At 37.3% G+C, this 144,179-nt stretch overlaps 1 pseudogene; it reads right to left on the reverse strand.

The window, feature by feature from the left end:
* Positions 1-47,901: 47,901 nt before the first annotated feature.
* Positions 47,902-87,005, reverse strand: LOC138078576 (small ribosomal subunit protein eS6 pseudogene; annotated as a pseudogene).
* Between the last annotated feature and the right edge of the window lie 57,174 nt (positions 87,006-144,179).

Raw genomic sequence — 144,179 nt, forward strand, 5'->3', positions numbered from 1 at the left:
TGTCTTCTAATTCCATATTTTGAATATGTCATTATTATGACATGTTTCTTGAAGGAATGGATCCCAGAGGTATATTGAATCACAGATTCAAGTTTACTTAAGTATTGCAGTAAGTAGCATTTCAAGGTTTCTCTAACACCTATTAAAATGTTTCATGAAAGAAATAAAAAATAGGTGACTATAACTAACACTGCTGTATGGTAAATAGGAAAGTTGTTAGAATAAATCCTAAGAGTTCCCAACACAAGGAAAAACATTTCCTCCACCCTCCCCCCTTTTTTTTTTCTTTTGTCTTTGTTTTATGAGAAGATGGATTAGCATCTTAAAACCCTCTTATGGTAATCAATTCACAACCAGGTAAATCAAATCATCATGGTATACACCTTAGTCTTATACAATGATGCATATCAATTATTTCTCAATAAAACTAGGAGAAAAAATGAAAAATAATACAGATTGTTTATCCTTTGTTAGAGGAAGTCATACTAGGTAAAAATAAATGTCACATAAACATGTACAAAAAAAACCAAAAGTCACATTAAATCATTTTTAAAACATCTATGCCTAAACTATGTTAACTGACGTGAAATATCTAGTATATACATTGCAAGAGGTAATAGTAATAGAAAATGTTACAAAATATAACCTTCCAACTTAATTTTGCATTAATTTTTCCTTCCAGTTTTAATGAGATATAGTTGACATATAACACTGTATAAGTTTAAGGTATACCATGATGCTTTGACTTACATACATCAAGAACTGATTACTGCAACACTTTCAGTAAATACATATCATTTCATGTAGATACAAAATAAAAGGAAAACACTTTACTTGTGATGGAACTCTTAGGATTTACTCTGTTTACAATTTTCAAATATAACATAAGTGTAAGTAAGTAAGTGAAAGTCACTTAGTCGTGTCCGACTCTTTGTGACCTCATGGACTATACAGTCCATGGAATTTTTCAGGCCCAAATACTGCAGTGGGTAGCCTTTCCCTTCTCCAGGGGATCTTCCCAACCCAGGGATTGAACCCAGGTCTCCACATTGCGGGCAGATTCTTTACTAGCTAAGTCACAAGGGAAGCCCATAACATAAAGGAGTGTTAATTATATTGATCATGTTGTAACTTGCATCCCTAGGACGTTTTTAATCTAACAACAATTCTCTTTCCTTCCCAACCTCACACCTCTGAAAACGACAAGGCAGATCTCTTTTTCTACAAGATTGTTTTTTGAAGTATAGTTGAACTACAGCATTGTGTTAGTTTCTGGTACACAAACAAAGTGATTCAATATTTCTCTCTATTACAAAATGATCACCACTGTAAGTCTAGTTACCATCTATAACCATATAACTGTATTACTTTATTATTGATAATATTCTCATGCTGCACATTTCATCCTTGTGACTCATTTATTTTTTACCTGAAATCTTTATAGAGGTATAATTTCCCTCACCTATTTCACTCATCCTTCCCTCCCCATCTCCTCTGACAACCACCTGTTTGTTCTCTGTATATGTGACTCTGTTTCTGTTTTGTTATATTTGCTCATTTGTTTTGTTTTTTAGATTCTTATATCAGTCAGTTCAGTCGTTCAGTCATGTCCGACTCTTTGCGACCCCATGAATTGCAGCATGCCAGGCCTCGCTGTCCATCACCAACTCCCAGAGTTCACTCAAACTCATGTCCATCGAGTCGGTGATGCCATCCAGCCATCTCATCCTCTGTCATCCCCTTCTCCTCCCCCTGCCCCCAATCCCTCCCAGCATCAGAGTCTTTTCCAATGAGTCAACTCTTCGCATGAGGTGGCCAAAGTACTGGAGTTTCAGCTTTAGCATCATTCTTTCCAAAGAAATCCCAGGGTTGATCTCCTTCAGAATGGACTGGTTGGATCTCCTTGCAAGGGACTCTCAAGAGTCTTCTCCAACACCACAATTCAAAAGCATCAATTCTTCGGCACTCAGCTTTCTTCACAGTACAACTCTCACATCCATACATGACCACTGGAGAAACCATAGGCTTGACTAGATGGACCTTTGTTGGCAAAGTAATGTCTCTGTTTTTAATATGCTATCTAGGTTGGTCATTACTTTCCTTCCAAGGAGTAAGCGTCTTTTAATTTCATGGTTGCAGTCACCATCTGCAGTGATTTTGGAGCCCCCAAAAATAAAGTCTGACACTGTTTCCACTGTTTCCCCATATATTTGCCATGAAGTGATGGGACCAGATGTCATGATCTTCGTTTTTTGAATGCTGAGCTCTAAGCCAACTTTTTCACTCTCCTCTTTCACTTTCATCAAGAGGCTTTTTAGTTCCTCTTCACTTTCCGCCATAAGGGTGGTGTCATCTGCATATCTGAGGCTATTGATATTTCTCCCGGCAATCTTGATTCCAGCTTGTGCTTCTTCCAGCCCAGCATTTCTCATGATGTACTCTGCATATATGTTAAATAAGCAGGATGACAATATATAGCCTTGACGTACTCCTTTTCCTATTTGGAACCAGTATGTTGTTCCATGTCCAGTTCTAACTGCTGCTTCCTGACCTGCATATAGGTTTCTCAAGAGGCAGGTCACGTGGTCTGGTATTTCCATCTCTTTCAGAATTTTCCACAGTTTATTGTGATCCATGCAGTCAAAGGCTTTGGCATAGTCAATAAAGCAGAAATAAATGTTTTTCTGGAACTCTCTTGCTTTTTTGATGATCCAGTGGATGTTGGCAATTTGATCTTTGATTCCTCTGCCTTTTCTAAAACCAGCTTGAACATCTGGAAGTTCACGGTTCACGATTCTTATATAATTGGAATCATATAGTATTTAGTTTTGTCTCTCAAGGAGTTGGAACTGTAGAGTGTGACTGCTTAGATATTGATGTGCAGATTCTAGTCTTTGTTAACTTTATCTACCTCTCTATGCCTCCTTTTCTTCATCTGTAAAGCAGATATAAAAAATTATATATATGATTATTATGCTAATTATAGTATATAATCTATGCAAAAGAACCAGAACCATAACAATTGTATAATAAATGTTAGCTATTATTTTTATTATTACCCAAAATAGTAGCCATTGTTATTTATGTTTAGTATTTGGTTTCCAAACTTTGAAAAAGTAAAAGAAGTTAGTTTTTAAACACAACTAATAATTAGTTTTTGCAGTGAGCAGATTCTATAGAAGAGATGAATGTTAATTATTTGGTAAACATAATATCAACAGCATTTCTGTGTAATTTTTATTTGTAAAGAAAGATTATATACTTTTATATCCAATTAATTTTAATGCTATATTAATTGCAATGTGGAAACATAATTTTTAATAGCTAATTCCTATTTTAAGTGGAGAAAGAGCTAGAGACTTATAATAAAACAGTGACTTAGACTTCCAGAAAAATTGTTTAAAATGCTATATATATAACATGAAGAAAAACTGAAAATGCAAATTTCCAAGGAAACAATGTGTTTAATGCTAATTCTATGTATATAGAAAAACCTTATAGAGCTTTTGCTGATAGGTCAAATTCATTACAAGTAACAAAAGTATGCCAAGGCTTTAGCATAAATGCATGTGATTATGATTAAAACATCCAAAGATGTTGAATAGATTAAATATATTAACATGTAATACTGTAGAAAGGCACAGAGGAGCATGCCAAAACACAAGCTATTCCATTTCCTTGGATAAATAGAATTCTTAATGCAGTAGAACCACAAATGATTGCAAGAGTAAATTTTACATTTCTGCCTAGATATTAAAAAGTTTGCATGAAATGAAGTTTCTTCCATGATTAGTATCAATTTGTAAAGTAGGCAACTCAGTTTGCTACAGGAAATATGTCTTTATGAAGCATAACAAAATCTAATTTACCAGTAAAATCTATTTACATTAAAACCAAAGACTAATCTTCATGTAATCCTTTAATTGTATCATAATAATGAATGATGAAGAGATACATATAGTGAGCACTTACTTATTCTGATTATTTTCATTTTTACTTGATAGAAATTATCTTCTGCAAGAATGAAAAGGTATATAGAAACGTCACATTACCTCTTGCAACCAGTAAACTTATTTAAGCTATACTAGTCCTGGATGTTCATTGGAAAGACTGATGCTAAAGCTGAAACTCCAGTACTTTGGTCACCTCATGCGAAGAGTTGACTCATTGGAAAAGACTCTGATGCTGGGAGGGACTGGGGGCAGGAAGAGAAGGGGACGACAGAGGATGAGATGTCTGGATGACATCATCAACTTGATGGACATGAGTTAGAGTAAACTCTGGGGGTTGGTGATGGACAGGGAGGCCTGGCGTGCTGCAATCATGGGGTTGCATAGAGTCAGACACGACTGAGCGACTGAACTGAACTGAACTGATTAATGGAATAATAAAAGAGTATTCACATTTTTGTAGGGTCATAGAGAATGTAACTGCATAATGATGTTTTTTAAACCCTAGTCTGAATATATAAAACCTTTCAAATTCCAACAAAATTCTCCTATACAATGACTGAATGTTGCTAAAAGTGTCACACTCCTGATGACTGTATAAAATTTTGTATACAGTGAAAATTTACAAAATCTTCCTAAAATTTATATTGCAATGCCAATTGACAAAAATAGTTAAGAAAATACTGAAGAACAAAGATGAGATTACATAATTAGATATTATATTTTATTATAAAGTTAATCCAGGTTCCTCTGTCCATGGGATTTTCCAGGCAATAGTATTGGAGTGGATTGCAATTTCCTTCTCCAGGGGATCTTCCCGACCCAGTGATCGAACCCAGGTCTCCGGCATTGTAGACAGACACTTTACTGTCAGCCACCAGGGAAGTCCATTGTAAAGTTATATCAGTTGATGGTTTTGAATGGGGAAATAATCTGAACTCACATTTGACTATAAAAATATCACACTGACTCCTCGTTAAAAATAAACTGAATAAGGACTGGGACATATTATAGGAGAGTAATTGGGAAGTTTTAGGATAACCAAAAATGTAGATGATGGTGATTTCTAGCATGGTAACATTAATACAGTTGATTAACTACATGATTATATTCTGAAGGTACAAACAATAAAATTTGCAGATATAGTGAATATGCAATATAATAAAAGTGAAAAATAAGAGATATCTCCAAGTATTTTAACCTGAGCAACAGGAAGCATAGGAGAAAGAAAATGTGGTATTGGTGAAGTGGATCAGAGTTGCTTAGTTGTGAAGATAGTAGGTTCCAAGGAGAGGTTTAGTTAGGATATACAAATTGTGGTCTCAAAACTATGTAATAACTTATCAGAATTAGTTTTCTGCAATATATGATTAATTTGGATTTTTTATTCATTGCAGAGTTAGACAAGGCCGTGGTCCTAGTGTGATTAGATTGACTAGTTTTCTGTGAGTTAGGTTTCAGTGAGTCTGCCCTCTGATGCCCTCTTGCAACACCTACCATCTTACTTGGGTTTCTCTTACCTTGGGCGTGTGGTATCTCTTCACGGCTGCTCCAGCAAAGCACAGACAGTGCTCCTTACCTTGGAGGAAGGGTATCTCCTTACCGCCCCGGTTCCTGACCTTCAACGTGGGATAACTCCTCTAGGCCCTCCTGCGCCTGCACAGCCACCACTCCTCCGGATGCTCCTCCCGGCAGCCACTGACCTCAGACGCAGGGTAGCTCTTCTCGGCTGCCGCCCCTGACCTCGGACACAGGGTAGCTCCTCTCTGCCTTTCCTGCGCTGTCGCAGCCTGGCACGCTAGGCCACTGCCCCTGACCTCGGACGTGTTGTAGCTCTTCTCACAGCTGCCTGCGCTTAGTGCGCTGGCTCTCGCATCCGCCTGCGCTTAGTGCGTGAAAACGTTGGCTTAAAGCTCAACATTCAGAAAACGAAGATGATGGCATCCGATTCCATCACTTTATGGGAAATAGATGGGGAAACAGTGGAAACACTGTCAGACTTTATTTTGGGGGGCTCCAAAATCACTGCAGATGGTGACTGCAGCCATGAAATTAAAAGACGCTTACTCCTTGGAAGAAAAGTTATGAGCAACCTAGATAGTATATTCAAAAGCAGAGACATTACTTTGCCAACTAAGGTCTGTCTAGTCAAGGCTATGGTTTTTCCTGTGGTCATGTATGGATGTGAGAGTTGGACTGTGAAGAAAGCTGAGTGCCAAAGAATTGATGCTTTTGAACTGTGGTGTTGGAGAAGACTCTTGAGAGTCCCTTGGACTGCAAGGAGATCCAACCAGTCCATTCTGAAGGAGATCAGCCCTGGGATTTCTTTGGAAGGAATGATGCTAAAGCTGAAACTCCAGTACTTTGGCCACCTCATGCGAAGAGTTGACTCATTGGAAAAGACTTTGATGCTGGGAGGGATTGGGGGCAGGAGGAGAAGGGGACGACAGAGGATGAGATGGCTGGATGGCATCACCGACTCGATGGACGTGAGTCTGAGTGAACTCCGGCAGATGGTGATGGACAGGGAGGCCTGGCGTGCTGCAATTCATGGGGTCGTAAAGAGTTGGACACGACTGAGCGACTGAACTGAACTGAACTGAACTGATTCATTGCAGATACCTGAGATCAGTTTGGATTAATAGATTTTCATTTTTTATTTTAGATTATAATCCAAAGCTACTTAATTTTATTATTTAAATGCTTCTAGTTTTTCCCATTGGTAGTTCTCTCAAGTGCCCCTTTGATAGAGACTCACATTGGTGTTTATTCTTTTACTTTCCTTTCTGTCTTTTTAGGTTTTTCTTTGCATGCGCTTCTGGCACTACAATATACTTCACACTCATCTGGTGAATTTTTTTTACTACCAGAATCAGCCACTTCCCCAAAGATTCCTTGTTTCTTTTGTTGGAAAATTCTATTAGGAATCAAGATATGAGTTTAGATGTGCTCATGGGTACTGGGGTTTCATTACTGCTAAATCAACTCAGCTGAAAGAGGAAGGAAACCTATAAAGGACAGTAACTTGTTTAAGCACACAGGGATAAACACATACACATTATCATTTGTATCTACCTTATGCTACTCATGAGTTTATACTAATGTTGCCAGTTCTAATCTGTTACCACATGAATAAATCTAATGTTTCAGTTTTGCTTGCCAATTCTAATCTAGCCTTCCACTCTTATTGCTAATTCTAATCTGTTACCAAATGAATAAATCTTACCTTCTACTCTTGTTAATCTCCCTCCACCAAATGTGAGAAGCCTGGCTCCCACAATCACCATTTTGTACATAATTGTTTAACTCTAATATATATATTCAGAGAAGGCAATGGCACCCCACTCCAGTACTCTTGCCTGGAAAATCCCATGGATGGAGGAGCCTGGTGGGCTGCAATCCATGGGATTGCTGAGAGTTGGACATGGCTCAGTGACTTCACTTTCCCTTTTCACTTTCATGCTTTGGAGAGGGAAATGGCAACCCACTCAGTGTTCTTGACTGGAGAATCCCAGGGATGGCAGAGCCTGGTGCGCTGCCATCTATGGGGTCGAACACGACTGAAGCGACTTAGCAGCAGCAGCAGCAGCAGCAATATATGTATATGTATGTATATGTATATGTGTATATATATATATATATATATCAGTTCAGAATTTTATTGCTATATGAAACAAGCTTGTTAACCACAGTATAGTGGTTGTGTAAAGTTTTTGGTATTGGTTTAAAAAAAATCTAGATTTTTCAAAGTTACTTAGGTCAGTAAGGTATATTTGCAGTATAGTTATACCACTTTTTTCACATTCTTCATTCCATTCTTTTATGTCTTGCTGGCATACCTCAAGTCATTGAATACACAGAGAGTTGCTATGTGTACTATAACATTATATATGTCTTTAAAAATAAATTACAATACTTTCAGTTGTGTCCGACTCTGCAGTTCCATGAACTGTAGCACACCAGGGCTCCCTGTCCATCACCAACTCCCAGAGTTTACTTAAACTCATGTCCATAGAGTCAGTGATACCATCCAACTATCTCATCTCTGTCATCCCCTTCTCCTCCTTCCCTCAATCTTTCCAAGCATCAGGGTCTTTTCAAATGAGTTCAGTTCTTTGCATCAGGTGGCCAAAGTGTTGGAGTTTCAGCTTCAACATCAGTCCTTCCAATGAACACTCAGGACTGATTTCCTTTAGGATAGACTGGTTGGATGTTCAAAAGCATCAATTCTTTGGTGCTCAGCTTTCTTTATAGTCCAACTCTCACATCAATACATGACCACTGGAAAATCTATAGCTTTGTCTAAATGGACCTTTGTTGGCAAAGTAGTGTCTCTGCTTTTTAATATGTTATCGAGGTTGGTCATAATTTTTCTTGTAAGGAACAAGTGTCTTTTAATTTCATGGCTGCAGTCACCATCTGCAGTGATTTTGGAGCCCCGAAAAATTAAGTCTGTCACTGTTTCCATTGCTTCCCCATCTATTTGCCATGAAAAAATGAGATCAGATGCCATGATCTTAGTTTTCTGAATGTTGAGTATTAAGCCAAAATTTTCACTCTCCTCTTTCACTTTCATCAAGAGGCTCTTTAGTTCTTCTTCACTGTCTGCCATAAGGGTGGTATCATCTGCATACCTGAGGTTATTGATATTTCTCCCGGCAATCTTGATCCAGCTTGAGCTTCATCCAGCCCAGCGTTTCTCATGAGTTTAAAGCCCTAAAAATCCCTTTACATCACCTACTATCCTCTCCTTCCATACCCACAAACCTGGTTACCAGTGATCTTTTTACCATGTCTATAGTTTTGTCTTTTTCAGGATGTCATATAATTGAAATCATACAGTACGGTAGTCTTTTCACATTTGCTTTCTTCACTTTGCAATATGCATTTAATATTCATGCATGTCATTTTGTGATTTGATAGCTCATTTCCTTTTATTACTGAATAACACCCTATTGTATCAGTTCAGTTCAGTCGCTCAGTCATGTCCTACTCTTTGCGACCCCGTGGACTACAGCATGCCAGGCCTCCCTATCCATCACCAGCTCCCATAGTTTACCCAAACTCATATCCATTGGATCAATGATGCCATCCAACCATCTCATCCTCTGTTATCCCCTTCTCCTCTTGCCCTCAATCTTTTCCAGCATCAGAGTCTTTTCAAATGAGTCAGTTCTTCACATTAGGCAGCCAAAGTATTGGAGTTTCAGCTTCAACATCAGTCCTTCCAATGAACATTCAGGACTGATTTCCTGATTCTATTGTATAGATGTATCAATTTATCCATTCACCTATTGAAAGATATGTTGGTTGCTCCCAGTTTTTGGCAATTACCATTGAAGTTGCTACAAACATTCATGTCCTGGTCTTTGTGTGAATATTAAGCTTTCAAAAATAACTGGGTAAATACCTAGGCATGCAGTCACTAGATCCTGTGGCAAAACTAAGTTTGAAAGTGAATGTGAAAGTCACTCAGTTGTGTCTGATATTTTGCAACCCCATGGACTGTAGTCCATGGAATTCTCCAGGCCAGAATACTGGAGGGGGTAGCCTTTCCCTTCTCCAGGGCATCTTCCCAACCCAGGGAATAAACCCAGGTCTCCTGCATTGCAAGTGGATTCTTTGCCTGCTGAGCCACAAGGGAAGCCCTATGTTTACTATGTTTACCTCTAAACTAAACTATGAGGTAAACTATGTTTACCTGTATAAGAAATTACCAAGCTGTCTTCCAAAGTGTCTGTCTTTTATCATTCTCACCAACAATGAGTTCCTGGTGTTCTGCATTCTTGCTAGTGAGTGGTACTATCAGGTTTTTTTTTTTTTTTGTCTTATTACTAGATATGTAGTAGTATTTCATTGTTATTTTGATTTAAAAATCCCTAATGAAAAATGATGTTGATTAGTATTTCATAGGTTTATTTGACCTTTTAATTTTTTTGGGTGAGGTGTCTGTACTAATATTCCCTATTATTAGAATTTTTATTGTTAATTTTTAAGAGTATTTTTGTATATCTTAGACACAAGTCCTTTATCAAATATATATTTTGAAAGTTTTTTCTCTCAGTCAGTGGATTGTAATTTTTATTCTCTTAACTGTGTCTTTCACAAAGATGAAGTAGAATTTCAGAAGTCTAAAAATCTTTTATTTTGTCCCATCTCTGTCTCTTTCTAGCAGTGTTTCTGCTGGTATAGTATTCCCAGGAAACTTATTGGTCACCCACGTAATACATGAAAGGTCACACCATTGGGCAAGAGTTCTCTACAGATCCTTCCTGGATAAATCAATCTGTAATCCTGGCTTCTGCTGAACTTGTTTATTAGAGCCAAATATGACATACTTAATCTTTCAGTAAAAATCTTTCCAGCTGTACCCTGGCCTTCCCTCTGGAGCATGCTTTTCCAAGGGTAAATTTCATAGTTTTAGCTAGGAAATTTAGATTTCCTCATTTCCTTTGCAATCTGGGTAGATTGAGAATTTCCCAAGTCACCAAATGTTTATTTTTGTTGGGAAATTCCTTCCTCAATTTATCTTGCTCTCACATTTTACTATAAGCACAGGGAGAAACCAGGCTGATAATTTCAACATTTTTCTTGGAAATCTCCTGAGCTAATTTTATCTATCACAGATTCTGTTTACCACTTAAAAGTAAAATAAATTCAACCAAGTTTAATGCTGCTTTGTAACAGGAATTGCCATCCCTCCTGTCTCTAATAACACATTCCTCATTTCTTTTCAAACGCTCACCAGTCATTTTCAGTGCTCATGTTTTTAACCAGTCATCTCTTTAGGACAACGTAGACATTTTCCATCATGTGCATCTGAATTCTCTCAGCCTCTTCTCATTGTCCATTTCCAAAGTCATTTACAGATTGATAAAAATTTGATCTGGTATCACTTCACTTACTTGTGACAGAATGTGCATTAATTTCCTAGGGCAATCATAGTAAATTACTATAAACTTGGTGACTTGAACCAACACAAATTTATCTTCTCGTAATTTTGGAGGCCATAAGTCCAAAATCAATGTGTTAATAGGTATGGTTCCTTTTGGGGACTCTTAGGGACAGTCTATTCTGTACCTCTCTCCTAGATTCTGGTGACATGTCTTGATTTTCCTGTTTTCAGATGTGTCACTTTAGCTTCTGTCTCCTTTAACTTATGAAACAAGCCATTGGTTTTAGGCCCCGTACATAATCCAGAATGATCTCATCTCAACATCCTTAACTTAATGACATGGTCAAGATCTTATTTTCAGATAAGACCACAGTCGCATGTACCAGGGTTTAGCATTTGGATATACCCCTTTGAGGAAACTATTAAAGCACTAAAATAACCAGTATAATTTCCCTTCTTAACTGAAGAACTTTCTTATATATGTTTTGCAGGGTATGTCTGATGACAATGACCTCCCTCACTTTTCGTTTGTCAAAAATGGTCTTCAATTACATAATTTTCAATTCTAAACTTACATTATGTTTAGATAATACCCAAACCATAAAAAATAAATGCAATTAAATCTTTGATACACACGTGGTATTAATATAGAAAGTATTTAATATAGCTATGGTGGTGGTGGTGGTTGAGTCACTAAGTCGTTTCTGATTCTTGCAAGCCCATGGACTATAGCCCACCAGGCTCCTCCGTCCATGGGATCCTCCCGGCAAGAATACTGAAGTGGGTTGCCATTCCCTTCTCCAGGGGATCTTCCCAACCCAGGAATTGAACCCAGGTCTCCTGCATTACAGGCAGTTTCTTAACCGACTGAGCTATGAGGGAAGCTCCTAATAGAAAAATTTAAAAGAAATATATGATGAGGAGGAAGATGATCATTATTATTATTTGCTTTCTGAGGTAATTTCAAGGACATGAATTTAGAATACAGAGCCAACTTGACAAACTTAAACTTCTTACAATAACTTACTATACCAAAAAACATTTCTCTTCAAGCTGTGGCATCAGGTAGGGAAATTAAAACTAAGATATATTGATTTCTTCAGTTTTATTCTATAAGCTTTATATACTTCTATCATTACATGTTTTATTTAAGAAGTTTTAACAGTGGGAATGCTAAGAGGAGACAAATTATTTTCATGTAAAAATAGATTCTTTGAGTTTTTTTTCTCCCATCCATGGCCTAAAGCTAATTTTCTGAAATAAGCCAAGAGAAAAAAAACACTTTTTTCAAACTGTTACTCTCTGGGGAAAAACATTTTGATTATCATATTTGATTATATTAACATAAAAAGTATCTTCTTTATCTATTTTAAAGTCAGAAAGCTTTATCTTTCTCTAAAGTTAGTTATGCCTTCAATATAAAATTTTATTTATGATTTTAACTGTGTCAGTCAGCTATTGCATAGAATCTACTCCAAATCAAAGATTCATGCATCAATAAGCCTCTATACCAATATTCATGAATCTGAATGCAGCTATAGGATAGCACATTTAAGCTGAGCTCAGTTGTAAAGTTCTTCATACCACAGGTTGATAGGGCTTGGCTTTTTCCTTACAAGTTCAGCTAAGTTAGACTTTGCATGTGTTATATTAACTGAAGGAAAGCCAGTGGAGCAAGAAAGAAATTCATGTAAGCATGTGTTTAACCCCTTACTGGCAGGCATATTATTATTAATACTCAGTTGGCCAAAGCAAGTTACATGGCATGGAACACAGATTCAGAGACAGGCTTTAAGAATTGCCAAAATTAATTAAATCTACTATTGCCTACTCTCTTCATCATAATTTTTATGATTCTTCCACACACAAAGTTCACTCATCTGCTCTTTTCAAGATTTACTTATTGTTGCTTAGGATCTACCAGTCTATATCATGTCTGGAGTCAGTTATTATTATTTACCTATTAACTAAAAAGACACATTACTCTCCACCCACATATCCAACCTATGATTGTGGACTAGGGACAGAAAAGCTGCAATTAACACTTTACTTTGAAAAGAGAAATGGGAGATATGCTGGAGCCTCTGATCTAGGAATTCTGAAATCCTGCTGGGCAAGCATTATCATGTATTCCCAGTCTTGTGGTAGAAAATTTTCTTGACCAGAACCTGGATCTACTTACTCAAAGAGGCTCTTCTCTATGAATTTTTTTATTTTGCCTCCTGGGTGTTTTCTATTTATTCTCTGCCTATAGTTAAGTGCAGGACCAGAGCTCTTTGTTTGTCTTGTTTGTTTTTAATATGGTGAACAAACAGGTGATATTCTCACAAATATAGATCTCTCAAAATTTGTTGGTTTTTTTTTTTAATAGAGTCAAAACCATTAAGCAATACATGCCAAAGCCTCACCCACAAATCCTTTAGAGGTGTTTTTCTTATCATGTTTTGTGAGACCATATACTTCACCTTATCAGAAGTCTGTTTACCTAGTTATAAGCATTTAATAGGCTCCACCCTATGTATATCAGAAGTCTTAACAAATGGTGGAGCAGCCAACCCCTAGGTTTTATTTGCTTTTACCCACAGGAAGTATTTTAAGGGTATATAGTTTTTGAGCTTTGCCCCAAGTCTGGATGTATCTTAAGTTTTGAATTATTATTGGCTGGAGAGAACAAAAATTAAAAAAATAAGTTTTATTATTTATTTTCAAATCTATCATATGTCAGCCTTTCTAAGTTCTTAGTAATACTTCTTAATTCTATTTGCAAACTAGTCTGTTCCTTGTTAAATCTCTAAGAACAGTTTTCATAACTCCTGCTCTCCAGTCCCAAAGCCTATGCAGATATCTTAAATTTTTGTTATGGCTACTTCTTCTAGGTGCCAATGTCTTGATCTGTCAGCTACTGACTCAAAAATGTTTAGTAACAATCCTTCCCAAACCTCCGTTACATAAAACAATGATAAGAATTTATTCCCACATCATGGGTTGTACTGTTGTGAAGCAGCTAACCAAGTTAGCCTTCACAGAGTGGCTCTGCTTCAAACTGTAGCTCTAGAAAGGCTGAGATTTTGACTATGTTGGGCTCAGATAGGCCCCACAAGTATTCATTCTGAGGATGAGGGTAAAATGGTTCTTGCTCTTTGAGAGATGCTCTTCTCATGCAGAATCAGAAATGATAGGGCCCAAGCTCATCTACTCAGACACGCTTAAAGTTCCTCTGCCATTGCACCTGCTACCATCCCTTTGGTTAAAACAACCCCTATGTAAAGAGCGTGGCTACAGGGAGGCATGCATAATTGGGAACCATCATGTTATCTGCCACAATAACATAATTAAATTTATGGTTATTGTTTAATTGCTATGCCTATTTTAATTTAATCACTAAGATATTATGAACTACCTTGGAAATAATAAAACTTATTTAAGTGAACTCTGGGAGTTGGTGATGGACAGGGAGGCCTGGTGTGCTGCGATTCAAGGGGTCGCAAAGAGTCAGACACGACTGAGCGACTGAACTGAACTGAACGGAACTGAACTGAAGATTATGTTTGTAAACACACAAACTTGTTATCATTTAAGCATCATCAATAATTTGCCTACCAATTTGCCTTTGGAAATATGTTCTCACTTATGTAAACTCTTTAACCTTTGAATACTAATTCAATTCATTCCTAATAAATGTGCACAAATAGAGTCTCAAGGTCAACGCTACCTAAGGAAATAAACATAGCATAGATTTTAAAATAGGTTTACTCACGATTATAAACCTTAGCTTGGAACTAGTTTTCCGTTTGGGCACTCTTTTGAGGAAGGCCAGTGAAGAAATACATTGTCTTATTTTTGCTAACTGTCCTTTTCCCATTCATATATTTGATAATTATTCTCTTACCTTGTTTTGTCATTTTGTCTTCTGCCACTTATCTACAAAGTATTCTCCCACTTTCTTTTGAAGGTGGAGTCATGGCCAATTTTGTCATCTTTACCCCGACTCTGTAACTTTTCAATGCAGATCTGGTTTCTCTGCAACTGGAAAACAGAGTATAGATTATCTGAAAAAGATGTGACTTCAGGCTTCTACACTGTTGCTTGGTTATACCCTCTTGCTTTTCCAGGGACAGATGACAGAGCTATAATTCAAACAGTCATGGAAATTGGACTGCATCTTCTAATTTATATAAAAATATAATCTTTGGTCATTTTCCCACTCACAAACTAGAAATAAATAAAGATTCTTCTCTCTCCATATATTTATGTACCCCCTCCACTGCAAAGTCAACAGGTTGGCAAAGCACTCACTGTGTTTAATGACCACTGCTCTTGTTTTTTTCTTTTCTACTGCCATAACAATCTGAAAGTGCTTGCAGTAACATTTTATTAAGTCTGGTGACCTGATTGGTTTTACCCACACAGATCTTCAATAGTTAGCTGCTTATGAGGTCTCCAGGAATAAAATGGATGCGCTATAAACTAAGGCCTTGTTTGGACTATAAAATGAAAACAATATCATCAACAACAATAACAATATATTAATAATAACAACATTGTATCTAATGTGACCAGTATGAACTGAACCACCTGTAGTTATGGTCCCTGAGTAATTCCCAGACTTGGGTCAGTTCAAAGACCTAAAGTCTCTTCATTGAGTGTAAGACTGATACATTGAAGGAGACATATATGTGAAGTACATAATTTGTATTTCCCTCTTTATCTCCCCTAAAAAGACTTACAGGCATTAAACAGTAGTGGTACATTAGGGGAAATGAAATATGTGATCATTTTTCAGACTTTGGAACACTGATACCTAGCAATCACAAACCCCTGTTGAGTACAAATGCCAAAAGCAGGGAAAAGCTTTATGGGGATCAGGTGATAAGTAAAAATTTTTCTTGAATCCATTTCATTGTTACAATGTATGTCAATATATATGCCTTTTGGTTCTTTCCTCAGTTCTTAAGAGATTAATTAGAATAGAAATATGCAACCTTAGCCGAAAACCAACCTTTACTCTCAGACTATATTTTGAGAGCTATTACAAAAAAATAATCAAGTGCAAGACTATAGAACCTCACCCTCTCACATCAAAATATTAAATTAAAACAGCACTGAATACTTCTGTTTCTAGGTAGGTTCTAATAAGTAGCGGCAAGCCATGGTTCTGTTTCAAAAACTAGCAAAAATTGTATATGTCACAAAAAGAATATTTTCAAGGTAATGAGACAGCTATGAAAGAAAGAAAATCTAGACTTAAAAAATTCCTAGGAGGAGCTAACTTTTCTTGGATGAGCTGATAAACTGCAGTCTTTTTTAGTCCCCTGTAGATAATTCACTGACTCTGGGCACGGGCTTATCTGAGACTTAGCTCAAGCAGAGGGACTCTGCTGGAGGAAGAAGAAACCAGAAAATTTTCAGTTGACATGCAGTATTAAAATAACAAAGCAGAAAATTGAGGAGGCTCAAATGCTTGACAAGTTCTCTCCACAGGATGCCTTCTGAGTTCTGGGACCATGTGGGAGTCTGGGGAGCTAAGAGAAAGTTTCTGAAAGATAGACTGAAACGTCCTGCCACCCAGGGTGTTAACAAACAAAATCCTGCTGGGGGGAAGCAGCTAGACCCTAGCACATGACCGGAATCCCTTCAATATATTTTTCAGGTTTTGAACCTCTGTGAGAAGGAGAATAATATGAAGCTTGGCTGGGAAATTCTGAAGACAACGCTTAAAGTTTTATTTTTAAAAACCTCAGAATTATCCTTTTCTTTTTTTTTATTTTTAAAACTTTATTTATTTAATTTACTTATTTTGGGCTTCACCTTCATTTCGGCACATGGGCTTTCTCTTGTTTTGTCACATGGAAAAGATGGCGGAGGAATAGGACAGGAAGACCACTTTCTCCCTCACAAATTCCTCAAAAGAACATTTCAACGCTGAGCAAACTCCACAAAACAACTTCTGTAGGCTGGCAGAGGACATCAGGCAACCAGAAAAGCAGACCATTGTCTTCAAAAACAGGTAGGAAAAAATATCCTTTTCTTTTATTGGCAACTATATCATTCTAAAATTTCTAATAGTAATGTAAACAGTCTTTGAACATTTTTCAAATATTCCCAAATAATTCCAAAGCTCCGATTTGTGAAGAGTACCTGCATTGCTAAAGGCATCACCTTACACCTAGCTTGGAGGCCACTAGAAAGTCACATGAACCACAAACAGGTGCAGATCTCTGCTTTCTGTGGACATAGAGCTATTTCCTCTATCTTCTCAACACCTGCTGTTCATTTTGTCTGAATGCTTTTCCCTCTTCATGTGCCTCAGCCCTTCTTAGTCTTATGATTTTAGCTTGCTTATCATATCCTCCAAGAAACTGTGACTGACCAGATTATTTGAGGTATTTTGATCTCTCATTTTTTGCTTATACATTCTGTTTATTTCCTTCTAATCACCTTTAACAATTTACAGGTGATAGATATTTACTGAATCCTAATACATTTTTTCTTACAATTTTCCTCTCTTGAAAATTAGCTTCATGAAGTTAGGGATACTTTTTGTGTCTTTTTCTTTTGCATATGCCCACAACTCTTAGAAGGTACCACATAAACCATAGTCACTAAATAAATATTGGTTGAATTAACAAAATGAATCAAGTATTACTGTACCATATATTGGGTTGGCCAAAGAGTTCATCTGAGTTTTTCTGTAACTTCGTATGGAAAAACTCAAACAAACTTTTTGGCCAACCCAATATGTTGTGACAGTCATTATGCTAATTTCCATTTTGTTTTTCCCATGTGCATTTTAGATGACTCTTGAACTCATCTGAGTTACAAGTTGTGTTACTCTATCCATGAAAGAAAACACATATTTATAAGTACAATATTATACTTATTACAATTCTAATCATACAATTAATTACAAAACTTTTAACATGTATTGGATTAAATAATGATTCTAGAAATAAATAGAACTTTCTCTGAACATCAGTGGTTATTTAAAATAATACTATTTTTTACAATCTTATTAAATAAGCAAACACATAATTATATATCATTTTCAATGATTTTCATTAAGATTAAAAAGCTATGTATTTTCTTTTCAATTTCATATTATAAATAAGAGATAATAGTGTGTGGAATTTCAGTAGTGTTATTCATGCCTGGGTGTCTGTTTACAGCTATCCCTTTGATAAGACAAGTCAGTGTTAGGATTCTGTAGGCTGAGAAATTTAACATGATTAGTTCTCACTAATGTCAGAGTTAAGCTTTTTCCTTATAATAAGGACAGATCCATTCAAGTAAGATTCTTGCAGAACCCAAATATCTGTCACACAGTGATTGTTGTTTCCTGCACCATTAATTTTAGGGCAACTAACAGAATATTAAAGAAAAGTAGAACAATAATCTAAAGTTTGGAGGCTTAAAACCAAGTGCATAAATTGAACAACTTTTGTGAAATAGGTACATGTTAAAAATGATTTGTCTACTATATGTATTTGATTATAATTTTTAAATAGCATCATTTTATTTTCATTGATATTAGAAATATTTACTCAATTTGAAAAGATTAGGAAATACACACAAAAAAAATGCCAAAAAATAACCACCAACAAAACTAAAGCCCAGTGAAAATAACCATGCTCATGTTGGAATATTTCTTTTTTTCCCTCTCTATTGATGTGCCTGAGGATGACAAAGACTAAATCATACCCTTGGGATTCTCATAAGCATTGTGGAAGGAAAACATCCAGGAATATAGACACTATGTTAAAAAAAAAATCAGATTTTAGGCCTGGCATTGTGATTTTGACATAAAAATATTGTGACTCATAGGTTGGTTAAGGTTTAATAGGCCAGAAATAAACATCTTCATATCTTGCATTTTTCATGTTCACCATTATAAATTAAGTTAATAAAAGAAGATTTGAATTCAAGTCATTCTGAGAATTTCTGATTGTTTACAAAGAGAAGAATGTTTATAAAATATATCTATGCATATGAAAATTAAAATTTGACATATATTGAAAAATTAGCACTATGAAAGGTTGTAATTTCACACTTCTCTTAGTAATTATGATGGGGAATTTTTAAACGAATCCTTATCAATCACAAATGCCATTCTTTCTTTTTACTACTATAAGTTAGTTAATATGTGAAGACTTGAATTCTATTAAATTTTGTAACATTTAATCATGAATCATCATTGGCTCATTTATGTTAAATATTTCTCAAATATGCATCAGTTATTTGATCATCTTTGGTCACTTTGTTACTTATGTTGTGACTTTCTATTAGGATACAAAGACTAGGTCCTGAGGCTGACCCTTTTGTCATTAAATTGGACTGTATGCCTCTTTGTTTAAATAGATCATAAAATAACTTGCAAAATATATTCTATAAGCAAACTAATGAACTTTGCTCTATCAGCATAGACAAAATGAAGTGTAGGAATGCTGAATTACTTAATGTCTATTAAAGACCTAATTTGCTATAAATATCTCACACCTATATGCAACAAAAAATTTATAACTATATATATTTTAGGCAGAGGTTAGTAATATTGTACAGGAGGTGGTGAACAAAGCCATCGCAAAGAAAAAGAAAAGCAAGAAGGCAAAGTGGTTACTTGAGAAGGCTTTATGAATAGCGAAAGAATGAAGGGATACAAAAATCTAGGGAGAGAGGGAAAGGTACATCCAATTAAAGGCAGAGTTTCAAAGAATAGCTACAAGATATAGGAAGGCCTTCTTCAATAAACAGTGCTTAATAATAGAAGAAAAGAAAAAAGGGTAAAGACTAGAGATTTCTTCAGGAAAATTGGAAACATCAAGGGAGATTTCCACCCAAAGATGGGGACAATAAAGGGCAAAAACAGAAGAGACCTAGTAGATGCTGAAAAGATCAAGAAGAGATGGAAAGAATACATGGAAGAACTGCATAAAATATATCTTAATGCACTGGATTGGTGTGTGACTAACTACAGTGGTGTGGTTAATCACCCAGAGCCAGATATTCTTGAGAATGAAGTCAAGTGGGCCTTAAGAAGTACTGCTGTTAATAGAGCTAGTGGATGCGATGAAATTCTAGCAGAACTATTCAAATCCCTAAAGGATGATGCCATCAAGGTTTTGCATTTATTATGTCAGCAAATCTGGAAGACTCAGCAGTGGCCGCAGGACTGGAAAGTCAATCCTCATCCTAATTTCCAAGAAGGGTGGTACCAAAGAATGTGCTAACCACTGGACAGTTCTCCCATCTACTAGCACTTATCTCCCATGCTAGTAAGGTCATGAATAAAATTTTGCATGCTAGGCTTCAGCATTATGTGAACCAAGAACTTCCAGATGTCCAAGCTGGGTTTAGAAAAAGAAGAAAAACTAGAGATCAAATTGCCAACACTCGCTGGATTATAGAAAAAGCAAGGGAATTTCAGAAAAGCATCTATCTCTGTTTCATCGACTATGCTAAAGCCTTTGTGTAGATCATGACAAACTGTGGAAAGCACTAAGAGAGATGGGAATAACAGACCATCTGTACCTGTCTCCTGAGAAACCTGTATGCAGGTCAAGAAGCAACAGTTGCAACCCTATGTAGAGCAACTGATTGTTTCAAAATCAAGAAAGGAGTATGACAGGGCTGTCTGCTGTCACCCTGTTTATTTAACTTATAAGCTGAGCACATCATGAGAAATCCTGGGCTGGTTGGCTTGCAAGCTGGAATCAAGATAGGTGGGAGAAGTATTAACAACCTCAGATATGCAGATGTTACCACTCTAATAGCAGAAAGCAAAGAGGAACTAAACAGCCTTTTGATGAGGGTGAAGGAAAGGAGTAAAAGAGCCAACTTAGAACTAAATATTAAAAAAAAAAAAAAACACTAAGATAATGGCATCTGGACCCATTATTGCATGGCAAATACAAGGGGAAAGGGTGGAAGTTGTGACAAATTTCTTCTACTTGGGCTCCAAAATAACTGCAAATGGTGAGTGAAGCCATGAAATCAAAAGAAAATTGCTTCTTGGCAGGAAAGTGATGACAAACCTAGACAGTGTGTTTAAAAGCTGAGGCATGACTCTGCCGACAAAGGTCTGTATAGACAAGGCTATGGTCTTCCCAGTGGTCATATACTCTTGTGAGAGCTGGACCATAAACAAAGTGGAATGCCAAAGAGTTGATGCCTTTGAACTGTGGTGCTGGAGAAGACTCTTGAGAGTCCCTTAGACAGCAAGATGATCAAACAGATCAATCTTAAGGGAGACCAACCCAGAATATTCACTGGAAGGACTGAAGCTAAAGCTGAAGCTCCAGTATTTTGGTCATCTGATGCAAACATATGACTCATCAGAATAGTCCCTTATGCTGGGAAAGATCAAAGGCAGAAGGAGAACATGGTGTCATAGGATGAGATGGCTAGATGGCATCACTGATGCAATGAATATGAACTTGAGCAAACTCTGGGAGACAGTGTGGGACAGGGAGGCCTGGCAAACTGCAGTCCATGGGGTGGCAAAGAGTAGAACATGACTGGGTGACTGATCAACAACAGCTATATTAGTTGGATTAAACATTTACTGAGCGTGGCTCTGCCCATCAGGACAAGACCCAGTTTTCCCCTCAATCAGTCTCTCCCATCAGGAAGCTTCCAGCAGCCTCTTATTCTTCAGCATCCGAGGGCAGACAGACTGAAAGCCACAATCACAGCCTTATCTATCTCAATGAAACTATGAGCCATGCTGTGTAGGGCCACCCAAGACTGGCGGGGCATGGTGGAGAGTTCTAACCAAACCTGGCCCACTAGAGAAAGGAATGGCAAAAAACCTCAGTATTCTTGCCTTGAGAACCCCATGAAGGCTATGAAAAGGCAAAAAGATAGGATACTGAAAGATGGACTCCCCAGGTTGGTTGGTACCCAATATGCTGCTGAGGATCACTGGAGAAATAACTCCAGAATGAATGAAGAGATGGAACCAAAGCAAACAATACCCAGCTGTAGATGTGACTGGTGATGGAAGTAAAGTCCGATGCTATAAAGAGCAATATTGCATAGGAACCTGGAATGTTAGGTCCATGAAACAAGGCAAATTGGTACAGGTCAAAAAGGAGATGGCAGGAGTGAATGTCGACATTCCAGGAATCAGCGAACTAAAATGAACTGGAATGGGTGACTTTAACTCAGATGACCATTATATCAACTACTGTGGGCAAGAATCCCTTAGAAGAAATGTAATAGCCCTCACAGTCCCCAAAAGAGTTCTAAATTCAGTACTTGGATGCAATCTCAAATATGACAGAATGATCTCTGTCGTTTCCAAGGCAAACCATTCAATATTACAGTAATCAAAGTCTATGCCCCAACCAGTAATGCTGAAGAAGCTGAAGTTGAATGATTCTATGAAGACCTACAAGGCCTTCTAGAACTAACACCCAAAAAAGATGTCCTTTTCATCATAGAGGTCTGGAACACAAAAGTAGGAAGTCAAGAAACACCTGGAGTAACAGGCAAATTTGGCCATGGAGTACAGAATGAAGCAGGGCAAAGACTAATAAAGTTTTGTCAAGAAAATGCACTGGCCATAGCAAACATCCTCTTCCAACAACACAAGAGAAAACTCTACACATAGACATTACCAGATGGTCAATTCTGAAATCAAATTGATTATATTCTTTGAAACCAAAGATGGAGAAGCTCTATACAGTCAGCAGAAACAAAACCAGGAGCTGACTGTGGCTCAGATCATGAACTCCTTATTGCCAAATTCAGACTTAAAGTGAAGAAAGTGGGGGGAAATCCAGTAGGCCATTTAGGTATGACCAAAATCAAATCCCTTATGACTATACAGTGGAAGTGACAAATAGATTCAACGGATTATTTGATAAGTGCCAGAAGAACTATGGATGGAGGTTTGTGAAATTTTTCAGAAGACAGGGATCAAGACCATCCCCAAGAAAAAGAAATATAAAAGAGCAAAATAGCTATCTGGGGAGGCCTTGCAAATAGCTGTGAAAAGAAGAGAAGTGAAAAGCAAAGGAGAAAAGGAAAGATATACCCATATGAATCCAGAGTTCCAAAGAATACCAAGGAGAGATAAGAAAGCCTTCCTCAGTGATCAATGCAAAGAAATAGAGGAAAACAATAGAATGGGAAAGACTAGAGATCTCTACAGGAAAACGAGAGATACCAAGGGAACATTTCATGCAAAGAAGGGCACAATAGAGGACAGAAATGGTATGGACCTGACAGAAGCAGAAGATATTAAGAAGAGGTGGCAAGAATACACAGAATTATTACAAAAAAAAAAAAAAAAAAGATTTTCACAACCCAGAAATCACAATAGTGTGATCACTCACCTAGAGCCAGACATCTGGAATGCAAAGTCAAGTGGGCCTTAGGAAGCATCCATACAAACAAAGTTAGTGGAGGTGATGGAATATCAGTTGAGCTATTTCATATCCTAAAAGATGATACTGTGAAAATGCTGCACTCAATATGCCAGCAAACTTGGAAAACTCAGCAGCGGCCATAGGACTGGAAAAGGTCAGTTTTCATTACAATCCCAAAGAAAGGAAATGCCAAAGAATGTTCAAGCTACCACACAATTGCACTCATCTCACATGCTAGCAAAGTAATGCTCAAAATTCTCCAAGCCAGGCTTTAACATTACATGAACTGTGAATATCCAGATGTTCAAGCTGGATTTAGAAAATGCACAGGAACCAGAGATCAAATCGCCAACATCCATTGAATCATGGAAAAACAAGAGAGTTGCAGAAAAACATCTACCTCTACTTTACTGACTATGCCAAAGCCTTTGAATGTGTGGATCATAAGAAACTGTTAAAAATTCATAAAAAGATGGGAATACCAGACCATGTGACCTGCTTCCTGAGAAATCTGTATGCAGATCAAGAAACAACAATTAGAACTGGACATGGAACAACAGACTGTTTCCAAATCAAGAAAGGAGTATGTCAAGGTTATATATTGTACCCTGCTTATTTAACTTATATGCAGAGTACATCATGAGAAACACTGGGCTGGATGAAGCACAAGTTGGAGTCAAGATTGCTGGGAGAAATATCAATAACCTTAGATATGCAGATGATAGCACACTGATGGCAGAAAGTGAAGAACTAAATGGGGCTTTTGATGAAAGTGAAAGAGGAGAGTAAAAATTTTGGCTTAAAACTCAACATTCAGAAAACTAAGACCATGGCATCTGGTCCCATCACTCAATCGCAAATAGATGGGGAAACAGTGGAAACAGTAATAGACTTTATTTTGGGGAGCTACAAAATCACTGCAGATGGTGACTGCAGCCATGAAATTAAAAGACGTTTGCTCCTTGGAAGAAAAGCTATGACCAACCTAGACAGCCTATTTAAAAGCAGAGACATTACTTTGCAAACAAAGTCTATCTAGTCAAAGCTATGGTTTCTCCAGTAGTCATGTATGGAGGTGAGAGTTGGATTATAAAGAAATCTGAATGCCAAAGAATTGATGCTTTTGAACTGTGGTGTTGGAGAAGACTCTTGCAAGTCTCTTGGACTGCAAGGAGATCCAACCAGTCCATCCTAAAGGAAATCAGTCCTGAATATTTACCGGAAGGACTGATGCTGAAGCTGAAACTCCAATACTTTGGCCACCTGATGCAAAGAACTGACTCATTGGAAAAGATCCTGATACTGGGAAAGATTAAATGTGGGAGGAGAAGGGGACAACAGAGGATGGGATGGTTGGATGGCATCACCCACTCAATGGGCATGAGCTTGAGTAAACTCTGGGAGTTGGTGATAGATTGGGAGGCCTGGTGAGCTGCAGTTCATGAGGTCACAAAGAGAGTCGACTGAGCAACTGAACTGAACTGAATTGATTTTTGATGCTTTTAAATCAGGAAGAGATAGAACATAATTATGAATATTTCACAAGAAAATAAACTCATCATTATTCACCATAGATTTTCCCGCCAAAATATCAATCACATAACAGTTAATTCAGTATTGCGTGAGAGGAAAAGAGACATTACTTTGCCAACAAAGTCTGTCTAGTCAAAGCTATGGTTTTTCCAGTAGTCATGTATGGTAGATTGCTTCACAACTTCTCCACTGTTAGTCACTGGTACAAGGTAGAACCCAGTTGATTTTATGGAGTTGAACATTGTTTTCTTTTTGGACATGAACCTCTGTACCTCTGTAGAATTCTATATCTCTACCTCTAAGACAATCAAATGAAGAATATGACTGCATAGTTTAGAAATCAGGACTTAGGTAAATACTTGAGGTACAAAATAAGTGAAATAAAAGCTATATTTGAGATAATCAGAAAAAAATGTAACAGTGATCTCAAACTGGTGGTTCTGCAGATGTGTTTTACTTGGTTAATGTAATGTTTAAAAAATTAACATGTTTAAGTTTAGGTATGGCTTATATTCCCCAGTTAGGTAGGTTTTCCCACTAATTTGTTGTATCTTACCATGATTGCCTTCACTAAATTATGTTATCTGCATGTCTACTGAAGTTACTTCAGTTCTTAAGCCTTGCTTAAGATGAAACAACAGATAGTCTTAGGACTTGTTCTTGTTCAGTCGCTAAGTTGTGGCTGAATCTTTGCAACCCCATGGAAAGCAGCATGCCAGACTTCCCTGTCCTTCACTATCTCCTGGAGTTCGCTCAAGTTCATGTCCATTGAATCAGTAATGCTATCTAAATGTTTCATCCTCTGCCACCTTTCTTTTGTCTTCAGTCTTTCCTAGCATCAGGGTCTTTTCCAATAAGTTGACTCTTCCATCACATGGCCACAGTGTTGGAGTTTCAGCTTCAGCATCAATCCTTCCAATGAATGTTCCAGGTTGTTTTCATTTTGGATTGACTGGTTTGATCTCCTTGCAGTCCAAGGAACTCTCAAGTCTTCTCCAGCACCACAGTTCAAAAGCATAAGTTCTTCAGTGCTCAGCCTTCTCTCTGGTCTGACTCTCACATCCATGCATGACTACTGGAAAAACCATAGTTTTGACTATATGGACCTTTGTCAGAAAAGTGATATCTTTTCTTTTTAACATGCTGTCTAGGTTTGTCTTGACTTTCCTTCCAAAGAGCAAGGATCTTTCAATTTCATAGCTGCAGTCACAGTCTGCAGTGATTTTGGAGCCCAAGAAAATAAAATCTGTTACTGATTCCTCTTTCTCCCTTTCTGTTTGCCATGAAGCATTGGGAAATCCAAATTATGTACCTTTGATTTGTGAATGTAACATACTTGAGAACAAATCCTATCAAAATATCTAGATGAAGGAACAAGCCCCATTTTGTATTATATATATATATATATATGTTGTTTAATTTCATATTAAAATTGACACTTTAATAAATATATTAGATTTCTAAGGCTGCTGTAACAAAGTACCACAAACTAAGTGGCTTAAACAACAGAAAATTTTTGTCTCACAATTCTGGAAGCTGGAAATCTGAGACCAGTGTATTTATTGGCAGGTTTGGTTTCTTCTGAGGGGTGTAAAGGGGAATCTGTTCCATCCTAGCTTCAGGTGGTTTGCTGGCAATCTTTGATGTTCTTTGGTGTACAAAAGTACAGCTTGATCTCTTCCTTCATCCTCACATGGCTTTTTCCCTATGTGTGTGCTTCTGGGTCCAAATTTCCCCTCCTATAAGATTACCAGTATTATTGCTTTAGGGCTCACTGACATCATCCTAAGAAATTACATTTTCAAAGGTCTTATTTCCAAAAGAGATCACATTATGAGTTACTGATGGTTAGGCCATCAACTTACAAATGTGAGGGTCACACAATTCTAAACTATTGAATTCTAACCATAAGAATGAATTACAATAATAATGTCATAGGGATGTCAATTTGCTTTAAATATTTCTAAGTGCTTCCTCTATTTTCTATACTTATTTCATGCCTGATCTGTGGTTAAGAATATGTAGATTGGTTCCAGGGCACAAAACACATTGAGTATAGCACTGATTACAAAAATAGGAAAAGTATTTAAAATTCCAGAAGGATAGAAAGAGTAAGTTACAATAAATATATCAGAAAGATATTTGCTTTGATATATTCAGAATACTTCTTCTTTTATGAGTATCTTTTCTAGGAAAGCTGTTGTCTCTAATTTCTGTTAGAGGCAATCATTGTAGCTTGGTGTTCTGCGATTCTTCCCTGTTTTTGAAATCCTGCCTACAGATTTTTACTTTCCCTGCTCAACTACCCTTAGAGAAATCTTTGCTACATTAGCTTCTGACAAATCACTATTCACTGGAGATGGAAGTCACATTTCTGTTTCTTTGCTTAGCTTCTTCTAATGTAGCTTCATGCCTCTGAATGAGGAGCTGTTAATGGAGATTATTCTGAATTTGCGTCATTTTTCAGAGGTACTTTTTCAAAACTGGTAATATGAGTCACCCTGAAATGCCTTTCAGTCTGGTATAATCTCACTCTAGCAAAAATGTGTTTAAGTTTATGATGTATGCATAGTACTCTATTTTCCTATTTACCTGTTTTCCTATTAATTACCCCTCTCAATCCAGAATTTTTTCTCCTATGAGGATAACAGGAAAAAAAAAAGAGATTATAAAAGCAGGTAATTTTTCCTTTAACTCAATCTGTCTTGACTCAATTAATTCTTCTTTAAAAGCATATTTATACATAAAGTAATTGATTTTGTGTTTCAGATAAACATATATCTTTCATATAGTTATGGTGATTCAAAATTATTACTTTAAACCTTAAAAGGGCTATTGCAGAAATTATAAAAAAATATTTTAGTGCTAAGGAGTAAAGTGTCATACATAACATTGTAATATTCCAGTATCAAAAATGTAAAGTGACCTATCAGATCCATAGTGAAATTTTAAAAAGTTAACTAAAAAATAATTACTTGAATTACATCATAAAGTTGTATGAATAGTTGTAATGAGTATTTTCATTATATAAATGGTACAAATACTGTTTTACAGGGAAGTCTCATGAATATTTTAAAATAGTTGCTATATCATCCATTACTATAGCCTGCCAATAGTTACTATATCAACCAACGGGACCATAAAAGAATAAACTACTATTTTTTGTTAAAAAAATAAACAGTAGTGGTAGATAAATTGTAAAAGAATAGAAGTGAATGTATTTTTCATAGTATGTCCAACAGTGCTGTCCCTTTGGCATTTTTAAAATATAAATGTATTTATTTAATTGGAGGTTAATGACTTTACAATATTGTATTGGCTTTGCCATACATCAAAATGAATCCACCACAGGTATACTAGTGTTCCCCATCCTGAACACCCTCCATCCTCCCTCCCCATACCATCCCTCTGGGTCGTCCCAGTGCACCAGCCCCAAGAATCCAGTCTTATGCATCAAACCTGGACTGGCGATTTGTTTCATATATGATATTATACATGTTTCAAGGCCATTCTCCCAAATAATCCCACCATCTCCCTCTCCCACAGAGTTCAAAAGACTGTTCTATACATTTGTGTCTCTTTTGCTGTCTCACATACAGGGTTATCATTACCATCTTTCTAAATTCCATATATATGCATTGCTGCTGATGCTGCTAAGTCGCTTCAGTTGTGTCCGACTCTGTGCGACCCCATAAACGGCAGCCCCCGAGGCTCCGCCATCCCTGGGATTCTCCAGGCAAGAACACTGGAGTGTGTTGCCATTTCATATACTGTATTGGTGTTTTTCTTTCTGGCTTACTTCACTCTGTATAGTAGGCTCCAGCTTCATCCACCTCATTAGAACTGATGCAAATGTATTCTTTTTAATGGCTGAGTAATACTCCATTGTATATGCACCACAGCTTTCTGATCCATTCATCTGCTGATGGACATCTAGGTTGCTTCCATGTCCTGGCTATTTTAAACAGTGCTGCAATGAAAATTGGGGTACACGTGTCTCTTTCAATTCTGGTTTCCTTGGTGCGTATGCCCAGCAGTGGGATTGCTGGGTCATGAGGCAGTTCTATTTCCAGTTTTTTAAAGAATCTCCACACTGTTCTCCATAGTGGCTGTACTAGTTTGCATTCCCACCAACAATGTAAGAGTGTTTCCTTTTCTCCACACCTTCTCTAGCATTTATTGCTTGTAGACTTTTGGATAGCAGCCATTCTGACTGGTGTGAAGTGGTACCTCATTGTGGCTTTGATTTGCATTTCTCTGATAATGAGTGATGTTGAGCATCTTTTCATGTGTTTGTTAGCCATCTGCATGTCTTCTTTGAAGAAATGTCTGTTTAGTTCTTTGGCCCATTTTTTGATCGGGTCGTTTATTTTTCTGGCATTGAGTTGCAGGAGTTGGTTGTATATTTTTGAGATTAGTTGTTAGTTGCTTCATTTGCTATTACTTTCTCCCATTCTGAAGACTGTCTTTTCACCTTGCTTATAGTTTCCTTTGTTGTGCAGAAGCTTTTAAGTTTAATTAGGTCCCATTTGTTTATTTTTGCTGGGAGGTGGGTCATAAAGGATCCTGCTGTGATTTATGTTGGAGAGTATTTTGCCTAAGTTCTCCTCTAGGAGTTTTATAGTTTCTGGCCTTACGTTTAGATCTTTAATCCATTTTGAGTTTATTTTTGTGTATGGTGTTAAAAGTGTTCTAGTTTCATTCTTTTACAAGTGGTTGACCAGTTTTCCCAGCACCACTTGTTAAAGAGATTGTCTTTACTCCATTGTATATTTTTGCCTCCTTTGTCAAAGATAAGGTGTCCATATGTGTGTGGATTTATCTCTGGGCTTTCTATTTTGTTACACGGATCTATATGTCTGTCTTTGTGCCAGTACCATACTGTCTTAATGACTGTGGCTTTGTAGTAGAGCCTGAAGTCAGGCAAGTTGATTCCTCCAGTTCCATTCTTCTTTCTCAAGATTGCTTTGGCTATTCGAGGTTTTTTGTATTTCCATACAAATCTTGAAATTGTTTGTTCTAGTCTGTGAAAAATATGGCTGGTAGCTTGATAGGGATTGCATTGAATTTGTAAATTGCTTTGGGTAGTATACTCATTTTCACTATATTGATTCTTCCGATCCACAAACATGGTATATTTCTCCATCTATTAGTGTCCTCTTTGATTTCTTTCATCAGTGTTTTATAGTTTTCTATATATAGGTCTTTAGTTTCTTAAGGTAGATATATTCCTAAGTATTTTATTCTTTTCATTGCAATGGTGAATGGAATTGTTTCCTTAATTTCTTTGTCTACTTTCTCATTATTAGTGTATAGAAATGCAAGGGATTTCTGTGTGTTGATTTTATATCCTGCAACTTTACTGTATTCATTGATTAGCTCTAATTTTCTGGTGGAGTCTTTAGGGCTTTCTATGTAGAGGATCATGTCATCTGCAAACAGTGAGAGTTTTACTTCTTTTCCAATTTTTATTCCTTTTATTTCTTTTTCTGCTCTGATTGCTGCGGCCAAAACTTCCAGAACTATGTTGAATAGTACCAGTGAAAGTGGGCACCCTTGTCTTGCTCCTGACTTTAGGGGAAATGCTTTCAATTTTTCACCATTGAGGATAATGTTTGCTGTGGGTCTGTCATATATAGCTTTTATTATGTTGAGGTATGTCCCTTCTATTCCTGCTTTCTGGAGAGTTTTTATCATAAATGGATGTTGCATTTTGTCAAAGGCCTTCTCTGCACCTATTGAGATAATCATATGGCTTTTATTTTTCAATTTGTTAATGTGGTGTATTACATTGATTGATTTGAGGATATTGAAGAATCCTTGCATCCCTGGGATAAAGCCCACTTGGTCATGGTGTATGATCTTTTTAATGTGTTGTTGGATTCTGATTGCTAGAATTTTGTTGAGGATTTTTGCATCTATGTTCATCAGTGATATTGGCCTGTAGTTTTCTTTTTTTTGTAGTATCTTTGTCAGGTTTTGGTATTAGGGTGATGGTGGCCTCATAGAATGAGTTTGGAAATTTACCTTCCTCTGCAATTTTCTGGAAGAGTTTGAGTAGGATAGGTGTTAGCTCTTTTTGAAATTTTTGGTAGAATTCAGCTGTGAAGCCGTCTGGACCTGGGCTTTTATTTGCTGTAAGATTTCTGATTACAGTTTCAATTTCCGTGCTTGTGATGGGTCTGCTAAGATGTTCTATTTCTTCTTGGTTCAGTTGTGGAAAATTGTACTTTTCTAAGAATTTGTCCATTTCTTCCATGTTGTCCATTTTATTGGCATATAACTGCTGATAGTAGTCTCTTATGATCCTTTGTATTTCTGTGTTGTCTGTTGTGATCTCTCCATTTTCATTTCTAATTTTATTGATTTGATTTTTCTCTCTTTGCTTCTTGATGAGTCTGGCTAATGGTTTATCAATTTTATTTATCCTTTCAAAGAACCAGCTTTTCGCTTTGTTGATTTTTGCTATGGTCTCTTTTGTTTCTTTTGCATTTATTTCTGCCCTAATTTTTAAGATTTCTTTCCTTCTACTAACTCTGGGGTTCTCCAATTCTTCCTTTTCTAGTTGCTTTAGGTGTAGAGTTAGGTTATTTATTTGACTTTTTTCTTGTTTCTTGAGGTATGCCTGTATTGCTATGAACTTTCCTCTTAGCACTGCTTTTATAGTGTCCCACAGGTTTTGGGTTGTTGTGTTTTCATTTTCATTAGTTTCTATGCATATTTTGATTTCTTTTTTGATTTCTTCTGTGATTTGTTGGTTATTCAGAAGTGTGTTGTTCAACCTCCATATGATGGAATTTTTAATAGTTTTTCTCCTGCAATTGAGATCTAATCTTAATGCATTATGGTCAGAAAGGATGCTTGGAATGATTCCAATTTTTTTGAATTTATCAAGTTTAGATTTATGGCCCAGGATGTGATCTATCCTGGAGAAGGTTCCATGAGCACATGAGAAAAAGGTGATATTTATTGTTTTGTGGTGAAATGTCCTATAGATATCAATTAGGTCTAATTGATCTAATATATCATTTAAAGTTTGCGTTTCTTTGTTAATTTTATGTTTAGTTGATCTGTCCATAGGTGTGAGTGGGGTATTAAAGTCACCCACTATTATTGTGTTATTGTTGATTTCCCCTTTCATACTTGTTAGCATTTGTCTTACATATTGTGGTGCTCCTATATTGGGTGCATATATATTTATAATTGTTATTTCTTCTTCTTGGATTGATCCTTTGATCATTATGAGTGGCCTTCTTTGTCTCTTTTCACAGCCTTTGTTTTAAAGTCTATTTTATCGGATATGAGTATTGCCACTCCTGCTTTCTTTTGGTCTCTATTTGCATGGTATATCTTTTTCCAGCCCTTCACTTTCAGTCTGTATGTGTCCCTTGTTTTCAGGTGGGTCTCTTGTAAGCAGCATATAGAGGGGTCTTGTTTTTGTATCCATTTGGCCAGTCTTTGCCTTTTGGTTGGGACATTCAACCCATTTATGTTTAAGGTAATTATTGATAAGTATGATCCCGTTACCATTTACTTTATTGTTTTGGGTTCGGGTTTATACACCCTTTTCGGTTTCCTGTCTAGAGAATATCCTTTAGAATTTGTTGCAGAGCTGGTTTGGTGGTGCTGAATTCTCTCAGCTTTTACTTGTCTGTAAAGCTTTTGATTTCTCCTTCGTATTTGAATGAGATCCTTGGTGGGTACAGTACTCTGGGCTGTAGGTTATTTTCTTTCATCACTTTAAGTATGTCTTGCCATTCCCTCCTCGCCTGAAGAGTTTCTATTGAAAGATCAGCTGTTATCCTTATGGGAATCCCCTTGTGTGTTATTTGTTGTTTTTCCCTTGCTGCTTTTAATATTTGTTCTTTGTGTTTGATCTTTGTTAATTTGATTAATATGTGTCTTGGGGTGTTTCGCCTTGGGTTTATCCTATTTGGAACTCTCTGTGTTTCTTGGACTTGGGCGATTATTTCCTTCCCCATTTTAGGGAAGTTTTCAACTATTACCTCCTCAAGGATTTTCTCATGGTCTTTCTTTTTGTCTTCTTCTTCTGGGACTCCTATAATTCGAATGTTGGAGCGTTTCCTATTGTCCTGGAGGTCTCTGAGATTGTCCTCATTTCTTTTATTTTTTTTCCTCATTTCTTTTAATTCGTTTTTTTTTTTTTTTGTTTCCTCTCTGATTCATTTATTTCTACCATTCTATCTTCTATTTCACTAATCCTATCTTCTGCCTCCGTTATTCTGCTATTTGTTGCCTCCAGAGTGTTTCTGATCTCATTTATTGCATTATTCATTATATATTGACACTTTTTTTTTTCTTCTAGGTCCTTGTTAAACCTTTCTTGCATCTTCTCAATCATTGTCTCTAGGCTATTTATCTGTGATTCCATTTTGACTTCAAGATTTTGGATCATTTTCACTATCAATATTCGGAATTCTTTCTCAGGTAGATTCCCTACCTCTTCTTCTTTTGTTTGGTTTGGTGGGCAACTCTCCTGTTCCTTTACCTGCTGAGTATTCCTCTGTCTCTTCATCTTGATTATATTGCTGCTTTTGGGGTGGGCTTTTTATATTCTGGTAATTTGTGGAGTTCTCTTTATTATGGAGCTTCCTCACTGTGGGTGGGGTTGTATCAGTGGCTTGTCTAGGTTTCCTGGTTAGGGAGGCTTGTGTTGGAGTTCTGGTGGGTGGAGCTGGGTTTCTTCTCTCTGGAGTGCAGTGGAGTGACCAGTAATGGGTTATGAAATGTCAAAGGTTTTGGAGTAACGTTGAGCTGCCTGTATATTGAAGCTCAGGGGTGTGTTCCTGTGTTGCTGGAGAATTTGCGTGGTATGTCTTGTTCTGGAACTTGTTGGTCCTCGGGTGGAGCTTGGTTTCAGCGTAGGTATGGAGGCATTTGATGAGCTCCTATTGCATAATGTTCCCTGAATTCAGGAGTTCTCTGATGTTTTCAGGCTTTGGACTTAAGCCTCCTGCTTCTGGTTTTCAGTTTTATTTTTACAGTAGCCTCTAGACTTCTCCATCTACACAGCACTGATGATAAAGCATCTAGGTTAAAGATGAAAAGTTTCTCCACATTGAGGGACACTCAGAGAGGTTCACTGAGTTAAAGGAGAAGAGAAGAGGGAGGGGGTAGTTAGAGGTGACTGGAATGAGATGTGGTGAGATCAAAAGAGGAGAGAGAAAGCTAGCCAGTAGTCACTTCCTTATGTACGTTCCATAGTCTGGACTGCTCAGAGGTATTTACAGAGTTATACAGGGAAGAGGAGAGGGAGGAAATAGACAGAGGTGGCCAGGAGGATAAGAGAGAGGAATGATAAGGAGAGAGACAAATCCTGCCAGTAACCAGTTCCTTAGGTGTTCTCCACCATCTGGAACACACAGAGATTCACAGAGTTGGATAGAAAAGAGATGAGGGAGAAAAGAGACAGAGGCCACCTGGTTGAGAAAAAGGAGAGTCCAAATGAGGAGAGAGTGGTCAAGCCAGTAATCTCGATCTCAGGTAAAATTGGGTAGTGAAGTTTGGGTTTTTAAATGTACAAAATTGACAACAAAAACCAAAGAGCAAAGATTAAAAATCTAGAGTAGAGGTTGGATTTTCAAAGATACAATATTAAAGAAAAGAAGCAGAAGGAAAAAGGAAAAAAGAAAAAGAAAAGAAAAGAAAAAAAAAAAAAAGCCACAAGAATTATTAACCAGTAACCACCCAAAGACTATATATGGTGTTTGCCTTAAAAAAAAAAAAAAAGAGTCGTTTTTTTTTTTTCAATAGTAATAATAGGTTATAGAAATAAAAATTAGAGGAGAAATAGAAGACTTAACTATTAAAAAAAAGTTAGAAAAAAAAGAAAAAAAAAAGGAATGATTTTAAAAATAGTAAAAATATATCTGGCCCTTCTCTGATGTTGTGGGCAGTGTGGGGTCACTTCCAAGGCGGTTCCCTCTGTTTAACTTCTTCTTCATGCTGTTTTTTTAGGCTCACTAGTTCAGTCATGCTGTGGGGACAGGGGATGCTGCAAACAAATAGCACTGTCGTGTGCACACAGTGTCTCAGCCCCACTGGACATGTCCCTTCTCGCGGCGCACAAACCGCTCCAGCTCTACGATGCTCAGCCGGGAACCGTCTGAGGCCAGCCCTAGGCTGCGTGAACTTCCCCGGTCTAAGCCGCTCAGGTTCGGCGCTCAGGTAGCCCTCAGAGGCTCAGATTTGGTTGGGACTGCATTTTGTGCCCTTCCCTGGTCCGAGTAGCTCAGGAGTTTGGCGAGCGCGATTGCGGCGACTTGTCGCCTTTTCTGCCTCTGCTGCTCAGCTTTCTGGGTGGACCGCTGGCGGCCCTTGTGAGGCAGATGGTGACTGTCCAGCACCCCCAGAAGTCTTAGCAAAGACGCCTGTTTGCAGTTTGGTAAGTAAAGTCTCTCCGGGTCTGCAATTGCCCCTTTCCAGCCCTTACAGCTCTGGCTGCCTGTCCCCGGCGGGGGATGGTCTGCAGCCGGCTTTTTCAGTTCCGTCCTTTGTTCTGTGCTCGGTCCTGGCGGTGTCTTATGTTCGAGCTTTTCGGGCAGTAGCTATCCCACAGTCTGGTTTGCTAGCCCAAGTTAGATTGTTCTGGTTGCATGTGGGGCATTCCTGCCCGATTCTTACAAAGCACTGCAGCCCGCGCCTCCCTCGATTCCCTGCCCTGCCCCCACTTCCTAGTGGCGGATGCAGGTGTCTGTGCTGCTTTTCCGCTGGGGGAGTTACTGTTGGGCTTGTAATCTCTTCATTTTGATTATTTATTTATTATTCCCTTCCTGTTATGTTGCCCTCTGTGTTTCCAAGGCTCGCCACAGACTCGGCAGGTAGAGTGTTTCCTGGTGTTTGGAAACCTCTCTTCTTAAAATTCCCTTCCCGGGACAGGCTTCCCTTCCCGGGATGGATCTCCCTCCCCACCTCCTTTGTCTCCTTTTTCGTCTTTTATATTTTTTCCTACCTGTTTTTGAAGACAATGGTCTGCTTTTCTGATTGCCTGATGTCCTCTGCCAGCCTACAGAAGTTGTTTTGTGTAGTTTGCTCAGCGTTGAAATGTTCTTTTGAGGAATTTGTGAGGGAGAAAGTGGTCTTCCCGTCCTATTCCTCCGCCATCTATTTCCATAGAAATCTTGAAATTATTTGTTCTAGCTCTGTGAAAAATACTTTTGGTAACTTTATAGGGATTGCATTGAATCTATAGATTGCTCTGGTTAGTATACTCATTTTCATTATATTGATTCTCCTGATCCATGAACATGGTATATTTCTCCATCTATTAGTATCCTCTTTGATTTCTTTCACCAGTGTTTTATAGTTTTCTATATATAGGTCTTAAGTTTCTTTAGGTAGATATATTCCTAAGTATTTTATTCTTTTCATTGCAATGGTGAATGGAATTGTTTCCTTAATTTCTTTGTCTACTTTCTAATTATTAGTGTATAGGAGTGCAAGGGATTTCTGTGTGTTGATATTATATCCTGCAACTTTACTATATTCATTGATTAGCTCTAGTAATTTTCTGGTGGAGTCTTTAGGGTTTTCTATGTAGAGGATCATGTCATCTGCAAACAGTGAGAGTTTTACTTCTTTTCCAATTTTGATTCCTTTTATTTCTTCTCCTGCTTTGATTGCTGTGGCCAAAGCTTCCAAAACTCTGTTGAATAGTAGTGGTGAAAGTGGGCACCCTTGTCTTGCTCCTGATTTTAGGGGAAATGCTTTCAATTTTTCACCATTGAGGATAATGTTTGCTGTGGGTTTGTCATATATAGCTTTTATTATGTTGAGGTATGTCCCTTCTATTCCTGCTTTCTGGAGAGTTTTTATCATAAATGGATGCTGAATTTTGTCAAAGGCTTTCTCTGCACCTATTGAGATAATCATATGGCTTTTATTTTTCAATTTGTTAATGTGGTGTATTACATTGATTGATTTGAGGATATTGAAGAATCCTTGCATCCCTGGGATAAAGCCCACTTGGTCATGGTGTATGATCTTTTTAATATGTTGTTGGATTCTGATTGCTAGAATTTTGTTAAGGACTTTTGCATCTATGTTCATCAGTGATATTGGCCTGTAGTTTTCTTCTTTTGTGGCCTCTTTGTCAGGTTTTGGTATTAGGGTGATGGTGGCCTCATAGAATGACTTTGGAAATTTACCTTCCTCTGCAATTTTCTGGAAGCGTTTGAGTAGGATAGGTGTTAGCTCTTCTCAAAATTTTTGGTAGAATTCAGCTGTGAAGCCGTCTGGACCTGGGCTTTTTTTTGCTAGAAAATTTCTGATTACAGTTTCAATTTCCGTGCTTGTGATGGGTCTGTTAAGACTTTCTATTTCTTCCTGGTTCAGTTTTGGAAAACTGAACTTTTGTACTTTTCTAAGAATTTGTCCATTTCTTCCACATTATCCATTTTATTGGCATATAATTGCTGATAGTAGTCTCTTATAATCCTTTGCATTTCTGTGTTGTCTATTTTAATCTCTCCATTTTCACTTCTAATTTTATTGATTTGCTTTTCCTCCCTTTGTTTCTTGATGAGTCTGGCTAATGGTTTGTCAAATTTATTTATCCTTTCAAAGAACCAGCTTTTGGCTTTGTTGATTTTTTCTATGGTCTCTCTCTCTCTCTCTCTCTTTTTTTTTTTTTTTTCATTTATTTCTGCCCTAATTTTTAAGATTTCTTTCCTTCTACTAACCCTGGGGTTCTTCATTTCTTTCTTTTCTAGTTGCTTTAGGTGTAGAGTTAGGTTATTTATTTGACTTTTTTCTTGTTTCTTGAGGTATGCCTGTATTGCTATGAACTTTCCCCTTAGCACTGCTTTTACAGTGTCCCACAGCTTTTGGGTTTTTGTGTTTTCCTTTTCATTCATTTCTATGCATATTTTGATTTATTCTGTGATTTGTTAGTTATTCAGCAGCGTGTTCTTCAGCCTCCATGTGTTGGAATTTTTAGTAGTTTTTCTCCTGTAATTGAGATCTAATCTTACTGCATTGTAGTCAGAAAAGATGCTTGGAATGATTTCAGTTTTTTTTTTTTTTTTTTTTGAATTTCCAAGGCTAGATTTATGGTGCAGGATGTAATGTATCCTGGAGAAGGTTCCGTGTGCACTTGAGAAAAAGGTGAAATTCATTGTTTTGGGGTGAAATGTCCTATAGATATCAATTAGGTCTAAGCAGTCTATTGTATCATTTAAAATGTGTGTTTCCTTGTTAATTTTCTGTTTAGTTGATCCATCCATAGGTGTGAGTGGGATATTAAAGTCTCCCACTATTATTGTGTTATTGTTAATTCTGCTTTCATACCTGTTAGCATTTGTCTTACATATTGCGGTGCTCATATATTGGGTGCATATATATTTATAATTGTTATATCTTCGTCTTGGATTGATCCTTTGATCATTTTATAGTGTCCTTCTTTGTCTCTTTTCACAGCCTTTGTTTTAAAGTCTATTTTATCTGATATGAGTATTGCTACCCCTCCTTTCTTTTGGTCTCTATTTGCATGGAATATCTTTTTCCAGCCCTTCACTTTCAGTCTGTATGTGTCCCCAGTTTGAGGTGGGTCTTTTGTAGATAACATACATAGGGTCTTGTTTTTGTATCCATTCAGCCAGTCTTTGTCTTTTGGTTGGGGCATTCAACTAATTTAAGTTTAAGGTAATTATTCATAAGTATGATCCCGTTGCATTTACTTTATTGCTTTGGGTTCGAGTTTATACACCCTTTTTGTGTTTCCTGTCTAGAGAATATTCTTTAGCATTTGTTCGAGAGCTGGTTTGGTGGTGCTGAATTCTCTTAGCTTTTGCTTGTCTGTAAAGCTATTGATTTCTCCTTCATATTTGATTGAGATCCTTGCTGATATCTCATTTCCCCTCTCTGATTCATTTATTTCTATCATTCTATTTCCCTAATCCTATCTTCTGCCTCTGTTATTCTACTATTTGTTGCCTCCAGAGTGTGTCTGATCTCATTTAGTGCATTATTCATAATATATTGACTCTTTTTTATTTCTTCTAGGTCCTTGTTAAACCTTTCTGCATCTTCTCAATCCTTGTCTCCAGCCTATTTATCTGTGATTCCATTTTGATTTCAAGATTTTTGGATCATTTTCACTGTCGTTATTCGGAATACTTTATCAGGTAGATTCCCTATCTCTTCCTCTTTTTTTGGTTTGGTGGGCATTTCTCCTGTTCCTTTACCTGCTGGGTATTCCTCTGTCTCTTCATCTTGTTTATATTGCTGTGTTTGGGGTGGCCTTTCTATATTCTGGCTGTTTGTGGAGTTCTCTTTATTGTGGCGGCTGGCACAGTAAGCACGGCCAAGAGGAGATACCCCACGTCTGAGGTCAGGGGAAGCGGCCTAGATTTCCAGGCTGCAATGGCACAGGAACTGCGAGAGGAGCTACCCTGTGTCCATGGCCAGGGGCGGCGGCTGGGAGGAGTAACCCCATATCCAAGGAGTGGTGGCTGCGTGGGTGCAGGAGGGCCTAGAGGAGCCATCCTACATCGAAGGTCAGGAAGGGCAGCAGTGGGGAGATATCCCTCATCCAAGGTAAGGAGCAGCGGCTTCGCTTTGCTGGAACAGCCGTGAAGAGATACCCCACACCCAAAGCAAGAGAAACCCAAGTAAGATGGTAGGTGTTGCAAGAGGGCATCAGAGGGCAGACACACCGAAACTATACTCACAGAAAACTAGTCAATCTAATCACACTAGGACCACAGCCTTGTCTAACTCAATGAAACTAAGCCATGCCCGTGGGGCAAATCAAGATGGGCAGGTCATGGTGGAGAGGTCTGACAGAATGTGGTCCACTGGAGAAGGGAATGACAAACCATTTCAGTATTCTTACCTTGAGAACCCCATGAACAGTATGAAAAGGCAAAATGATAGGATACTGAAAGAGGAACTCCTCAGGTCAGTAGGTGCCCAACATGCTACTGGAGATCAGTGGAGAAATAACTCCAGAAAGAATGAAGGGATGGAGCCAAAGCAAAAACAATACCCAGCTGTGGATGTGACTGGTGATAGAAGCAACGTCTGATGCTGTTAAGAGCAATATTGCATAGGAACCTGGAATGTCAGGTCCATGATCAAGGCAAATTGGAAGTGGTCAAACAAGAGATGGCAAGAGTGAATGTCAACATTCTAGGAATCAGAGAACTGAAACGGATTATAATGGGTGAATTTCACTCAGATGACCATTATATCTACTACTGCAGGGAGGAATCCCTCAGAAGAAATGGAGTAGCCATCATGGTCAACAAAAGAATCTGAAATTCAGTACTTGGATGCAATCTCAAAAATGACAGAATGATCTCTGTTCATTTCCAAGGCAAACCATTCAATATCATGGTAATCCAAGTCTATGCCCCAACCAGTAACGCTGAAGAAGCTGAAGTTGAACAGTTTTATGAAGACCTACACGACCTTGTAGAACTAACACCTAAAAAAGATGTCCTTTTCTTTATAGGGGACTGGAATGCAAAAGTAGGAAGTCAAGAAACACCTGGAGTAACAGGGAAATTTGGCCTTGGAATGTGGAATGAAGCAGGGCAAAGACTAATAGAGTTTTGCCAAGAAAATGCACTGGTCATAACAAACACCCTCTTCCAACAACACAAGAGAAGACTCTACACATGGACATCACCAGATGGTCAGCACCAAAGTCAGATTGATTATATTCTTTGCAGCCAAAGATGGAGAAGCTCTATACAGTCAACAAAAACAAGACCAGGAGCTGACTGTGGCTCAGATCATGAACTCCTTATTACCAAATTCAGACTCAAATTGAAGAAAGTAGGGAAAACTGCTAGACTATTCAGGTACGACCTAAATGAAATCCCTTATGATTATACAGTGGAAGTGAGAAATAGATTTAAGGGCCTAGATCTGATAGACAGAGTGCCTGATGAACTATGGAATGAAGTTTGTGACACTGTATAGGAGACAGGGATGAAGACCATCCCCATGGGAAAGAAATGCAAAAAAGCAAAATGGCTGTCTGGGGAAGCCTTACAAATAGTTGAGAAAAGAAAAGTGAACAGCAAAGGAGAAAAGGAAGATATAAGCATCTGAATGCAGAATTTCAAAGAATAGCAAGAAGAGATAAGAAAGCCTTCTTCAGCAATCAATGCCAAAAACGGAGGAAAACAACAGAATGGGAAAGACTAGAGATCTCTTCCAGAAAATTAGAGATACCAAGGGAACATTTCATGCAAAGATGGGCTCAGTAAAGGACAGAAATGGTAAAGACCTAACTGTAGGACCTCCTAATTTCTGGAGATTATGAGTGAAATGACATAAAATATACAAGACACACAAAAGACAGACAGGACACCACTCTGGCCAGAGGAACAACTGGGCAAACTAATTGTCGTTTATTATTATAGAGCCCTCCTTAGGCAGAATTCCAGACTGCAAGAATAAGCCTTTTTAGTACAGTGCAAGTGCATACATGTTATCGTATAGCAAAGGGGAGTGAAATCTCTGTCTACTGAAGAGACTGCCCAAAGCCCTCATCTCCTCTTATCTCAAGAAGGGAATGCTCCCTCGTTTGCAAGGGACCATTAAACTCAAGGCTGTGTCCAGACTCTTTGGCAGAACGCCTCGTATGCAAGGACGCTCAGCCTGAGCAGAGAGACCCGTTTGCAGGCCCATCTCTGCTACCCTATTAACCCTTCACCTAAAAGAAGCAGAAGATATTAAGAAGAGGTGGCAAGAATACACAGAAGAACTGTACAAAAATGATCTTCATGACCCAGATAATCACGATGGTGTGATTACTCATCTAGAGCCAGACATCCTGGAATGTGAAGTCAAGTGGGCCTTAGAAAGCATCACTACGAACAAAGCTAGCGGAGGTGATGGAATTCCAGTTGAGCTATTTCAAATCCTGAAAGATGATGTTGTGAAAGTGCTGCACTCAATATGCCAGCAAATTTGGAAAATGCAGCAGTGGCCACAGGGCTGGAAAAGGTCAGTTTTCATTCCAATCCCAAAGAAAGGCAATGCCAAAGAATGCTCAAACTACCACACAATTGCACTCATCTCACATGCTAGTAAAGTAATATTCAAAATTCTCCAAGCCAGGCTTCAGCAATATGTGAACCATGAACTTCCTGATGTTCAAGCTGGTTTTAGAAAAGGCAGAGGAACCAGAGATCAAATTGCCAACATCTGCTGGATCATGGAAAAAAAAAGAGAGTTTCAGAACAACATCTATTTCAGCTTTATTGACTGTGCCAAAGCCTTTCATTGTGTGGATCACAATCAGCTGTGGAAAATTCTGAGAGAGATGGGAATACCAGACCACCTGACCTGCCTCTTGAGAAATCTGTATGCAGGTCAGGAAGCAACAGTTAGAACTGGACATGAAACAACAGACTGGTTCCAAATAGGAAAAGAAGTACGTCAAGGCTGTATGTTGTCACTCTGCTTATTTAAATTATATTCAGAGTACATCATGAGAAACACTGGACTGGAAGAAACACAAGCTGGAATCAAGATTGCCCGGAGAAATATCAATCACCTCAGATATGCAGATGACACCACCCTTATGGCAGAAAGTGAAGAGGAACTAAAAAGCCTTTTGATGAAAGTGAAAGTGGAGAGTGAAAAAGTTGGCTTAAAGCTCAACATCCAGAAAACGAAGATTATGGCTTCCAGTCTCATTACTTCATGAGAAATAGATGGGGAAACAGTGGAAACAGTGTCAGACTTTATTTTTTTGGGCACCAAAATCACTGCAGATGGTGACTGCAGCCATAAAATTAAAAGACGCTTACTCCTTGGAAGGAAAGCTATGACCAACCTAGGTAGCATATTCAAAAGCAGAGAGATTACTTTGCCGACTAAGGTCCGTCGAGTCAAGACTATGGTTTTTCCAATGGTCATGTATGGATGTGAGAGTTGGATGGTGAAGAAGGCTAAGCACCGAGGAATTGATGCTTTTGAACTGTGGTGTTGGAGAAGACTCTTGAGAGTCCCTTGGACTGCAAGGAGATCCAACCAGTCCATTTTGAAGAAGATTAGCCCTGGGTTTTCTTTGGAGAGAATGATGCTAAAGCTGAAACTCCAGTACTTTGGCCACCTCATGAGAAGAGTTGACTCACTGGAAAAGACTCTGATGATGGGAGGGATTGAGGGCAGGAGGAGAGGATGACGACAGAGGATGAGATGGCTGGATGGCATCACTGACTGGATGGACGTGTGTCTAAGTGAACCCTGGGATTTGGTGATGGACAGGGAGGCCTGGCATGCTGTGGCGGGGGATCGCAAAGAGTCGGACTCGACTGAGCGACTGAACTGAAGTGAACTTTATTGTGGAGTTTCCTTGCTGTTGGTGATGTTGTATCGGTGGCTTGTCAATGTTTCTTGATTAGGGAAAATTGTGTTGGTGTTCTGGTGGGTGGAGCTGGATTTCTTCTCTCTGGTGTGCAATGAAATGTCTAGTAATCAATTATGAGATGTCAGTGGTTTTGGAGTAACTTTGGCAGCCTGTATATTGGAGCTCAGGGCTGTGTTCCTGAATTTGTGTGGTATGTCTTGCTGTGGAACTTGTTTGCCCTTGGATGGTTCTTGGTTTCAGTGTAGGTTGGAGGTGTTTGATAAGCTCCTGTCAATTAATGTTCCCTGGAGTCAGGAGTTCTCTGGTGTTCTTGGGATTTGGACTTAAGGCCTCCTGCTTCTGGTTTTCAGTCTTATTTTCACAGTGGTCTCAAGACTTCTCCTTCTAAACAGCACCATTGATAAAACATCTAGGTTAAGGATGAAAAGTTTCTCCACAGTGAGAGACACACAGAGAGGTTCACAGAGTTACATGGAGAAGAGAAGAGGGAGGAGGGAGCTAGAGGTGACCCAAATGAGATGAGGTGGTATCAATAGAGGAGAGAGCAAGCTAGCCAGTAATCACTTCCTTATGTACACTGCACAACTGGACCACTCAGAGACGTTCATGGAGTTATACAGAGAAGAGATGAGGGAGGAAGGAGACAGAGGTGGCCAGGAGGATAAATAAGGGGAATCAAAAGGAGAGAGACAGATCCAGACAATAATCAGTTCCCTAAGTGTTCTCCACCATCTGGAACACACAGATTCACAGAGTTGGGTAGAGAAGAGAAGGGGTAGGAAGGAGACAGAGGCGACCTGGTGGAGAAAACGGAGAGTCCAAAGGGGGAGAGATCAGTCAAGCCAGTAATCTCACTCCCAGGTAAAAATGGGTACTGAAGGTTGGGTTCTTAAAGATACAAAAGTGATAATAAATACCAAAAAGCAAAGATTAAAAATCTAGAGCCAAGTTTGGAATTTCAAAAATACAATATTAAAGAAAAGAAGAAAAAAAAGAGAAAAAAAGTCACCAAAGTTATAAAATATATATATATATATGAAGTTTGCTTTTAAAAAATAGGTCTTTTTTTTGGCAAAGTAATAGTAGGTTATAAAAGTGAAAATTAAAGGAGTAATAGAAGACTTAAAAATTTAAAAAAATTAAAAAAAAAGAATGATCGTAAAAATAGTAAAAATATATCTAGGACTTTTTCTGGTGTTGTTGTGGGTATTGTGGGGTCAGTTCATTTTTGGATAGTCCCTTGGTCCGGCTTATGTTTCTCAAGAGCTATAGGCCCCTTCCTATGTAGTCAGTACTAACGACAGGGCTTTAATCTAGTGCACCTGTCACTTCTAAGGCGGTTCCCTCTGTTTTAGCTTCTGTTTTCTGGTCTCTTCAGTGTCTAATTTCCACCCTGACACAAATGGGGTGGTGGTGGACACTTTTTTTAGGCTCACTTGTTCAGTCGCGCTGTGGGGAGGGAGGGACTCTGCAATCAAATGACACTGGTGTGTGCTCACAGTGCCTGCCCCTGCTGGGCCTGCCCCCGCTCACGGCGTGTGTGCCCTCCCTGCCCATACTGCTCAGGCTCTAGGTTGCTCTGCAGGGAACCATCCGAGGCCAGCCATGGGCTGCATGCACCTCCCAGGTCTAAGCTGTTCAGGTTCAAGCACTCGGGTAGTCTTCAGAGGTGCAGACTCAATTGGGCCTGCGTTTTGTGCCCTTCCCTGGTCCAAGCAGCTACGTGATGAGGTGTTTGGTGAGTGTGGTCGCTGTGACTTATCATGTCCCCTGTCCCTGCTGCTCGGTTTTCTGGGTGTACAACCGGGGCACCTTCTCAGGCGGATGTTGACTGTCCAGAACCCCAAGAAGTCTTAGTTAGCAAAGAAGCCTGCTTGCAGTTTGGTAGATAATATCTCACTGGGGCTGCAATTGCCCCCTTCCGGCTCTGGCTGCCTGTCTTTGGAGGGGGATGATCTGCAGCTGGCTAGTTCTGTTCAGTCCTTTGTTCTGTGTGTGGTCCTGCGGTGTCTTAGGACTTTTCCGTGGTAGCTATCCCACAGTCTGGTTTGCTAGCCCAAGTTAGTTGACTCAGATTGCCCTCGGGGCATTCAGGCCAGCTCCTTACTCTAAGCAATGCAGCCGGCGCCTCCCTGCAGAGCCCCCGCCTGCTAGTGGCGGATGCAGGCGTCTGTGCTGCTTCTCTGCTGGAGGAGTTACCGTTGGGCTCGTAATCTGTGGGTTTTAATTATTTATTTATTTTTCCTCCCTCTGTGCTTCCAAGGCTCGCCACAGACTCAGCAGTGAGAGTGTTTCCTGTTGTTTGGAAAGTTCTCTCTTTTTAAGACTCCCTTCCCAGGACAGAGCTCTGTCCCTACCTCTTTTGTCTCTTTTTTGTCTTTTATATTTTTTCCTACCTGTTTTTGAAGACAATGGGCTGCTTTTCTGGGTGCCTGATATCCTCTGCCAGCATTCAGACGTTGTTTTGTGGAATTTACTCAGCGTTTAAATGTTCTTTTAATGAGTTTGTGTGGGAGAAAGTGATCTCCCCATCCTATTCCTCTGCCATCTTAAGCAAAATCCCCTTTGGCATTTTTGTTTGCAGTTTTGAAAATAACTGTTGAATAATGTGATAACATGATAAAAATAATACAACCATATACTGTTCATAAATACATTAAGAAAAAAATTAAAGCAAGTAAAATTCTTTTAATATATTAAAAGAATATATTTAATAGTAGACTTTGTTAAGAATATGAAATTCGGGACCAGATTGCCTATGTTCAAATCCTGACTTCCAATGATTTGCTTGTTGAATTGGTCAAATTATTTAATGTCTCTCTGTGACTTTAAGTCCTATTGTTTCAACTGTTGATTTTAAAAGAATGTAATTCACAATATAAATTATATCTTTACTTCATCAGTTATCTTCAATGCACATAAAGTGCCACACAGATAAAAGTCAACTGCTTTTTAAGTCAGGTGGCCTGAAGGTATTAGTATAGAAAAGTGTATCTGTGAACTGAGCACCTACATATAAGTGATAGAACATCCATTGCTTTGGCTCCCCAGTATTCTTTCTCTTTCTCTCTCTTCTACCCATACATTAGACAGTAATGACAACAGCATCTGCTTCATTACATGATGCAACCATCTTTTATGCAACCAAAGATATCTGACCATTTCCCAACATGAATGTTTTAAAATATAATGTATTAATGGAAAATGTGAAGTATCGTAAGGCCAAAAGATTGGGAAATGGTTGCCATTTGAAAAATAGTTTGTTACAGTTCCCAAGATAAAAGGGAATAGCAAGCCATGGGCCTGGGAAAGTGCCTGAGTTGGTCACTAAGCAGATGGAAAGGGGGAAACTATGGACAAGACTTTGTTTTCCTCAGGAAGTAATGGACAAGGATAAATAGGCTTAGAATTGGCTTTCAGGCTTTGATACATAGATGCTCTCCCTAATGGTCTGGTACCTGGTTCTGAGATGATTAGGGCAGGTTTATAGTAACCAATAATGTGAAAACCCAATAAGAAAAGTGATTGGGAGTGTGGATTCTGGATGGGTTGGTTAGTATTTGAAAAATCTCCCCAGAAGAGGACTCCTCTCCAAGAAGAGGGGTGACATGAAAGAGTCAGGAAATCAAAGCGTGGTGATGTGTATCAAGTTGTATAAAACCAGGCCTACTTGACACAGGCTTATAGGGCAAATATTAAAGCATCAAGCTTATATAAGCTAGAAATCCTGTGTACATTGGGTCACAAGATAATCATAATTCTTGACTGTTGTAGTCACACTCACATCTGAATATTCTATAGCCTTAAACTAAGTTGCCAAAAAAAGGTCACTTCTCCTTATATAACATATTAGGACAAGTGTAGAATGTAAAAATGAATAATGTGCCAGGACAAGTGATCATAAGAGACTGGTTCCAAATATTTCTGCTGTCTTTCTTACCCATTTTATGTCACTTTTCCTTCAGCCTGCATTTTTTTGGTCAGAGGTCTTTAGCTGATTGTGTTGCTCAAACCCACATTCCCAAAGGCCGGAGTTTCAATAGTATTGCCATTATGGAGTTGAAGATTTTTCACTAACTTTTATGTCTAGATCTGAATGTAGTAAGAGGCATGTCAGATGATTTTTAATTCTAACCATGGTTCCAGCTGCCCCATGGTTATTTATTTATTGATATGCCAAAATGATAAGTAATTTTAAGAATACATATAAAATATGACATTAAGCTAGATGCTAAATATGAAGATTTGCCAAGAATAAACTAGTTCTTCAGAATGGGGTTGGCTATAAATATATAAAATCCTTCTGATTAATGGAAAGAGTAGAGTGATCATGACAACAAGTGCAAGGAAAGAACAACAAAGAAAATTGAGAAAGAACTGTAACTTGAAATATCTTAACACTCAGAATGCACCGAAACTGTGCTCATGCTTAGAGGGCAGCAAATGAATGTGGCCTTTTGGCTTTGAGATGATCATGGTGTTCCAGCTTTACTCATAATTGATCATGCTGACTCCAGAATGGAAAATAGATCAGAAGAGAAACAGTCTGAAACCACAACACATGTACTGTTATTTATGAAGATCTTCAATATAATTTTCTTGTCTTCAATAAGATCTTTACTTACATTTACACTTCTAGCGTGTAGTTTTCGATAAGTATCTTATCAAGCAAAGGAGGTATATAGCTACTCATAGAAACGAAAGGATCTGGTTGAGTATCATAATTTATAGGTTATAATGGCCAGTATTAGTATCTTTTTTTATATATATCTGATCTTATTTATTTGTTACTTTTAGAACATCTTATTTTTGACTGGACTCAGAAGTAGAAGCTCTCAGAGAGGACAGCCTCTGTCTCTTGGCAATCTGTTCCTGCCATTTTCCTTTGGCCTCCTTCATTCTCTTTGCCAAAAGTTTAGCATATTCTGCAGCCTCTTCTTTATTTTTCTTAGCATGCTGTTTCTTCAGAGCAATATGCCAGCATTTGTGTTGCAGAACTCGTGGAGTCAGGAGACGCTGAATCTTGGGTGCTTTAGTCCTAGGTTTCTTACTGTCTTTGTTTAGGGGCTTTTGCACAACATATTGGTGGATATCATCTTCTTTAGAGAGATTGAAAAGTTTGCGGATTCTGGTAGCTCTTTTGGGACCCAGGCGACGAGGCACTGTAGGTAGTACCAGTGAGTCCAGGAATATCCTTCTCTCCTTTTTTCACAATGATCAAATTGAGAACACTCAGATTGGCATCCACAGTCCAGTCCCATACAGATTTGTGCTTTCTCTCTCCAGTCCTTGGTCTGTAACAGGAATGCCCCTTACTTAGGAGCAGGCAAACTCAGCCATGGATCAAGACACCCTGCTTCATGGGGAAACCCTGCTTATCATTCCTGCCGCTGATTCGGATCACATAACCCTTCCATTCTTCACCCAGAGCATCAGCAGCAGCTTCTGTGGCCATACGCTTCTCGCAGAAGGTATGAAATTTTCGTTCATCATCTACTTCATGAGCTTCTGGCAGCCAGTGGCCAGGAAAGGGATGCTAAGCTTCACTCTGAAGTGCCGACAGCCTCCGAGGTGCCACAAAAAAGAGCCAGTATTAGTATCTTTGAAGGTTTGGAAGGCAAGAAAAGGAACAAAGACCCCCAACAGTAAGAAGTGACAGTATACAATTTTTTCAAGCCACTCATAGTTGCAAATCACTTGATATAACAAAGTTCTTTTTCTAGTATATGAGTGTGTACAGATTTTGTAAGCTGTATATATAGATTCTGTATGATCTCTGGGTCAGGAAGAAACCTGGGAGTAGGAAATGCCAACCCGCCCCAGTATTCTTTCCTGAAAATTCCATGGACAGAGGAGCCTGGTGGGCTACAATCCATGGGGTCATAGTCAACCACAACTGATCACCCATGTCTCCGTTTAATAATATATGCTGCTGGTGCTTAGTCGCTCAGTCGTGTCCAACTCTTTGAACTCCATGGACTGTTTCCTGCCAAATCCTCTGTCCATTTGATTCTCCAGGCAAGAATAATGGAGTGGGTTGCCATTTCCTTCTCCAATAATAATATATAATTAGTAGTAAAAGCTACCATGCATTGAAATGGTATGGGACTAGCTATGCTTATTACATTACTTAATTTTCAAAGCAAGTTAATATTTCATATGCTTTTCCAAAAGAGAAATGTGAGAAGTTCCTGACATTGGAAGATCTAGAGAAGAACATTAGCTATCTTAAAATTATATTTGGATCCTAACGTTAATCTCAGTGCCTGTGAATTAGTGAAAAACATTTTTCTCCCTTGTTGCCATGTTAGTGCTTTCTGAATTCTAACCCCAAGTGCCTCAGACAACAAGATGACTCACTGTTTCTACCATTACTGTTTTATGATCTATATGGTGGCCAAAGGCAGGGCCAACATTGTGAAACTGACACCAATTATACAATGCTATGTCTCATCCTGACTCTGGAGTCTTGAGTTTGTTCCATTATAAACCTCTGGGATCAGGAAAAAGTTCCTCCTCAATATTCTGCTAGAAATCCAGGGATCCCTTGGGGTTTTACATATGTCTTAAGAAGTAGTGGGAAGGCAACATCTATAGTAGTCACATGGATACTGAGCAAGATTCTGATGAACTGGTGGGCATCCCTTATTGCTGGTCAGTCAGAGTTGTGACTTTGGTAAGCAAAAGGGATGGAATTCCACTTTGAGGTATGTGACATGATAAACTGGCTGATAGCTGAAGAATTAAAGGATGAAAGCTCCTAGTCAGGTAAAGACCTCTACCTAATGTAACTCCTCCAAATACTTAGTTATTCAGAGTGGTACCTCTCTTGGTCTACTTAACCACTACTTTCTAGGAATCCCTATCACCACATGCCCTTTGCCACTCTTCTAGCCTCAAGTCTTCACATTGTAGAGCCCAATTCATAAGCTGTCATGGATACTTTCCCTCCCATTTGGCCACTTATTCTTTATCCATCATGATCTATAAAGACTTTCTATTTTTCTGCTATAGATTTTTATGCAATATAATAAAAGTTGATTAAAAACTGACAAGTCAACCAAGAAACAAACATGTAAATATTTTTTCAAACATAAGGAATAGTCATTTTCAGATACATTCTGCAGGTAAGGCAGGTATAGAGCAGTGCTACTATGAAAATTTGAATCATTTCATAGCAGCAAGAAAAAAAATACTGATTTTCACGTTAGAATATATAATGTCCTGCAATAAATGCCTAGATTTCACTGATTCAGTCCTTCTAAGCTCCACATCTCCACATTTGGCTCTCAAATTATTCTCAGGAGAAAAAAGAGATAAAATCAAGGAAAGGAGGGAAGAGGAAGAGAGACATAACAGGAGTCTGTGACCTCAGAAAAACATAATACATTGCATTATGCATGGACACAGTTGAGCTAATTCCAACAGCTGTTAGGTCTTCTCATCCCTGCAAAGAACACTAGCCTATACTTAACAAGTACATAAATGCTACAATAAAACATTTATGACTAAGTCCAGCTTAATCTCTAATCATATATATTTATTTCAAATGTGTTTCAATATGGGGTTTCTCTGGTAACTCAGATGGTAAAGAATCCACCTGCAATGAAGGAGATCTGGGTTTGATCCCAGGGTAGGAAGATCCCCTGGAGAAGGGATTGGCTACCCACACCAGTATTCTTACCTGGATAATTCCATGGACAGGAGCCTGGCAGGTTACAGTCCATAAAATCCCATGAAGAAAAGCCTGGTACCTTGAAGATGGTTAATAAATAAAATGTATGTGTAACACAAAATTTGAAAGGAATAGTTCTGTTTTTCTTTAAGCTTACACAGAGGTCTGATGTAGCCAGTCCAACATCAGACTAACAGCTGACTGAAATAATGGGTGTAAAATACTTATTTTGGAGCCTAGCGTAATAGAAGGATTTAAAATTTAACAAAGCAAGCATGCTTTTATTATGAAAAATAGACCAAAAATACCAAGAAAATCTCTGAAGAAAAAATTTATAGAATGCCTGTATTAGGGGGTGAGAGCAGAAAAGGTAAGAATGAAAGTTCCTTCAACTTTATTCAAATCTGGAGAGTTGAAAGGATCAATTTAATGAATGTGCCTCTGGGCATGTTTTCAGTTCAGTTCAGTTGCTCAGTCATGTCCGACTCTTTGCGACCCTATGAACCGCAGCACTCCAGGCCTCTCTGTCCATCACCAACTCCCAGAGTCCACCTAAACCCATGTGCATTGAGTTGGTTATGCCATCCAACCATCTCATCCTCTGTTGTCCCATTCTTCTCCTGCCCTCAATCTTTCCCAGCATCAGAGTCTTTTCCAATGAGTCAGCTCTTCGCATCGCATGGCCAAAGTATAGGAGTTTCAGCTTCAACATCAGTCCTTCCAATGAACACCCAGGACTGATCTCCTTTAGGATGGACTGGCTGGATCTCCTTGCAGTCCAAGGGACTCTCAAGAGTCTTCTCCAACACCACAGTTCAAAAGCATCAATTCTTCTGCACTCAACTTTCTTTATAGACCAACTCTCACATGACCACTGGAAAAAACATTGCCTCGACTAGATGGACCTTTGTTGGCAAAGTAATGTCTCTGCTTTTGAATGTGCTGTCTAGGTTGGTCATAACTTCCCTTCCAAGGAGTAAGTGTCTTTTAATTTCATGGCTGCAGTCACCATCTGCAGTGATTTGGGAGCCCCCAAAAATAAAGTCAGCCACTGTTTTCCCATCTATTTGCCATGAAGTGATGGGACTGGACCCCATGATCTTAGTTTTCTGAATGTTGAGCTTTAAGCCAACTTTTTAAGTCTCCTCTATCACATTCATCAAGAGGCTCTTCAGTTCTTCACTTTCTGCCATAGGGTTGGTGTCATCTGCATGTTTTAGCGCAAGTTTAATAGGATTATTGTCCTCTGACTTTCTCTTTTTAGTATAATGTCAGTCTTCTAGGAGTTTGGGACATAATGTAGACATAGAGACTTCAAGTTCTCAGAGTATCTCTCCATCCTTAAGTGATCTTTTTTCCAAAATTGTCTTCCATACATTTATTTAGCAAAGCTCCACTTATCCTTTGAAACACAATTCAGTATTATCTTTTACAATGGTCTCCTATCATGTGCTTGTCAGTTGCTTATTATGGCACTTATCACAGTTAAAATGACTAGTTTACATGTATATCTCCTTCAGAAAGTTCTGGTTCTGAATAAGTAAGATACTATATTTCATTGATCACAATGTCCCCAGGTATTGTATTGAATCTCACTCCATACCTGGGCACATAGTTGACATAAAATACAAATTTAAAGAATAAATGAAAACTTCGTTTCACTGTAGCATAGAAACAGATTCTGATATGAGTAGATTCATTTTAAAGATGATGCTAAAGATAGAGAAATATAAAATGAAGATGAAAAGGTAATGAATGCAACTATCATATTGATCGAGATCATGGATCTGCCTATATTTAAGTACATATTCCATGATATCCAGAGAACAGGGAGAGGGAAGAGATGGAAAACTATTAGAAGTAATATAAGTGACAAAAATACAAGAAATTACTTCAGTGGTTCCAACCTTCAGCCCATTTCCTCATCCCCATCCCCAAGAATAAAGGACTAAAGTAAATGATGAGTGCCAAATTGTGGGAGGAACCACTACTTAACCAACAACACAGGAAATGGGTGGTCTTTGTGACTACCTTTTAGCTGTGTTGTATCTCTGATACTGAAGATGAACTTGTTCATGTATTTGACTATGTCCTGCTTGGGGTGTCTATATTTGGACCATGATTCCCAAAACAACAAAGTCTGGGGGTGAAGTATTAATACCTGCTACAACATGAATTATTTGAATTATTCCATAAAACATTATGCTAATTTAAAGAAGCCAGTCACAGAAAGTCAAATATGGTATGCAGACTGAAAGTAGATAAATGGTTGCTGGAGGAAGAGAGTGATGAAAGATGCTTTAAAATTAGAAGTGATGGTTGCATAACTGTGAATGCATTTTCTTTAAAGAAACACTGAATTCCTCAAAAAATAAGGTTTGGGGAATGAAGTATTGATACCTCCTACACTTTAAAAGGATTAACTCTGTGATATATGAATTACATGTTAATTAAGCTGTTATAAAAAATTGAGGGAAAGAAGTTTGGTGGATGATTAGACAATTGAAAACACTAGTTAAAATCAGGATTTGCAACAGGGGAGAAATACAGGGTATGTAGCATTCAAAGTTCTATATACCTTCTCACTAGTTTATGGTGCCTTCAATATTTTAAAGAAATTTTTAAAACACAAAACATTTCGAAGAATAATACATCAAAAGCCCTATGATTCCAATACTATAATATGTAAAAAAAAAAAAAAAAAACTTTAGCAAATTGTTTGAATTATTTCAAGAGTTTTAATATAGAAAAGAAATAAAATATTTGACATTAATGTAAATGCCTTTTCAACCAAGAGCTGGGTCTGTATTTTTACTTTGTTGGAAACCAGAATTTTAAGAATTATTTTTAAGTAATATTCGTAAGTTATTTGATTCTCATCTGTATACTCCTGATGTTTTATTGGGCTATAGAAAGCACAAATCAGTCACCAATTATTAACATTAATATCTCAAACTTCCAGTTAAGGTGCATGCATTATGAAGGATAAAAAAAATGCTCATTTTAAAAATGTGAAGATTAATAAAAACATTGCTATCAGTCTATATTAGGAAAGGAAATGACAGCCCTTAAAAAAACTATTTCTGTTACTGTGAGAATTTTAGAAAAATGTTTAAATGCTTTATTATAGTAATAAGAATAAGAAGAAACTTGACAATACCATTGGGAAAGAGACAAATACTTGAGTTTTATTTTATTTTCTTTCAGTTCTGTTAAAGTATTCATTTGGAATAAAAAAGGAAATCCTGTATGGAAAAATATAGAAGAATTAGTTAACTGAATTATATAAACCAAAATAAATTTTATTTTTATAGAGCAGTAATATTAAAACACAGGAGCAACAACTGTAGCAGTATCCTAAAACTCAAATTAATTTTAATTTTGAGCTTCTATCTTTCCTGCCTGCTGAGAAGCATAATTTTAGTCATTTGTATTATCTCTTAGTCTCTTCAAAGATGAGAGTCAATCAAAACATTGGGATTTTAGTAGCCCTGAATAAGCCATCTCATATTAACCATGTGAATATCCATGTAAAAGCTATATTTTATAAAGTTCAAGGAAATAACTATTTTGAACACCTACTCTATTGTATAACTCCAGTGTCTCAGGGTTCCACAGGCAGGCTGGTGTCAAAGTTCAGAGAAATGTCTGAGAGAGCTGAGACATGGGCAAAGACCATTTATCTATAGAAAATATCATTTGAAACACCCCACAGTCAACATGAATGTTCAGATACAACACCTACCTAAGGCCTCAGTTTCAAGAGACCACAGGGAAAACTTCACAAGACCATTTGTGGTTTTGTCTAGTGTTAAAACATACATCATTTCTCTTTGAACTCTTTCAATTCGCTGGCATTGTGAAATTCCATCTTATTCACTTAACCATAGGGTATTGTTGAATTCACTTAGCACTCCCAGAAAGCATGGTTCAGTTTTCTTTCTTTTTTCACCCAACTTCTCATGGCTTCCTTGTCATCTGCAAATCCAAATTGGGGAATCTTCTAATCCAGGATTGAACCTACACTTGATATGCCTTTTCATGCAGATAGACAGATAAGAGATAGATATAAATTAATTGATAGATGTAGATACAGATATAGAAACAGATATTTTTCCTATTCAAGTACTTCTTCCTAGACACAAGTTTTGGCTTTTAGGGGAAAAAAAAGGCAGGAAGACTCACAAGCTGTTTTTGATATCTTGTCACTTAAATTCATGAATTTGGAAAAGAAAAATCCTAATATAATGTAGTATGACATGATGTAGATATAAATAAATAATAAATTACTGTCTCAAAATATTGTCCACACTAGGCTAATGTATCTGAATGAAAACATTTTAGGCATGTATTAGAATGTTCTCAATTTTTATAAATAATGAGCTTCCAAGAATATTTAAAAAGTGAATGCATAAGCAAAAAAAATATGTTTAATGAAAGATTTATTTCTAATAAACAAAGCTTATTCTAACATCCATAATCAGCTTTTAAAATTCAAAGTTTTTGAATACATGTATAATGTCTTATAGAATATTAAAATAAGTATTAAATAAAGTACTTTAAAAAACACAAAGTTTTATTATTTCAGTTAACTTGAAATTTAATAGGTTGAAAAATCCTGGTTCAATATTAAAGGAAAGCTTAATTTGGTGATTTTTGTAAAGGATTAATCAGAGAAGCAGAAAATATTCACATGGAGATTGTGTTGATTTTGATCAGCTCTTAACATATTTCTGTAAATAAATTGTCAAGACAAATTTAAAGGCTAGATTTATTTTCTGTGAAAATAGTCTATTTGGTTTCAGCTCAAACATGTAGAGAACTGAAAGAGGATTATCCTCCTTCTTACAACATTGATAAACCTGGACAAAGGGCATAATAATTATTTTTATTGAACCTAGCACAGAACTAAAATTTCAGGGCAATTAAGAAACCTGAAACTTTGGGAAAGAGAGCCATTTTCAGCAAGAAACAGAACTCTCTCATTTGCTTACTTGGAATGGATAAGAAGTACAAGTTAAAATTTTAAACAAATCGCTAAAGACCAAGTGTGGGTGAGACCAGTGTGGAAAGAAAGCCCACTGGGACTGAAGACCTAAAGGAGTCACAACCTTTTGCAGTTTCACCCTCCTTGAACTCAAACGGGAGATCACAATAGAAAAATCTGAGAGAAACGAAAAGAATTATTTTCCTGGTACTGGTTGGGAATGTAGAACAGCATTAACTTCTGAAACCTAACCCAGATCCCACCTCCTCTATTTCCCAATCAGAATAAATGATTTCATCTGCAGAGAGAGAAAAAAAAATCTGCTGCCTTAAGGCAGTTTTGGAAACTCACTACAGTGGATTGAAGGGAAGGTATTATACCAATTCTAAGAAATATCTTCCAGAAATAGAAGGGAATTAAACAATCTCAACTTCTCTAAAATGCCAATTTTTTTAATACCAAAACCAGATAGAACCATTAAAATAAAAGGTAGCTACAGACCAATTTACCTTATGAAAACAGATGTAAAAATCCTCACCAAAATATTAACATATTAAATTCAATACCATGTATAAGGGATAAAACATTACCACCAAGGATGATTCATCCCAGGAATGCAAAACAGGCTCATCATTTAAAAAATCAGTGTAATTCTCCGTACTAACAATTAAAGATGAATGCCATTCAATTAATGAAGAAAAAACATTTGAAAAAATCCCACTCATTTATGACAATTATTCTCAGCAAACAATAAAGAGAATGACTTTAACATAATAAAGAATATACTTTTTCCCTAAGTTTGAGAAGAAGAAAAGATGTTCACTGTTACCACTGCTATTCAACATCATACTGGAAGTTCAAGCCAGTGCAGTGAGAAAAAGAAAAAAATATAGATTGTAAAGAAAATTTAAGTCTATTCACAGATCTTTTTTTATATAAATAATCCCAAATTATCTACAAAGGCTAATGAATTTAAACATGTTAACTTAGGATATGAGGTCATGATACAAATCAATAGTATAGCCATAATCCAATACAGACAGTAATAGCATGTTGTGATGTCTAAACTGTCCAGTACCTGCTATGGCTCTTCTATTTTAAGGTATTAACTTCTTGAGTGTTTATTTTCCCTTAGGAGTTTCACTGCCAATATTTGTTGTTCTGGAAAAATCCTAACTTTGGTTGTTGACATTTGTATTGGGGTTAAATTATAGATGTGTGTGCTAAGTTGCTTCAGTCATGTCCAACTCTTTGCAAACGAACTGTAGCCAGCCAGGCTCCTCTGTCAATGGGATTCTCCAGGCAAGAACACTGGAGTGGGTTTCTGGGCCCTCCTCCAGGGTAAATTATGTATAAAAATACATTAATCTGTGAAGCAAGAGATTTTTGCCTTGAGACTGTGTTGATTTTGATAGATTCATATGTTTTCTTAAGTAAACTGTACTTTTGTACTTAGGTTGTTTCTGGGTCCAGTGGATATGATATATCTATACCAGAGATGATTAGATATATCAGAGAAATAAATTAATCAGATAAATCTTTACATCTTAAAGATTTTCAGTAAACTTATCTGTGCACATGGCATGACTTTCCATTTGTTTGAATAAACTCATAAGACTTCCAGTAATATTTTTCTTACAGATTTTGCACATTCAAAAAAAAATATTGGAATATAGTTGCTTTACAATGTTGTGTTAGTTTCTGCTGCATAGCAAAGTGAATCAGGTATATGCATACATATATCCCCTCTTTTTTGGATTGTGTTTCCATTTAGGTCACACAGAGCATTAAGTAGAAGTCCCTGTGCTATACAGTAGGTTCTCATTAGTTATCTATTTTATACATAGTAGTGTATTCATGCAGAAGGCAATGGCACCCTACTCCAGTACTCTTGCCTGGAAAATCCCATGGACGGAGGAGCCTGGTAGGCTGCAGTCCATGGGGTCACTGAGGGTCAGACAGGACTGAGCGGCTTCACTTTCACTTTTCACTTTCATGCATTGGAGAGGGAAATGGCAACCCACTCCAGTGTTCTTGCCTGGAGAATCCCAGGGACATGGGAGCCTGGTGGGCTGCAGTCTATGGGGTCACACAGGGTCAGACATGAGTGAAGTGACTTAGCAGCATCAGCAGTGTATACATGGGGCTTCCCTGGTGGCTCAGCACAAAGAATCCACCTGCAGTGCAGGTCACCCAAGAGATGGGAGTTCAGTCCCTGGGCAAGGAAGATCCCCTGGAAGAGGGCATTGCAACCCATTCCAATATTCTTGCCTGGAAAATCCCACAGACAGAGGAGCATGGCAAGCTACAGTCCATGGGGTAACAAAGAGTCAGACACGATTGAATCGACTGAGCACACTCACAGTGCAAACATGCCAATCTCTACCCTCCCAATTCATCCCACTCCCCATTCTCTCTTTGGTATCCAAACATTTTTTATCTATATTTGTGTCTCTATTTCTGCTTTGCAAATAGGTTCATCTGTACCATTTTTTTCTAGATTACACATTTATACATTAATATACAATATCTGTTTTTCTTACTGACTTGCTTCATTCTGTATGACAGTGTCAACTGGAAAAAAAGTAAAGCTATCACTATTTGCAGATGACATGAAACTGTACATAGTACATGTCATAGATACTGTAAATAGAAAATCCTAAATATGCCACCAGAAAACTAATCAATGAATTTGGTAAAGTTGCAGGATGCAAAATTAATGCTCAGAAATCTCTTGCATTCCTATACACTAACAACAAAAAATCAGAAAGAGAAATTAAGGAAACAATTCCATTCACCATTGCAACAAAAATAATAAAATACCTAGGAATAGATCTACCTAAAGAGGCAAAAAGATGTGTACTCAGAAAACTATAAGGTACTGATGAAAGACATCAAAACTGGCATATTTTAAAATACTGATTCTTTCCATGTCCTGGCTATTATAAACATGGAAACAACCTAGATATCCATCAGCAGATGAATGGATAAGAAAGCTGTGGTACACATACACAATGGAGTATTACTCAGCCATTAAAAAGAATACATTTGAATCAGATCTAATGAGATGGATGAAACTCGAGCCGATTATACAGAGTGAAGTAATCCAGAAAGAAAAACACCAATACAGTATACTGACACATTTATATGGAATTTAGAAAGATGGTAATGATGACGCTGTATGCGAGACAGCAAAAGAGACACAGATATATAGAACGGACTTTTGGACTCTGAGGGAGAGGGAGAGGGTGGGATGATTTGGGGGAATGGCATTGAAACATGTATACTATCATGTAAGAAACGAAGTGCCAGTCTATGTCCGATACAGGATACAGGATGCTTGGGGCTGGTGCATGGGGATGATCCAGAGAGATGATATGGGGTGGGAGGTGGGAGGGGAATTCAGGATTGGGAGCTTGTATAAACCCATGGTGGATTCATGTCAATGTATGGCAAAACCAATAGAGTATTGTAAAGTAAAATAAAGTAAAAATAAAATTTAAAATAAAAAAATAAATAAAACCAAACATATAATGATTTTAAATATGAAAATGTGTAATTATAAAATATAAACATAAATACAGTCAAATGTAAATAATAAAAAAATAAAATAAAATAGATTCTTTGGCATCATATATTTTTATTTACTGTGTGTTTTTCTCTTCCATCTTATCTTGTAACTGTTTGTGAAGGAAGTAGGACTGGGTAGAAGCAGCAACTGTGCTGTGATGTAGGACTGTCAAAGCCTCACCTGGTAAGGAGCTCAGCAGGTCTGCCTAGGATAGGACCTCAGGCAGGTGCTTCTCTGCAGCTGAGGCATATCCTGAGGTAGTGGAGCTGAAGCATATCTCATGAGTGCTCTCCCCACTGTTGGGCTATAAGTCTGCCTCTGAAAAGGGATTTGAGTAGGGCATCTCTCTTCCTCAGCTGGGAATCATGATTTGACATTGCATGAAGAAGCTGAGCATGAGCAAGAGCGAACTAATAAAGGAGCCTTGAGGAAACACCACACCAGCAGAGGCTGGAGAGTCTGAAATGTAGAGCGAGAAGATTAGGAGTTTTGGAGTTTTTTAAGGTAAGTTTTGGAGATTTGTTCAAAATTTAAAAGTGCAGGGATTGAAAAATATTGATTTATGGGGCAAATGTTTTATTTTGCTAGCTTTTGACTGCATTTTAAAGTGAGAAAGAATGTTAGAGTGGAATATGGGTTGGAGTGAAACAAGATTTTTTCAGGTCAATTCTCAGAAAATAGAGTATATTAGAACATTAGGAGAAATATCCAGAATAAAGGAATATGTTAAAGATACAGAGGAAAGGGGAAGTAGCTGAAGTGAGAAAAGTTCAAAGAGCCTCAAACCACATATGGGATAATCATGTCAATGTATGGCAAAACCAATACAGTATTGTAAAGTAAAATAAAGTAAAAATAAAAATTAAAAAAAAGAATATTTAGGACACAATTTGGTGTGACTAGATAGATAAAAATGACTGTGTATGTAAATAAGTTCATGGTGTTTATGGCAATAGTTTAATGAAATATTTGTTGTGTTAAAAGCCTAAGTCATTTACTGAAAATGAGGAAGAAATTGGAGGATAAGTTGAAAGAACTTAGGGAAGCCCACCTCTGAGATACAGCTGTGAAGACTGAGAGAGAAAGCTCAGAAGGGAAGTAGCAAGATTTCTGGGCTGTATTGAAAGCTGATCTAAGTTTGGAGCCACAGATGTATAAAGCAGCAGTCTAGAGCTGTATTGTCCAATACAGCAGCCAGTAGCCATCAATGTCTAAATAATTCAGTTCCTTAGATGCACTAGTCACATACCTACTGCTTACCAATGACTAGTGTGTTCTCTGTTGGACATCACAGATATGGGACATTTCCATCACTGCAGAAAATGCTACTGATCAGTCTTGATTTGAGTTGGGTCATTTGTCTGCAATGGTGTTTGGCAGCCCAGGAGCAACAGCTGAGAGTGCATACTTTTAAGTGGCTCCAGGCCTGCCATTGTGCTTCCCTGGGCAGAACAGGAGATGGATGCTAAGACAAAACAAAAATGTGTCTTGTAAAGCCTAATCTTCATATAGAGAGATAAGAATTGGAAAGCATTGATGCATTAGTGACACTTAAAGATGCCAAGGACTTTGGCATTTGATGAGGCTGAATAACAGAGAAAAAACTAGAAAGATATTACTCAGAGTGAGGAAACTTCAAGATTTCACAGGTGGCATTGTTCTTGTTGCAGACAAGCTCAGGGTATGCTGGAAGTGGACATAGATTTGTAGGTTCACTGGAGTTCAAACAGTCAAGGAAACATAGCAGAGGACAGAAAACAATTTGGGTGATGAGGTCACTTGAGTTGATAAGTTTATAATATGTAGGAAGACAGTTTGATAAATGATAGACATTAAAAAATAATAGAAATAATATAATCAAGAGAGAAATGACCCTTAAAAAAATAGAGATGGAGAAATGTATAGGTTTGGAAACCAACTTTAAGGTTAGGTTTATGAACCAATCACATTGGTTATATTTCAGTCTATCATTGGCATGTTATCATGTCCCCTATGTATGAATTAGAAGGTAACAGAGTAAACATGGAAAACCATGAGCTGTGACGCTAGAAAAACCTGGCTTTAAATCTCCGTTCTATATCGTTTACCTGACATTTAATTTGTGGTAAGACTATGCAATTTCATTAAGCCTACTTTCTTCCTCTTTGAAATGACAATTACAGTCCTTCAAGAGCATCATGTGGATTTAACAAAATGACGTATTGGCCCATCTCGTCCTTTGCCCTCTCCCTTTTACACTCTGCTCCAGCCTCATGCTATATTTCAATTCCTTGAAAATTCCATGAAAATATTTCAATTCCTTGAAAATATTTATTAACATCAAAACCTTTGCATTTCTATATCAATTAATATTTCATCAGAGAAACAAAATCATAAGGATAAATATATAAAATTCACATTGTTATTGCAAATAATTGATTTACAAGACTGAAGCCTGGCTCAGTTCAGTTCAGTTGCTCAGTCGTGTCTGACTCTTTGCGACCCCATGAATCGCAGCACGCCAGGCCTCCCTGTCCATCACCATCACCCGGAGTTCACTCAGACTCACGTCCATCGAGTCTGTAATGCCATCCAGCCATCTCATCCTCTGTCATCCCCTTCCCCTCCTGCCCCCAATCCCTCCCAGCATCAGAGTCTTTTCCAATGAGTCAACTCTTCGCATGAGGTGGCCAAAGTACTGGAGTTTCAGCTTTAGAATCATTACTTCCAAAGAAATCCAAGGGCTGATCTCCTTCAGAATGGACTGGTTGGATCTCCTTGCAGTCCAAGGGACTCTCAAGAGTCTTTTCCAACACCGCAGTTCAAAAGCATCAATTCTTCAGCACTCAGCCTTCTTTACAGTCCAACTCTCACATCCATACATGACTACTGGAAAAACCATAGCCTTGACCAGACAGACCTTCGTTGGCAAAGTAATGTCTCTGCTTTTGAATATGCTATCTAGGTTGGTCATAACTTTCCTTCCAAGGAGCAAGCATCTTTTAATTTCATGGCTGCAGTCACCATCTGCAGTGATTTTTGAGCCCCCCAAAATAAAGTCTGACACTGTTTCCACTGTTTCCCCATCTATTTCCCATGAAGTGATGGGACCGGATGCCATGATCTTCGTTTTCTGAATGTTGAGCTTTAAGCCAACCTTTTCACTCTCCTCTTTCATTTTCATCAAGAGGCTTTTTAGTTCCTCTTTACTTTCTGCTGTAAGGGTGGTATCATCTGTATATCTGAGGTTATTGATATTTCTCCCAGCAATCTTGATTCCAGCTTGTGCTTCTTCCAGCTCAGCATTTCTCATGATGTACTCTGCATGTAAGTTAAATAAGCAGGGTGACAATATACAGCCATGACGTACTCCTTTTCTTATCTGGAACCAGTCTGTTATTCCATGCCCAATTCTAACTGTTGCTTCCTGACCTGCATACAGATTTCTCAAGAGGCAGGTCAGGTGGTCTGGTATTCCCATCTCTTTCAGAATTTTCCACAGTTTATTGTGATCCACACTGTCAAAGGCTTGGCATAGTCAATCAAGCAGAAATAGATGTTTTTATGGAACTCTCTTGCTTTTTCCAGGATCCAGCAGATGTTGGCAATTTGATCTCTGGTTCCTCTCCCTTTTCTAAAACCAGCTTGAACATCTGTAAATTCACAGTTCACGTACTGCTGAAGCTTGGCTTGGAGAATTTTGAGCATTACTTTGCTAGACGGTGAGATGAGTGTAATTGTGTGGTAGTTTGAGCATTCTTTGGCATTGCCTTTCTTTGGGATTGGAATGAAAACTGACCTTTTCCAGTCCTGTGGCCACTGCTGCATTTTCCAAATTTGCTGGCATATTGAGTGCAGCACTTTCACAACATCATCTTTCAGGATTTGAAATAGCTCAACTGGAATTCCATCACCTCCACTAGCTTTGTTCGTAGTGATGTTTTCTAAGGCCCACTTGACTTCACATTCCAGGATGTCTGGCTCTAGGTGAGTGATCACACCTTCGTGATTATCTTGGTCATGAAGAACTTTTCTGTACAGTTCTTCTGTGTATTCTTGCCACCTCTTCTTAATATCTTCTGCTTCTGTTAGGTCCATATCATTTCTGTCCTTTATCAAGCCCATCTTTTTGATTAAAGAAAGTAGGGAAAACCACTAGGTCATTCAGGTATGACCTAAATCAAATCCCTTATGATTATACAGTGGAAGTGAGAAATAGATTTAAGGGTCTAGCTAGATCTGATAGATAGAGTGCCAGATGAACTATGGAATGAGGTTCGTGACATTGTACAGGAGACAGGGATCAAGACCATCCCCATGGAAAAGAAATGCAAAAAAGCAAAATGGCTGTCTGGGGAGGCCTTACAAATAGCTGTAAAAAGAAGAGAAGGGAAAAGCAAAGGAGAAAAGGAACTATATAAGCATCTGAATGCAGAGGTCCAAAGAATAGTGAGGAGAGTTAAGAAAGCCTTCCTCAGCGATCAATGCAAAGAAATGGAGGAAAACAACAGAATAGGAAAGACTAGAGATCTCTTCAAGAAAATTAGAGATACCAAGGGAACATTTCATGCAAAGATGGGCTCGTAAAGGACAGAAATGGTATGGACCTAACAGAAGCAGAAGCATCGCTCGGCAATTCCAAAACTTGTAGGGCAGGTCCCTGGGAAGGGCAGGCTGAAAAGTCCTGGGCCTGTGCTGACTCTGCAGTTCACAGGTGGATTTTCTTCCTAGCAGAAGGAACTTCGGTTCAACTACTTGGATCAGGCCCACCGAAAAAACTGAAGATATTCTCCTTAATGTAAACTGATAGTAGATGTTAATGACATATACTAAATAACTTCACAGCAAGACTTAGATTAGTGAGTGGTCAAATAACTGGTGTTTGACTGAATAGCCTGAACAAACTGACACATAGAACTGACCATCACAACTCTTTAACTGAGTGCCTGAAACATTTTGTCTCTTCCTCCTTATACCTGAAGATTGCAGGCTTATGTAAATCTTTTCTAACTTCCATATGTAACTTTCCATATATTGCAAGTCTCAGCAACTATGTTTATTGCTTTTATATTTGTGACTTTTTTTGTCTATTTGTTTTATTTTCTCTGTCCTACACTTCCCTTCAGCATAGAGATTATGCCTATCCAGTTCACTGCTATAGCCACATGTCCACATTGAACATGGCACAGAGTAAATGGTAGAACCCCAATGAATATTGAATAAAATGTCTGAAAAATAATAAGCATTCAACTAATGTAGTTTCCACCTTCTCTATGAGCCAGACTTCATTGTATGATTAATAAATGAGTTAATGGATTATTTTTTTTTCCCTCCTCTGTCTTAAAAAAGAACTATTTGTAGGTTTCCTTACTATTTACTGGCTATACATACAGACATCCATTATACCTTTTTCCTCCCAATATCAGTATGAAGGCAATTTAATTGAAAAGGTAAACGATTTCATGTTGAGTTATAAAATGTGATGCATTACACCTTAAACTTTTGAATCCTTTATAAATTTAGAGTCTATGTATTTTAAAATTCCATAAATGTGATTAGGTTGTGCAGTTTTCAATGTAGAGTTTACTTCCTTAATTTTCCTTTCTTTATTGTCTATCCATTAGCCTCTTCACTTTTCATCTATCAGTATTACCACTGTCTACTTCTTTTCACTCCTGGAATGTGTTGTAAATGTATTTATCCATCATTACATAATTATAAGCAAATGCATATGGGATTATATCTGATTACATGCTGAGTCTGTTTTGTCAAAAGACCTTATAGAATCAATCATCTAATATAGATCTCATTTAACCTTTTTAGTAGCCACATGAGAATATATGGTACCATCATTTTGAAAGCATTTTCTCTATTTAAGATTATATCCTCTATTTCCATGTCTTAGCCCTACAATCCATTCTTCAGCACATCCTAGAAACTTGCCTGTTTGATAGGATATAACCAGGAGAATAATTGAGGGTAGCTTTCCAAATAAGCTACAAAAATCACAGTTCTATCAACAATAATGTGTAAATTCTTGTCACAAATAGATCTTACACTTTTTAAGTCTGATTAATGTAAACTGATCATTTTACTTTGAATATTTGCATTTGTGCAGCAATTCTCTCTGTACTACTTAATATTTAATTGCACAGCTGTAAACATAGATAAGTCTTTCATCTTGAAAAGTATGATTTAAAAACCATAATGCTTCACTTATCCTTAAGAATAAGAGAAAGACTGGTGATTAAATTTGTCAGATCCCTTAAAAAGTACTACAGGCCATATTTGGCATGTGTGCTAGAAAATGGATGATTACATGATTTTTCAATTTTTGTTTTTCTGAAGACAAAAAAGGTAAAGTTAGTTTATTTGAAAATTAGACTGCTTTATGATATGTCATATTATGAAACATACTGTATTATGTTTAAAAACTGAGTCATTTTGAAGCCAATAATGCATCTAAGCAAAACAAATATCACATCTTTTTTCATAAAATAGCAATATCTCCAAAGACTGAAAGAAGCCAATTTTTTTAAATGACAGAAGATAACTGAAGTTTTTTGCTTATATGAATTTTACTTCTTTTAGCAGAAGTATGCATGTATTAACCTTGATTCTTTTAGTATTAGTAAATGTATATTGTAGGAATAAGAAATCAGAACACTTGCTTTCTTTTTTAACTCATATATGTGCTGGAAAATTTCTTTTCCTTTTTTTAAATATAAATTTATTTATTTTAATTGGAGGTTAATTACTTTACAGTATTGTATTGGTTTTGCCATATATCAACATAAATTTGCCACAGGTATACATGTGTTCCCCATCCTGAACTCCCCTCCCACCTCCCTCCCCATACCATCCCTCTGGATCATCCCAGTGCACCAGCCCCAAGCATCCTGTATCATGCATCGAACCTGGACTGGCAATTCGTTTCATATATGATATTATACATGTTTCAATTCCATTCTCCCAAATCCTCCCACCCTCTCCCTCTCCCACAGAGTCCAAAAACTGTTCTATACATCTGTGTCTCTTTTGCTGTCTCGCATACAGGGTTATCATGACCACCTTTCTAAATCCCATATATAAGTGTTAGTATACTGTATTGGTGTTTTTCTTTCTGGCTTACTTCACTCTGTATAATAGCCTCCTCAGCCATTAAAAAGAATACATTTGAATCAGTTGTAATGAGGTGGATGAAACTGGAAAATTTTTAAACAGAGGTCTAAGAATATTTCTCAGTTCTGGATATAACAATGCATTAATTTCATTGAGAGTTATTAGGCTTATAGCTATGCTTGAGTATTCATTCCTGACACTAAATGCTTTTCTCTTTTGACTAAATAAATGACCAGAAACTATAACTTGAACACATGGCTATGTTGCATAGTTACATCCAAGAACAATGTTTGTTGCTAAATAAGATTATTGTGTCTTTTCTTCATCTAAAATATAAGATATATGCAAAATGTACGTTCATATATTATACTTTAAAAACAAATTGCCCTGAATTCTGGAAAACTTTTCTCAATTTACTTTGTCTCATTTCACTTAAATTTGTACATATTTCAGATGTTTTTCTCTTGTTGACAATATCTATAGTTGAATTTCTAATTGTGTCTAGAAAATGGCCCAAGATAGTCATGCAATATGTCTGAACTTCTACATTTTACCTACATCCCATCCCAGGGTTGGGAGAAGGAAATGGCAACCCACTCCAGTGCCGTTGCCTGGAAAATCTCATGGATGGAGGAGCCGGGTAGGCTACAGTCCATGGGGTCGCTAAGAGTCGGAGACAACAGAGTGACTTCACTTTCGCTTTTCACTTTCATTCATTGGAGAAGGAAATGGCAACCCACTCCAGCATTCTTGCCTGGAGAATCCCAGGGACAGAGGAGCCTGGTTAGCTGCCGTCTCTGGGGTCGCACAGAGTTAGACACGACTGAAGTGACTTAGCAGCAGCAGCAGCAGCATCCCAGGGGTTACTAGTTGGTATGCAAATTCACATAGGTTTTGATCCTTGGAATCAGTCAATAGAACACAGAAGAGAATGCAGTGATGGTAGAAGTGAATGTGAGATTTGGGGCTAAAAGTAAGAATAATAGAAAAATTAGTTTTGGATTTTGGCCCTCTCTGCACTCAAGTCCCCACACCTATAATATGGCATGATGACTAAAGCCACATGAGAGTTTCATGTGAAAATGCTATGAAGTCTCCTACGGCTGAAAGTCATGTATCATGTGTTATCCTTTGTGGCAAAAGTTATTTGCCCTTCACTATTCTAGGGTAGTAAATGTGGAATAATTTTGTTTGCTTCAGACATTTTAAAAATGTAATTAGAAAAATGTTTAACAAACTTATGTCTGGGTTTTAATTTCCTTAAAAAGATCAAGAGACTCTGTCTTGATTGTCAATAGATGTAAATTTGGTCTAATAATTGTTTTGCTTTGTTGCTGTTGTTTGGTCGCTCAGTCATGTCTGACTCTTTGTGACCCCTTTGGACTGCAGCATGCCAGGCTTACCTGTCCTTCACTATCTCCCAGAGTTGTCTCAAACTCATGTCCATTGAGTCGGTGATGCCATCCAACCATCTCTTCTTCTGCCACCCTCTTCTCATCCTGACCTCAATCTTTCCTAGCATCAGGGTCATTTCCAATGAGTCAACTCTTCACATCAGAATGGCCAAATTATTGAAGCTTCAGCATCAGTCCTTCCAATGAATATGCAGGGTTGTTCTCTTTAGGATTGACTAGTTTGATTTCCTTGCTGTCCAAGGGACTCTCAAGAGTCTTCTCCAGGACCACAGCTCAAAAGCATCAATTCTTTAGCACTAAGCCTTCCCTGGGGTCCAACTCTCACATCCATACATGACTACTGGAAAAACCACAACTTTGAATACACAGATCTTTCTCAGCAAAGTGATGTCTCTGCTTTTTAATATGCTGTCTAGGTTTGTCATAGCTTTTCTTCCAAGGAGCAAGTCCTTAATTTCATGGCTTCAGTCACCATTCTGGTGATTTTGGATCCCAAGAAAATAAAGGCTGTCACTGTTTCCTTTGTTTCCCCATCTATTTGGCATGAAGTGATGGGACTGGATGCCATTTTTTGAAGTGAAAGTCACTCAGTCATATCCGACTCTTTGCAACCCCATGTACAGTCCATGGAATTCTCCAGGCCAGAATTCTGGAGTGGGTAGCCTTTCCCTTATCCAGGGGATCTTCCCAACCCAGGGATTGAACCCAGGTCTCCCACATTGCGGGTAGATTCTTTACCAGCTAAGCGACAAGTGAAGCCCAAGGTTTTTGAAGGTTGACATTTAAGCCAGATTTTTCACTCTCCGCTTTCACCTTCATTGAGAGGCTCTTTAGTTCCTCTTCACTAATGCCATTTGGGTCTTGTCATCTGAATATCTGAGGTTATTGATATTTCTCTAAGCAATCTTGATTTAAGCTTGTGATTCATCTAGTCTGGCATTTTATGTGATGTACTTTGCATAAAATAAGCAGAGTGAGAATATACACCCTTGTAGTGCTCCTTTCCTAATTTTTAACCAGTCCATTGTTCCATGTCTGGTTCTAACTCTTGCTTCTTGACCTGCATACAAATTTTATAGGAGGCAAGTTAGGTGGCCTTGTATTCCCATGTCTTTGAATAATTTCCAGTTTATTGTGATCCGCACAGTCAAAGGTGTTAGTGTAGTCAATGAAGCAGAAGTTGATGTTTTTCTGGAATTTCATGCTTTTTCTATGGTCCAACAGATGTTAACAACTTGATCTCTGATTTACTTTTTTGCTATTAATTATTTTACTAATTTTCATGAAATAAAATGGCTGAGTTCTGACCCCTAGCCTCAATGAAATAGCATTTGATAAAATTGTACAAAAGATTAATAAAGCCATCTAAAAGGAAAACAAGAAGTGAAGTTAAAAGGAAAAAAGTCAATGTTGCACTTGTAATTTTCACATCAGAAGGCAAGATGTAAAACCAGTTTTTATAATATATATTTAAATTTATTTTCTATAATTATAAAAGTCTACTTTTTTTCTTTCTTGTGCTGAGTTTCCTTGTAGCAAAAAAAAACCCTATACTGCATTTTATGCAGGGAGCCTTATTCAAATGCTTATAACAATAGCCTACATTCTGTCTTCTTCTTAGATTCCTTTTCTTTATCATTATATTATTTACAAATTTACTACCTCAAATTTTATATTCTGAAAGTTGCTAGTATGAGAAATCAGTGCCCTCAGTGTGTACTGATGAATAAATATACCACAGATGAAGTCTTTCACTGAGAGTGTTCATGGTATAAGAAGGAAATCTTTAGATTAGTATGTCTTTCAACACTTTTCATATCACATTTTGCTTTTCTGACAACTTTAAACATAGAAAACTTGAAATATAGCCATATAGGCACACATTATGCACCATGTATATTGGTAGATTGCCGAAAATGTTCTGTGTTTATCTGCTTCACAATTTCTATGCTGGGTATGTAATGCACAAATTGCTATTGATTGTATACACTCTGTTTTCTGTGAAGGTGAGTAAAGAATGACATAAAATAAAACATTTTTAGTTTTAAAATGCTGTATCAGGTACCTTAATTTGCTGAAAATAAGATTAAATTAGAGTTTAAAACGAGAACATTGCTACCCTGTTCTTCTGGTAGCAATGCAGCATCCTAACAGCATGTAAGCCATCACAAGATTTAGAGCTCAACTCAATCAGTGGCAACAAAATTAGAAATAAATAGGAGAGGATCAATACAAAGTGTTGTCTGGAATAATAAAACATTGCTTGGCTGCAAAAATCTATTTTATTTTTCTTTTAGCTAGGTGTTCTGGAAATATCTGCCCTAGCTCTTTAGAAACTAAGTCTTTATTTATAAAGACAAAGAGGAGTCAATAGTGAATACTACATATTACATGTAATTATACACAAATATACACATGTAGCAATATATATCAATATACATTAAAGATGAACTGACAGAACAATAGGGCATCTAGGAGATGGTTTTCATTATTAAAATTATAGTTAATTCAAATCGATAAAATGGTGTTAAATATATCAATCATATGGTAACTGGCCTTATTTTTTCTTGAATGTATTTTTTTTCAAGTTTGAGTCTATGATGATATTTTTGCAAAGCTACTTACATAAGGAGCTTCTAATAAATGTTAATGTCAAGATATTTGACAGATCATGAAAAAGAAAAAATAAACAAAGGTTTCTCAGTACATTCTAAGATTTTTAAAGTGCTGGATCCAACTTAAAAGGAATTTTGAACTGACTGTTAAGTACTGGTCCCCTCCCTCCTGTGGTAGGGATCAGGATACATTAGCAATGTGACTTCTCACAATATTCGCTCCAGCTTCATCCTGAGAGGTCAGAATTAGTGCTTAGTGGAAGAAGCAGCCACTTTTATGATGGTATCAAGGGATTAGTATTCGATCTTTTATGGTTGCATCTATATGATGGAGTCATAAGTGGCAGACATCACCATGTTGCTGCTCACTCACTAAGTCATGTCTGACTCTTTGCAACCCCATGGACTGTAGCATGCTAGACTCTGCTGTCCTTCACTGTCTCCTGGAGTTTTCTCAAACTGATATCCATTGATGCCATCCAACCACCTCACTCTCTGTCGCCCCCTTCTCCTCCCACTCTCAGTCCTTCCTAATGTCAGGGTCTTTTCTGATGAGTCTTCACACCTGGTAGGAAGAGCCTACCTGGTGCAAAGGCATGACCATTTTAGCTTCTTATTTTGTAAAGAATCAAACATTTCCTTTGATAACAGAGGTGAGAGTGGAGTCTTATTGTCCCTGACTTTCAATTGACCACATAGAGTTATTATAAGCCATGAGCCCAAGTCATTTTCAGTAATATTTTGAAGAAGAAAACCATATTTTCTAGCAGGTCAATCAGAAGATGATCAGTTGTAAGAGTTTATCTTTCCTTTTCATATTTTATTTGAAAATTACTTAACACATCTGGCTCTTAGGCATTAGTTAAAATGGGTGCTTTTCTGGGGTTTTACATGTAAATTATAACTAGTGAAGAGATGGGACTATTCCCTTGAACATGCCTTTTGAAATCTTCATGTTACTACTGAAGATAGTAGTTACATGTGTATCTACTATAACCAAATATAAATTTAATTTCTATGAGAATAAAAAGCTTCTAAGTAGTGCTTTTTTTAAAGTCACATGATGAAAATCTTTCGAAGTAAAGAGAATAGCATCATCAGTGAATATAAATGTCTCTAAGCTTTTTAAGGAACATAAATATAAAATTTCTATTTCAAGAGGTTTTTTTTTTTTTCCTCATGGGAATTGATCCTTTAAACAATTATTAGTCATTTTACTCATACTTCTGTTTTAATTCAGACATTATCTGCAATTATAAACTTTTTTTATTAATAATCCAACAATTGTTTTCTTACGCAAACACATGAATGCAACTAAAACAGTCCCAAAAGTCATTCTCTTTGCTTCAAAATATTTAAGTGTAAAATATCATATTTAGAGGGAAATTTTAGAACTCTTTTTCAAAATTTTTTTGAAAGTCTTGATTTTATACTTTATATAACTGAAATAAAAATAGAATGACTTTTCTTAATTTTTAATAAAATATACTGACTATTCTGTAATACTTATCTGCTTTTTTCATTAATTTCTATTGCATATACATAAAAAATATAAAACCTTGGACATGTTCATTTAAATATCATTATAGACAGAGTAGGGGACTTCCCTGGTGGCTCAGATGGTAAAGAGTCTACCTACCGTGCAGGAGACCCAGGTATGATCCCTGGGTCAGGAAGATCCCCTGGAGAAGGGAATGGTGTTCCACTCCAGTATTCTTGCCTAGAGAATTCTCTGGACAGAAGAGCCTACATTTACACAGGACTGAGTGGCTAAGACAGGGATGAGCTTAGCACACAGAATGCAAACATCCTGACGAAAACTACTAGGAAAAACTATAGTCAGAGTGACTCTATTGGAATGGTAACTATTTCAATGTCAATTATTTTAAAGTATCATTCATTTAGAGTACGTGATTTTTTTCTAAAGTTTTCATAGAAAAAAAATGTAAACTGCTTTTAAGGGTACAGTTTCATCTGTCAGTATTTCTAATTTATGCATACAAAGTTCAAATGAGCTTATGATTGAATCCACCAAACCCAGATGTATAATTAATCATTTCAGAAAATACTTTGCCATTTTAATAGCTGGAAGTAATATAGGCAATAAGGTTTAATCAGTCCTCTCTATAGGCTATGCTGTATATGATAAAAGGAGAGAGACCCTACCATCTAATTATCACCTTAGATCTTTCAATGGTGAATAAATATCACTGTTGTACCTCAAATATGGGTGATAATGGGAAATAGCTGTCCCTGTGAGATGTTACCTGGGACATCACCTCTTTCTCAATGGTTCAGAATTAGGTCACTGTTTGTTATCAGAGTTCTTAAACACCATTTGCAAGGAATTCATTTTAAGGAAGAAAACAGCATTACCCAAAGTCTTTAATGGAAATTCTGAAAGTATATAAAATAATATTGTAAAATAGATTATTTTCAGAATATTATAATCTAGATGTACCTTTGATTCTCATTTAATTGGGTCCTAGAAGAGAAGAGGTTAAGCACTAAAAAAATAATAATAATAATAAAGTTAGAGAAAAGGGTAGTTTCTTGCTGGTAACTTTATTTTAATTCTCTTTCCTTTGTAGAGTTCTTGTTTTTGTTTTGCATTTTTTTTCATACAAGAAGGTTTAGATATGTGTTTTTACCTTTGTTTCAGATTTTGGAATGAATTTAGCAGCAGTCATGTGACTCCATTTTTTCCTTCTTTAATACATGTCACTTTTCATCATACATTAATTCTGTTTTTAAATGTAATATAAGTAAAAACCAAACTGCATGTACTCTGTTTTATTTAACATATTTGTATTTTGGTACTTTGCAGTAGTTCATATTATTCATTTTATGTAATATATAAATTGCTTTTGCAGTTTACCACAACTTATTTACCTATTACACTGATAATGAAATTTGGATTTTTTTCCTATATTTTTGCAATTATAAATAAATTGGAGAAGGGCATGGCAACCCACTCCAGTATTCTTGTCTGGAGAATCTCATGGGCAAAGGAGCCTGGTGCGCTACAATCCATGGGGCTGCAAAAAGTTGGACATGAATGCAGCAACTTAACACCGCACATAAATAAATTATAAATAAAACTGCTATGAATGTGTCAAGGAATATATTTTGCTAGATATATTCACTCATTTTTTTAGGTATATACCTAGAAATGGAATTACTTTATTTAATTTTAGTAGACATCATCAAACAACTTACCAATCTTTTACTATTACAGTTATTCTATTACAATAGGTGTCTTCAAGTTTATTAATCCTAACTTTAGTCTCCAGACTGCACATTTCATCTAGAAAGTTTTTAATTTCAAATATTGTGCGTTTGCAGTTTTTAAATGTCCTTTCAATAATTTTTTGTAGATTGAAATTCTATTAAAACCCTCCACCTTTAAAATTTGTTTTTTAAGTCTTTTCTGAAATATATTATCGATATTTTAAAATTGTTTGATTTCTCTATGCATCACCCAAGGATCTGTTTCCAGTCTTTTGTATTGTTTTTCAGTCATCTAGTCATAGATTTCTTCAGGCCTTCGCATTTTCAATAGTATCCCAGCTATTGTGGATAAAAACATTTTAGAAGATCTGGGTGATATTATTTTTAATGCGAGGTTAATTTTCCTCCTGCCAGGTAAATAGTGGATCACGCTGGTACTATCTTGGCTTGGTTCTATTGTCAGAGGGTCATGATGCCACCACTGATAATCTGAATTAAAAAGACAAAGTTGAAATTATTGTTCACTATATTAAGGGAGAATTTTGCTTATTAGGCACATTATTTACAAATAAATCTGAGAGAATCCTTTATGGATTGGTAGGCTCTCAAGAATCTTCTCCAACACCACAGTTCAAAATCATCAATTCTTTGGTGCTTAGCTTTCTTCACAGTCCAGCTCTCACATCCATACATGACCACAGGAAAAACCATAGCCTTGACTAGACGGACCTTAGTCAGCAAAGTAATGTCTCTGCTTTTGAATATGCTATCTAGGTTGGTCATAACTTCTCTTCCAAGGAGTAAGTGTCTTTTAATTTCATGACTGCAGTCACCATCTGCAGTGATTTTGGAGCCCCCCAAAAATAAAGTCTGACCCTGTTTCCACTGTTTTCCCATCTATTTCCCATGAAGTGATGGGACCAGATGCCATGATCTTCGTTTTCTGAATGTTGAGCTTTAAGCCGACTTTTTCACTCTCCTCTTTCACTTTCATCAAGAGGCTTTTTAGTTCCTCTTCACTTTCTGCCATAAGGGTGGTGTCATCTGCATATCTGAGGTTATTGATGTTTCTCCCAGCAACCTTGATTCCAGCCTGTGCTTCTTCCAGCCCAGCGTTTCTCATGATGCTTTTCAACTGTGGTGTTGGAGAAGACTCTTGAGAGTCCCTTGGACTGCAAGGAGATCAGTCCTGGGTGTTCTTTGAAAGGACTGACGCTAAAGCTGAAACTCCAATACTTTGGCCACCTCATGTGAAGAGTTGACTCATTGGAAAAGACCCTGATGCTGGGAGAGATTGGGGGCAGGAGGAGAAGGGGATGACAGAGGATGAGATAGCTGGATGGCATCACTAACTCGATGGGCACGAGTTTGAGTGAACTCCAGGAGTTGGTGATGGACAGGGAGTCCTGTCGTGCTGCAATTCATGGGGTCACAAAGAGTCAGACAAGACTGAGCAACTGAACTGAACTGAACTGAGGCTTTCAGAGGCATGAGTAGACTTATATCAAATGTTAAAGTGTGATTACTCAGAAACAGGCTATTTATTACTTACCAAGCTGGGCTTCCCTGGTGTTTCAGACAGTAAAGTGTCTGCCTGCAATGCTGGAGACCTGGGTTCCGTTCCTGGGTTGGGAAGATCCCCTGGAGAAGGAAATGGCAATCTACTCCAGTACTCTTGCCTGAAAAATTCCAAGGAGGAAGGAGTCTGAAAGGCTACAGTCCATGGGGTTGCAAAGAGTCAGACACGACTGAGCAACTTCACTTTCTTTCTAAGCCGATATACCTTTATTGGAATCATCTGCTCTTGATTAGCTGACTGTCCTAAGGGAGAGGCTGACACTGATTGGTTTGCTTGTGATGTGTGTTCACTGATTTTCCAGTGATGGATTAAACAAGTTCTGATGACTAGTTATAATGACTACAAAATAATCAGTCTTTGCTTAAATGTGAGAAAACATTTTCATCCTCAACGTTTTCCTGAATTTAGTTTATTTTAGTTTTCCTCTTACTTATAAGGTGTAGTTCTAACTCCTAGGCTATGACTCATTTCTTAGGAGTGATCCTTCTCCTTCCAAAGTGTCTTTGGCCACCCAGAGCTCCAATATCTATCTCCTCAAGCCAGTAATACTGTTATGTCTAGCTTATATTCTATTTCTGTTCAAAATAATTTAGGGAAAAAGAAACCTACCCTCAGGGAAAAAATGCAAAATAATTTAGGGAAAAAGAAACCTACCCTCAGGGAAAAAAATGCAAGCATGGCTTATTTCACATGCTTTATATGTTTCCTTAATATTTGTAGCTGCACAGATCCTCCTTCTATCGACTGTCTTCCAAAACTTGTAAAAGTATTTTGCATATTTTGTCTATATTTATAATTATTTTTAACAGAAAACCCAGTCCAATATAAGCTAATCCATCAGCTAAAACTGGAAAACTTTGAAAAGTATTTTCAAAAATGAACTCAAGATGTAGAATGCATTCATATTGTAAAGAAGCATGTTTTCTCTATAATTAACAGTTTTTCTGTGATATACAAAACCAGCATCTACACATTGGTGTCCAAACAATCTGAGATAACAAAGCCTAGAATGACCCAGTAAATGATAGTTGAAAAAAGTTCTATTTGACAAATTAACAGATTGTGTTTGATTGCATTATTGGCCCTAATTAAGGAGTTTCCCTGTATGTATGTCCTTCTATAACTTTGTATCATGTTTTCACATTGACTTTGGGTCCAGCAATGTAACTTACTTTGCCCTATGAGAGAGTAGCACATTTGATACACTTAGAGTCTTGAGAAAATACTTACTTTTACTTTCTCTCTTAAAACTGTGCCACTACCATGAAGACAACCAGGGTACACTAAAGTAGGATCAGGAAGAACACAGGGAAATATCCCAGATGAAGATATCTTAAGGTAACCAGCCTCTAACTAATCCACCAGCTCTTGTCAAACACAAAACGTTAGACATGGTAAACTGAGCCTCACTCAAATCAGTAGAATAATTCATGAGAAACAAGATACAATTGCTGTTTTAAGTCATCGTGTATGTAAATAAACTGTTAACTCAGAAATAGCTAACAGGTATACCACAGGGAAAATGTTATTAACATTTTCTGTACAAGATCATTAATGCTAAATACACCAAGAAGACCTTTTTACATACTGTTCCTCCCCCTCCTCAAAAATCTCTTGTCTAATTTTTACATGACTTGCTTTTTTACTTTCTCTGGTTCTTCCTTAAGGATCAAATCTATTTTTTTCCTGATTACTTAACAATATTCCCTTCAAACATCTGTGTGTGTGTATGTGTCTCCCTCTCTCCTTGTCTCTCATACATACACAAACACATAAGTTTTTTTAAAAAAATAATATTTCCTCAGTAAAATTAAGCTGCATAATGCAAATATTAGAATGATTTTTTTTTTAGTGGATCACAGTAACTTCAAGTGCTAGGAAGGCCTGAAATGTAGTGGTTCATCACTATATAATTGTTGAATTAACTTTGATAAATAGTATGTGTTAATAGACAATGTGTGTAGTAGACACCTCATCTTAAAAACTGAAATAATTCAAACCGAACATAAGATGGGACCACTAGAATTACTTAAAATATATCTGATAATCATAGTAATACAACTAAATATATATGGGCTTAATAGCAGAATGAATGTTATTAGAAATAATGAGCTAGAATTTTTTTTTTAAGTAGTAAAATAGAGGACCAAGACATTAAAATATGAAGGGGACATTAAAATAGAAGATATAAATATAAGCTACAACAATGACAGCAAAGAGGAAAAATAATGTTATCAAAGAAACAACAAGAAGTATTCTCCAGAGGTAAAGAAAGTTATGTTTCACATGAAAAGTATTAAATACCATCCAATAATATTCAAGTACTGAATGGAAATAATACAAAGGCCTAGGTATACAACTCTAAGTATTTCTTAAAAAGAGAAACTACAATAAAAACAAGTAGATACATGCATATGCACATGGTAAAAGAATAAAGATAGTCAAATCATGCATAAGGCTCTTAAAAAGCGAAAATAAAATAGTCACTCCATCATCAAAAAATTTAATGGAGCAACAATTATTTTTCAGTCATGGTTCCAAGTGCTTGAAATATATCTACAAAGAAAACAGAAAAACTATTCCTACCTGCCCTCTGTCATCAGTCATTTCGAACCTAACTGCCAATGGCTAAATGAGCATTCAAGCGGCAGGGTAAAATAAATCTCTTTTTTTAGCATTCAGAGAGTCAAGAGATTTATCAAGCATAGTCTAAGTTGAAAGAACTATTAGACTATATATTCAGATGGACAAAATGTAAAGCCCCCAAAAGAAAAGAATGAGAAGTTAACTATCTTCTAAAATCAATGTTAAATCTTATGTTTTTCTTATGAATAAAAAAAAAAAAAATAGCAGGCTATTACTCGGGCAAATGACAGCAAACCTTGTCTCTTGCTGCAAAGCAAATATAAAAATGGCAATAGGTAATACAAGTAAAATGCTTATCAAATTTATTGAGAGCTCTATCCATCTCTAATATATGCATGTTCTATCCATTAAAAAGTATTACAGACCAAACTCACTTATGAAAATTTATGTAAAAGCCTGAAATAAAATATTATCACACCGAAGCCAACGTCTTCAAAAATATTTTAAAATATGGTTTATTTCAGGAGTCATAAAAATTCATTATGTACATTGCTGCTGCTAAGTCGCTTAAGTTGTGTCCAACTCTGTGCGACCCCATAGACAGCAGCCCACCAGGCTCCCCCATCCCTGGGATTCTCTAGGCAAGAATACTGGAGTGGGTTGCCATTTCTTTCTCCAATGCATGAAAGTGAAAAGTGAAAGTGAAGTCGCTCAGTCCTGTCTGACTCTTCGCGACCCCATGGACTGCAGCCTACCAGGCTCCTCCCTCCATGGGATTTTCCAGGCAAGAGTACCAGAGTGGGGTGTTAGGTCCTTTAATACATCTATCATACACTGCACAACAAATTATCACAAGCTTACCATCTTAAAGCAATGTACATTTATTATCTCACAGCTTTCATGACTCAAAAGTTCAAACATGGCTTAATCAGTTCCTCTGTTCAGGGTCTCTCATGGCTGCAGTTGAAATGTCTCACGTCTCATGTGATTTCCAGGGTTCTCTCCTAAGATTACATGATTGCTGATATTATTCACTCGCTCACAGTGGTAGAACTGAAGTTCCAAGAGGCCACCTCTCTCAATAGGCAATTTGTAACAAGGCTGTTTGCATCTTCATGGCCAGAAAGAGAACATCTGTGTTGCCTTTAGTTTCTTCTCCTGTTTTTGACTTCTAGACACTTTTAAATGACTAACATGATTAGATCAGGCCTACCCAAGATGATCTCCCTTTTAATTAACATAAACTTATCAAGATCTTGTATCTACAAAATCCCTTTTGAAAATTTCATATAATGGAATGGAATCACTTGAGTATTATTCCATTACCTTTACAATATTCTGTTGGTTAGAGTTAAGTTACAGGTCCCAGATATAATCAACTTGAAGGGATTGAACAGGGCATGGATGACTGTGGGTCACAGATTTCTTTCTACAATATAGGGTTGGCCAAAAATTTCTTTCAAGATTGTCCATGTTATGGAACAAACTTTTGGCCAACCCAGTATATAATATATATAATAATAAAAGAAATATATTAAAATTCATTAATTTTTCCATTGAGCCTTTCATTTATGGATTATTATGTATTAATTGATATAAAATAGCATGTGATCATCTGTAGATTCTTAAAAGTTAATTGACAAAATATTACTTTCTTTTTTTTTTTTAAAGACAGTCATTTTGGATCAGCAGATATGCATTTAACATATCTCATATGTTATGTACTCAATATATCTCAATATTGAAGCCAGACAATAGAGAAATATTAAGAATTTTTCTATTTAGTCAGAAACAAAAAAATATGTTTTATTTTCACTATACTTAACAATATGTTTGGAAAAAGTTGTCCATGGTCTTTCTGCAGGTCTTCTATCAACTTTTGTTCTAGAACATACTCTCAATTGCATTTGTAGAGTAAGCAGCCTTGGAATATAGACATAATGTCTCAGAGCTGGGGGATCAGATTTGTTTACTAACTAGGTGAATAAACATAATATGTCTTCCCCTGAGATGAAAGGGGTAATAGTTTTGCTTGTTTTCTCCTTATGTTGTTGCGGTTTAGTTGCTAAGTTGTGTCTGACTCTTAAAACCCATGGCCTGTAGACTGCCAGGCCCCTCTATCCATGGGATTTTCCAGGCAAGAATAATGGAGTGGGTTGCCATTTCTTTCTCCAGGGGAATCTTCCTAACCCAGGGCTCCTGCATTGCAGATAAATTCTTTACCAACTGAGCTATGAGGAAAGCCTTATGTTGTTGGGGGTATTCCAAGCTGGAAGTTAAACAGTTGTAACACAGACCCACTGCATGCACAGCATCCAGCTAGCCTGCTCCATAGCATTCTTGTAGAACTTGGAGAGCAAAGAAAACCACTAGATATACGAAACCTATGCTGCCTGTTCTGTTGTGAGTTGTAAATTCTTTTGCATCTGACCCAGGAATTGCATGCCTTCTGTCAACATCCCTGGGAGTATGTCAGTCTAATTTGTTAGCTTGCAAGTAGGGTAAATTATCAGACATTTCACAGTTAATGATACATGGTTTTGAAGATACTAGCTATTGCAATGAGATGAGACAAGACAACGAGCATAATTAGAATTGGAAAGGAAAAACAGCCTCATTTCTCTCTGCATATAACCTGAAAAAATATGTCTGGGAATCTCCCCCAAAATCAATTACAAAGTGAAAACAAGTATCAAGATAATTCAGTCAAATATATGGCTTTGTATCAACATTCTAAAAACAAATAACCATCAATGATGTAAACCAAAAACAAATAAAAAATGAGTAGGAGGAAATATTAAAGTAGGGGAGGGAGGTGGGAAGGGGGTTCAGGATGGGGAACCCATGTACATCCATGGCTGATTCATGTCAATGTATGGCAAAACTAGCTACAATATTGTAAAGTAATTAGCCTCCAAATAAAATAAATAAATTTATATTAAAAAATTAGAAAAGAAAAAATAAAAAAGTAAAATAGAATGTTGAAATATTAATTTTAATTAATATAGATATATCTTCAAGAAAATTAGAGATACCAAGGGAACATTTTGCAAAGATGGGCTCGATAAAGGATAGAAATGGTATGGACCTAACAGAAGCAGAAGATATTAAGAAGAGGTGGCAAGAATACACAGAAGAACTGTACAGAAAAGTTCTTCATGACCAAGATAATCACGAAGGTGTGATCACTCACCTAGAGCCAGACATCCTGGAATGTGAAGTCAAGTGGGCCTTAGAAAACATCACTACGAACAAAGCTAGTGGAGGTGATGGAATTCCAGTTGAGCTATTTCAAATCCTGAAAGATGATGTTGTGAAAGTGCTGCACTCAATATGCCAGCAAATTTGGAAAACTCAGCAGTGGCCACAGGACTGGAAAAGGTCAGTTTTCATTCCAATCCCAAAGAAAGGCAATGCCAAAGAATGCTCAAACTATCACACAATTACACTCATCTCACACTCTAGTAAAGTAATGCTCAAAATTCTCCAAGCCAAGCTTCAGCAGTACGTGAATTATGAACTTACAGATGTTCAAGCTGGTTTTAGAAAAGGGAGAGGAACCAGAGATCAAATTGCCAACATCTGCTGGATCCTGGAAAAAGCAAGAGAGTTCCATAAAAACATCTATTTCTGCTTGATTGACTATGCCAAGCCTTTGACAGTGTGGATCACAATAAACTGTGGAAAATTCTGAAAGAGATGGGAATACCAGACCACCTGACCTGCCTCTTGAGAAATCTGTATGCAGGTCAGGAAGCAACAGTTAGAATTGGACATGAAATAACAGACTGGTTCCAGATAAGAAAAGGAGTACGTCATGGCTGTATATTGTCACCCTGCTTATTTAACTTACATGCAGAGTACATCATGAGAAACGCTGGACTGGAAGAAATACAAGCTGGAATCAAGATTGCTGGGAGAAATATCAATAACCTCAGATATACAGATGACACCACCCTTATAGCAGAAAGTGAAGAGGAGCTAAAAAGCCTTTTGATGAAAGTGAAAGAGGAGAGCGAAAAAATTGGCTTAAAGCTCAACATTCAGAAAATGAAGATCATGGCATCTGGTCCCATCACTTCATGGGAAATAGATGGGGAAACAGCAGAAACAGTATCAGACTTTATTTTTTTTTTTGCTCCAAAATCACTGCAGATGGTGATTGCAGCCATGAAATTAAAGGATGCTTACTCCTTGGAAGGAAAGTTATGACCAACCTAGATAGCATATTCAAAAGCAGAGACATTACTTTGCCAACAAAGGTCCATCTAGTCAAGGCTATGGTTTTTCCTCTGGTCATGTATGAATGTCAGAGTTGGACTGTGAAGAAGGCTGAGCGCTGAAGAATTGATGCTTTTGAACTGTGGTGTTGGAAAAGACTCTTGAGAGTCCCTTGGACTGCAAGGAGATCCAACCAGTCCATTCTGACGGAGATCAACCCTGGGATTTCCTTGGAAGGATTGACGCTAAAGCTGAAACTCCAGTACTTTGGCCACCTCATGCGAAGAGTTGACTCATTGGAAAAGACTCTGATGCTGGGAGGGATTGGGGGCAGGAGGATAAGGGGATGACAGAGGATGAGATGGCTGGATGGCATCACTGACTCGATGGACGTGAGTCTGAGTGAACTCTGAGAGTTGGTGATGGACAGGGAGGTCTGGTGTGCTGTGAATCATGGGGTCGCAAAGAGTCGGACACATCTGAGTGACTGAACTGACCGAACTGATGCATAAACTTAGCAATACTAAGAACCAACAAATAGCTGTAAAACACATATTTAAAGACAAAAAACTAGACTTAAAAATTAAAAAGATATCAATTACTTGGATAGAAAGGCTCAAAATAAAAAACAAAAATTTAGTTATTCCTTAATTTTTGAATGTTTTAAAATTTCAACTAGATAGTGTCAAGTTTTTGCCTCCAACTTTGAGCTAGGCAACTTTGATTAGAAAATGTACTCTGAAGAACAATTAAATGAGACTTTCCAGGAAACCCTAGGAAAAGAACAAGGAGAATGGCACATAATCAGAGACTAATGAAAATCAGTTCAGTTCAGTCGCTCAGTGTGTCTGACTCTTTGCCACCCCATGGACTGACTGCACCACGGCCAGGCTTCCCTGTCCATCATGAACTCCTGAAGCTTACTCAGACTCACATCCATTGAGTCAGTAGAGCCATCCAAACATCTCATCCTCTTTTGTCCCCTTCTCTTCTGGCCTTCAATCTTTCCCAGCTGATGCAGGGTCTTTTCAAATGAGTCAGTTCTTCGCAACAGGTGGCCAAAGTATTGGAATTTCAGCTTCAGCATCAGTCAATGAAAATATTCCCTCTAAACATACCATCTTAAATTAGCAGAGAATGAATGACATTTTAATAACCAATGTTGGGGGAAAAAATTGAGTCTATTTCCCCTTTTTATAAGAAGGTGAATTCCAAATCTTTTCTCTTTGGATCAACTATGTAAATGTATCAAATATACCTTAAAATTAAGATAATAAAGTAAGTAAATTTCTTTCTAGACAGGAATATGAGGACTTCCAGTCATGACTCAAAATCCAACATCAGTATGAAAAATATGAATTTGATTTTATTTTTAAAAAAACTAGGCAAAAATAAGCATAAAGAAAAATTCATGAAAACTTTAATTTCCAGAATTTCAAGTAAGAAGGGAAAATAGTTCTAAGTATTTTACAAAAGGATAACACTTGAACAAGCTTGTGCTATTAAGGTACTGTGTTTGCCTAAATTCAAAGCTTAGTGATCTCCCAGGTATTCTAGCCTCAATATTCAGCAGTAATATTTGTTTTTCACAATTAGATCTTTATTTCATCTCATGTTAATTGTACTTAATTATATATTGGAATGGGTGAATTTAACTCAGACAACCATTATCTACTACTGTGGGCAGGATACCTTAGAAGAAATGGAGTAGCCATCATAGTAGCCAACAAGAGCCTGAAATGCAGTACTTGGATGCAATCTCAAAAACAAGAGAATGATCTGTGTTCCTTTCCAAGGCAAACCATTCAATATCACAGTAATACAAGTCTATCCCCCGACGAGTAACGCTGAAGAACCTGAACAGTTCTATGCTGACCTACAAGATGTTCTAGAACTAACACCCAAAAAAGATATCCTTTTCATTATAGGGGACTGGAAAGCAAAAGTAGGAAGTCACAAAACACCTGGAGTAACAGGCAAATTTGGCCTTGGAGTACAGAATGAAGCAGGGCAAAGGCTAACAGAGTTCTGCCAAGAGAAAACACTGGTCATAGCAAACACCCTCTTCTAACAACACAAGAGAAGACTCTACGCATGGACATCACCAGATGGTTGACACTGAAATCAGATTGATTATATTCTTTGCAGCTAAGGATGGATCAGCTCCACACAGTCAGCAAAAACAAGACCAAGAGCTGAATGTGGTTCATATCATGAACTCCTTATTGCCAAATTCAGACTGAAATTGAAGAAAGTGGAGAAAACCACAAGATCATTCACATATGACCTAAATCTTACCCCTTATGACTATACAGTGGAAGTGAGAAATAGATTTAAGGGACTAGATATGACAGACTGCCTGATGAGCTATGGATGGAGGTTCGTGACATTGTACACAAGACAGGAATCAAGACCATCCCCCTCAAAAAAAAAAAAGAAAAACTGCAAAAAAGCAAAATTGCTGTCTGAGGAGACCTAACAAATAGCTGTGAAAAGAAGGGAAGGGAAAAGCAAAGGAAAAAAGGAAAGATATGCCCATTTGAATGCAGAGTTCCAAAGAATAGCAAGGAGAAATAAGAAAGCCTTCCTCAGTGATCAATGCAAAGCAATAGAGGAAAATAATAGAATGGGAAAGACTAGAGATCTCTTCAGGAAAATTAGAGATATGAAGGGAACATTTCATGCAAAGATGGGCTCAATAAAGGACAGAAATGGTAGGGACCTATCAGAAGCAGAAGATATTAAGAAGAGGTGGCAAGAATACACACAAGAACTGTACAGAAAAGATCTTCATGACCCAGATAATCATGATGGTGTGATCACTCACCTAGAGCCAGACATCCTGGAATGTGAAGTCCAGTGGGCCTTAGAGAGCATCACTACGAACAAAGCTAGCGGAGGTGATGGAATTCCATTTGAGCTATTTCAAATCCTGAAAGATGATGGTGTGAAAATGCTGCACTCAATATGCCAGCAAATTTGGAAAACTCAGCAGTGGCAACAGGACTGGAAAAAGTCAGTTTTCATTCCAATCCTAAAGAAAGGCAATGCCAAAGAATGCTCAAACTACCACACAACTGCACTCATCTCACATGCTAGTAAAGTGATACTTAAAATTCTCCAAGCCAGCCTTCAGCAATAAGTGAACCATGAACTTCCAGATGTTCAAGCTGGTTTTAGAAAAGGCAGAGGAACCAGAGATCAAATTGCCAGCTTCGACTGGATCATGGAAAAAGCAAGAGTTCCAGAAAAACATCTATTTCTGCTTTATTGAACATGCCAAAGAGTTTGACAGTGTGGATCACAATAAACTATGGAAAATCTGAAAAAGATGGGCATACCAGACCACCTGACCTGCCTCTTGAGAAACCTGTATGCAGGTCAGGAAGCAACAGTTAGAATTGGACATGAAACAACAGACTGGTTCCAAATAGGAAAAGGAGTACCTCAAGGCTGTATATTGTCACCCTGCTTATTTAACTTTTATGCAGAGTACATCACGAGAAACGCTGGACTGGAGTAAGCGCAAGCTGGAATCAAGACTGCCAGGAGAAATATGAATAACCTCAGATATACAGATGACACCACCCTTATGGCAGAAAGCGAAGAGGAACTAAAAAGACTCTTGATGAAAGTGAAAGAGGAGAGTGAAAAAGTTGGCTTACAGCTCAACATTCAGAAAACTAAGATCATGGCATCTGATCCCATCACTTCATGGGAAATAGATGGGGAAACAGCGGAAACACGGTCAGACTTTATTTTGGGGGGCTTCAAAATCACTGCAGTTGGTGATTGCAGCCATGAAATTAAAAGACACTGACTCCTTGGAAGGAAAGTTTTGATCAACCTAGACAGCATATTAAAAAGCAGAGACCTTACTTTGTCAACAAAGGTCCATTTAGTCAAGGGTATGGTTTTTCCAGTGGTCATGTAATGATGTGAGAGTTGGACTGTGAACAAAGCTGAGTGCCAAAGAATTGATGCTTTTGAACTGTGGTGTTGGAGAAAACTCTTGAGAATCCCTTGGACTGCAAGGAGATCCAACCAGTCCATTCTGAAGATCAGCCCTGGGATTTCTTTGGAAGGAATGATGTGAAAGCTGAAACTCCAGTACTTTGGACACCTCATGCGAAGAGTTGACTCATTGGAAAAGACTCTGATGCTGGGAGGGATTGGGGGCAGGAGGAGAAGGGGACGACAGAGGATGAGATGGCTGGATGGCATCACCGACTCGATGCATGCGACTTTGAGTGAACTCCGGGTGTTGGTGATGGACAGGGAGGCTTGGCGTGCTGCTATTCTTGGGATTGCAAAGAACTGAGCTACTGAACTGAACTGATTCTGTTAATGCCCCTACTCTTTTAACCTGTGGCAGATTCATGAAGATGTATGGCAAAACTAATACAGTATTGTAAATAATTAACCTCCAGTTAAAATAAATAAATTTATATTTTTAAAAAATGCTTAAATACCTTCTCAGGAGAGAAGTGAAGCTCTTCTAGCATCAGAATTAAATGAGTTGTGCCTCTCCATCAAGTCCACATTTGTTGAGCATCTCTTGTGTGTCAAATAGTATCAATGACTGGGATTCAGGATGAGCTAAAAGTGCCTGTGAGTAGTTTAATTTTAGATGGACAAGGTTTGTTGGTTTAAAATGAAATAGCACCAAATTCAATATACTTGTTATTTGAAGTGTCAAAGTACCCAGACATGGTGAGTCACTAAGAGATAGGGAGTACTTTGTTCAATAGCTACCAAAGATAAGTAGATTTTACCTGGCAGTAACGGCATTCCCTCTGCTTCCCTTTGTCCCTCACCTTTGCTCTTTACCTTTGTCCTTCTACAACTTTCTGAAGTCCCTTGAGTTTCTTCAGAGGGCCTTTGTATCCTGTTGCCTTCTGTACCTTTTTGCTTACGATGTATCATGCCGTTTTAAATTTTATCATATGTTATATTACAGTGTCTTTATATTCTTCTTGACTATTGACTAATATCACTACCTTAATATCTGACCTCCTTTTTTTTTTTAAACCTATCAGTTTTTTGAACATAGAATTGTAAAGCCAATTTTCTGGTGCCAGTTTATATCTCCACCTAGTCATTGCTAAACCAACTTGCTTCTCCTGGTTTGACTTTGCAGTTCAGAGGAACTCGGTAGCTGGAGATAAAATATACTTTGTTGTTGTTCAGTTGCCCAGTTCTGTCCTACACTTTGCAACCCCATGGACTGCAGCATGCCAGGCCTCCCTGTCCCTCACCATCTCCTGAGGTCTACCCAAGTTCATGTCCATTGCTTTGGTGATGCCATCCAGCCATCTGATCCTCTGATGTCCTCCTCTCCTTCTGCCCTCAGTCTTTCACAGCATCACGGAATTTTCCAATGAGTCAGATGATTGCATCAACAATCAATGCTGAGTTTCAGCTTCAGCATCAATCTTTCCAAGGAATATTCAGGGTTGATTTCCTTTAAGACTGATTGGCTTAATCTCCTTGTCCAAAGGACTCTCAAAAGTCTTCTCCAGCACCACAGTTTGAAAGCATCATTTATTAAGTGTTCAGCCTTCTTTACAGTCCAGCCCTCATAACTGTACATGACCATTGGGAAGACCATAGATTTGACTATACAAAACTTAATTGTCAGAATAATGTCTCTGCTTTTCAATACACCATCTAGGTTTGTCATGCTTTCCTGCCAAGAAGCAAACACCTGATTTCATGGCTGCTGTCACCATCCACAGTGATTTTTAGAGCCCAACAAAAGGAAATCTGGCACTGCTTCTACCTTTGCCCCTCTCTTTGCCATAAAGTAATGGGGATTGATACCATGATTTTTTTTTTAATATTTAGTTTTAAACCTGTTCTTTCCCTCTCCTCCTTCACCCTCATCAATAAGCTCTTTAGTTCCTCTTCACTTTCTGCCATTAGAGTGGTATCCTCTGCATTTCTGAAGTTGTTGATGTTACTCCTGCCTATCTTGATTCCAGCTTTAATTCTTCCAAGCCCGGCATTTCTCATGATGTGCTCAGCATATAGGTTAAACAAACAGGGTGACAGCAGACAGCCCTGTCATATTCCTTTTTCAATCTTGAACCAATCAATTGTTCAGTACAGGGTTCTAAATGTTGCTTCTTGACCTGCACACAGGTTCTAAGGAGAAAGGTAAGATAGCCTGCTACTTCCATCTCTTTAAAAGCTTTCCACAGTTTTGTTTTGTTTTGTTTTATGATCCACACAGTCAAAGGCTTTGCCGTAGTCAATGAAACACAGATAGATGTTTTTCTGGAATTCTTCATCATCCTCTATGATCCAGGGAATGTTGGAAATTTGATCTCTGGCTCCTCTTCCTTTTGTAAGCCCAGCCTGGACATCTAGAAGTTCTTGTTTTGCATAATGCTGAAGTCTAGCATGCAAGATTTTAAGCATGACCTTACTAGCATGGGTAATAGTGTGAAGAGTGTAATAGCCTGATGGTTCGCACATTCTTTGGTACTACCCTTCCTGGGAATTGGGATGAGGACTGACCTTTTACAGTTCTATGGCCACTGCTTGGTCTCCCAGATTTGCTGACATATTGAATGCAACACTTGATGGCATCATCCTTTTTGTTATTGTTCAGTCACTCAGTAGTTTCCTACTATTTGTGACACCATGGGCTGCAGCACATCAGTCTTCCCTGTCCTTCACCATCTCCTGAAAGTTGCTCAAACTCATGTCCATAGTGTTGGTGAAGACATCCAACCATCTCAGCCTCTGTCATCCCCTTTTCCTCCTGCCTTCAATCTTTCCCAGCATCAGGGAATTTTCTAATGAGTCAGCTCTTCTCATCAGGTGGCCAAAGTATTGGAGCTTTAGCATCATTCCTTCCAATGAATATTCAAAATTGATTTCCTTTAGGATTGACTGGTTTGATCTCCTTGCAGTACAACGAACTCTCAAAAGTCTTCTCCAACACCAGAGTTCAAAAGCATCAATTCTCTGCCACTCAGCCTTTTTTATGGTTCAACTCTCACATCCATACATGACTCCTGGAAAAACCATAGCTTTGACTAGCTGGACCTTTATTGGCATAGTAATGTTTCTGCTTTTTAATAATGCTGTCTAGGTTTGCCATAGCTTTTCTTCCAAGGAGCAAGTAAGTGTCTTTTAGTTTCATGGCTGCAGTCACCATCTGTAGTGATTTTGGAGCCCAACAAAATTAAGTCTCTCACTGTTTCCAATTTCCCCATCTATTTGCCTGAAGTGATGGGACCAGATGCCATGATTTTCCAAAGAAGGACATGGCAACCCACTCTAGTATTCTTGCCTAGAGAATCCCGTGCACAGAGGAGCCTGGTGGGCTACTGTCCATGGGGTCACACAGAGTCAGACATGACTGAAACAACTTAGCATGCATTGGAGAAGGAAATGCAACCCACTCCAGTATTCTTGCCTGGAGAATCCGAGGGATGGAGGAGCCTGGTGGGCTGCCATCTCTGGGGTTGCATGGAGTTGGACATGACTGCAGTGACTTAGCAGCAGCAGCAGCCATGATTTTCATTTTTTGAATGTTGAGTTTTAAGCCAGCTGTTTCACTCTCCTCTTTCAGTTTCATCATGAAGCTCTTTAGTTTCTCTTTTCTTTCTTCCATTAGGGTGGTGTCATCAGTATATCTGAGGTTACTGATATTTCTCCTGGCAAACTTGATTCCAACTTGTGCTTCATCCAATCCAGCATTTTGCTTAATGTACTCTGCATACAAATTACATATGCAGGGTGACAATATACAGATTTGATGTACTTCTGAACCCAAACTTGAAAGATTTTGAGTATTACCTTGCTGGCATGTGAAACAAATGCAATTGTATGGTAATTTGAACATCCTTTGGCATTGCCTTCCTTTAGGAAGAAAATACTTGAAATCAAATAGATGTAAATGACATTTTTAATTCTTATTTTGGAGATGTGAGTTTGAGATCTTTTAAAATACTACATGAATGTTATCTGTTCATTCATATTTATTATTAATTTTTCCTGGAGCACCATGTAATAATTTAAGTATCACAAAGAGCATATATTATTCTCTTACTTGGCCATCACAATGGCTCTGCAATTCTAAAAACAAATGTCAGTGAATTTTATAGATTAAGAGATAAGGAGTTATGACTTACCTAACATTAAGAAATAAACAGTAAATATGGAATGTGTTGGAGATTCTTTGTTCAAAATCTTAACTCCCTTGATCACTGGTTACTTTTAAAACAATATTCCAAAAAAAAAATAAGATTGGTATGGTGATCTAACTTTATAATGGTGACCCCATAGCTCAAATTTTCTTCAGTTCAGTTCAGTTCAGTTGCTCAGTCGTGTCCGACTCTTTGGGATCCGATGAATCGCAGCATGCCAGGCCTCCCTGTCCATCACCAACACCCGGAGTTCATTCAGAGTCACATCCATCGAGTCAGTGATGTCATCCAGCCATCTCATCCTCTGTCGTCCCCTTCTCCTCTTGCCCCCAATCTCTCCCAACATCAAAGTCTTTTCCAATGAGTCAACTCTTCGCATGAGGTGGCCAAAGTACTGGAGTTTCAGCTTTAGCATCATTCCTTCCAAAGAAATCCCAGCACTGATCTCATTCAGCATGGGCTGGTTGGATCTTCTTGCAGTCCAAGGGACTCTCAAGAGTCTTCTCCAACACCACACTTCAAAAGCATCAATTCTTTGGCACTCAGCCGTCTTCACAGTCCAACTCTCACATCCATACATGACCACAGGAAAAACCATAGCCTTGACTAGACAGACCTTAGTCGGCAAAGTAATGTCTCTGCTTTTGAATATGCTATCTAGGTTGGTCATAACTTTTCTTCCAAGGAGTAAGCGTCTTTTAATTTCATGGCTGCAGTCACCATCTGCAGTGATTTTGGAGCCCCCCCCCAAATAAAGTCTGACACTGTTTCCACTCTTTCCCCATCTATTTCCCATGAAGTGATGGGACCAGATACCATGATCTTTGTTTTCTGAATGTTGAGCTTTAAGCCAACTTTTTCACTCTCCTCTTTCACTTTCATCACGAGGCTTTTTAGTTCCTCTTCACTTTCTGCCATAAGGGTGGTGTCATCTGCATATCTGAGGTTATTGATATTTCTCCCAGCAGGCTTGATTCCAGCTTATGTTCTTCCAGTCCAGCGTTTCTCATAATGTACTTACTCTGCATATAAGTTAAATAAGCAGGGTGACAGTATACAGCCTTGATGTACTCCTTTTCCTATTTGGAACCAGTCTGTTTTTCCATGTCCAGTTCTAACTGTTGCTTCCTGACCTGTATAAAGATTTCTCAGGAGGCAGGTCAGGTGGTCTTGTATTCCCATCTCTCTCAGAATCTTTCACAGTTTACGGTGATCCACACAGTCAAATTTTCTTACTCATCATTAAATATAAGATACAGTACACAAATTCAAGCTAGGGTCAGAAGAGGTTTTCCTACCAGAGGGCCCAAATCAGGACTTGAGGACTGCATGTGGAGAAACTTGACTCTCCGTGCAGTTTCAGAATTCACATTACAAGACATCTTCATATAGCATATCAGTTTTGCATAATGTTACCTTCCAAGAGTATATGAGAAAGAATAGCATGTCTGCATTTTGAGACCTGAGACCTCCCAAAGTGTACACCACCTGCTAACAGAGACCAAATAGCAGCTTCTCTAACTCATGCATTGATATATCAGATACCACAATCCAGACAGTCAAAGACACATTATTTGACTGTTGTGTGTCAAGCAGTTCAGTGACCTTCTACACTGGTTGTTGTTGTTCAGTTGCCAAGTTGTCTCTGACTCTCTATGACCCCATGAAGTGGAGCAAGACAGGCTTCTCTGTCCTTCACTGTCTCTCAGAGTTTGCTCAAACTCATGTCCATTGAATTGGTGATGCCATCCAACCATTTCATCTTTTTGCCCCCTTCTGCCCTCAGTTTTTCATAGCATCAGGGCATTTTCCAATGAGTCAGCTCTTCAAATCAGGTGGCCAAAGTATTGGAGCTTCAGCTTCAGCTTCCAGCCCTTCCAATAAATATTCAGGCCAATAAATATTCAGGATTGATTTCCCTTTGGATTGACTGGTTTGATCTCCTTGCTGTCCAAGGAACTCAGAAAAGTATTCACGAGCACCATAGTTTGAAAGCATCAATTCTTTTGCACTCAGCCTTCTTTATGGTCCAACTCTTGCATTAGAAGAATGATTCCTCTTAATAGTACCAAGAATATATTTTCTGAATAACACTCTTATTTTCTATTATATTGACACTTGAATAATCATGTGCCATTATTTATAACAGAAAGTGGACACTCAAATTAACTAATAGTTAGGGAATATCATGTGAGTATCTAAAGGAAACACAGAAATTGGAGCAATAGTGAAAATAATTTAAGCTCAGATTCAGATTGGTTTTATCAGTGATCTATTCCTGCATATAAAATTATCCAAAACTTAGTGTCATAAAAAAACAATATTTGTTATATCAGCTTCTATTTTTTTTTTTTCTCAAGAATCTGGGTGTGGTTTAACTATGTCTTTTGGCTTAGGATCTCTCATAAGACTTCAGTAGACAAGTCAGCTGGGCTACAGGCATCTTAAACCCTAAGTAATGCTCTGCATCTAGGGTCACTCACCTGGTTGTTGGCTGGGTTCAGTTCAGTGCTATCACAAGGGCCTTAATTCCCTGCTGCCTGTTAGCCAGAGATTGCCCTTCACTTCTTGCCAAATGGCCTTTTCATAAGGTAACTCACCACGTGGTGTTGTCAAGAAAGAATAAGCAAGTTATGAGAGATGGAGAGAGAAAGGGAAGAAAGTTCAACAACTTCCCAACTTGCAAACAAGACTGTTTTCTCATGTTAGGTGGAATCAAAATAACTTTCTTGACAACATCATGAAAGCAGGTTAACAGCATAAGTACCATATAAAGTGAAATTAGCATGGTTGCTATTGTTGTATTAGCAGTATATTTAATAGTCTAATAGTATTATTGAAGTAACATATATGGGATGAGATTTGAATAAGGAGCTTGCCAAGCAACACTTTAGATTTTACTAGTAGAAGCTATGGAGAAGGCAATGGCAACCCATTCAGTACCCTTGCCTGGAAAATCCCATGGAAGGAGGAGCCTGGTAGGCTGCAGTCCATGGGGTCACTAAAAGTCGGACACGACTGAGCGACTTCGCTTTCACTTTTCACTTTCATGCACTGGAGAAGGAAATGGCAACCCACTCCAGTGTTCTTGCCTTGAGAATCCCAGGGACGGAGAGCCTGGTGGGCTGCCGTCTATGGGGTCGCACAGAGTTGGACACAACTGAAGCAACTTAGCAGCAGCAGCAGTAGTAGAAGCTAAAGATGAAACCCTAAGTTTTGGAAAATGTGTGGGTTTTAAAGTAACATATTCAGAGAGAGGAAAGCATTCATTCATATATTTTGAATATTTTTGAGCACCGTTGAAGTGCCAATCAAATATGGTTCAGCTACTGATCTAATGTTGTTCAGTTGCTAAGTTATGACCAATTCTATTGCAATCCTGTGAACTCCTCTGTCCCTGCCAGGCTCCTCTGTCCGTGGGATTTCTGAGGCAAGAATACTGGAGTGTGCTGACAGTTCATCCGCCAGTGTGTCTTCCTGTCCCGGGGATGAAACCCATAACCCCTGCTTGGCAGACAGATTCTTTACTGCTGAGTTACCTGGGAAAAGTCAATTAAATTTTCCTTATGTGTTAGGAATAGACCTGGAAGGGGGATGCTGCTGCTGCTAAGTCACTTCAGTCGTATCCGACTCTGTGCGACCCCATAGACGGCAGCCCACCTGGCTCCTCCGTCCCTGGGATTCTCCAGGCAAAAACACTGGAGTGGGTTGCTGTTTCCTTCTCCAATGATGCATGAAAGTGAAAAGTGAAAGTGAAGCCGCTCAGTCCTGTCCGACTCTTCACAACCCCATGGACTGCAACCTACCAGGCTCTTCCCTCCATGGGATTCTCCAGGTGAGAGTACTGGAGTGGGTTGCCATTGCTTTCTCCCCCTCCTTCCCTCCAGATTGTCAGTTTCCCTTTGCCTGCAATGTATTCCGCCTCTCCTCACTGGCACCCTCCACTCCTCCATGCTTAAATGTCATTCCTCTGAGAAGGCTTTAGGATCCACCCACTTCACTTAACAATTAGGTTAAGAACCCTTATTAAACACTCACTCACTCTGTACTTTTCCTTTGAGGCACTTATTATAATCCAATGTTTATTCACCCCATTAAGATAGGGAGTGTCTTACACTGCTCTCTATCCACCCTGATACTTAGCACAATTCCAAGTCCATAACAGCACACATCATTTAAGTATCTGAGGAATGATGACTTCTTAAATCTGGCTAGGCTCAAACTTTCTCTCTTGGGATTATAATAACCTCTAACAGTCAGTCACTTTTCTGCCAAGGGGCAGAACTCTTCACTCCATTTACCTTCTGGGGTAAGATTTTCAGAAATGCAAATCAAGAATTTAAGAAATGAATTTGTGGCTGAGTGAGACTGCCAGGAATGTGTGTTGATTCAAGTTATTTTAGATTTGCATTGCTCAGTATGGTAGCCATTACCATCTGTGGCTACTGAGCATTTGAAATATTGCTAGCCCAAAGATAAATACCTCTAAAAAATATTAGAATTAACCTAATGTGAACCTCATGTTTTATACAAGTGGAGAGAGGGAGAATTAATAGTTTACCTAGGCCTTACAGTAAGCAAGCATCAGAGCCATCCTAGAAACCTGGCCTCTAATGTCTAGGACAATATTTTCTTTTAAGAAACAGTTGTTTGTATATAGAATTATTATTTCAGGAATAGTTATTCCTAAGTTATTTCTAATAGAATAAAACATGAATAGTTGTAAAGAACAATGGAAGAAATATTAAAAATGAATATTTCATTCAAAAGGGCTTCCCCAGTGGCTCAACGGGAAAGAATTTGCCGGCAATACAGGAGATGCTAGAGTTGTGGGTTCAATCCCTGGGTCATGAAGATCATTTCAAGGAGGAAATAGCAACCCACTCCAGTATTCTTGACTGAAGAATTTTATAGACAGAGAGCCTGATAGGCTATAGTCCATGAGGTCATAAAGAGTCGGACGTGACTGAACTTGCATGCACGTCTCTCTTACATTTCATTCAAACACCATAGATTCATATTTTGGAAAAAAATATTTTAAATATAATTCTATGTTTTAAAAATAGTTTTAGATATTTAAAATATACTATGATGGTATTTTCCCCCAAATGAATAAAAATTGTGTTGAAAGTATTGAAAATCTTTGGCTTTAAAGTAAAACACTATTTGTTATAGATATTACAATTTAACTATAGCTGTACTCAATATGCCAGCAAATTTGGAAAACTCAGCAGTGGCAACAGGACTGGAAAAATTCAGTTTTCATTCCAATCACAAAGAAAGGCAATGCCAAAGAATGCTCAAACTACCGCACAATTGCACTCATCTCACATGCTAGTAAAGTAATGCTCAAAATTCTCCAAGCCAGGCTTCAGCAATACATGAACTGTGAACTTCCAGATACTCAAGCTGGTTTTAGAAAAGACAGAGGAACCGAAGATCAAATTGCCAACATCTGCTGGATCATGGAAAAAAGCAAGAGAGTTCCAGAAAAACATCTATTTCTGCTTTATTGACTATGCCAAAGCCTTTGACAGTGTGGATCACAATAAACTGTGGAAAATCTGAAAGAGATGGGCATACCAGACAACCTGACCTGCCTCTTGAGAAACCTATAGGCAGGTCAGGAAGCAACAGTTAGAACTGGACATGGAACTACAGGCTGGTTCCAAATAGGAAAAGGATTACGTCAAGGCTATATACTATCACCCTGCTTACTTAACTTCTATGAAGAGTACATCATGAGAAACGCTGGACTGGAAGAAGCACAAGCTGGAATCAAGATTGCTGGGAGAAATATCAATAACCTCAGACATGCAGATGACACCACCCTTATGGCAGAAAGTGAAGAGGAACTAAAAAACCTCTTGATGAAAGTGAAAGAGGAGAGTGAAAACGTTGGCTTAAAGCTCAACATTCAGAAAACGAAGATCATAGGAAATAGATGGGGAAACAGTGTCAGACTTTATTTTGGGGGGCTCCAAAATCACTGTAGATGGTGACTGCAGCCATGAAATTAAAAGACGCTTACTCCTTGAAAGGGAAATTATGACCAACCTAGACCTAGATAGCATATTGAAAAGCAGAGACGTTACTTTGCCAACAAAGGTCCGTCTAGTCAAGGCTATGGTTTTTCCAGTAGTCACATATGGATGCGAGAGTTGGACTGAGAACAAAGCTGAGCACCAAAGAAAGACCTGATGCTTTCGAACTGTGGTGCTGGAGAAGACTCTTGAGAATCCCTTGGACTGCAGAGCGATCCAACTAGTCCATTCTAAAGGAGATCATTCCTGGGTGTTCTTTGGAAAGAACAATGCTAAAGCTGAAACTCCAGTACTTTGGCCACCTCATGAGAAGAGTTGACTCATTGGAAAAGACTCTGATGCTGGGAGGGATTGGGGGCAGGAGGAAAAGGGAAGGCAGAGGATGTGATGGCTGGATGGCATCACTGACTCGAAGGACTTGAGTTTGAGTGAACTCTGGGAGTTGGTGATGGACAGGGAGGCCTGGCGTGCTGCAATTCATGTGGTTGCAAAGAGTTGGACATGACTGAGTGACTGAACTGAACTGAATAGATATCACTATACTTTTCACTTGCACAAGGGTTTTTCGTAAGAACCAAGATTGAAAATACTTATTTATACCTGCTATTTAAAAAAGATCTTGGAACATGCATGAGTATTTGCATGATAATAGGTATAAATTAGTGTGGATATTTGTATGCTGGATTAAAACTGATTCTTATCACTGGCTTTCAAGTTAAATTAATCTGGGAAGTTTAAAATGATCCTGATGCTTTGGTCTCTTACCTAACCAAATGAAGCAGAACCACTGAGCTTGCAGTCAATATATTAATATGTGAAAAGTTCTTTAGGTGATGACAACACACAGCTACAGTTGAGAATTCCTGATTTATAATAAAGGAAATAATAATGTAAATTTCAGAACTGTCTAGTCCACTTTCCGAAAAAAAAATAATAAGAATAAGAATGATAATACACTTTCACTTCTTAGCATTCAAAGACATTTACAGTTATTTTATCTTATAGAGCTCTTTTGGACTAATGTTTCCAATGGCTTGTAGAGTTTCAGCATCAAGTTATCAAATTAATGATGTGTCATCACCTGCAAACATGAAATAGGTGTTATGTTTCTAACAGCAAATGCTAGATTAATGTCATTTTAGTCACAAGCAGTTCAAAATCAATTTCAATGCTAATCAGTGGTTGAAAGAACAGATAAGTAATGCAGTTGATGCCATTCACATTAGTGATGCAGTTACCCTTTCAAGCAATTCTTTTTATGCGGTGTTCCTTGCTGAAGTGAATAAAGTTGTAAGGCTATGATACTATAAATTAAGGCAGCAGATTAAATGAAATAATAATAGAAAAATGCCAAGTTAAAAATTTCTGAATGAAATAATTTTCCCTAAAATAAACTGTGATTTCAGCCAGTTAGTGATTACCCTGCTATTTAAAGTAGGAATTTCTCCACATTAAAAATTAGAGTCAACATTGTGATTTTTGAAGATTTTTTATACTAAATCACTTTGATTATAGTACAAAATTATTAAATCAAAATTGTTTTTGTATCTACAAGCGCAGGTGGCGGCGGCGGCAGGCTAGCACACTAAGCACGGCCGAGAGCTACCCCACATCCGAGGTCAGGGGCAGCGACCTAGAGTGCCAGGCTGCGGTGGCACAGGAATGGCCAAGAGGAGATACCCCGCATCTGAGGCTGGGGGCGGCGGCCAGGAGGAGCCACCCCGCGACCGAGGCCAGGGGCGGCACCCGAGGCCAAGGGTGGCAGCAGGAAGGAGCAACCCCACCCCCAAGGCCAGGGCAGAGACCCGGGGTAGCAACCCCACGCCCAACGCTAGGTACGGCAGCCGGGAGGGGCAAGCCCACGTTCAAGGAGTGGTGGCTGTGCGGGCACAGGAGGGCCTAGAGGAGCCATCCCACATTGAAGGTCAGGAAGGCTGGCGGGAGGAGATACCCCTCATCCAAGGTTAAGAGCAGCGGCTGTGCTTTGCTGGAGCAGCCGTGAAGAGATACCCCATGCCCAAGGTAAGAGAAACCCAAGTAAGATGGTAGGTGTTGCAAGAGGGCATCAGAGGGCAGACACACTGAAACCATACTCATAAAAAACTAGTAATCACTCTAGGGCCACAGCCTTTTCTAACTCAATGAAACTAAGCCATGCCTGAGGGGCAATCCAAGACGGGCAGGTCATGGTGGAGAGGCCTGACAGAATGTGGTCCGCTGGAGAAGGGAATGGCAAACCACTTCAGTATTCTTGCCTTGAGAACCCTATGAACAGTATGAAAAGGCAAAATGATAGGATACTGAAAGAGATACTCCCCAGGTCAGTAGGTGCCCAATATGCTACTGGAGGTCAGTGGAAAAATAACTCCAGAAAGAATGAAGGGTTGGAGCCGGGGGTTGGTGATGGACAGGGAGGCCTGGCGTGCTGCAATTCATGGGGTCGCAAAGAGTCGGACACGACTGAGCAACTGAACTGAACTGAACTGAACTGAACTGAACTGTACTACATTAATCTGGTCTGGTACTGCTTTGCTTGCCTCTGTTACATTTAAGTAACCTAATCAATAGAGAGAAGGCAGCATCACAGTAATATTCCTGAGTGAACTTATCTTATTACTCTATTGCAGTGGTAATATGTAAAGGATCTTTTATTACAGATTTCATATTCATTACAAAAGTTTGAAAGATATTCTGTAATTATAGTTTGTACATCCCAAGATATCTTGAAGACAAATTCAAATCAACATGAGATTTCCAATTGAAGGTACTTGAAGTATTTTAAAAACATGGTTAAGAATGTAATCTCCTTGCATGATATTTATTTACTATAGGAAGATTTAGCAGAAAAACAGGCAAAAAGTTTTTTAACTTGCTCATTTTGTTTAGAATTCTAGTAGAAAACCTTGTTTTATACAATAAATTCAAATATAGATTAGAAATTGAATTAGAAAGCCAAATGATTTGTTTTTTGAAATAAACAAAAATAAATTGAAAATATTAGCTGTGTAGATAGATGCACAGTAGATGAAATGAAGCATATTTCTTCATATTGGCAACATACCCTTACTCATTTTAAATGAGAGTATATATTGCTGGTATTGGGTTCTTGGGCATTTCTTATAATGTGTACTTTCTTTTAAGCAATGTCTTCCTAATATGATCATTGTGCAGAGGTACAAACCAAATAAGAGTATAATGGAAAGAAAAAGTCAGTCACTGTTTTAACCCATCTCCAGTTTCAAACAATGGATCACATGATGATCATGACCTTATTTTATTTCTTGTAGCAAAGCTAAATTTTATCTCATAGTCTTCTTTAATTAAAAAGAAGTTCTCATTATTATCAAATATATTTTGACTCAGGATGAGCTGTCTTTTCCATCCTAATGCCTTATTGACTCTCTATTCCCTTTTATTCTTCTTTGCAAAATGAGCATTTTTCACATAGTTTTAAGTTTCTCATAATGCCTTGCCAAACAACAGCTAATAACAAAAAGTGCATGCTATCAACAAGCTGTTTTTAACCTCTCGACATCCACCACCCTAGAGTAAATTAGCTGTATTATACTTCTTCCAATTTTTTGTCAGTGTGTTTTACTGAGTGTTTTCCACTACTTATATAGATACTGTTCCATACTCTTTTCCCCTTTGCTATCAGATGCTTAATCCCTAAAACAATGACACAAATAGATTTTAATTTTTGAGGTGACAATGCACTCATGAGTACCAATTTCTCTTTCACAGAGAATGGGCTAAATTACATTGTTTTAAAGACATGATGAAGATCTCTTTTAAAAAAAAATAGACTTTGCTTTAGAGAAGTTTTAGACTTGCAGAAAAATCAAACAAAATGTCAATGTATGGAAAAACCCACTACAATATTGTAATTAGCCTCCAATTAAAATAAATAAATTCAAAACAAAACAAACAAAAAAATACAGAATGTTCTCATATGTTCCCCCTTTATTTTCCTGTTATTAGCATCTTTCACTAGCTTTGTACATTCCTTATAATTGATGAACCAACATGTTATTATTAATTAAAGTCTATACATTAGAATTCAGATTTCTGTTTTGTTTAATTCTGTGGGTTTTGACACACATATACTACATAGCTGCTAGTTTAGTATCATACAGAATACTTTTCACTGCTTCAAAAACCCTCTGTATTCCTCCTATTCCTGTTCCTGCCCTCCATCCAAACCCCTGGTAACCACTGATGTTTTTATAATCTCTGTATTTTTCCTTTCCCAGAAGGTCATATAGTAGGTTTCATGTAACATGTAGCCTTTTCAGATTGGCTATTTGAATGTAGCAATATGCATTTAAAGTTCCTCCATGTCTTTTCTTGCCTTGAGAGTTCATTTCACTTTATTGTCGAATAACATTCCATTGTATTTATGTGCTATAGTTTGTCAGTTCACCTTTTGAAGAACATATCACTTGCTTCCATTATGAATAAAGATGCTTTACACAATCCATGCAGATTTTTGTGTGTACACAAGTTTTCAACTCATTTTGGTAAATAATGTGGAGTGTAATTGCTAGACAATGTAAGACTGTTTAACTTTGTAAGAAACTGCCATGCTGTCTTCCAATGTGTACATTGTTGAATTCCCATCAGCAACGGGTAACGTTTCCTATTACTCCATATTTTGATAGGAATTGATGTCAGTGTTTTGGATTAGCCATTCTAATAAGTGTTTAGTGGTATCACATTATTGTTTTAATTTGTGTTCCCTAAAATAACATATGTTAAGCATCTTTTATATCATCTAATAGTGATGTATTTTCTTTGGCAAGGTATGAGTTCTCATCTTTTGATGGCCTTTTATTCAGCTGTTTGCTTTCTAAGTTTAAAAAATTAAAGTTTATTAGAGGAAATTGCTTTACAATATTGTGCTGGTTTCTGCCATACATCAAAATGAATCAGTCACAGCCACACAGATTTCCCCTCCGTCTCTAACCTCCCTCTCATCTCCCACCCCATCCTACTCCTTAGGTTGTCACAGAGCACTGGGTTCAGCTTTGTGTGTCACACAGCAGATTCCCACTGGCTATCTATTTTACTTACAGTAATATATATGTTCCCATGCTACTCTTTCAATTTGTCACACCCTCTCCTTCCCACACTGTGTCCACAAGTCTTTTCTCTATGTCTGTATCTCCACTGCTGCCCTGCAAATAGGTTCATCAGTACCATCTTTTAGCTTCCCTAGTAGCTCAGTCAGTAAAGAATCTGCCTGCAATGTAGGAGACCCAGGTTTGATTTCTGGGTGGGGAAGATCTCCAGGAGGAGAAAATGGCAACCCACTCCAGTATTCTTGCCTGGACAGTCCCATGGACAGAGGAGCCAGGCAGGCTACAGTCCATGAAGTCACAAAAGCCAGACACAATTAGCGACTTTAAAGATGCATTTACAACTAATTTCACTTTCAAATAGCACTATAAAGTTTCACTGGTAGTGCAAATATTTTATAAAAGTATTCCCTGTTCCTTCCTCGTCCCTTTAAAATTCCTGTCATTCATTTTGTTTATTTATAATCACCTAATTCATTATTGCTATTATGATTTTGAATAATCAATTTAAGGATATTGGTTATATAAAACTCATTGAAGGTTCAAAAAATTAAATCACTTAACATCTGATCTGAGCAAGTAAATTGATAACACTTTTAAATTCCCTTAGGCACCTTACCACTTTATCCAGCAACATCAAACATCTAAGAATAAACTTTGCATTCAGTGATGTGGGCCATGTATCAATATGATTCAAATTAAAGTGTTGTCTTGGTATACTGGTAAGAGTATTCAAAGCATACAAGTTGTTTCATTACCTCAAATTTTTTTTGATCATTTGTTTTAAAAATGAAGCATGATTTTTCATGAAATAATATTTCTGTAAAGACTATTAATAATAATTTTAGTCATGTGTAATATGTGGCAAAATTGAAATGATCAGCCTCAAAATTCAGTAACAGAATGAATGAAATATACTTTCAATTAAAGTTAGGTGTGATTCTTGGATATCTTTGAGATAGCCTACTTTTAAGATAATCAGTGTGAATGTTTCACTTAAGAGAATCACGAAAAAGAAATGCAGTATATGATTGCAAGTTAGGAGTTGTTCAGAAATAGAGCCTTCCTGATTGTATGAGACAATCTCTTTTGTATCCATTTTCAGTTTTCTGAAATGTCTTCCTGGAGAGAACAAATGGTGGAGGAGTAGATGGACTTGGAGTGCATCTCTCCCCAAAGATATATCAGGAATACACCTTCAGACACAGAAGTGCATGCAGATCACCTGCTGAGAGTGGACAGGAGTACCTGACCAGTGGAAAAGAACATATAGGCCCACAAAAAAGTCGATAGGATGAAGGAACTAGGGGCGAACACAGGTGTTAATAAGACTGGACCTGCCCTTGGTGGGTGGGGGAACTGAAGCAGGGGTCCAATTCCCACACTGGGGCAATTGTCAGAATCAAAGGAGAAACGTTTAAGGCTGAGAGAGAAACAGCTGATCTGTGGCAGCCTAAATGGAATGGTACTATGAATTCTAATTGAGCTTTTGTGCTTTTTTTCTTTTTTCCTCAGTCACATTTTTTTACTGTTGTTATAAACCTCTGCCTCTATGTTGGGCTTTTGCATTTCTGGGGAGTTTTCCTTCCTTTCTTTTTTTTCTTTTTCTTTTCTCTTTTTTTTAAAATTTAAATCTTCATTTTTTAAAACCTATTATTATTTTTTCTACATTTATTTTTTGTTTGCTTTTCCTACTGTTCTTTTCCCCTTGCAGTTAATCTTTAATGTATATAAATCTTCTTCATTTACATCTGTTTGACTTTGCATATCTATTCTTTCTTTCCTTTCCTCTCAACATATTTATTAGTTTTATTTTTATTGCTTTATTTCCCACTTGGCACCTTGCTTTAGTTTTGTTTTCAGTTTATGCTTTATTTAGTTTTGTTCTGGTAGATATAATTACTGGTTTCCTTTGTTCACCAGGTCAATATATTTTACTTTACTTTTGTTGGACTGTTTTGATTTTGCTTATGGGTGTATATGTATATGTGTATATTCAGTCACACTTTTTATTGTTATTATAAACCTCTCCCTCTATGCTGGGCTTTTGCAGTTCTGCAGAGTTTTCCTTCTTTTTCCCCTTTTGTCTTTCTTCTTCTGTAATTTTTATTTTCTCTTTTTTATAATTTTAATTTTTTTAAACCTATTATATTTTTCATATATTTATTCCTTTATCTATCTTTCCTACTGTTTTTCCCCCTTGCTGTTAATCTTTAATTATAGAAATCTTCATCTACCTCTATTTAACTTTGCATATCTATTCTTTCTTTTCTTTCCTCTCAACATACTTTGTAGTTTTGTTTTCATTGTTAGAACATTATAAGACACTCATGAAAGAAATCAAAGACAGCATAAACAGACTGAGAAATATTCCATTTTCCTGGGTAAGAAGAGTCAATATTGTGAAAATGACTAAACTACCAAATGCAATCTATAGATTCAGTGTGATACCTAACAAATTACCAATGGCATTTTTCACAGAACTAGAACAAAAATTTTCACAATTAATATGGAATCACCAAATACCCCAAATAGCCAAAGCAATCTTGAGAAAGAAGAATGGAGCTGGAAGAGTCAACCTTCCTGACTTCAGATTATACTACAAAACTATGGTCATCAAGACAGTATTCTACTGGCACAAAAACAGAAATATAGACCAATAAGATTAGAAAACCCAGAAATAAACCCTATGGGTACCTTATTTTTGACAAAAGAGGCAAGAATAAACAATGAGGCAAAGACAGCCTCTTCAATAAATGGTGCTGGGAAAACTGGACAGCTACATGTAACAGAATGAAATTAGAACACTTCCTAAAACCAAACACAAAGGTAAACTCAAAATGGATTAAAGATCTAAAGGTAAGACCAGAAATCATAAAACTCTTGGAGGAAAACATAGGCAGAACAAAAATGACACAAACCAAAGCGAGATCTTCTATGACCTGCCTCCTAGAGTAATGGAAATAAAAACAAAAGTAAAAATTGGGACATGATTAAACTTAAAAGCTTTTGCATAGCAAAGGAAACTATAAGGAAGGTGAAAACACAAGCCTCAGAATCACAGAAAATAATAGCGAATGAAACAACTGACAAAGGATAAATTTCCAAAATATACAAGCAGCTCATACAACTCAATGCCAGAAAACAAACAACCCAATCAAAAAGTAGGAAAAAGACCTGGGAAGACATTTCTCCAAAGAAGAGATACAGATGGTTAACAAACATGAAAAGTTGTTCAACATCGCTCATTATTAGAAAAATGCAAATCAAAACCGAAATGAGATACCACCTTACAACCAGTGAGAATGGCCATCATCAAACATTCTACAAACAATAAATGCTGGAGAGGGTATGGAGAAAAGGGAACACTCTTGCACTGTTGGTGGGAATGTAAATTGATACAGCCACTATGGAAGATGGTATGGAGACTCCTTAAATAACTAGGAATAAAACCACCATATGACCCAGCAGTCCTACACCTACATATATACCCTGAGGAAACCAAAACTGAAAAAGATGCCTGTATCCCATTGTTCATTGCAGCACTATTTACAATAGCTAGAACATGGAAGCAACCTAGATGTTCATCGACAGATCAATGGATAAAGAAGTTGTGGTACATATACACAATGGAATATTACTCAGCCATAAAAAGGAACACATTTGAGTCAGTTCTGATGAGGTGGATGAACCTAGAATCTATTATACAGAGTAAAGTGAGTCAGAAAGAGAAAGATAAATATCGTATTCTAATGCATATATGGAGAAGGCAATGGCAACCCACTCCAGTACTTCTGCATGGAAAATCCCCTGGATGGAGGAGCCTGGTAGGCTGCAGTTCATGGGGTCGCTAAGGGTCGGAAACGATTGAGCAACTTCACTTTCACTTTTCACTTTCCTGCATTGGAGAAGGAAATGGCAACCCAATCCAGTGTTCTTGCCTGGAGAATTCCAGGGGCAGGGGAGCCTGGTGGGCTATCATCTATGAGGTCGCATAGAGTCAGACACGTCTGAGGCGACTTAACAGCAGCAGCAGTAATGGAGAAACAGATATAGAGAACAGACTTATGGACATGGGCATGAGAAGGTGAGATGTATGGAAAGAGTAACATGGAAACTTAATTACCATATGTAAAATAGATAGTCAACAGGAATTTGCTGTATGGCTCGGGTAAAACAAACAGGGGCTCTGTATCAACCTAGAGGGGTGGAATGGGGAGGGAGATGGGAGGGAGCTTCAAAAGGAACTGGATATATGTATACCTATTCTGAAAGAGATGGGAATACCAGACCACCTGACTACCTCTTGAGAAATCTGTATGCAGGTCAGGGAGCAACAGTTAGAACTGGACATGGAACAACAGACTGGTTCCAAATAGGAAAAGGAGTATGTCAAGGCTTTATATTGTCACCCTGCTTATTTAGCTTATATGCAGAATACATCATGAGAAACGCTGGACTGGAAGAAACACAAGCTGGAATTAAGATTGCCAGGAGAAATATCAATAACCTCAGATATGCAGATGACACCACCCTTATGGCATTAAGTGAAGAGGAACTAAAAAGCCTTTTGATGAAAGTGAAAGTGGAGAGTGAAAAAGTTGGCTTAAAGCTCAACATTCAGAAAACGAAGATCATGGCATCTGATCCCATCACTTCATGGGAAATAGATGGGGAAACAGTGGAAACATTGTCAGACTTTATTTTGGGGGGCTCCAAAATCACTGCAGATGGTGACTGCAGCCATAAAATTAAAAGACGCTTACTCCTTGGAAGAAAAGTTATGACCAACCTAGATAGCATATTCAAAAGCAGCCATTACTTTGCAAACAAAGCTCCATTTAGTCAAGGCTATGGTTTTTCCTGTGGTCATGTATGGATGTGAGAGTTGGACTCTGAAGAAGGCTGAGCACTGAAGAATTGATGCTTTTGAACTGTGGTGTTGGAGAAGATTCTTGAGATTCCCTTAGACTGCAAGGAGATCCAACCAGTACATTCTGAAGAACAGCCCTGGGATTCTTTGGAAGGAATGATGCTAAAGCTGAAACTCCAGTACTTTGGCCACCTCATGCAAAGAGTTGACTCACTGGGAAAGATACTGATTCTGGAAGGGATTGGGGGCAGGAGGAGAAGGGGATGACAGAGGATGAGATGGCTGGATGGCATCACTGACTCGATGGATGTGAATATGAGTGAACTCCGGGAATTGGTGATGGACAGGGAGGCCTGGCGTGCTGAGATTCATGGGGTCGCAGAGTCGGACACGACTGAGTGACTGAACTGAACTGAACTGAACTGATGGATGATTCATATTAAGGTTTGACAGAAAACAACAAAATTCTCTAAAGCATTTGCACTTCAATAAAAAATTAATAAGAAAAAAATAAAAGAACTGAATCATAAAGAAAAAATTTTAAGTGAAATGTTTTCCTGACATGTGTTTTCTCTCCAAACCCTAGAATCTCAGACATAGAAAATTTCCAAATAATTTTTTAAAGTATGCTTTTACATTTAAAACCATATTTAATTAATTTTTAACACCAAAAACATTTTGTATTGGTGTATAGCCAACTAACAGTGTTGAGGTTGTTTCAGGTAAACAGCGAAGGGACTCAACCATACATATATATGTAACCATTCTCCTCCAAGCCTCCCTCCCATCTAGGCAGGCACATAACATTGAGCAGAGTTCCATGTGCTACACAAAAGGTCTTTGTGGGCTATCCTTTTTAAGTATAGCAGTTTGTACATGACCTTCCTCAAATCCCAAACTATCCCTTCCCTCCAGCAACCATAAGTTTGTTTTCTGTCTGTGAGTCTCTGTTTTGTAAGCATGTTCATGTGTATCTTGTCTTTTTAGATTCCACATATAAGGGGTATTATGTGATAGTTCTTCTCTGTCTGACTTATTTCACTCGTATATTCTCTAGGTCCATCCATGTTCCTGTAAATGGCATTATTTCACTCTTTTTAATGATTGAATAATATTCCATTGTATATACATACCACATCTTCTTTATCCATTCATCTGCTGATGGATATTTGGATTGCTTCCATGTCTTGACTATTGTAAACAGTGCTGCAGTGAACATTGGGATGCACGTATCTTTTCAGATCACGATTTTCTCTGGATATATGTCTAGGAATGGGATTGCAGAGTCATATGGTAGCTCTATTTTTAGTTTTCTAAAGAACCCTAATATTGTACTCCATAGTGGCTGTACCAATTTACATTCCCACCAACAGTGCAGAAGCGTTCTCTTCTCTCCAAACCCTCTTCAGCATTTGTTGTTTGTGGATATTTTGATGATAGCCATTCTGACCTATGTGAAGTGATATCTCATTGTAGTTTTAATTTGCATTTCTTTAATAACTCCATTGGTAAAGAACCCACCTGCAATACAGGAGACCCCAGTTCAATTCCTGGGTCAGGAAGATCTGCTGGAGAAGAGATAGGCTACCCATTCCAGTATTCTTGGGCTTCCCTTGTGGCTCAGTTGGTAAAATAATATGTCTGCAATGTGGGACACCTGGGTTCAGTCTCTGGGTTGGGAAAATCCTCTGGAGAAGGGAAAGGCTAACCCACTCCAGTATTCTGGCCACAGGATTCCATGAACTTTATAGTCTATGCAGTCACAAAGAGTTGGACACAACTAAGTGACTATCAGTTTGTAACTAGCAATGCTGAACATCTTTTCATGTGTCTATTGACTGTCTGTATGTCTTCTTTGGAGAAATGTCTATTCAATTATTCTGCCCATTTTTCTGAGTGGGTTATTTATTTTGATGCTATAAAGTATCATGATGTTTGTAAATGTTGGAGACTAATCCCTTATTGGTCATATTATTTGCAAATGTTTTCCCCCAGTCTGTGGATTGTCTTTTCATTTTGTTCATTGTTTCCTTTGCTGTGAAAAAACTTTTGAGTTTAAATTTGTTTATTTTTTATTTTATTTCCACTATTCTGGGAGATGGATTGAAAACTGTGTTGCTATGATTTATACCAGAGAGTGATATGATTTCCTCTAAGTGTTTTAGAGTGTCCAGCCTCACATTTAGGTCTTTAATCCATTTTGAGCTTCTTTTTGTGTATGGAGTTAAAGATTGGTTTAATTTCATCTTTTCACATGTGGCTGTCCCGTTTTCCTAGCACCATTTGTTGAAGAAATTGTCTTCCCACACTGTGTAGTCTTGCCTCCTTTGTCATAGTTTAATTGACCATTCTGTTCATGGGGTTCTCAAGGTAAGAATACTAAAGTGGTTTACCATTCCCTTCTCCAGTGGACCACGTTTTGTCAGAACTCTATACCATGACCCGTCTGTCTTGGGTGGCCCTACATGGCATGGCTCATAGTTTCATTGAGTTAGACAAGGCTGTGGTCCATGTGATCAGATTGGTTAGCTTTCTGTGGCTGTGGTTTTCAGTCTGTCTGTCCTCTGATGAATAAGGATAAGAGGCTTATGAAAGCTTCCTGATGGGAGAAACTGACTGAGGGGGAAACTGGGTCTTGTTCTGATGGGTAGGGCCATGCCCAGTAAATATTTAATCCAATTTTCTGCTGCCAGGAAAAATATCAGTAACCTCAGATATGCAAATGAAACCACCCTTATGGCAGAAAGCAAAGAGGAGCTAAAGAGCCTCTTGATGAAGGGAAAGAGGAGAGTGCAAAAGTTGGCTTAAAACTCAACATCCAGAAAAGTAAGTTCATGGCATCTTGTCCCATCACTTAATGGCAAATAGATGGGGAAACAATGGCAACAGTGACAGACATTATTTTGGAGGGCTCCAAAATCACTGCATATGGTGACTGCAGACATGAAATTAAAAGACACTTGCTCCTTGGAAGAAAAGTTATGACCAACCTAGACAGCATATTTAAAGGCAGAGACATTACTTTGCCAACAAAGTTCCATCTAGTCAAGGCTATGGTTTTTCCAGTAGTCATGTATTGATGTGAGAGTTGGACTATAAAGAAGCTGAGCACCGAAGAATTGATGCTGTTGAACTATGGTGTTGAAGGAGACTCTTGAGAGTCCCTTGGACTACAAGGAGATCCAATGAGTCAATCCTAAAAGAAATCACTCCTGAATATTCATTGGAAGGACTAATGCTGAAGGTGAATCTCCAGTACTTTGGCCACCTGATGCAAAGAACTGACTCATTTGAAAGAACCCTGATGCTGGGAAAGATTCAAAGGTGGGAGGAGAAAGCGGTGACAGAGGATGAGATGGTTGGATGGCATCACCGACTCAATGAACATGAATGTGAGTAACCTCTGGGAGTTGGTGATGGACAGAGAGGTCTGGTGTGCTGCAGTCCATGTGGTTGCAAAGAGTTGGACATGACTGAGCAGCTGAACTGAACTGAATTGATCATAGGTGCATGGGCTTATTTTGGAGTTTTCTATCTTTTCCATTGATCTGTATTTCTATTTTCATGCCAGTACTATATTGTTTTGATGACATTACCATTGTGTTATAATCTGAAGTCAGGGAACCTTATTCCTCCAATTCTATTTTTCATTTTCAAGATTGCTTTGGCTCTTTGGAATTTTTTGTGTCTCCATACAAATTTTGAAATGTTTTACTCTAGTTCTGTGAAAAATTATATTGGCAATTTGATAGGGATTACATTGAATCTGTAGATTGTCTTGGGTATTGTAGTCATTTTGACAATATTGATTCTTCCAATCTACATAGTATATATTTCCATCTATTTATGTCCTTGATTTCTTTCATCAGCATCTTGTAGTGTTCAGAGTACATGTCTTTTGTCTCCTTAGGTAGGTTTATTTCTAGGTATTTTATTCTTTGTGATGCAATGGTAAATGAAGTTGCTTCTTCAATTTCTCTTTCTGATCTTTCATTGTTAGTGTATAGAAATGTAATAGATTTCTGTGTATTAATTTTGTAACCTGAATCTTTACTAAATTCATTGATGAGTTTCAGTAATTTCCTGGTAGCACCGTTAGGATCTTCTATGTATAGTATCATGTTATCTGCAAAGAGTGACAGTTTAACCTCTTCTTTTCCAATTTGGATTCACTTTACTTCTTTTTCTTCTCTGATTGCTATAGCTAGGTCTTCCAAAACTATGTTGAATAAAAGTGGTGAGAGTGGACATTCTTGTCTTGTTCCTGATCTTAGAGGGAACACTTTCAGCTTTTCACCATTCAGTATGATGCTAGCTGTAATTTTGTAACATATAGCCTTTATTATTTTGAGGTATTTACACTCTATGACCACTTTCTGGAAAGTTTTTTTTTTTTTTTTAATCCAAATGTGTACTGAATTTTGCCAAATGATTGTATGATTTTTATTATTCAATTTGTTGATGTGGTGTATCACATTGATTTGTGGATGTTGAAAATTTCTTGCATCCCGGGATGAACCCTATTTGGTCATGTTGTATGATCTTTTTAATGTACTGTAGGATACAGATTGCTAGTTTGTTGAAGATTTTTGCATCTTGTTCATTAGTGATATTGGCCTGTCATTTTATTTTTTGGTTGTATCTTTGTCTGGTCTTGTTAGCTTCATAAAATGAGCTGGGAAATTTTTCTTTCTCTGTGACATTTGGGAACATTTTCAGAAGGATAGGTGTTAACGCTTCACTAAATGTTTAATAAAATTTGCTTGTGAAGCCATCAGGTCCTGGGCTTTTGTTTGTTCAGAGTTTTTTAATCATGGTTTCAAATTCAGTGCTTATGATTGGTCTGTTCATATTTTCTATTTCTTCATGGTTCAGTCCAGGGGGACTGTACCTTTCTAGGAAATTATCCATTTCTTCCAGTTTGCTCATGTTATTGGCATACTGTTGTTCATAGTAGTCTCTTAGGGTCCTCTGTATTTCTCTGGAGTCACTTGTAATTTCCCTTTCTTCATTTCTAATTTTCCTTATTTGAGTCCTCTCTCTCTTTTTCTTGATTAGTCTGGCTAAAGGTTTATCAATTTTATCTTTTCAAAGAACCAGCTTTGAGTTTCATTCATCCCTGTGATTGTTTTCTGCCTCTGTTTCTTTTATTTCTGCTCTCATCTTTATGATTTCTTTTCTTCTACTAACATTAGGTTTTGTTTGTTTTTTTTTCTCTAGTTGTTTTAGGTATAAGGTTAGGCTTTTTACTTGAGACTTTTCTCATTTCATGAGATAAGATTGTACTGCTATAAGTTTCCCTCTTAGAACTGCTTTTACAGTATCCCATAAGTTTTGGACCATTGTGCTTTCATTTTCATTTGTTTCTAGGTATTTAAAAAAAATTATTCTTGATTTCTTCAGTGATCCAATGGTTGTTAAGTAGCAAATTATTTACCTGCCACATGTTTGTGTTACTAAATTTTTTTCTTGCAACTTATTTCTAATCTCATAACGTTGTGATCAGAAAAGATATGATTTTGATTTTCTTAAATTTGCCAAGCATGTGATCAATCCTGGAGAATGTTCTGTGAGCACTTGAGAAGAATATGTAGTCTGCTGCTTTTGGATGGAATGCTCTATAGATATCAATTAAGTCCAACTCATCTAAAATGTCATTTATGGCCTGCGTTTCCTTATTGACTTTCTGTCTGAATGGTCTATCTGTTGATGGAAGTGGGATATTAAAATTCTCCACTATTATTGTGTTACTGTTGATCTCTCCCAATTTGTTTGTTAGTGGTTGTCTTATGTATCAAGGTGCTCCCATGTAGGGTGCATATATAGATTTACAATTGCTATATCTTCTTCTTGGGATGAACTCTTGATCATTATGTAATGTCATTCTTTGTCTCTTATAATAGTCTTTGTTTTAAAGTCTATTTTGTCTGATAGTATTGCTATTCCAGATTCCTTATGATTTCCATTTGCATGAAATATCTTCTCCCATCCTTTGACTTTCAGTCCGTAAGTGTCTGTAGGTCTGAGATGAGTCTCTTGTAGATAACACATATATGGGTATACCTAGCCAGGCTATGTTTTTTGGTTGGTACATTTAATCCATTTACATTTAAGGTAATTATCTATATATATGATCCTATCATCATTTTGTTAATTGTTTGGGGTTGATTTTGTAGTTCTTTTCCTTCTCTTGTAATTCCTGCATAGACAAGTTCCTTTAGCATTTGTTGTAAAACTGGTTTCGTGGTGCTGAATTCTCTTAATTTCTGCTTTCTGGAAAACTTTTGATTTTTTCACCAAATCTCAGTGAGAGTTTTGCTGGGTAGAGCCTTCTTGTAGGTAGTAGATTCTTTCATTTCATAACTTTACATATATCATGCATTCCATTCTGGCTTGCAGAGTTTCTATTTTAAATCAGTTGATAAGCTTATGGAATTTCCCTTGTATGTTATTGTGTGTGTGTGTGTGTTTTCCCCCTTGTTGCTTTTAAGAAGTGTGATTACTATGTGTCTCAGTGTGTTCCTCCTTGGGTTGATCTTGCATGAGACTCTGAATTTCCTGGACTTGCTTGATTATTTCCTTACCCATGTTGAGAATTTTTCAGCTATTACCTCTTCAAATATTTCTCAGATCCTTTCTCTCTTCTCCTTCTGGGACCACTATAATGTGGATATTGGTGCATTTGCTGTTGTCCCAAAGGTCTCATAGAGTGTCTTCATTTCTTCTTTTTTCTGCATTCTGTTTTACAACATTGATTTCCACTATTGTCTTCCACGTCATTTATCAATTCTTCTGTTTTAGTTATTCTGCTACTGATTCCTTCAAGTGTATTATTAGTTCTTTAAAATTTCTAGGTCATTGGTAAACATTTCTTGCATTTTCTCCCATTATTTTTCAGAGATCAAGGATCATTTTCACTCTCATTGTTCTGATTTTTTTCCAGGAAGTTGCCTATCTCCATTTCATTTAGTTGTTTTTCTGGAGATTTATTTTGTTCCTTCATCTGGGATATAATGCTATTTTTTTCATTTTGGTTAGCTTTCTGTGATTGTGATTAGTTCTAGAGGCTGCTTGGATTGTAGTTATTAATTCTTCTGTCTGTCCTTTTGTGGATGAGGTTGAGGCTTGTGCAACCTTCCTGGTGGGAGGGATTGGCTGTGGGGAAAACTGGGTCTTGCTCTGGTGGGCAGGGCTCAGTAAAACTTTAATTCAATTGTCTGCTCGCTGTTAGTTGTTTGGCCTGAATGACACACTCCCAGAGTCTACAGGCTGTATGGTAGGGCTATTGATGACCTCCAAGAGGACTTATGCTGAGACATATCTCCAAGGACTCTTGCTGCCAGTTCCCCTGTCCCCATGGTGGGCCACTGCCAATGCATGCCTCTGTAGGAGACCCTCAGACACTTACATGCAGGTTTGACTCAGTCTTCTTTCCCCTAGATCCTGGTGCACACAAAATTTTGTTTGTGCCCTCCAAGAGTGGAGTCTGTTTATCCCAGTCTTGTGGAAGTACTGCAGTCAAATCCTGCAAGCCTTCAAAGTAAAATTCCTTGGGGATTCCCAGTCCCTTGGCTATATCCCCAGGCTAAGGAAGCTGATGTGTGGTCTAGAACCTTCACAAGAGTGTGAGACCTTATTTGGTATTATTGTTCTCCAGTTTGCAGATCACCCAACTGGTGGGTGTAGAATTTGATTTTATCATGATTGTGATCTTCCTACTGTTTTGTCACAGCTTCTACTTTGTCCTTGGATATGAGGTATATTTTTTTTGGTGGGTTCCAGTATGTTCCTGTTGATGATTGTTCAACAGCTAGTTGTGATTTTGGTGCTCTGGCTGGAGAAGATCAGCACAAGTCCTTCTACCTCCTTTTTATATTCTGATTCAAGCATATGCAGTGCAATCTTACTCAAAAATTATCCAGAAAAGTTGAAGTTTTGGGTAACCATACACTGCATATAGAAGAAAACTGTAACAACCAAATATTTATTTTTAATTTTCATCTCATTTCAGTAATTTGGTAGTTCATTTGAAAAATCTTTGTAGTGTTTGGAGTTCTAGATTCCATTTGATTCACGGAGATGCTACTTCTGCTTTACTGCTATGTTACTAGAAAAATATTTATGATTCAAGTAAATACCTCATAAATAGTTTTATATAAATAACCCTAATAGGTATTTTACAAAAATATGCAGTCTTATAGATAGTATAAGAGTACATCCAGTAAGTTTTAATACGTCTTTTGCTTTCAAGATTTTATAAAAATCAGTAAATAAAATAATGGGGAAAATGTTTTTATACTTTTTGAATACTATAGTGGTTATTAAACAACCATAATGCAAGACTTGAGTACTCTGAATGAAGAATATAATATATCACCATAGAATATTATGGCAAATTAATCATGTAGTAAAATATTTTTTAATAGAGAATATTGTTTTATTCTTATAGTTCATGACAGTATAAGCTCATAAATTGGGCCTTATTAACTGTAAAATGATCTTTTGATTCCTTTTAATAATAGAAATCCATTTCAGTATAAATATCACATGTATATTAAAAAGATGTAAGAAAATAATACAGTATTTCTAATTGTAATTGTTTAGTGACACTTTATTAGACACCATTAACTTTTGATTGACGTGTGTTTTTATAAGATTTTTATCCACAGTAAGAGAAAATTACATTTCCAATTTAAAAAGATAATTTTTCATTGAATAAATATCAAACTATATTAGTAAAAATGAAAAAGAAAACAAAATGAATTACTTTGTAGTAATAATGAATATATAACACCATTTTGAAAAGTAGAAGAAGCAGCTCTCACTCTTTAAGAAGTTAATTTTTATTTCCTGAAGAAAAGTCTAAGTGAATAGAGCACTTGTGGTTTATCAATTAGCTATTCTGGTTATTCTTTCCAAATATATCTAGTATCTACCAAGTACTGCTGCCTTAGAAATCCCATGAAAGTGTGACATTTTACAGTCTCCACGCTCCGCATGAAGTTAGGTGTTAGGTTGTGACCAATTTCATTTCCAGTTTAAAATGTGAGAAGGGATATACCACAGTCAATTTTGGACTCTCTCACACAATCCTCCATTTTCTCTCTTGGCTCCTCTGCTGACACCTCCTGCACTATGCGAAAGGAGACCTACAGAGCAAAAAGAACAGATAGAGAGGATATGCCTTCTAATGGTAACCATGCAATATTGAATAAATACTGACAGTTGAATAATCAATTTTCAGTGCTAATTCACTGAGAATTTTATCTTTTAATACAACAACCAGCATTATGTATCCAAAGTCTATGTTACTTCATTGTTATTCAGTCGCCTAGTCATGTCCGACTCTTTGTTACCCCTTGGACTGCAGTATGCCAGCTTCCCTGTCCTTCACCATCTCCTGAAGCTTGTTCAAACTCATGTCCATTGAGTCAGTGATGCCATCCAACCATCTCACCCTCTGTTGTCCCCTTCTTCTCCTGCCTTGTATCTTTCCCAGCACCAGGATCCTTTCCAATGAGTTGGCGCTTTGCATCAGGTGACCAAAATATTGGAACTTCAGCTTCAGTGTCAGTACTTCCAATGAATATTCAGGGTTGATTTCCTTTAGGATTGACTGGCTGGATCTCCTTGCTGTCCAAGGGACTATCAAGAATCATCTCCAACACCACAGTTGGAAAGAATCAGTTCTCCAGTGTCCAGCCTTCTTTATGGTCCGACTCTCACATCCATACATGACTACTGGAAAAACCATACCTTTGACTATATGGACCTTTGTCGTCAAAGTAATGTCTCTTTTATCATATGCTGCATATGTTTGTCATCTAGGCTTGCTTTTCTTCCAAGGAGGATATCTTCTAATTTCATGGCTGCAGTCACTCTACAGTGATTTTGGAGCCCAAGAAAATAAAAATCTTCCGCTATTTCCATTGTTTTCCCATCTATTTGCCATGAAGGGATGAAACTGGATGCCTTGATCTTTGTTTTTTTAATGTTGAGTTTTAAGCCAACTTTTTCACCCTCCTCTTTCACCTTCATCAAGAGGCTCTTTAGTTACTCTTCGCTTTCTGCCATAAGAATGGTATCATCTGCGTATCTGAGGTGGTTGCTATATCTCCTGGCAATCTTGATTCAAGCTTAGGATTCATCCAGCCCAGCCTTTCCCATGATGTATTCTGCATATAAGTTAAATAAACTTGGTGACATTTTACAGCCTTGACATACTTCTTTCCCAATTTTGAACCAATCTGTTGTTCCATGTCCAGTTCTAACTGTTGCTTCTTGACCTGCATACATATTTCTCAGGCAGCAGGTGAGGTGGTCTGGTATTCCCATCTCTTTAAGAATTTTGCACAGTTTATTGTGATCCACACAGTCAAAGGCTTTGGTGTAGTCAATGAAGCAGAAGCAGATATTTCTCTGAGACTCTCTTGCTTTTTTGATGCTCCAATAGATGTTGGCAATTTGCTCTCTGGTTTCTCTGACTTTTCTATATCCCGCTTGAACATCTGGAAGTTCTCAGTTCACATACTGTTGAAGCCTTGCTTGGAGAATTTTGAGCATTACTTTGCTAGTGTGTAAGATGAGTGCAATTGTGCAGTAGTTTGAACATTCTTTGACATTGCCTTTCTTTGGGATTGGAATGAAAACTGACCTTTTCCAGTCCTGTGGCCACTGCTGAGTTTTCCAAATTTGCAGGCATATTGAACCCAGCACTTTCACAGCATTATCTTTCAGGATTTGAAATAGATCAGCTGGAATTCCATCACTAGCTATGATATTTTAAGGAAAGTTTAGTGATATACATTTAGAGGTCATTTTAACGATGATATAAAATAAAGAGAAAATATAAAACTTCCTCTTGCTCTCATATTTTTAATAAGTTAATTAAATAATAATATGCAGTCTTGGAAATACTTTTGATATGTTTTCAATTTAGCATCACTAATAATGAAGAATTAATTGGTTTGCAAAGATTCAGACACGACTGAGCACCTAAACTGAACTGAACTACTCTTAAGTTGGCAATGCCAAAGAATGCTCAAACTACCACACAATTGCACTCATCTCACAAGGTAGTAAAGTAATGCTCAAAATTCTCCAAGCCAGGCCTCAGCAATTCGTGAACTGTGAACTTCCAGATGTTCAAGCTGGTTTTAGAAAAGGCAGAGGAACCAGAGATCAAATTGCCAACATCTGTTGGATCATCAAAAGAGCAAGAGAGTGCCAGAAAAACATCTACTTCCACTTTATTGACTATGCCAAAGCCTTTGACTGTGTGGATCACAATAAACTGTGGAAAATTCTGAAAGAGATGGGAATACCAGACCACCTGACCTGCCTCTTGAGAAATCTGTATGCAGGTCAGGAAGCAACAGTTAGCATTGGACATGGAACAACAGACTGGTTCCAAATAGGAAAAAGAGTATGTCAACGCTGTATATTGTCACCCTGCTTATTTAACTTATATTCAGAGTACATCATGAGAAATGCTGGGCTGGAGGAAGCACAAGCTGGAATCAAGATTGCCGGGAGAAATATGAATCACCTCGGATATGCAGATGACACCACTCTTATGGCAGAAAGTGAAGAGGAACTAAAGAAACTCTTGATGAAAGTGAAAGAGGAGAGTGAAAATGTTGGCTTAAAGCTCAACATTCAGAAAATGAAGATCATGGCATCTGGTCCCATCACTTCATGGCAAATAGATGGGGAAATGGAAACAGTGGCCGACTTTACTTATTTTAGCTCCAGAATCACTGCAGATGGTGATTGCAGCCATGAAATTAAAAGATGCTTATTCCTGGGAAGAAAAGTTATGACAAACCTAGACAGCATATTCAAAAGCAGAGACATTACTTTGCCAACAAAGGTCCATCTAGTCAAGGCTAGCATGGATGTGAGAGTTGAACTATAAAGAAAGCTGAGCACTGAAGAATTGATGCTTTTGAATTGTGGTTTTTGAGAAGACTCTTGAGAGTCCCTTGGACTGCATGGAGATCCAACCGATCCATCCTAAAGGAGACCAGTCCTGGGTGTTCATTGGAAGGACTGATGTTGAAGCTGAAACTCCAATATTTTGGCCACCTGATGTGAAGAGCTGACTCATTTGAAAAGACCTTGATATTAAGGAAAGATTGAAGGCAGGAGGAGAAGGGGATGACAGAGGATGAGATGGTTGGATGGCATCACCGACTCAACTGACATGAGTTTGAGTAAACTCTGGGAGTTGTTGATGGACGGGGAGGCCTGGCATGCTGCAGTTCATGGAGTCGCAAAGAGTCGGACACGACTGAGCGACTGAACTGAATTGAGGATTATTTTGTATACTTGAATGCTATTTTTAGCCTTCAAATTTACCTAATCATAGATGAGTCTTCTACCAATTCAAAGGTAATTTATAGTAAGCTACCGTTGATAGAGCTTTCAATTTAAGAAATTATTTATGGTGACAGAGGATGAGATGGCTGGATAGCATCACTGACTCGATGGATGCGAATCTGAGTGAACTCCGGGAGTTGGTGATGGACAGGGAGGCCTGGCATGCTGCGATTCATGGGGTCACAAAGAGCCAGACATGACTGAGTGACTGAACTGAACTGAACTGAACTGAGGGAATTACATAATGTGCATTTTTTGCATGAGAAATAATAAGCTTACCACGTATTGTATGTGTAGAAATGAATCTGGGATAGATGATAACAATGGTTTTAATGGCAGCCTTTTCAGTAGGTTTTTTTTTTTAGTAAAATTTTTAAATGTGATATTTTAATCAAAATAACAATATATTTTTCTATTTTGTATATTTTTCTGTTTTGTTCATAGAGAAAAACTCAATACACTTGTATATGTACTTCAAGGCATAATGTTATGAATGTTCTTTAAGCACAGTGTAATCTACTCAGCCACTAATACATACTCATAATACACAGCATGTCTAATATATATAATGCTGTTCAGTATATGTTATTTTATAAATATCATTTATATAACCTTGTATATAAAGGCTTATCAAAATAACTAAGTAACAAAGTAAGAGTAACTAATAGATATATATCCTAATCCAGCCTTGTGGTGAGTAGGCCAAATCATACTTGTGTCTTAATTAGATAGAGAAAGGGACAAAATGCTCTAATTTAAAAACAGCACTCTCCACGGTGGGGGGAAAGATCTTGCACCAGGCAATTAGACATATTTCCATTACTGCAATGGCTCAAAAAAATGATCTCAGGCACTACTAAAATGAAAGTTCTTCAACATAAACATTAGTCAAACAATGCTTTTTATTATGGGTGATGCAGAGAATAAAAGCTACATAATGCCCATATTTATCTTCCAAAAAGTTCTGTAGTTTTTCTACTGTACAGATAAATTATTTTTTAAAAAAGCTTTTGTTTTCACACTTTACTATGAGTTTGAAGTCTAATTATAATATAGTCTCTTTTTCTATTTGAATGTGTCAGTTTTCATATTATGACTTTCACACCTGTACTGGCTAAGATTAAACAACCATGTCATCTGAGACCACCCATCAACTAAACTGTGAAAATTAATTTCAATTTCACCTAAACTCAACTCCATGCTGCTTTTCTATTACTCCCATACTAGGATATATGTGACTTTCACTTACCAAATGGCTTATTTATTACTGAAGACAACATTCTAAAGAGTTGTGGTGACAAACTCTATCTCACATTTCTGTATAGCTTTAATAAACACATTTTAGGTTTGAAGAAAGAATATTATAAAATTTTCATATTTCTTTGACATAGTTAACTGAAAACTTCCAAATAAGTTTTATCTTAAACTCTAAAAGTTATTAATACTAGCTGGCAATATGTATGGTAATATTATAAATAAATATTATTTTTAGGAAGATTTTTTAAATAAATGAAGTAAACACTGACAAAACTAAAAGAAGAAATTTAGAGAATCTACAATCACAGTTGGAGATTTAATAATGCTGTCTTTGGATATTGATAGAACAAAACCAGACTGATAGTACCAGGAAACTACAGCTCAATATGTGTGTGTCTGTGTACATGCAAATATGTATGAATATGTCTGTAAAATATTTAATAAAACATTTTTTAGAACCCACCAGTGTAGAAAATTACATCATGACCAAGTTGAATTTATTCCTGGAATTCAGATTGTTTTAACTTTGAAAACCAATCAGTGAAGTACATTATGTTAATAAATCAGAACAAAAGCAATCATTTCACTAAATGCAGATAAATCATCTGACAAAATTCAATATACATGATAAGAATTGTCAGAAAACTCAGATGAGAGGATCTCCTTCAACCAAATAAGGTATAACTAAAAAATTAAATAAATAAAGCTAGCAATATACTTGATGATAAATATGAAATGTTTTCTACTTAAAATCAGGAACAAGTCAAGTATGGATATCACTGTTTCTAATCAGTGTTGTATTATGATCTTGTTAATCACTCAGTTGTGTCCAACTCTTTGCAGTCCCATCAACTGTAGCCAACCAGACTCCTCTGTCCATGGAATTCTCTAGGCAAGAATACTGGACTGGGTAGCCATTCCCTCCTGAAGGGGATCTTCCTGACTCTTCCAGATTCTTTACTATCTAAGCCACCAGGGAACCCCACCAAGATCCTAGACAATGCAGTAAACCAGAGTGAGTGAAAAGGAGATTGGGAGGGAGAGAAGGGGAGAGAGAGAGAATGGTAGAGAGAAAGGGAGACAGAGACAGGATGCAGATTGGAGCAAAAGAGCAAACCACTTTTGTTTACAGAGGATGTGATCAAGTATGTGAAAAATTCTAAAGAATCTATAAAAAGTTACTGGACCTAATAAACTGTAACATGGTTTATCATGTCATAAAATGATGTCAACATATGAAAAGCATTATATATATAAATGATTAGAATGTAATATTTAAAAAAAGAAACTATTGGTTAGATTTTAATGACATGAAGTATTTAAGAATAAATTTAATAACATATGCTTCCCTGTGGCTCAGCTGGTAAAGAATCCACCTGCAATGCAGGAGACCTGGCTTCAATCCCTGGGTTGAGAAGGTCCCCTGGAGAAGGGAAAGACTACCCACTCCAGTATTCTGGCCTAGAGAATTCCATTGACTGTGTAGTCCATGGGGTCACATAGAGTCAGAAACAACTGAGCAACTTTCACTTTCTTTCACTTTAACAACATATGTGTGCAAACTTCCTAAACTGACAACTATGAAATTCTGTTGACAGAAAGAAACAAATGCTGTAATAGGCCAAGAGTTATACCGTGTTGTTTGATAGGAAGACTCAATATGGTTACAATGTAATTTATCCTCACACAGATAATCTATATACTATCTGCAATGCAAACAAAAATTCCATCAAAGTCTGTAGAAATCAACAAGATTATTCCAAAATGTGTATGGAAATTATAAGGACACAGTTTTGAAAACAGAACAAATTCAGAGAACTAACACTACTGAATTCACTGGCATACTATAAAACTACAATAATCAAGGTAGTGCATTACCGGTATAAAGATAGAAATGCATCGATGAAACACAATAGATAGTCCAGACATAGTCCCACATGTATACAGTCAATTGATTTTAAACGAGCAAGTCAATGAAGGAAAGGCTCTACTTTTCAATAAATTGTGGTGGAAAAACTGGCATTCATATAGGCAAAATAAACCTTGAAACACACATCAAAACATACACCAAAATTAGCTTGAGAATAGATCACAGAACTAAATTCAAAAGCTAAAACTATAATATTTCTACGGGAAAACAGTGGTGAAATCTTTTGACATATTAGGTTATGAAAAGATTATGTTTAACCAGGCCATAAAAAGCATGAACTATTAAAAAATTGTTAAAATTTTGTCATCAAAATTTAAAGCATCTTCTACTTGAGAATGTGCTTTTATGTATGTCTATGTATGTGTGTGTATACATATATTCAAACTTGTATCTAGAACAATCTTACAATGTACTAATAGCACAACTAATCTAGTTATATATAGGCACATATTTGAACAGATATTTTGCAAAAATATGTATATAATAGCTAATATTTGTAGAAAGATATTCCATACAACTAATCATGGACAAAATTAAAACTAAAATGAAATACCAATATAAACCCATTAGAATGACAAACATTTAAAAGTTAGAAGTATCTTTTAAAAAGGATAATTTGACCATAAAACCTAGTAATCTTATTGATATTTATAAAGAAGAAATGAAAATATATGTCCATAAAAATGAATATATAGTAGATAAGTCCACTGATATGAAATTCTAAAACTATCAGAACTAATATTTTAATAAAAGAAATGAGATCACCACTCTCCTGGCCCAAGCGAGTGGTGGGGCAACAGAAGAGTGGTGGTGGTTTTGAGACATACTCTTGAAATGGTTGAGAAATAATTAAATATTCAGGTTAAAGGTTTTGTTTCAGCTTTATTTCTTCTTTAGTGGTTTCTTGGATGTATAAATATGTCACTAACATACACACACACACACACACACACACACACACATACACATACATATATTTACATGAAATGGGTTTACTTGACTCAAACATTGTTACCTGTATAAAATGCCAAACTGACCAAATCTCACTGGATGTTTTCAAAAGATTCAGTATTACAACATTTGAAAAGCAAAATTTTATCACTCTAAAAGAGAGAAAAAAAAAGACTGGAAAAAAGACAGGAAAGAGTAGATTCTTTTTACTTTCTTTTCAATTATTTAAATTATTTAAAATTTTTATTTTTCTCTTTTTATTTATTTCAATATAAATTTATTTTTGTAATTATAGGTTAATTACTTTACAATATTGTATTAGTTTTGCCATACATCAACATGAATCCTCCACAGGTGTACACGTGTTCCACATCCTGAACCCCCCGACCACTTCCCTCCCCATACCATCCCTCTGGGTCATCCCAGTGCACCAGCCCCGAGCATCCTGTATCATGCATCCAACCTGGACTGGCAATTCATTTCATATATGATATTATACATGTTTCAAAGCCATTCTCCCAATTCATCCTACCCTCCACCTCTCCCACAGAGTTCAAAAGACTGTTCTATATATCTGTGTCTCTTTTGCTGTCTCACATACAGGATTATCGTTACCATCTTTCTAAATTGCATATATATGCGTTAGTATACTGTATTGGTGTTTTTCTTTCTGGCTTACTTCGCTCTGTATAATAGGCTCCAGTTTCATCCACCTCATTAGAACTGATTCAAATGTATTCTTTTTAATGGCTGAGTAATATTCCATTGTGTATATATACCACAGCTTTCTTATCCATTCATCTGCTGATGTACATCTAGATTGCTTCCATGTCCTGGCTATTATAAATAGTGCTGTGATGAAAATTGGGGTACACGTGTCTCTTTCAGTTCTGGTTTCCTTGGTGTGTATGCCCAGCAGTGGGATTGCTGGGTCATAAGGCAGTTCTATTTCCAGTTTTTTAAAGGAATCGCCACACTGTTCTCCATAGTGGCTATACTAGTTTGCATTCCCACCAACAGTGTAAAAGGGTTCCATTTTCTCCAAACCCTCTCCAGCATTTATTGCTTGTAGACTTTTAGAGAGCAGCCATTCTGACTGGCGTGAAATGGTATCTCACTGTGGTTTTTGATTTGCATTTCTCTGATAATGAGTGATGTTGAGCATCTCTTCATGTGTTTGTTAGCCATTTGTATGTCTTCTTTGGAGAAATGTCTATTTAGTTCTTTGGCCCATTTTTTGATTGGGTCGTTTATTTTTCTGGAATTGAGCTGCAGGAGTTGTTTGTATATTTTTGAGATTAGTTGTTTGTCAGTTGCTTCATTTGCTCTATTTTCTCCCATTCTGACAGCTGTCTTTTCACCTTGCTTATAGTTTCCTTTGTTGTGCAGAAGCTTTAATTTTAATTAGGTCCCATTTGTTTATTTTTGCTTTTATTTCCAATATTCTGGGAGGTGGGTCATAGAGGATCCTGCTGTGGTTTATGTCAGAGAGTGTTTTGCCTATGATGACCCATTTACTGGAGACTTGGAAAATACAGGACAAGGTTACATATATTTAAGAATGGAGTTTTAATCAGAAAATTATTTAGATTAATTATATTATTTGCAGCCAAAGATGGAAAAGCTCCATCAGTCCAGTTCAGATCAGTTGCTCAGTTGTGTCTGACTCTTTGCAGCCCCATGGACCACAGCACGCCAGGCCTCCCTATCCAGCACCAAATCCTGGAGTTTACCCAAACTCATGTACATTGAGTCAGTGATGCCATCCAACCATCTCATCCTCCCTCATCCCCTTCTCCTTCTGCCCTCAATCTTTCCCAGCATGAGGGTCTTTTCAAATGAGTCAGTACTTCCCACCAACAGCCAAAGTATTGGAGTTTCAGCTTCAACATCAGTCCTACCCATGAACACTCAGGACCGATCTCCTTTAGGGTGTACTAACTGGATCTCTTGGCAGTCCAAGGGGCTCTCAAGAATCTTCCACAACACTAAAACTCAACAAAACATTAACAAAAACAATACCGGGAGCTGACTGTGACTCAGATAATGAAATCCTTATTGCAAAACTTCGACTTAAGAAAGTAGGGAAAACCACTATGCCATTTAGGTATGATCTAAATCAAATCCCTTATGATTATACAGTGGAAGTGACAAATAAATTGATTATATCTGATAGACAAAGTGCCTGAAGATGTATGGATGGAGGTTCATGACATTGTACAGGAGACAGGGTTCAAGACCATCCCCAAGAAAAAGAAATGCAAAAAGGCAAAATGATTGTTGTTGGAGGAGGACTTACAAATAGCTGTGAAAAGAAGAGAAGTGAAAAGCAAAGGAGAAAAGGAAAGATATACCCATTTGAATGCAGAGTTCCAAAGAATAACAAGGAGAAATAAGAAAGCCTTCCTCAGGGATCAATTCAAAGAAATAGAGGAAAACAATAGAGTGGGAAAGACCAGAGATCTCTTCAAGAAAATCAGAGATACCAAGGGAATATTTCAGGCAAAGATGGACACAATAAAGGGCAGAAATGGTATGGACCTAATAGAAGTAGAAGATATTAAGAAGAGGTGGCAAGAATACACAGAAGAACTGTACAAAAACTATCTTCATGACCCAGATAAGCACGATGATATGATCACTCACCTAGAGCCAGACATCCTAGAATGTGAAGTCAAGTGGGCCTTTGAAAGCATCACTACAAACAAAGCTAGTGGAGGTGATGGAATTCCAGTTGAGTTATTTCAAATCCTAAAAGGTGATGCTGTGAAAGTGCTGCACTCAATATGTCAGCAAATTTGGAAAACTCAGCAGTGGCCACAGGCCTAGAAAAGGGGAGTTTTCATTCCAATCTCACAGAAAGGCAATCCTGAAGAATGTTCAAACTACCACACAATTGCACTAATATCACATGCTATAAAAGTAATGCTCAAAATTCTCCAAGACAGGTTTCAACAGTACATGAACCACAAACCTCCAGATGTTCAAACTGTATTTAGAAAAGGTAGAGGAACCAGAGAACGAATTGGAATGAGATTCAAAACCCATTGGATCATCAAAAAAGCAAGAAAATTTCAGAAAAAATATCTACTTCTGCTTTATTGACTACACCAAAGCCTTTTACTGTGTGGATCACAAAAATTGTGAAAAATTTTTTAAGAGATGGCAATACCAGACCACCTTACCTGTCTCCTGAGAAATCTGTAAGCAAGTCAAGAAGCAACAGTTAGAACTGGACATGGAACCACAGACTGGTTCCAAATAGGAAAAGGAGTATGTCAAGGCTGTATATTGTCTCCCTGCATATTTAACTTATATGCAGAGTATATCATGCAAAATTCCGGGCTGAATGAAGCACAAGCTGGAATCAAGATTGCCAGGACAAATCTCAATAACCTCAGATATGCTCATGACACCACCCTTATGGGCAGAAAGCAAAGAAGATCTAACAAGCCTCTTGATGAAAGAGAAACAGGAGAGTGAAAAGGTTGTCTTAAATCTCAACATTCAGAAAACTAAGATCATGGCATCTGGTCACATCATTTCATGGCATATAGATGGGGAAACAATGGAAACAGTGAACAACTTTATTGCTGGGGTCTCCAAAATCATTGCAGATGGTGACTGCAGCCATAAAATTAAAAGACGATTGCTCCTTGGAAGGAAAGCTATGACCAACCTACACAGCTTCTTAAAAAGTAGAGACATTTCTTTGCCAACAAATGTCCATCTAGTCAAAGCTATGGTTTTTCCAGGAGTCATATATGGATGTGAGAGTTGGGCTATAAAGAAAGCTGAGTGCCAAAGAATTGATTCTTTTTAAATGTGGTGTTGGAGAAGACTCTTGAGGATCCTTTGGACTGCAAGGACATTCAGCCAGTCAATCCTAAAGGAAACTGGTCCTGAAACTCCAATATTTTGGCCACCTTATGCTAAGAACTGACTCATTCAAAAAGATTCTGATGCTGGGAAAGATTGAAGGTGGGAGGAGAATGGGATGACAGAGGATGAGATGGTTGAATAGCAACACCATCTTGATGGACATGAGTTTGCGTAAGCTCTGGGAGTTGGCTGATGGACAGGGAAGCCTGGTGTGCTGCAGTCCATGGAGTCACAAACAGTTGGACACAACTCAGCGACTGAAATGAACTGAACTGATGGTAGCCTATCCCTTCTCCAGCGTGTCGGGAAGATCTGCTGGAGAAGGGATAGGCTACCCACTCCAGTATTCTTGGGCTTTGCTAGTGTCTCCACTGGTAAAGAACCTGCCTGAAATGTGGGATACCTGGGTTCCATCCCTGAGTTGGGAAGATCCCCTGGAGAAGGGAACAGCTACCCACTCCAGTTTTCTGGCCTGGAGAATTCCATGGATTGTATAGTCCATGAGGTTGCATAGAGTCAGACACGACTGAGCACCTTTCACTTTCACGCCCTTCCCTTAAAGCCCATTACTACTACTACCACATCTGTACACTAAGGAGAGAATGGGTGGAGAGATCTTTAAATGCAACATCAGAGGGACCATTTAGAGAGCTTGGTTTGATGTTGTTATGGGTTGAATTGTGTCCTCCAAAAAGATACATTGCAATGTTAATCCCAGGTAGTTATGAATGTGATCTTACATGAAAACAGGGTCTTTGCAGATGTAGCCAAATTAAGATGAGGCTATTAAGGTAGTCTTTGATTCGATATAACCGTTGTCCTTAGAAAAGGAAAAGACACACAAGGAGGGAATGCCATGGCATGATAAGAGGAAGAGATAGAGATTGAAGTGCTGCCAGTGTAAGCCTAGGAATACAAGTATTGCTGTCAAGCCACTAGAAGCTAGAAAAAAGCACAAAAACATTTCTCCCTAAGATTTCTGAATTCTAGCCTTCAGAATAGTGAGACAAATTTCTTATGGTTCTTAGTCACTCAGTTTGTGTTTCTTTGCTGTGTCAGACCTAGGAAACAAAGATATTTTCATTGGTTAGATAAGAAATTTCATAGAGGAAACCTAAGAGGATGAGTTAGTTTGACTAGGTGCTCCAGTGATTGGAGTAAGGAGCAAATTGCTTCTGTGTTGGATTCAGATCCTACTCTTATATTTAATCAGGTCAAACACCATATAAATGTTTCTTGTGGACCATGTATCATTCATTTGGCAGATAACCAGGGTGCAGTTAAGTCCTGTCCAGGTCAAGAGAATTGTCCTCATAGAAAACAAAGAAATTGTATGGAGTGTACTGCTGGAAAGCTAGACTCTGGAAAAGAATTCCCAATGAAAGGAGTGCATGGTCGATATTAAGTCAGTGGTACTTTAGCAGATGGGACCAGAATGAATAAAGGAGAAAAGGAGTAAGCTTTAATGATTAGTAAAGCATAGAATATTTTAAGCTCTTTCATGAAAGTAGCCATCATTAGTAACTTTATGTATTATTTTCCTTATTTTTGTTCTGATCCTCGAGGGCTCAGAAATGGCAGGTAGTATATGCCAAATGAAGAGAACAGGAAAGAATAAAGGTTCAAACTATTTGCTCCTCTTACAAGGCAAGGGCCTGTTTCTAACCTGCACTTGTTAGGGTAAGAGCAGAAAAAAATCTTTATGTTTAATTTAAAGTGTTGAGTGGCATAATATATTCTTTTTCATATCCTTTTCCATCATATGTTTCTATAAGATATTTGATGTAGTTCCCTGTACTGTACAGTAGATCCTTGTTATCTATCTTATATATAGTAGTACATATCTATTAATCTCAAACTCATAATGTATCCCTCTTTTTCCCTCTGTTTTCCTCTTTGGTAACCATAAATTTGTTTTCCATGTCTGTGAGTCTATTTCTATTTAATAAATAAGTTCACCTGTATCTTTTTTAGATTCCACATATAAGTGCTATCATATGTTTGTTTTTTTCTGCCTGACTGACTTACACCTAGTATGATAATCTCTAGGTCCATCCATGTTGCATTATTTCATTCTGTTTTATGGTTGAGCAACATTTCCTTCAGGGCTTCCCAGGTGGCTCAGTGATAAAGAATCTGCCTGCCAACATGGGAGATATGGGTTCTCTAAGATTGCCTAGAGAAGGAAATGACAACCCACTCCAGTATTCTTGCCTGGGAAATCCCATGGACAGAGGGTGCCCGAAGGGCAACAGCCCATGGGGTCGTAAAAGTCAGACACGACTTGGTAACTAAACAGAATTTAATTATATATGTGTGTGTGTTTGAGAGTATGGGGGTGTATGTCACATCTTGTAAATCCATTCATCTGTCAATGGACATTTAGGTATTTAGATTATTTCCATGTTTTGGCTATTGTAAACAGTGCCGCTGTGAATATTGGGGTACAATATTCTTTTTGAATTTCCAGGTGTATAACTCAGAGCGGGATGACTGGATCATATAGTAAATCTATTTTTAGTTTTCTAAGGAGTCTCCATACTGTTCTCTATAGAGGCTTCAGCAGTTTACATTCCCACCAACAGTGTAGGAGAGTTCTCTTTTCTCCACACCCACTCCAACATTTATAATTTGTAGATGCTTTGATGTTGGCCGGACTGCTAATGTGATATGATACCTTGTAGTTTTTGTTTGCATTTCTCTAATAATTAGCAATTCTGAGTATCTTTTTATGTGCCTGTTGGCCATTTGTATTCCTTCTTTGGAGAAATCAATGTTTAGTTCCTCTCCCCATTCTTTGTTTGGGTTGTTTATTATTGAATTGTATGAGCTGTGAGCTGTTCATACATTTTGGTAATTAAGCCCTTATCAGTCACATCATTTGCAAATGTTTGTAACCATTCTATAGACTATTCTTTTCACTTTGTTTATGGTTTCCTTTGCTAATGAAACGCATTTAAGCTCAATTAGGTGCCATTTGTTTATTTTTGCTTTTGTTTCTATTATTCTAAGGGGTGGATTCAAAAAATATTGCTGTGGTTTATGTCAGACTATTCTGCCTATGTTTTCCTCTAGGAGTTTTACGCTATCCAGTCTTACATTTAGGTCTTTAATCTATTTTGAGTTTATTTTTGTATATGGTGTTAGGGAATGTTATAATTTCATTATTTATCATGTAGCTGTCCAGTTTTCCCAGCACCACTTATTGAAGAAATTTTCTTTTCTACTTTGTATATTCTTGCCTCCTTTGTTGTAGATAAATTGACCATATGTGTGTGAGGTTATCTCTGGGCTCTCTATTCTCTTCCACCAATCTGTGTCTGTTTTTATGCCAGTCCCATACTGTTTTGCTTACTTTAGCTTTGCAGTATAGCCTGAAGTCAGGGAGCATGATTCCTCCAGCTCTGTTTTTCTGAAGATTGTTTTGGCTATTCAGGATCTTTTGTGTTTCCATACAAATTATTTTTTTGTTCCCATTCTATGAAAAATGTTGTTGGTAACTTGATATGTAGTGCATTAAATCTGTAGATTGCCTTCGGTAGTATGGTCATATTAACAATATTGATTATTACAATCCAAGAATACAGTTATACCTTTCCATGAATTTATCTTGTCTTCAATTTATTTCACCAGCATCTTATAGTTTTCAGAATACAGATCTTTTGCCTCCTTAGGTAGGTTTATTGCCAGGTATATTATTCTTTTTGATTCAGTGATAAATGGAATTATTTCCTTAATTTCTCTTTCTGCTATTTTGTTGTTAGTGTATAGATAAGCAACAGACTTCTGCATATTAATTGTGTATCCTGTAACTTTACTGAATGCATTGCTTAGCTCTAGCACTTTTCTGGTGACATCTTTAGGATTATATACATATATTATCATTTCATCTGCAGTGACAGTTTTACTTCTTCTTTTCCAACTTGGATTCCTTTCATTTGTTTTTCTTCTCTGTTTGCTGTTGCTAGACTTCAAAAATTATATTTAGTATAAGTGGCTAGAGTGGGCATTTCTGATGTTAGAATCTTTCAGTTTTTCTAAATTAAGTATGATGTTAGCTGCAGGTTTGTCATATCTTGACTTTATGTTGAGTATGTTCCCTCTATGACTGCTTTCTGGATACTTTTTATCACAAAGAAATGTAGACTTTTATCAAAAGCTTTTTCTGCATCTATTTATATAATCATATGGTTTTTATTCTTCAATGTGTTAATGAGGTTAATCCCATTAATTAACTTGCAAATACTGAAAAAAATGCTTGGATATTTTGAATAAATTACACTTGGTTGTGGTGTATGATCCTTGCAAAGTATGGTTAGATTCAGTTTCCTAGTATTTTGTTGAGGATTTTTGCATCTATGTTCATCAGTGATATTAGTCTATAACCTTTTTTTGACATCTTTGTCTAGTTTTGGTGTCAAGATGATGGTGGCCTCACAGAATGAGTTTGGGAGTGTTCCTTTCTCTGAAAATTTTTCTGAATAGTTTCCAAAGAATGAGTGTTATTTTGTTTCTAAATATTCAGTTGAATTCACCTGTGAAGTCATCTGGTCCTGGATTTTTGTTGGGAGTTTTCAAATTACTGATTCAAATTCAGCAGTGGTAATTGATGTGTTCATATTTTCTATTTCTTTCTGGCTCAGTCTTGGGAGAGTGTACTTTTCAAGTATCTGTCAATTTCTTTTCCGTTGCCAATTTTATTGGCACATAATTGCTCATAGTAGTCCCTTGTGATTCTTTGCATTTCTGTAATGTCAACTGTAACTCATCCATTTTGATTTACAATTTTATTGATTGGGACCCTCTCCCTTTTTTTTTTGTGGATGATTCTGGCTGAAAGCTTATCAGTTTTTTTTTTTAATCTTTTAAAAGGACTAGCTTTTAATTTCATTAATCTTTCCTATTGTCTTTTATTTGCTATTTTATTAATTCCTGCTCTGAATTTTATTTCTTTCCTTCTACCAAACTTTGAACTTTGCTGGGTAGAGTCCTTGGTCACAGGTTTTCCCCTTTCATGACTTTGAATATATCATATCAGTCCCTTCTATCCTGCAGAGTTTCTGCCAAAAAAATCAGCTAAATAACCCTACGGGAGTTTTCTTGTATATTATTTGTTACTTTTCTTTTGTTGCTTTTATTATTCTTTATCTTTAATTTTTGTCATTCTAATTACAATGCATCTTGGAGTCTTGCTCTTTGGATTCATCCTGTATGGGAGTATCTGTGTTTTTTAGACTTGGGTAACTGTCCCTTTCCCAGTTTAGGAAAAATTTCAGCTTTTATATTTTATTTCTTTTTTATATATATTTATTATTTTAGGAAAAATTGCCCAGGAAATTTTTAGGAAATTTCCCAGGAAAAATTTAGGAAAATTTCCCAGGTTAGGAAAAATTTCAGCTATTATATTTTATTATTTTATATTTATTTATTTATATATATTATTTTATATTTTATTTATTTATAATAAAATATTTATTATATTTTATTATTTTATATTTCAGCTATTATATTAAATAGATAAATAACATATATTTCAGATATGTTCTTAGCCCATTTTTTTTTCTTTCTCATCTCCATTTGGAACCCTATAATGCAAATATTAGTGTGCTTGATATTGCCGTAGATGTCTCATGTCTTTCTTTTCATTCTTTTTTTCTGTTCAGTGGCAATGATTTCTATACTGTCTTCCAGCTCACTGATCCATTCTTCTTTATCATTTAGTCTACTATTGATCACTTCTAGTATATTTTTCATTTCAGTTATTGTATTTTGCATCTCTGATTAGTTATTTTTTATATTTTCTAGCTATTGGTTGAAAACTTCTAACCTATCATTCTGTGCATCCATTATTTCCCCAAGTTCTTTGATCATCTTTACAGTCATGATTCTGAACTCTTTTCTTGGGTAAACTATCTTTCTTCACTTAGTTCTTCTTCTGAGATTTTATCTTATTCCTTAGTCTAAAACATGTTCCTCCGCTGCTTCATTTTATCTAAGTCGCTACTGGTATTTTTTTGTATATAAGAGCCATCCCACATTTTTGTGTATGTATGTGTCCCTGCAGCACACTCCTCTGTCATCACCCAAGTTATATGCTCTAGGGATTCCCCCTCAAAAAGTTGTGTAGGTACTTCTGTTTTGGTGAGCTAGGTGGTCATTCTTGACAGGCTTGGTTGACCCTTATCCTGACTGGTTGCCAGGACCTGCCTTGTGCAGACGGTGCTGGCTGCTAGTAGTGAGACTGCTCACTGAAGAGCCCCAGGGGGCTCTGAGGCTAGTGCTGGCTCACTAGTGGGTAGAGTCAGGGTTCAGAAGACTCTGGTGCTATTTCCTTCCACCACATGCAGGTGAAACAAGGTCCTAGCATTAGTACCAGACTACTTGCAGACAGAGTCAGGTCCTAGAGTCTGGCCACAGGGCTCTTGGCTCCAGAGCACATATTTGATCCTTGAGGAAGGGAGGGCCTGTTTCTGGAATAGTTGGGTATGAGGCCATGGTTGTCACAAAGCTTGTGTTGATCTGCTAGTGGACAAGGCCAGTGCCCCACTGGTCCCAGGTTAGGGTGTAGCCTGCTGTGTAGTCTGGGTCCCAGGCTGCTGGATTGTGGTTTCCTTCCATCTGGTGTCTGCCCCTGGTGGGTAAGGCTAGTCTAGAGGCTAGTGCAGGTTTCCTGATGGTATAGCAGAGCCTGCCCACTGGTGGGTGGAGTTGGGTTTTGGCCCTCTAGTGGGCAGGGCTGTGTGAAGAAGCATGTCTGGAGGACTTAGGAAATTTTTAGGCACCTGTCTGATGATGACTGGGGCTGTGTCCCCATTCAGTTAGTTGTTTGACCTGAGGTGTCCCTCTGCTCATAGACTGTTGGGTGCAGCAGGATCTTGGTGCTAATGAGCCAATAAAGCAGCTGCCAGTAGCATGTTTATACTGTAAAATCAGCTCACAAATATGGTTGCTGACAGTGTCTATGTCTCCAGGATGAGCCTCGGCCACCCCTCACCTCTCGAGGGGACTCTTCAAGACCAGCAGGTAAGTAACTACCTAGGTTCTTCTCATATTACTACTTTTGCCTGAAGTCCCAGTACACATGAGATTTTGTATAGACCCATTATGAGTAGATGGGTCTATTTCTGATAGTTTTTTGGTACTCCCCCAAATTAAGCCCTGCTGACCTTAAAATGGGCTTCCCTGGTGGCTCAGAGGTTAAATTTTGGGAGTTCTTTCAGTGCAGGACTCCTGAGCTGGGGAACTGAGTCTGAAGCTCAGAACTCTTACTCCTGTGGGAGAATTTCTGTGCTTTAATTATTCTCTAGTTTATGGGTAACCCACTTGAGGAGGACTTGATTGTATTGAGAGTACACCCTTTCTACCTGTCTCACTATGGTTCTTTCTTTGTATCTAGCTGTAGAAATTTGTTTTCATAGGCTTCAGTCTTTTTCTTAGATGGTTTCTCTGCAAGTAGTTGTGGTTTTGTTATGGTTGTTGAGAGAACTCAGGGTCTTTCTACTACACTGTCTTGGCTGATCCTTTCTTTCCACAAATATTTGTACAATGAATTTTGATTTTAATTCAAAATATGTTTCAATTTGCCTATATATTTCTCCTTTGTTCCATGTGATGCTTAATTATCAGATTTATGTGTATTATCATATATCTTTCTGTTACTAATTTCTAGTTTAATTCCATTATGCTCTGTAAACATACTTGGTATAATTTTTGTTCTTTTAAATATCATGAGGTTTGTTTTATGACTCTGAATATGATATACCTTAGTGAATATCCACTGTATACTTAAGAGGTATATTAGTTATATTTTGCTATATATCAAATTACCATGAAACTTAAAATATACACTTATTTTCTCATAGTTTGTATGGGTCAGGTATCCAGGCAAAACTTAGCAAGGTTTTCTATCTCAGGATCTGTCACAAGTTGCAATCAAAATGTCATTTCATTGCAGTCATCTGAATCTCAAGAATTCACTTTCAAACTCATATGGTTATTGGCAGAATTAAATTCTAATCAGGCAGTTAGACTGAGGGCCTGTGTTCCTTATTGGGTTTTGGCCAGATGCTGTCATCAATTCATTGCTCCATGCATCTCTCCACTATAGCAGATTGCTTCATCAAACTGTGCAAGCCAGCAAGGCTGTACAGTGATGGAAGTCATTCTTTTTAACCTAATCTCAAAAAAGACATCATCACATTTTCTGTATACTATCCCGTAAAAGAGAGCTAGCCCACTCTTAAGCAGAGGGTCTTATACTAGAGCTTGTTTACTACAAGATCAAATCACCACTTACTTACTCCTCACTCTGTACCCCAGGAAGTGTCCCTGGAGAGAAATACAGTGGTCATAATCTACCTCAGGCTTACCTTGTGTGTTTCCCTTCTTTCAGTGGTAAAAGTTTCTCAGTTCTTCAGGTATAATGCCTGGAAACTGTTACCTCATATCTTTTCTTCAGTGTTATCATTACTTTCAGCTATAGGCAAGTTTTGCACATGGTACTTTGTATTCTTGCTATCATATTTCTATGTATTTGAGAACTATTCATTTTATTGCTAAGAATCCTCTATATTTTTTATATAGCCAGTTGTGTGAATGCACACCTGTTTTTTATTATATAAAATTACTTTCTCATTTATGAATGTTAGACATTTTCCCCAGGAATTTGCTTTGAGAGTAATAATCTATGGAAATCTTTATACTGTGTCAAGGAGTACATGGGAAATAGTTCCTTGAACAGACACCCAGACACCTTTCAGTTACATTCCTAGGGAGAAGGGCATGCATAGATTCTTAATTATAAGAACATGTTAAACTGCAGCACCAAACTTTTTAAAAATGGCTATATAATTCTGTCATTAAGAATGGATTCCAGTGGATATAGATTCTCTTCAAATATGTTATCATCAGATTTATTTTTCATTATAATCTTTCAGATTTTGCTAATAACATGAGTATACAATATTATACTAACATTGCTGTGATTTTTATTTCCTTGAACACTAATGAGCTTGAACATCTCTTCATATGTTCTTGGCCATGTGCATGTCCCAAATAGATAGATAGATAGATATAGATATCTGCAGGTCAACATAGATATTTAATGCCATTTTTTCTTAGAATATTTGTAATTTTCTTAGTGATTTATTTAATTTCTTCATACATTTTGATACTAGTCTGATACTTATCTGTTTTGATATGTGTCTTGCAAATATATTCACCCAGATCACAGTAAGTATTTATTTGATAAATGAATAAATAAATATTGAATTAAAATACTTGTTCAGATAGTGGATTTTGCATGCAGCAACTGCATAAATTTGGCAAAGTCTTTTAATTCCTTTGAATTTTAATTTTCTATGTTAAATACTTATAGTACATATTTTAAGTTTTTATTTATTACTATATTTTATTATTTAAGTTAGTGACAAACTGAGATGGTACAGAAATTTAAAGGTATTTTATATCAGTGAATCATTCCTCTTGTGAATATCAAATAACACATAGATAAATACATGCATACATATATGTACATATACATACATAGATGTATCAAATGAAAAATATTTTAAGAATAAGATAAATCTGATTTTATTTTATGTCTGGCATTCTACCACTTGACTATATAGCAAGTTATTTTTCTGACATTGAAACTAAATGACATTTCTTAATAAAGTCTGTATTTTAAAATTTTTGACCATGAAAGTGTTCTACATTTACACATTCTTTCTTGTGTTGTATTCTTAAAATTCTGCTTCAGTATCTGAGATTTATCAGAGTTTAAATAGGGATAAGAATTGATTTTATTTTCTCTTTGTAGTACAACCCTGTCCAACTTCTGCTGCCTCTTCTTTCAAAGAAACATACCTGTGTCCAGATGTAAAAGTGCCTACTTTCTAAGTCCAGTCACTGAGCTGCAACTAATACATATAACTCACCAAAGGGAATTTCACCCTTGACAAAACCACATATAACTTTACTTCTACATATTGTCTTGATCTTTATCTCTTCATTTAATTTCACCAATTTATCAAAGCATAAACAACCTCACACTTTATTATTTGAGAGTTTGTTAATATAATATTTTATCAAATAAAATTATATATATAAATAGATTTATGTATGTGTTTTAATATAACCATGAAACATATAGAAAATAAAATTTAATTGGCATACAATTTTGAATTAAATTTTAATATATTATTCTTTAATAAAAGTGACATATTGCTGCTGAATTATATTAATTTCAGATTTAGTTTTGGAATTTTGTCAAAGCTGTTCAATTGCACTATGTGCTGCTAGCCAGAAGGCAATTGATAAATTGCTGGACTTAATCCAGAAGACAATGCAGGTCATGTTAAATATATCATTTTGTTAGACACATGGTATTATTTTAGCTGTATTTACTTTAACAGTTGGACAGGACTGTCATCCTATTCAAATTAGAATGATTTGAACAAAAACATTTGATATATCAGTGCTACTGCTCACAATATCCTATAAAAGTTCTACTAGATTTTTCATAAATATACATGAAAAATTAAAATATCCTTAGTTAACACCTCTTAATACGATGGTTACAAAAGGGAGAGAACAAAGTTTCGATGTAAGATAAATATAGTTAACATTCCAATGTCACCTTAAGTTAAACAAGCTTTAATAGTAAGGTCTGTTTTCTCAATGACCCAAAGAAAAGAGCCAGATTGGAGTGGAAAATGCAGTATTATGCTGTCACAAATATAAACATGCTCTCATTATTCATTCTACAAATCAATTTCTGAAAAGCCCAGTCCCAGTTATTAGGGCTGTATAACAAATCACTCAACAACTTAGTGGCTTAACATAACAAAAGTCATTTTGCTTAGGACAGATTATCTGCTGTACTCTGCATAACCTAAGGTGTCTTGGAGAATGGGACTAGAATCATGAAGGCGTGCTGAGAACATAGAAGAACACCTGGGGGATAGAACTCTTGGATTTCTTCAGGCAGGTCTAACTCCATGTGGCCTCTCCATGTGGTCTCTCCAGGATAGTGATTTCAGTGTAATCATATTTCTTATATTCCAACTCATGGCTCCTCAAACTCTTGTTCAAGAGAATAGGCCTATATGTAAGGCAAGAATAGAAACATAGACATTGAGAATAGAATCGTGGACACAGCAGGGGAAGGAGATGGTGGGATGAATTGAGACAGTAGCATTGAAATGTATATGTTACCACATGTAAAATAGATAACTGGTGAAATTTGCTGTGCAACACAGGTAGCTCAACCCCTCTCTGTGACAGCCTCGAGGGGTGGGATAGGGAATCGGGTGGGAGGGAGGTTCAAGATGGAAGGAATATATGCATACTTATGGATGATTCTACTTGTATGATAGAAACCAACAGAATATTGTGAAACAATTATCCATAAATTAAAAAAAAAAAACTTTTTAAAGGAGAGTCAAGTAGAAACCTTAGAAGTCACATAGCACCACTTTCATTATATATTGATCAAAATTGTTACAGGGTCTACTGTTTCAAGAATAGAATATATAGACCTTCATCTCTCAATAGAAGGGCATTAACATGAAATGATAAGAAAAAATAAATATATATATTTGGTAGTGTGTACATTTTTAGAAAATATCATCTGTCTCAAGCTCCAAAGTAGAAAAGATAGATGCTGAAAGAAGAAAAAAAAATATAATTGCAACCTAGTCTAAAGGAGAAAGTAAGATAAGCAGGATCAGCTGTAGGGCACAGATGGAAGCCCCTAATTGAAAGTATGGCAGGTCCAGGAAGATTTTGATAGGCTACTATGATGAGAAAATTACCCAGAATTGACTGAGAAACACAGCACTGACACCACTTTGTCTTGTATGCCTTGTGCCTAAACGCCTTGAAGAGAAACTAGCCTTAAAAAACAGGGGATCCACAGCTGAGAGCTGAAACGATCTTCTACCTTGAATGTATTATTCCATATGGATTAATTAATGGGGGAAGACAGTAGATGCTTCCCTTCTGTGAAAATAATAATTATCATTTAGTTGCTAAGTTGTGTCTGGGTTTTTGGGACCACATGGACTGTAGCCCACCAAACTCCTCTATCCATGGGATTTCCCAAGGAAGAATAAGTGGAGTGTGTTTCTATTTCTTCCCCCAAGGGATCTCCCAAACCAGGGATTGAACCTGTATCTCCTGTTTGGCAGGTGGATTCTTTACCAATGAGCTGCTGCTGCTGCTACTAAGTCGCTTCAGTCGTGTCAGACTCTGTGTGACCCCGTAGACAGCAGCCCACCAGGTTCCCCCGTCCCTGGGATTCTCCAGGCAAGAACACTGGAGTGGGCTGCCATTTCCTTCTCCAATGCATGAAAGTGAAGAGTGAAAGTGAAAAGTGAAAGTGAAGTTGCTCAGTCATGTCCGATTCTTTGCGGCCCCATGGACTGCAGCCTACCAGGCTCCTCCGTCCAGGGGATTTTCCAGGCAAGAGTCCTGGAGTAGGGTGCCATTGCCTTCTCCGCACCAATGAGCTACCAGGGAAGAGAATAATAGTCTGCCTAAGACACCATTGAATGGGGTGGAGAGCTGCTATTTAATACATGACTTATACTTTATGCTTTAAAGTGTTCAGGCTGATCCAGCTGAGTACACTAATACATTCCCTTTCTATTCAAGGATTTTAAAAAGTCTTTCCCTTCTTAGCCTCTCCAGATTATTCACTGAACCTGTACATTTCACTTTGTCTGCCTTTTACAGACCCATCTTTTCTGATCCTGTGCTTTCTTTCCATCTGCCTCTCCTGTGGCTTCAAACCAACTTTGCCATCAGTTTTGTCCCAAGAGCATGGGCCAGGTCCTGCACTCTGATATCCAACCTTAAATATTAGAATCCCATTGCAGAAACTGGCTCCTGAGCTCCCATTTCAAGAGTAAATAACCAGAAGTTTATAAAACACATTGTTATTCCATCGAATTCTCCTAATTATATCATTTAGGGTCATTATTATTATCTTCATTTAGAGTAAAGAAGGGCTTATGATTTTTTAAATCATATATTATGTAAATAATGTCATGAGAATTCATTTATCCTAACCCTAAAATAGACTTCTCTACACACCACAGGAATCACTCTGGTATTTTGATGCTGCTCAAGCCTTTAGTATTTCTGAATGTAAACATTAATACCTGAATTTATCAAGTATATCTTAGTTGCACATATCTTTCTTGCCAAGATTAAGATTGAGATTTAGCTTATAGCATATATAGTCTTTGATATGTACTGGGTACTTCTATAAGCATTTTAGATGCATTGCTCACTTAATGATGACAGCAACACTGTGAGGGAGTTAAATTTAAATATATTAGGGAAGAGTAAGCAGGTTTTTTTTTTTTTTTTCCCCTCAAGTGTACATCATACATTTATTACCAACAACATTTTTAACTCCAAAATTGGGCACAGGGATTAAAAGTAAAAATCCATTGCACTTGTTAGTAAAGCATAACTGGTAACTTTCATAAAATATGTACAAACTTTGATAAAAATTTATCAAGCCCTCAAATGATCTGGTTACAAATATTTATAGTACATATATAATATGTACAGATATGCATAATATGTATGTATAAAATGCAAACTTAGACATTCTGTTGCCAGATTTACTGTCCGTACCCATGATGTGATATTGTTTCAATCCAACCAAAGGTCTCCTTACAACTTTAGCAAAGTGCTTTCTTATGTTAACAGAAAAGAATCAAAGTTGAAATGTTTAAATAAAACCAATTTTACATGTTATTAAACTTGATTCTTAATGCTTGACTTGAAAGACTATTTGTCATAAAATAATTTCCTCCATTTGACACTATCCACTGGATTTGAGGTTAAAACACATATAATAACATGCACACAAGCAAAACATGAACTTTCATACTTATACCAGAAAAATATATTTTTTCTAGTTCTTACCATAAAGGGCATAAGTCTTACCATAAAGGGCAGCAATTCATAAATCTCAATCTTAGCCAAAAAATGTATCTTAAATATTATTTCTTCATGTTAAATGGGATATATTAACTTGAGATTAAAAATGTGATTTGCTCTATGGAATTAAATAATTAAAACAGTAATTATATCAGTGTAATAATGTGAATCATTCAATATTCACACCACCATCCATAATTTCTAAAATTATCTATGTAGTTTAAGGCAAGTTAGTTCTATCCATTACTAATTTAAAATGTTGTTCCTATTCAGATTATTTCAATTTGCTAAATTGTCTAGTAGAAAAGTGCACAAAATCCTTCATGTAAATAACAGTTTAGCATTTTGTTAGGTTGGTGCAAACATAATTGCAGTTTTGGACCATGAATTTTACATCATAACTAGGTTCAAACACAGCTTTATAAATCAAAATAGGAACCATTACAATCAACATGTTTGCCAACAAGGAATAAGTTTGTTAATTCTTGTAATGTAAAAATACATGCTCTAGGATTTGACAAACTCTTGGAAAGCATTTTCTGCCTCCACCTGGTGTGGAAGCATTTTCCCTGAAAAAAATTGTTGAGATCCTTGAAGAAGCAGTAATTGGTTGGCAAGAGGTCAGGTGAATATGGGAGATGAGGCAAAACTTCTTAGTCTGATTCATTCAACTTTGGAAGCACTGGTTGTGTGACAAGCTGTCGGACATTGTAATGGAGAATTGGCCCTTTCTGTTGACCAGTGTTGGCTGCGTCACAGTTCTCGGGGCATCTCATTAATTTGCTGAGCATACTTCTCAACTATAACGGTTTTGCTGGGATTCAAAAATCTGCAGTAGGTCAGATGGGCAGCAGACCACCAAACAGAGACTATGACCATTTTTAGATGCAAATTTGGCTTTGGGAAGTGGTTAGGAGCTTCTTGCTCCAACCACTGAACTGGTCGTCTCAGGTTGTTGTATAAAATACATTTTTTTTGCATGTTACAATCCCATTAAGAAATGGTCCTTTGTTGTTGCATAAAGTAAACGAAGACAACTCTTTGAAACAACAACTATTTTTGATTTTCAGTCACATCAGAGGCACCCACCCACTTTTCGATTTTTCAGCTTTTCAGTTTGTTTCAAATGACAAGTGACCATAGAATGGTTGTTGTAGAGTTCTTTAGCAACGTCTCATGTTATTGTAAAAGGATCAGCTTCAGTGATGGCTCTCAGTTAGTCGCTGTCAACCTCCAATGGCTGGCCACGATGCTCCTCATCTTCAAGGTTGTTGTCTCATTTTCAAAATGACCACTGCACTGTACATTTCTTAGCAGTTCCTGGGACAAATTTGTCGATGTTGCAAGTTGCCTCTGCTGCTTTATGTCCTATTTTGAACTCAAATAAGAAAATCGCTTGGATTTGCTTTTTAGTCTAACATCATTTCATAGTTTAAAATCAATATAAAATGCATAGCAAGTGGTAAGTCATTAGCAAAAAACAAAGTGAGAAATGTGCATTAAAATGATGTATAACATAACCACATTTAAGAATGTATTCCAATATCAAGGCGAAGTTCAACAGTGCTAAACCACAATTACTTTTGCACCAACCTAATAAAAATATTTTTTTCACTGTTCTTGAAGCTCATAGTTTAAATCACTGCTCATACTGACTCTTCTTTAAGTATTTAGACCAAGTCATTTCTATTGTGTTCAAGCTTTTCCCATCTCAAATAATCTTTTATAAGTTTTGCTCCTTTTGCTTTCCCCCCCTAGAAATGTGATATACCTAATAAATTTATATGCTGTATTTTATCAGTTGCTTCTTATGTGCTTCCTTATATATTAGGTACATTATATCCCTCCATCAAGGAGCTCTGGGTATTGGACATACTCAAGACTGCAAAGAAAAAAATTGTTCCTTAACCCTCTATAGTACAGGTCAAATTAGGCATAGTGTTCTTTTTTATACAAATCATTAAGACTTTAATGGAATGCTCATCTATGTACAATGGGAGAAATTTTGGATAAGTTACCTGTCATGGTAACCTTGCCCACCTTGTAACCATAGTTAAATCAATACTTATCTTCTGTCACCTCAAGATCCTAGTATCTGTATTGATGTCAATAGGCATATGTTGTGTCCCTCACTCCTTAAAATATACATTGTATATAAAATGTATGTATATGTATGTAATGAATGCTAGTGACCATCTCTTCCATACATTTAAGGCTTTAGAGAAAATACTATCTTCTGGGCCCTCTTGGAAGACATATTTATAAACAGGTTAATAGGTTATACATGACCACTTTGGGTGGACTTAAGGACTTAAAGGGTTAGTTACTTAAAGACAGCTTTAGTATTTAAACTACTTTCTGTCAACATACTAGGTTAATAACTCAAATTATTTTCTACTCTAGAAAAGACAGTCTAGAATAAGTAGCAATTGAACACACATTGATAATTTCAATCCAAGTTAACATTACACACTTCTGTCTTTGGAATCACCCTTAGAATCTGTTACTGAAATCTATTGCTCATATTTTTATCAATGCTGCCACAGTAAGAAAAAAAAATACCTAAAATTCAATGGCTTACAAAGAAAATAATTATCAATACTCATGTTCAAAAACATGATCATGTTCTTCATGGACTGTGAGTCAGCTGTGTCTCTACTCCGTGTACAGACTGATTCCAGGACAAAGACTGAAGCAGGAGTCAGTATTCAATAGTTTCTGTTCTTATCAGTGGACAGAGTCAGTGTATGAGGTTCAGTCATATACAGTAAATGGTTCTACTTAATATGGTACACTTTGGGTTTTCCCATTTTGTATGGAGAAATACAAGTCATGTGTCCATGCTTAACAATAAGGTGAGGAAAGACAGTTAGGATGTTGACGTGTAATCCTATCAATGAGGACTGACCAAATAATTTTTTAAAATAATATTCAACAGTAAAATGCCAAATCTTGTGAATGTTTCCATGTACTTGCTGGAAACTGATTATAGTTAGAAACTGGGTTAAAACAGTATGTGTTTATGCGGGTACATTAGGCATATTGACCTCCTTCTATTAGACAATTCCCTTAAGCAAGGAAAGTGCGTATTTTAAGGAAGAGGGGACTGCCACAATAGACAGAGATATGACAGCTTACACAGTGGGTAAGGAAAGCTTAATGCGTTTATGAATTCAGATAAACCTGAGTCCTCTGACCCTTTCCATATAGTGCATTCCTGTTCTTTGAGTCCCACCCTTTCTCTATCAATTCCCTGAATTTCATGTGAGATACTTCATGAGATTGTCAATCTGATTAATACTGTAATTTGGAAGCCTACAGAATATTTTCTTTTCTTTTTGATATTATGGCATTCTAGGTTCATATATAAGAAATTGCCTAAAATAATGGGAAGTTTGTATTATGGGATAAAATTTTGGAATTAGAAACTTAAAGTTCTCGTTTTCCTCCTCAGTCTTGGAATTAGTAATAACTACTTCACCACAGTGATGGCAAATTAGTCACTGCATTCTATAACAGCAGCTAAAAGTTCTTGATAAATTTTATCTTTGCTGGTTAATTTATTTTAGGTCACAATAAGTGA

Source organism: Capricornis sumatraensis, chromosome 4, assembly GCF_032405125.1.
Source record: "Capricornis sumatraensis isolate serow.1 chromosome 4, serow.2, whole genome shotgun sequence".
NCBI classification, from domain to species: domain Eukaryota; kingdom Metazoa; phylum Chordata; class Mammalia; order Artiodactyla; family Bovidae; genus Capricornis; species Capricornis sumatraensis.